A 144,179-nucleotide genomic window follows, 5' to 3' on the forward strand; every position below is an offset into this window, starting at 1 on the left:
AGAGGTGGGGGAGCAGCCCACTGGGGGAATGCTCAGAACACATACATCTATTGGTCAAGTTTGTTGTCTTACGATTACAACAGTAACATCAAAAATCACTGATCACAGATCACCATAACAGATATAATTTAATTATAATGAAAAAGTATGAAATACTGTGAGAATTACCAAAGCATGACAGAGACACAAAGTAAGAAATGCTCTTAGGAAAATGGTACTGATAGACTTCCTTGATGGCTCGACGCAAGGTTGCCACAAACTTTCAATTCATTAAAAAAAAAAAAAAAAAAAAGCATTGTCTGTGAAACACAATAAAGTGAAGTCATACAGGTCTTCCTGCATAGCGCCTGAATAGGATCTCCTTTACCTCCCATCCACCAGGTTCCACACTCTCCTTGGCCCAGCATCACAAGGTTTTCTGGGAGATAATTTGAGAGAAAGTGAGGAAATTGAAGAGCAGATCATCAGAACTAAGGGTTTTCATACATTCATACTTGAGTATCCCCCATCCCTCTCTGTTTTGTTTCTGAAAGCTCCTTCCCCTCCTGCTTTATGTCTGCTTATATCTCAATCATCACCCTCTGACATATGTAACCTCTTATTGCCTTTATGACCTATCTCCCGAATTACAATGTCAGCACCATGAGGGCTGGGACTTTTGTCTGCCTTGTTCACTGCTGAATCCTCAGGAGTCAGAATAATTCTTCACACAGAGTCCATGTTCTGTGCTGGGAGGGCACATCTTTGATTGTGTCTTTTCCTATCTACCACACTTTGTTCAAAGGTAATTCATTGGGCTTCCTCAGAACTTAGAAGTGGGTATTGGGTGTCATGAAGATGGCTGGTTCTATTCTGAGTTAGTTAGGAGAAGGGGAGATTTTTCTCTCAAAGATTTAGATCTGTCACATACTGAGTATTTGAAGCAAAGTGTTTTTAGAATCCATCTGGCACGTACTCTGGGAAGGCCATGGAGCTGTATGCCAGCCAGATCACACATTGTCGTTTGAATTGGCTCTCAACAACCTCTTGGTCCACAGCCCTCACTAAGAGATAGCCAGAAGGTCTGTGCATATGGCTCCTGGCCCTGGGTGTGGCTGAGGGTGATGGGGGCAGGCCACATCTCAACTCGTCTCTTCCAGAAAGCTTTTGTTGCTAAACCCTTGTCCCACTTTGTGCTATGTGATCTTATGATTATTGGCTATGTGACTCCAGGCAAGTCACCTAACTTTTCAGTCCTGTGAGTTTCTCACATGCAAAATGAAGAGAATAACAGCAATACCTCAGAGTTATAGAAACATTAAATGAGTTAATATACATAAAAGCACTTAGGAGAGTACCTGGCATATTGGAAGAAGCCCTCTGTGACCATCAGCTATGATGATAATTATAATTACTATTACTAATTTATTTTATAGATGAGCTTTACTCCTGTGTTGCTTTGTAGTAGACTTTATAGCATGCATTTGGTCTTAGTTTCTCCAGTTAAATCTTGGAGTAAAAGTCTCTCAGTAGCACCCATTACTACTTTCTGAACATAGTATTTATTCATTAACTCATTCATCAAGTATTTTATTGGGTTCATACTATGTGCCAGGGACATTGTATCTTTTGAAGGAGCTGAGGATCTCAAGAATAAAAACATAGCATGATTGCCCAAACTAATATAGACACACTTTCATATAGATGAGCATAAGTATTCACAAACCTACTGTACAGAGTGCAGAGGGAAATCTACATATGTGTATGCAGTGTGTGTATATTTATATGCTCTGTATAGGTATAAATTGGGACGACAGAGGAGATGGACTCCCAGACAATTCACTATTCCAACATGCAAGCAGGCATAGCCATGGATTTTAAGTGAGGAGCTAAGACTGCATAATATGGCATCAGGAAGCAGGCAGAAGTGGCAGATAAAGTTTTCATCCCCAGAACTAATCCCACAACTGTCTCAGTCTGTGAAGGTAGAATGTGGTAGCTTTAACATCTGTGCTCCCTGTATCCAGCATTGTGTTGGGCATCAGAGTAACTACTCCATGTACTTTGAATATACTTATATGAGCTGCATCAGCACTTACGTAGATAGGAAGCTCTGGGAGTTAAGACGGAGATGAATGTCTCAGTAAATGCCTGGGCTGTCAATACCATGTTATGCGTGACAAGGTAATGGGAAACAAAATGCCCCTTATCCGTCCTTCTGTCATTCATTCAGTACATGTACTATACAAGGTGCTTGACATACAGGTGTCATACAAGGTGGAGACAATGTCTCTGATCTCAAGGAGATTGCCATATATCTTTGCCCTTTTACTCTGGTCTCTCTCCTATCCTATACCCTAGATGCCACCTGCCAACAAGGAATCAGGCACCTCTCTTCAGCTTATCAAGTCTTGTGTATGATTTTTTAAAAAGCCAGACTAACTTTCATGAAGTCACCAGCTAAGACTCCTTCCCAAAAACAAGACACTCCCCCAATCTGCCTGCTTAATAAAAGACTGGTTATTCCATAGGGCATTAGAAACACAGCCAGGCTTGAGGTTGAGTGTTGACCGTCTGTGGGATCGTGGCTATTAAACCGGATTGGTCACTCTTTGGTCATTTCCAGACTCTCTTTGGTGGAGTTCTAAACCAAATATATTTCCCCTCATCAGTTGCTTTTGTGCCACCGAAGTACCCACAGTGATCAGAACATCCCAGTGGAACTAAGTATGGTATTGAGATCCCAATCTGGGGGGGGGGGTTCCTTTTCGTTTCCAATCCCTCAGGTAGAGCTGTCCTCCTGCATGCTATTACCAAGTAATGTCGAAACACAGCCTTTATTAAACTATTTCCTTGCTCTACAATTTATGGCTTCCTTATGCTGGTACATTCAATCTAAACTATAACTGCCTATTTCCTAAGCTCCCCTCCAAAATGTGATCCCCATCTAGTCTGTCCCATTTTTGCACTTCCTTGTACCCCAATACAGTAAGCCCCTGGGCTAAGCCCGTGGCTATGTTCACGCTGCTCACTCTGATCTTTGCTCATGCCCACCTATGGTCTGTCCACATCCGAGACCCAACCATTTCCTCTGGGAGATTCTGCCTCTCAAATCAACTTGAATCACCTTTCTCTTCCTCGAGCCCTTACACTTATCCATACATGCCATCAGCCTCACTTTACGTGCAGTGCATTCTCTACCAGCATAGCACAAAACACTTCCATAATACAACCTGATCAATGTTTGTGTATGTACACACACATACACAGGCAGTTGTGTGTCTTGTCTCTGATATGAGTTATAAACACCCTATGAACCCAGATAGCCCAGAAACACTACCAGGTTCAAAGGACACTCACAATGAATTAGTTAAGGCTCTGATAACACTCCTTCCTCTTATATTTTAAGCTATATGTTAAAAGGCCGCTCTTCCTCCTTCAATGGTATTTTCATTTCTTCAACAACTACTTATTGAGCACCTCCTACGTGCCTGAAAATAGGGAAATCACAGTGAACAAGGCAGCTATGGTCCCTGCTTCCCTGAATGTCAGCAGCCCTTTGCTCTCCTTCTGTGGGAGACAGTCCCTAGGTCCACTGCGCTATGCAGTGAGTGCTGGGGACTAACACTTTGGAAGACTCTAGAAGGATATGAGCAAAATACCACACACAATGTTGACTATAAAGCATCCTTCCCTGCCTTCTCCTGAGACCGACCTCACATCAGGAAAAAAAAAAATCACTTTTTTTTAACCTCTTTTACATTACGCTGGTTTTGAATTCGAAACTCAAATGTCCCATAGCATATTTCACTATTGGGTGTTGTCTGAAAGTGTTCAATAACGTAGGATGACTTCTGTTCACTTACACAACGGATGTCTCATAACAGAGATACACCTGCTAAATATTAGTGTCTCTTTAAAGAAACCAGGTATAAAAGTTGAATTTTACTAACAACTAATAATACGTATCACCGAATGTTTACATGAATAATTTATAATGTTCATCCATTCACATGTTTATGGAGCTCCTATCATAGCAGTTATGACACCAGTAAGCAGGGTCACAACAAAAATAGTTTGCTTGACCATATTAAACTGTCTGCAGGGCCCATTTGCAAAACAGAATACTAGCAATTTATAATTAAATATCTGGCATGAACTTTAGAGGATAAATTGTACACAGGGAAATTATCCGCAACAACTCTAGTCCAAACTTTTCATTACTTAAATCCTTAAAATCAAAATCAACCAACCAACCATTCAACAAACAAATGCAAATACAAAATATGAAAATAATTATCCTAATAAGCATGAAGGGCTTCAGATTTCAGTTAAAATACTATGTTTTCAAAGTTGAAAAGAAAACCATCTAACTGTCAGTAGCAATCAATAGCCTCAGATATGCTCTGTATCAAGGTCCTAAGTTTTCAGAGACAGTAGCAGAGTAACTAGAACAGACCAGAAAACTCTTGGACTGTTGAACTTCATTACTGCGTTTCAGCAGGGACAATGTAAAGCAAAGATCATCATATGGTCACATGTGTAATAGAAGAATGTATAAATCATGCATAATTTCATAGTAACAATGATGGCTTGTGGCTGCCATAATCGGTGACCACCAGAGGGACTGATCCCATATACTGAAGCAATTTAGCTGTTCCATTCCTTACATATCAGCAATGATCTATACTAATGATCAGATACCCAGGTACATGCCATGCTAATACCATGTAAAGTAAACCTAAAACACAGAGCTAATTAGGACAGAAATACCATATGACTCTTCTACAATTCCAATCATTAAGATAGGTTATGACTACTGCAGGGGTACTTTCTGTATATGTAACATATTTATCCTGATCTAAACCAGTAACTCAATTTTTAAAATATAATCCACAATACATACCTTTTATATTATGACCTAATATAAATATACATACAAATATATATAACTGAAACCAAAGTTTCACAAAACAATACTTATCCATATCATTTGTGATGTACTCTATTGTCTATTCTAGTCTAATCTTGACTCTTCAAAAAATTCCAGTCTGGACCTATTCAACTGGTTTACTGACCCATTAATGGATGATGGAGCACAGTTTATAGGGTTAAAATAACCTAATTGGATTGCTTTACCCTTCCTATAATTCAATATATGACTTTTTTTCTCATTCCAGTTAAAGACACTTTCTGATGAGATAAAAGAAAAACTGGCATGTGCATCAAATTTCAGAGGTGATTTCAGACTCCAAACTATGACTACACAGAAGAGGGTTCTTTTACAGAGTCTAAGCAAATGCTGGGAACCTTGATAAATTTTCTTGAATTTTAGAGTAAGTAAAAGCATATTTTCAGTATTTTTTTAAAGTAGGGATAATAACTTTTACCTGACAAAAAGAGAGTCTACTCAAAGAGGTTTCCTGGCCAGTGGTACAAAGGCCATAGCAGCTTGTGAATCGAGTCTAGGCTCTCAAATCCATTTCTGGACAGTCTCTGGGACTCCCTGCTGAGCCCCCTACCACAGAGAACTACAGTAATCTGGGCTAGATCTCTTTTCACCTGGGTGGGGTTAATATCCAGAAAAGATGGGGCCTACCCAGCGATTCACAAAGACCCACAAAGGCAAAGATGGGAAACAGCTTGATACTCTAGCTCTGGGATGTCCCTGACTTTGCAAGGCCCAGTACCTGTGGGTTACAGCAAAGGGGAGGCAGCTCAGCTCAGGATACCGCCTCAGTCTGTGCGGGGACAGGAACAGGGCCTCACCCTGTGAGGGGACAGGCACCCAAGTCACGGCTTTGCTGCAGGGTGACAGGGTCAGACCTTCGCCTGAGTGGGAATAGAGACAAGGCCTTGGTCTAGGTGGGCACCGGGACACAGCTTCAGTCTGCATGGGGATATGGACCTGGGACAAAGCCTGGGTGGACTCAGGGACCCAGGGAACCACCTCAGCCTGCAGGGGTTGGGGGGTGGGACAGGGACAGGGGCAGGGCTTCAGGCTGCATGGGACAGAGACATGGGCCTTAGCCTGCAGGGGGACAGGGACAGAGTCTCTGCCTGCGGGAGTACAGGGACCCAGGGCACAACCTTGGCCTGTGGGGGGATGGGAACAGGGGCAGGGCCTTAGCCTTCATGGGGACAGGGACAGGGCCTCAGCCTGTGGGGGCACGGGGACCCAGGGCATGGCCTCGGCCTGTGTGGGGACAGGGGCCGGGCTAGGCCTGAGCGGAGACGGGGACCGAGATACCCCCTCGGCCTGCGGGGGCACAGGGACCGGGACGAGGCCGAGGCGGGTCAGGGACGCCGGCACTGGCCACGCAGCACCGACTCCCGCACCGCGGGTCTGCGGGTCCCGCGTACACCCCCACCGGCACGGCCTGGCAGCCTCATCCTTCCCCCCGCACCTTTCTCCTCTGCTCAGAGGCCGAGACTTGAGTGCGCCCAGCCCGGCCGGGGCAGCGCAGCGGTGCATCCTGGGACGAGGACCCCTCCAGGCCTGGGGGCGGGGGCGGGGCGGGGCGGGGCGGGGAGCCCCAGCGCAGGCCACCCAAAGAGTGCACGGGAATGACAGCAGCTTCCTTTTTTAGTGTGTATTTTATTATTATTATTATTATTGGAGTTGGATTTGCGAACATACAGTATAACACCCAGGGCTCATCCCGTCAAGCTTCCTGTGCAGGTGCAGGTGCAGGTGCAGGTGCTGGGGTCACGGCAGGCACTGTCCCTGACCTTGTAACACAGACTGTAACACCGGCTAAGGAACTGGCCCGAGCTGCCGCGCTAGTATATAGCATGGCTGGGATTCCAACCTGGCTTTTTTATCATTCCAAACACGGCGCCCTTCTTCCTGCACTACAACCTCCCCAGAGGGTAAGTAACATTGTAATTGGTCTACAGACTCCTCACAACTTCCCAGTGCGGGGAGAGGCAGCTGGAAGCAGTTCTAGAATAATTCTTAAGTCTAGGTAGGCAGTGATCTCATTACAAGGATGATTGAACAGAGAGCAATACAAAGACTATAGCTTAAAAGGAGCAATGAAAAATCTCCAACAAAAGAGGAAGAATATTATTTCTTTGAATATTTGATTAAAATATAAATGTGTGAAAATCATTTATAGAGGAGATAGTATAGTGTAGTAGTTAGGAAAACAAGCTTTGGAACCAGACAGCCCGGATTCAAATTCTTGACTCTTCAATTTAATGACTTTGGGGTATATGACCTCAGGCTTTTTAATGCTTCTTATAGCTTTTTAAAATGCTAATTTCCTCATAAGTAAAATGAGGATAATAATTCCTCCTTGCAGGTGTCCTAAGGATTGTGTGATATAAAGTCTACAAAATGTTTAGTATAATATCTGGTAAAAATAAGTATTCAGAAAATGATAGCTATTTTTGCTATTTCTCTGCACAAAAAAATTAAGTGATGTATGTTCTTAGTAATAAGCAAATTTATTATTAGGTTTTATTAAGTTTTAAGTCTTAATATGTTTTCCATGACATAAAAGTGAAAAGGCATCAAAGAGAGCTCAGGAAGAGATAAAATTGCAAGCAAGGAGTTGAGATACGAGCAGAGATGGATGAAAGATTTCAAGGAAATAGAAAAATAATCACAGATTTAACACCTGCTTTGGAGGTGATGATGGGTTGAACTGACGTTGGAGAAAAGCAAATCAGGTATAAAGAAGAGTTCAGACATTCTCCCAGAGTACACAGAAGAACAAAGATCAAAGTGCTAAGAGAGGGATGAGGGAAAAAGCAGAAACTCCATCTACAAATGATTACTTAAAGAACATCTGAGATGGTATAAACGACTCATGTTCTAGGTAAGAGTACGTAAAAGAGAACCACATCTAGATATAATTTCAGGACATTTTTGCATTTCAAGGACAAGAAATTATTTGGGATGCACCATTTGAAAATCACAGTTAACCTAAAAATAATCCGTTGAGGATGGTCTCACCTGTCTCCTCCAGAACAACAGGAATAGAAAATAATGGATCACTAAATTCTGTCCCTGAAACTAACAATACAGTATGCTAACTACATTGAATTTAAATAAAAAATTAAACTCTTTGAAACTAAAACATAAAAAAATAAACAATGGAGCAAAATGGCAACCATTTAAGAAAAAATTGCAATACAAAAACTGTTCCCAAACAAGTTGTCATTTAGTCAACAAAGGAATGGCGACTGAAAGACACATTTTGATATATAAGCTTTCAGAAAATATACCCCTCTTCCTAGGAAGGTTGCTGGAGGCACACTCCCAGTCATGCTTTCTGGAAACTTTACCAGAGAGGAATCAAAATTAAGATTAGCTCATTGGATACACTGTGAATCAAGAGGAAAGAAGAGTTAAGACTAAGTTATCAATATAATATAGTGATAAATATAATAATAATAAAATGGAATGGAAAAAGCAAAATTAAAATTTGGAGAAGATACATAATGTACAAATTTATTGGGAATAGTGATGTGGTTTATGAATTCAGATAACATTAGCAACAGCTGGAGAGGTGAAGGGGGCAAGGAAATGAACATTAATGAAATGTTGCATAAATGAAATCTATACTTTTGGCTTCTGTATTGGCATTGATGACTAGAAAAAGGAATTTTCAAACATGTTTTTGGAAAGCATAAAAAGATAATGTTTTGTATAGTTAAAAAAAGTAGGTATGTTTTCTAAATAACTACAAGACATAAATACAAATTAACAATCCATATGCAACCAAAGAGAAAACAAAGAAAACATCAAGAAAGGATAAACTAAAATGGCAACTATGTAAGTTATGACATGAAAAATCACCTGGAAGGTTAAAACTAAAAAGAAGAATGTATGTTATACTTCAATAAAAAGGAGTAACTTTGATTATTAAAAAGGAAAAACTTTTTGATTATGTTTTTATTATAAAATCTATTATCTGTTGCTTATATACTTGACTCTTGAAAAATGTGGGGGCTGAGGTGCTGACTTCTATGCCATGGAAAATCCATGTATAACTTTTGGCACCCCCAAAACTTAACTACGAGTAGCCTACTGTTGACCAGAAGCCTCACTGATATCATAAACAGCTAGCTAACACATGTTTTGTATGTTCTGTGATTTATAGGTATTCTTATAATAAAGTAGGCTAGAGAAAGGAAATGTTACTAAGAAAACTGTACAGATGAGAAAATATATTCACAGGACTGTATTTATAAAAAAAATCCAACTATAAGTGGACTTGTGCAGTTCAAACCTGTATTGTTCAAGGGTCAACAGTACGTGATCAGACCAAAGAAATCATTCCAAAAGTTTTTTTTAAAGATTTTATTTATTTATTCATGAGAGACATGGAGAAATAGGTAGATAGAGGGAGAAGTAGGCTTCTGGTTGGGGACTCATGTAGAACTTGATCTTAGGACCCCAGGATCACGAGCTGAGCCAAAGGCAGATGCTCAATCACTGAGCCACCCAGATGCCCCACATTCCAAAAGATTTACTTTAGAAGTCACAAAATAAAGGTGGGAACCTCAGACCTTAGTCTTGAATGGTCCTGATGCACTTTTCTTTAGATACCACAGTGATTTTTTCTCACAGCTGGTTCATAGCTCAAGTAGCACAGTCCGGGTAGACAGTGTAGACTGCATCAGAGTTCCAGCATCATCTGTTCCACATATCACTATTCCAAATAGCACACTACTGTATTTGTGAGTCCAGCCTCCCACAGAGGATATGTCACCACTGACCTACAACAACTGCAGTGACACATCTTCACTGAAGATGGGCCTTTGCCATACCCCACAAGACTATTAAATAATAAAATAAACAGCGCTATTAATTTGCATTTTACAATGCTATTAAAAGAACTGCTTCTGATGGAATCCCAATGGCTTCTTCTTTCTCCATACCAATCTAGGAAGTACAGAGTACTGTTCAAGATCCATTTCTAGGGGATCCCTGGGTGGCTCAGTGGTTTGGCGCCTGCCTTTGGCCCAGGGCGCGATCCTGGAGTCCCGGGATCGAGTTCAGCATTGGGCTCCCTGCATGGAGCCTGCTTCTCTCTCTGCCTGTGTCTCTGCCTCCGCCTCTGTCCCTCTCTCTCTGTGTGTCTATCATAAATAAATAAATCTTAAAAAAAAAAAGATCCATTTCCAAATCTCCATCTGAAGGTGTGCTGACATTCTTTTTTTGCCCATATGTATCTTTGAGAGAATTGGGTTATTTATGATTACTCTCAAATGCTACTTTGATTCTACTCTTAGTTTGTAACAAAACTCACCCATAGGGTAGAAAAGCTGTTGCCAATTAATTTTATTTTCCAGTTACACTTACCTTCCCATCCATGTCATCATTCAAATCATTCCTATGCATATCAAAAGTGACACACAATTAAGAGGGCATAAGCCATATTCAAGCAAAAGATGCCATATGACATCAAAAGTGGTTTATTTGTCCACAATCTAGTAAGGAAAATATCCTTATTTCACCAAAAAGAGCAAAATCAGGAAGGATTTTGTAAGGCAATTTACAAGAAAACTGACAGTCAAAATTCCAATTGTATTTTATACAAGAAAGCTACACTACTCTTTTGGGTTCAGAAATGAACAAACAGAAACACCCAGCAATTTAGTGATAGAAAACATACTTTTCTTTTCTTAGCAAATAAAAATAGTTTAGCTTCCAGGAAACTGGCCAGTCCTTATTACAATTTATTGAACACCTTTTTAAAAAGGCATAGGCAATAATAAATGTGCTGCTGGTGTGTCCATTTTATGGGACTCAAGAGAGAAATGTGTCTGACAGAAGGCCTAAAACATTTAAAAAACACAAGTGCTGACATGAAGCCACAGACAATCCCAAGCGCCAGTCCTAGGAGACATCTTCAAAGTAAATGCATGTTTGAAACGATGGCTTGGGATGCCTGGGTGGCTCAGTGGTTGAGCATCTGCCTTTGGTTCAGGTCATGATCAGTCCAGGGATCGAGTCCCACAACAGGCTTCCTTGAGGAGCCTGCTTCTCCCTCTGCCTGTGTCTCTGCCTCTCTCTGTGTGTCTCTCATGAATAAATAAATAAAATCTTAAAAAAAAAAAAAACAACCAAAAACAACTCTATGGCTTTCAGTGATTAGGTAGACTCTTGTCTTAAACCAAACTAAAAATACCTGAACCTTTCTCACCAGGAAGGAAATAATACCCTGATTACATGCCATTTCTCAGTTCTTTTACATACCAAAAGATTGTATTTTCTTTTAAAACAAAGCAAAAGTTTCCAAAATTAAAAATGCAAGCAATTTTGCTGTACACAAACATGTCTTTTACCCAGTGTTGGAAGTAACTGTAATATAGTTTGGTCAGACTACTTGGTAAAGCTCAATGTCAATGGAAAATTTAGAAAAGGATCACTGCTTTTCCCAAATCTTAAAAAAATATCCTAGGGAGTTTTGTAATTAGGAGCAGATACATGGTGTTAGCTGTAAAGGCTGCATTGTTCAGCTCTATCATCCTTACAATAATCAGAAAAACTTAAAATTGGTTTGCTAGTTTGGGTTATGATAATAACCAGGAAAGGCATTTTATCAAACAGTTTTCAAGGAGCCATTACAATAGAGCAAGACAACTCTACAGACTGTCATCAGTGACAAGACCAATTAAAGTCCAGTATTTAGGTCAAGTTTCCCAACGCCAGAAGCAGTCAAAGTCCGAGAAGAGGTGGGAGGAGTAGCAGCAGGTCAGACCAGAGCCTGAGGAGGCGCTTGGTGACTAGAACAGGACTTTTGGGGATGGTGTTCAAATTATTGTTGACTTGGGATGGTGTGCTTTTCAGCCTATCACTTCAAAGATGCCATGAAAAAATCCCACTGTTCAGATGGTATAGAGAACACAAATATGTTGAACCACTGTCCTTGGGGTTTCTCCTCCCTCCTCTCCTGTGCATACTTGGTTTGACCAAGATTGCTCTCTCAGACTTAACCAACAGCCTCCTAAGGAAGAGTCAAAGCACCCAGGGGCTTCTTCTCAGAAATACTCAACTGCATATGCATTGTCCATCTCAAAGCCCTGCCCAACACCTCAGGGTTTCCTAGGAGTATTTCTTGCTCTCTTGTCCTTTCACTTTCCTTCTTCTGTCAAGCCTTTTCTTCCTCCTCTCTCTAGTCTCAGGACGATCATGTCTTGCTCCATGACTCTCATCAGACTTCTATGCAACTGCCTCCCGTGTTTGCTAAAGCACCCATGGGCAGCAGCAGCTTTAGCCACATGAATGAAAAAATGGCACCTGTTTCAGGCTGATCCTCTGTTCCCTTTTCAAAATTTATATATATATATATATTTTTTTTTCAGTTATATATGCATACATTAAGATGCAAAGTCTTTCAGTTCTGAAAATTTTTCTTGTACTTGTTCTGTTGCTGTACTTTCTAGATTGCTTCAACTTAGACTACATTTCCATTGTTTTTCATTTCTGCTATCATGTTGTTTATTTATACACTTTTTTATGTAATATGTTTTACAATCATTTATCTCTGGGAATGTTCATGGATTAACTTCCTCCCCTATGTATTTAGTTTGTTTTGGCCTCTCTTTAATGTTAGAGACTTTCCCCAAATGCCTGATGATCCTTGGCTATTCACTCATACTTGAGTTGGGCATTTAAATGTCCATCAGAAGGTCTATGCACATGGGTGTGGTTTGTGACTGTGGGCTTCAGAGTGGGTGACTCGGTGAGAAATTTCTTTGGGGAAGCTTCCAATGCATCTTTGGATCTTTTTTCTTGAGTTGATGAGATTCCTCAGAAAAGAGATATCTGTTCTCTTGGGGGAGAAGGCTGGGAACAGAGTGGATCTCAATGTGCAGTGTCTAATTAATCCCCTTTTCAGTGTGATATGCTTATACTCAGATATCCCTGGTGTTCCCCAAGTCCCAAGGCCCTGTTTTACTCTCTCTGGGAAGTAAGCCTCTCATGTACCTGAGTACCCTTGGTTCACAGTGTAGTATTTGATACTCCTTAAGTCTTCAGGGGGATCCACCTGGTAACCAGGATGCTTCTCAACTTTTTTCCATTGCAGCTAAGAATTTAGTTTTCCTAGATCTACTGAGTCAGTCCTTGTATCTTATTGCTCCTGATTTTGGCCCCTTTATTCTTGTCGTAGTGAGTCTCTGTAGGAAGAGAGCTGGATGCAGGTGCTTAGCCAGGACCATACTGCTTCTTCTCCATCTCCACTGCCCTTCACTCTAGTGGGCTTCTGCAGAACTCTTTTCAGTCTTGCTGCTTGTCTGCCTAGCCACTATATTGCTACCAAAATCACTTTTTTCCAAACAGAAAACCAGTCATTTACTCAAAAACCTCATTAGCTCTCCATTGTCTATAAAACAGTCAAAACTGCTTAGCAAAGCACCAAGCGTTCTGGATGATCTGACCCCCACATCCCTTTCTGGCATGACTTATCATGGAGAAGAGGATGAAAAGACATTGGAACTAGACTGCCTGGATCCATTCTCTGGGCTCTGCTGCTTTGCCAGGTGAGTGATCTTGGTCAAGTTACTTAATCTCATCTGTGAAATAGGTATTATAATAGTACCTGCCTTCCAACATTATGGTGAGGATTATTAGAGCACTTACCACAGTGGCTGGCACACAGCAAGTATCATGGGAGAGTTAAAGGTAAGCCTCTGCACATCTGTCTCCTCTGGGAGATGATCAAGTCCTTGGAAAGGGCTCTATCCCATTTAGTCAACATCTGTGGGATGCTTATAATGGGACAGACATGATACTATCCACTAGGAATTACGTAAAAAGAGCTTGGCCCGTGAAAACTGATTAATGATTAAAATATAAAGTGACAAATGCTACAGTACAGGAAAGAGCACAGTGAAGAGAATACAAAGCATGTAAGACCTAATGGTTCAGAACAGTGTGGGGGAGGCTTCACAGGCCCAACATTTAAGATGGGGTTTGAGGAATGAATATGTAAGACAAGAAGTTGTGATGCTGACAGTGGGGGAGGGGGGCAAAACGACAGATGAGGCTGGAGAAGCCGGTTGGGGCCAATTGCACAAGGCCCTGCATAACCTGTTTAAGTCTGTATTTTGTTTCAACCGGTTTGTCAATTTCACCATCCTTGCATGCTGGGAGTGCCAAAGACAATTTGGAGGTGTTAAAAGTATTTTGTTACTAATAATACTTGAAGGCCAGCTATCTGGCAATTATTTAAAAAATAAATTTGAACCCACTCCCTCAAAATGATCAATAAGCCAGAAATAGAAGAACACATATCCTATGATTCCACCTATATAAAGATAAAACCTGGCAAAATCAGTCTATGGTGTCTATGATTTGGGATAATTGCCTTTACAGTCGATAGTGGTCAGAAGGGGATCCAGGCAGGACTTCTGGGGTGTCAGTGGTTTCTTGATGTGGTTATTGGTTCCAAAGGTATGTTCTTTATGAAAATCCACCAAGCTGTATACTTCTACGCATACTTTGTTTTAATCTATTCTTAGTTAAAACAATAAATTAGATTCACTTGGGATACATGGAGGTGTTTGCTTGAAGAAGAGGTGAAGCTACAGGCTGGGATTCATCCTGCAAGTATCACTAGCTTGGTGTTCCTTTATGGACTAACTCAAAAGAGCTCTTCGATATTCTGAATGGCCAAGGATAGCCATCAGTCACCTTCACCACTAGTAGGGCTTCATGAGTGTGTGACAAATTGACTTATACCCAAGGGTCAGAGACTGAAATGCCAGCACTCATACGTTTACCTATGGCCCTTGCCCTCATTTTCAACATAACAAAGGATTGATGGTTCCTATGAACCTTATGGAGAAACAAAGCTCAAAACCACATCTGTATAAGCACGGCTTTTAAGGCATTCAACATGTATGTACCCTTAGGAGCATAAAGAATCATGTTTTTTGTTTTTTGTTTTTTTTTTCTTAAAAGAACTTATTTTCACTACATTTAAAAAAAATCTATGTAACCAGTTAAAAACAAATAAATAAAAGGGTAAAAAACAATATATAAGGTCAAATTTTCTACTTTAGATCTGTTTCCCAAGGCAACCACTGTTAGGATTCTCTTATATACCTGTCCTCCTTTTCTTAAACAAATGGGAGCCCGTAATACTCACTTTTGCCTTCTACTGTAGATGTAAAAATGGATATAACTCATTCTTTCCATGAGTATATAGTATTCTATTCTATTAAGTATATATCTTATTTAACCAGATATTTGTCTTTTGCTTTTAAAATGTGCATTGAATATCCCTGAAAATAACCTCTTTAATGTGTTTCTTGAATTATGTAGAAACTGCCCCAATGTATACCAACTCTATTACCAAACTTTTTGAGCTCTGCATTTCTATTTGGTTAATGATAGCATCTCATTACTTAGCAATTCTCTATTTAGTTTCATTTCCACTTGAGTACTGACCTGTCCTTTTTTTTTTTATTATTTTAAAGATTATTTATTTATTCATGAGAGACATAGAGAGAGGCAGAGTCACAGGCAGAGGGAGAAGGCCCTGCAGGGAGAAGGCTCCCTGCAGGGAGCCTGATGTGGGACTTGATCCCAGGATCTAGGGATCATTCCCTGAGCTTAAGGCAGAGGCTCGACCACTGAACCACGCAGACATCCCAGTACTGACTTGTTCTTATGACCACAGCCTTACTGCCTCCCCTCAAAAAGACAGAATAGAATTATTATATATTAGGCATGGAGCCTACTTATGCAGAGCTTGAACTCACAACCCTGAGATCAAGACCTGAGCTCAGATCAAGAGTTAGATGCTTAACTGACCGAGCCACCCAGGTGCCATTACAACAATTTTAAATAGGAAAATTACCTGGTGATTAAAATTTTGTTTTAAAGAACAGACGCATGAGGGTACCTGGGTGGGTTGGTCAAGTGTCTGCCTTTGGCTCAGGTCATGATCCCACGGTCCTGGGATGGAGCCCTGCATTGGGCTCCCTGCTCAGCAAGGAGTTTGCTTCTCCCTCTCCCTCTGCCACTCTCCCTGGTTGTGCTCTCAAATAAATAAAATCTTTAAAAAAAAAATAGACTCATGTTCACAGAATAGATCATACACCTACATGTATACAGAGAGCTAATCACCTCTCAAAAAAAACCCTAAGATTTTACGTTTTTTACATATCCCATCACATGTAAATACCTCAGAGGGAAATAATAAGCATACTGGATTAAATAGTGTCCCTTCCCAAATTCACATCTACCCAAAACTTGTGAATGTGACTTTATTTGGAAGTAGGGTCTAGGCTGATATAATCAAATTAGGATGAGGACACAGTGGATAAGAGTGGACCTTAATCCAACGGCTGGTGTCGCCAGGAGGGAAACCAGACACAGATACACCAGGAAAACCTCATGTGACAACAGAGGAAGAGACTGTCCTGGCATAGCTCCAAGCTACAGGACACTAAGGATGGCCAACAATTGCCAAAGGACAGGAATGGGTGGGAAAGGATTCTTCCCTAGAGCCTTGAGAGAAAGCATGGCCTGGCTGGCACCTTAATTATAGACTTTCAGCCTCCAGAACTACGAGAGAATAGATTTCTGTTGTTTTAAGCTGCCAAATTTTGGTGATTTGTTACAGCAGCTCGAGTGGACTCATATAATATCCCAAATCTGCATTAAGTTTGAATGTCTGTAAATTTCAAATGATGTACAACTGTATCAGATGAGGTGTCTTATTCAGTCACTAGGTTACTTTGAAAAGGCAAAAAGATACACTTGATTTAGAGAGTGCATTAATTAATTAATTAATTAATTTATTTATTTATTTACTAACTATTATTTCATTAAAGCACAATTTATAGCAGGAAAAAACAGTTCCTGGTAACAAAATGCTACTGTTTTACAAAGAGTTCATGCTCTCATTATATATTGACTCAGTATGTTTTAACAACTTCAAAAGTGCTGTGGCATTATAGGGGAAAAGATTTTTTTTCTGCAAACGGTAAATGGCACCCTGTAGCTCCTGAAAGCACTTCAGTGTCCTGTAAGATATTCCTACTTTGGAGATGTCACAGTCAACAGAGAAGGGAATATTAATATTAGATTGTTCTGGAACCAGAGGCCTTGATTGAGGCTCCATGCTAAGTTCTTTTTCATCTGTACCTGTTCTAACTGTGTCCTGAAATTTCTTCTTTGCTTCTTGCTGTAAAGATGTTTGTTTACTGTTTGTTGAGTGCTGGTCTGTGACTTCTACTTCAGAATCATCAGAGCTGTCATAATCTACCAGACTTTGAGAAGCTTGTGGGGGAGACAGACCAGCAGCAGCCTGGAGCGTGACGTGCGGCTCCTTGGACATCACAGGCTGGTTCAGAGGTCCAGAAGCATCGGAAGCCCAGGGGACCGAAGCGTGGGCATATCTGTGACTACCAAGAGCAGCCCAAAGGCTAAGTTCAGTTTGGTTGCTGCTTCGGTCTTGGACAAGTGAGGAGCTACAACCACAAATATTTATGCTATCTTTAAGTTCGGTTACATCAAAATATTTGCAAATTGTGAAAAAACTAGCCCCATCTTTTTGCAGTAATTTTAAATATCTAACAAAATATTCGAGGAAACAGGTTTCCGATGAAATCAAAAAGTCAAGAAGAACTGAAGAATCAAATCCTATATTTTTCAATAAGAATAAGAAAATACAGTGTGGATTATAGCCATATTTATGTGTGTGATGGTTCCACATTTCTTTTTCTTGGGTCAAGCCTTCAGTGGCTTTACACTGTCTGAAAATGAAGGTGAGAAGACCCAAGATTAATGACTTTTTATAAAGGTAACAGTTTTAACATATAATTCACATACCACAGATTCCCCTATCAGAAAACTTTTAATCTGTGCATTCTTTTAAAAGAAAAAAAAATTCAAAACAATCTCTTCCTCTACAAACTCTATATAAATCTAGCTCAATAAAATAAATAAAATCCACTGAATTTGGTAGTTCTGGTCATTGCTGAACAAAAGTCCTCTGTCTTCCTGTGTCTTAACATCCTCATTGCTACAAGTAACTAATTACACAGGGTAACATGGGGCTGGAGACTGACCTCCTTCCTTTCCTTCCATGCTCTCCTCAGTAGGGCTGGGAATGGGACCCAGACTGACCAGTCAGAGTGCCTCATGCACCTGGCTACAATGATTGCTTCCAACATGGATCTGTGACCCAAGCAGGCTATCAGATCCCCCACCCTGGGACTTCTGCTGGAGCTATTAGAGATGATTACTATAAGCTAGGCATTGCTGGAAGCCCTGAGAATGAATTCAGAGTTGCAAGAGAGAGAAAAAGAGCAATGATCAATGACGTGACTGAATCCCATTATACAATGATGTCTGATGCCAATATGCCCCCTTGGAATGAATTTCCAATTGTGAGCTAATAAATTCCATATTTTGTTTTGTTTTTTGCTTAGATTAGTAGTTTGTGTTCATTTCTATCCTTTTCAATAAAACTATTGTAACTACTATAGTTACATTTAAAAAAAAATTACATATGGCATGAGCACATGCCTCTCTGGCCACACTGAGGTGAAAAAAGTTCTAGATTTAATTCTGAGGCTCTTTCCTAAGCAGTAAGAAGTCTGCTTTGAGTACAACAGAGATCTATTCTAATACGCATGTGCTTTTCCAGACTGAATTTTTATCTCACTGTTTAGGAGCCTAATTCAAATCACATGCAGGAGTTTTGTGTTCTTGATTAGAACCTTTTGAAAATTGGCCTCAAACACTTACAATCTGAAAGCAGCCACTGCCAATAGTGCCATAATACAAGAACTGGCAGCAGAGCTTTGCACCATTGGTCATTAGTAAGAAATCCCTTTCTCTGAAGCCAAGACAGGATGGAAATAAAGCAAATACTTTAGGGTTTTAATAAAGCAGAGCAGAAGTAGTATAAAAGGTCATCAGTTATGAGCTTCATAACCAATTACAGACATTTGCCATGGGATGACATGACCCTGTGTACAGTGGCTTTCATAAAGCAGAAATAGGGTGAGCATACAGTGTCTTCAGTGACATAGCTTCATAACCAACCTCAGTATCTGCCTCGAGTTGCTATCAGCCCTAGTTCAGCTGTATAATAACATGAAAATTTTGAGTTGTTGCTTTGGTTACTTACAAGTTTGTAGTCACCTTTTTAAAAAGGTAAAAATGACCACATGGAAGCTCATTTTGGAAGAGTGAGTCTTGGGGGTGAAAAGCATTTTTATGCATAAATTAAAATTCAGACAATGATACTAGCTTACTCCTGATTGCACAGGTAAAATGGAAGCTAAACCAGAATCCATGCTTTCTAGCTTCCTAGTCTAGTTCTACTACCCTAGATCTGCCTACCCAGCCAAGTTTTCATAATGAGAACACAAATGTAATCTCATTTTTATGTAGGGCAGGGGTAACGCAAGGAATTGGAACTTATAAGGAAACCACAAGATTGTTAGGGATTTTTTCCCCCTTAATGATGGAAAGTAAATAGTATGTCCAGCACATTATTAAAAATGTTTTCTGCTTTGCTGGCATGTAGTTAGCAAAATTACTTTAAAATATACTAACCTGGTCAACTTTAGGTAGATGCCCAGTGATGCTTTGGCGGCCTCCAGCATGTCATCATCTTGTTCTATGAAGACCCTGGAGATCCACTCACATGGATTGTGTGACTGAAGAGAGGGCTGAAGATGAGGCTTTAAGAATGTCAATAACTCAGACATGAAACTCTGTAAATCAACTTCAAAAAAAAATGCAAATTTCAAAGGGTGGACAACTGCTGATGAACGCATTAATGTGTTGCCTATATATAAAATTATTGCATTTCAAGTAATCCAACATGCATGATCATTAATTCACTTTCAAAAAGCCTGTGAGTGAGGAATTTTCTCTACTTTGCAAATAAGGAAACAATGTCAGAGGAAAAAAGTGAGTCACTCAAAAGGATACAATCAAAATGTACAACCAGGGGCACCTGGGTTGCTCAGTGGTTGAATGTCTGCCTTCAGCTCAGGTCCTGGGATGAAGTCCCTCATCAGGATCCCTGCAGGGAGCCTGCTTCTCCCTCTGCCTATGTCTCTGCCTGTCTCTCCGTATCTCTCATGAACAACTAAATAAAATCTTAAAAAAAAAAAGTACAACCAGATTATCCACTTGCCACAAGTGCCAGATAATTATTTAGGAGAAATTAGAGTTACATGAATTCTTGCTAACAGCATATAAATGAATGAGTAGTAGGCATGACAGCACTTCACTGGATGCTGCAGCTGTTACTAGAGGCAACAACGTAACCAAGCAAAAATCATTTGCCTTCAAAATAAGAGGAAAAAAAATTTTTTTGAAGTATTAAAAGAAAAGTACCATTAAGCACAAAAGCCAAAAAGGATTTGAGGAGTTTTAACTGTAACTTAAAACTCTGAATTATAGAACATATGCCACCTAGTGTTGTAAATTATAACCACAGAGAATGAGATCTAACACATAGTAATTACAAGTTCGAGGACATCCAAAGCAGTTTAAGGAAGTCGCGGCTTACAATTCAAACCTTTCACTAAAACTATATACTGCTTGTTTAGAGACATCTACTATTCCTTTTTAGCAGATGAAATGGAGGACATGTGGAGTTAAGATCCTGGAAGTTATATGTAACAATTTCTTAATAGATGTAACCTCTCACATGTTAGTTTCAATTCATTTTCTAGTGTTGATAATCTACATTGGTAGTTACCCAATTTTAGGAAGGAAATACTAATGAAATACTACAAATATCTGAATTGAACTGGCTACTATCACTTGCTTTGAGGTAACTCAATAGCACCTCTGTTTTTAGTCATTAAAAATGCCATACAAATTCAGTTCACCCCACAAAATGTTGACATGTTTCTTAATGTAATCCTAATCCTTTTTTAAAAGAAAATTTGATAAATTATAATTATGATAAAATATAGATTAAATTAGTGGGGTTATAGTCCTGAGATTTGATAATTATGTACTACTTCATATGAATAAGCAATTCCTCATTACTTTGCATATAAAAGGAGTTCAGAGAATTACCTTTTATTTCATTTGCTGAAGCACAACTTTGAAACTTGATTTCTAAGGATTTAATGATAAGTAGGCTTGCTGCTCTGAGAATCACGTGATCTGGACCATGGACACACTCACATGCAGGTTGAACTTCATCTCCACCAAAGCAGGGAGGTTTTCCACGGACAGACAACGTCTTCAATAAACCCAAATCCACAGCTTGCAAAACAGCATCCGCTAAAGCCAACATGTCTACATCTAAATGCTGGTCTGGTGGCATCAGGGCAGGGCCAGATCCCCAACAAAGGTCTTCACCCACTTTCCAGAGAAGGCACTTTTTGATGAATATGATGAACTTCCTTTTGACAAAAGCCTCAACAGGCCAGGTAATGACATCTAGCACACAAGAAGGTTTCAAAAATAAAATCCTCTGGCAAGTGAAATGTAGTTTCAGATGGATTCTGGAAGCTATAAGAAGTTCAAGCAATTCCAGGGAACATATCATGCTGTTTATTATTTTAGAGGTGTCTTGAAAGCTCTTGAAATGCAGAGAAAATAAGGAATTGTAAAAAACTTCAAAAATAGTATCAAAAGGAGTCAGGAACTGCTTTAAAATTTCTGTAATGATAAAAACAGTAATTATAAATGAGGAAAAATAAACGCTTCTTAAAACAATTTGCAATTCAGTTTTTATGAATATTATCACTTTTTAAGATGAAAAGATGGATTTGGTTTATTTAATGTGAACACACAATAACAGATAGTAAGATGTGGTAAACATACACAATTATTACTCAGCCATAACAAAGAATGAAATCTTGACATAAGAAATGATGTGGATAGAGCTAGAGTGCATTATGCTACGTGAAATAAATCAGTCAGAGAAAGACAATTACCATATGACTTCACTTATATATGAATTTAAGAAACAAGACAGATGAACATGGAAGAGAAAAAAAAAGAGGCAAACCAGAAATATATACTCTTAACTACAGAGAACAAACTGAGGGTTGTGGAGGAAAGGTATGGGAGGGGGATGGCTAATTGGGCGACAGGCATTAAGGAGGGCACTTGTGTTGAGTACTGGGTGTTATATGTTAAGTGATGAATCACTAAATTCTGCACCTGAAAACAGTATTATAGTATATGTTAACTAATTAGAATTTAAATAAAAACTTGAGGGGCACCTGGGGGACTCAGTCGGTTAAGCATCTGCCTTCGGCTCCGGTCATGATCCCAGGGTCCTAGGATCAAGCTCTGCATTGGGCTCCCTGCTCAGTGGGGAGCCTGCTTCTCCCTCTCCCTCTGCTCTTCCCCCTACTTCTGCTTGCTTGCTCACTCTCGTTTGCTCTAAGAAATAAAATCTTAAAAATAAAAACTTGAAACAAAAGAATAACAGCTAATAACCATGGTTAATTATCCATTTTACAAATATCAAAAATGATATAGAAGAATAGCTTTAATTTTTGCCTTATGATGTTTTATTTTTAAAAAGGTATCTTCATGAATTTTTTTTTAAGTTTTTATTTATTTATTCATGAGAGACACACACACACAGAGAGGCAGAGACACAGGCAGAGGGAGAAGCAGGCTCCATGCAGGGAGCCTGATGCGGGACTCGAAACCGGGACTCCAGGATCACGCCCTGAGCTGAAGGCAAGCGCTAAAGCGCTGAGCCACCCAGGGATCCCAGGAAAAAGGTATCTTCAGTCAAAAAATTTGGAATGAGATTCTTTAGTTTTTCATACTTTGGGACAGATCAGATGCTGTAAATTAAGTTTTAATCCTCAATATAAACATATTGGAAGCAAAAGAATGATATTCATAGGGAATCATAATTTGTACCTGTTTTTTGTGAACATGTATCTTTAAAGATTTCTTTTATTATAACAGTAAGGGTCCAGAGGCAATATACCACCTTCTCATTTTCAGGGTATTCAGAGAGATTTTTTTGGCAAAAAGCAACCCAGGAATTACTCAATGTTATCTACAAGTGAGAAAACAAAAAGAAGCAAGTTGTAATAGAAAATTTTCTTTATAATTGCAAATTATCTATTATATACAGTACAACTCTATATAACATTGTTTACGCTTGCAAAACAAAACAAAAGTACAGTTTTTGGTAAAACAAATATCCTAATATCCTTTAAGTAAAAAAACTCAGTGTGCCATAGAAATAAAGGCTCAACTGGGAACATAAAAACATTAGTGGTGATTATTTCTAGGTGGTAGAATGATGTGTGCTTTTATTTTGTTCTTTATACGTTCTCTCATTTCTCAAATTTTTTACTACATCTTTTGTATTTAAAAAAATGTTATTTTGAGAAAGGAAGAAGTAATTATAGCTGAAATAAATCAGTAAATGCTTACATTTATTAACTAATGCAGAGATAAGAGAAAAATCTGATGCTCAATTTGTTTTTTTTTCATCATGCTCATTCTTAGAACTTATTGATATTAAACCTTTCAAAATGGCCTTGGTCTCCAGCAGAGGTTCCTAATCTTTTTAATTTTTTTTTTTTTTTTTTTTTTTGAGAAAAGGAAGGAGGCCTACCTGTTCCTTTGAGAAACTGAAAGAAGTTATGGACTGACTTGAAACCCATCCTTTGGGTGAAGAATTTAATTTATAATGATTTATGACATATTTAAGCCTAATTTTTGGTACAGGTCACTATTATAGTATTCTTACACTTTTGTAGATTTATATATTATAAAATGAGCAAACATTTTATTGATACAACCACTTGAAGGGTAAGATCGGGTGCTAAAGAACAATTTTAAAGAAACTGTAAAAGAAATCACATAATTTGATTACTTATCTTACCTCTTCCCTCAGTTGGAAATACAGAAGTAGCGCAAGGCACTTTGCAGCCATGTGACATAACAATTTATCCGAGTTTTGGAACATACAGGTCTACAGGAAAACAAATAAATTTACCCACGATTGCTGAATGTTCTAAAAACTTTTGTTTTAAAAAGATGGATCTAAACAAACAAAAAAACCCCAAAAGACAAATGGCTTACTAATTTAGAATCGATGTCAGATGATTTTAGAAGAATTTTAATTACATCTCTGTATTTCTCCTTTGCATGGGAGTCAGTTTCGGCAGACAATATTCTGGTTATCATCACTTTGATTACTGTTAACTGAAGGAGCGTTATTTCTCGGGCACTGCATATTGGCGAGTGTTTCTTCAAATGCACAGGCACTACAGAAATGGAAGCCAAATTGGCAGAGGATGGCTGATGCCTGCCCTGGACATCATGGTGGTTTGAGCATTCTGAAGAGGTAGTTGTAGAGCAATCTAGATCTAAAGATGCTGGGTTGAGATAAAAGATGTAATCATGGCTCTCATTTTCAAGTGTGGCTCCCAGAAGTACCTTCTTGTATAATTGTTCTAAAATGTCAAAGAAAGCTTTCATTGGGACCATTGGGACTGCCAAAACATATCTCATGAGAAAGGTGACAACTCCAAACTGTAAATATTAATCTCAGAAATGCGACAAATCTGTAAGATGTTTCTTCAGTAACACCTAAAATAGGAACAATAATTTTAAAATTACAAACGTTATATGCATCTCATATTACAGGGGAAAGGCATCTGTTTCCACTTAATCACTTAGTCTCTCAAGTTAACGCTAACGCTGATTGCTTAATTTCTAAAATGGAAAACTGGTAATAAGATTATTTTAAGACCATAAAAATGAAATGTATGCTTTCCATACAGATTTAAGACTGTAAAATTATTTTTAATTTTATCAAAGCAGAAACTTTGCCTTTCCTTTAACATTCTCCAGTGGCCCATGAGGGCCCCTCAACCTTGGCACTGCTGACATTAGGGACTGGATAATTTTGTTGTGGGGAGCTGGCCTGTGCAGTCTAGGAAGTTTAGCAGCATTCCTGGCCTCTATCCACTGGATGCCAGTTGTATGTCCCTTGGAAGGGCATAACCACCCAGGCTGACACTCACAGGGCCACCTCCAATTCATTAACTTCCACCTTTAACTTAACAGATGAAAGCCTAGCTGGAACGCTATGTGGTCAAGCTATTGTGGTTATTGAGGATTAATTCCCAACTTAAAATTAAATGATAATAGGAAGATCTGTTCAGTACTTTCAACAGTAAATAGAAAAATGAAAAATGCCGTGCCAAGAAAAAGATAAGATGTTAAGCAAAAGTAATCTAAACGTGAACACACTGTCCTTGTAGCTGGATACAGCTTTTGACACTCCTGTTGTCTCAGACTCTGTCATGATGGAGATCAGTAAGAGTGGAGAAAAGGGAAAGGACACTGATGGTCAGACATGGCTTATAAAGCAAGGAATATGGACAATCATTGATAGATGACCATTAGAGGAAATACTATGAGCAATAGGAGTATTAATGTAGTTACTTACAGACCAAGCATGGCTGGGAAAAATTTAAGACTTTGGCAGAAGCTAGAGATTCCTGAATATACTTCCAGTGGAATGCTGAGCCTCTGGGAATTATATGATCCTTTGGGGCTCAGTCCTTTCATTACCTTTGAGCTATTTCACACCTTTGTAAATTGTAGATAGCTGATGGGAATGCAAATAATTCTTGTCTACAGACATGCAAATAATTGTCTGCTGGAGGGGCAACCCTTCCCTCAGCAGGGGGGTAGGGGGGAGCTAGTTGCACTTCTGTTTGTAAACTCAGTTCAACATTCCTTTACTCCATATAAATTATGGTTCTTTAACTTTTCCTTTAAAATCGTTGTGACATTTTGCCCAGTTCTTTCATTAGTTAATGAGTTAAATAAAATTGCTGATACAAGTTGATTTTGTATGGGTCATGACTTTGTCCGCTTCCAATTTATCCTTTAATAAAGTCCAAGGACTTCCCTCATCTACTCCAGCTCATTTATGAATGCCCAGCCCATCTTTACCCCCTGTCCTCCCTGGAAGAGTCCTAGGGGACTGTCACTAACATTGGGTCTTACTTTGACAATGTGACCCACTGACCTGCCCCTGGTCTTGACACCTTCCTCTCCACCGGTTTCTCCCCTTGCTTATTAGCTTCTAAGGAGTTTCATCTCCTGATCACCCCCAGAAGACAAAACTACCTTGTTTTTGTCCTATAGTGTAGAAATAAGTATTAAGAAGCCTATAGATTTTAACTTAAATTATGAATGAGACTTTGGTTTCTTTGAATCCTCTTTTCAAACTGTGGTGAACATGCCACATGACTTGGAAACATAACTAATTATCAGCAACCTTGTTCCATCTGTTAGGGATCAAAGTTCTCTATTACCAGAATACTGCTCCCAGAAAGCAAAAATGGTTAATGTTCCAAGAAAGGGTTCACCATATTCCCAATAGGTCTCACTTCTACACTTCCTCTTTGACTCATCTCATTTCATAAGTCCCCACATTTTCTTCTTTGAGAGATGTCCCATTTTAATGGACATTCTCCCTGTTGCAAGAGCCTGAATAAAATTATCTTCTTAATCATCTGGTAAGTTTTTTCTGCCACAAATCAGAAACTAGCTTTCATAATCTACTTCAGAGTCTACTTTCATTGTATTTATTTCACCTTATATTTTAGTTATGACAATAACATTTTTTCCCAATAAAACTGCTGGCATCTTTTATTGAAGTTGACATAAACTACTGACATTTTAATATGTCAAACATTCTGTGACAATAAACTATTTTAAGGTTTTAACTAATATCAGATGTGCAAGTCCATTATTGTAATTTTTAGCCACAAATGGAATGCGTTTTATTTCAATGCTATAGCAGTAACAATACTTCCAGTAACGGGCACCTGGGCGGCTCAGTCAGTTAGATATCTGACTCTTGGTATTGGCTCAGGTCAGGATCTTAGGGTTGTGGGATTGAGCCCCACACTGGGCTGTGTGCTTGGCGTGAAGTTTGCTTGGGTTTCTCTCCCTCTGCCCCTCCCCCTGTGCTCTCTCTCAAATAAATAAGTCAATCTTAAAAAAAAAAAAACCTTTCAATAATAGTTCTACAAATCTCAAGTTCTTAAATTTTACCACGAATAAGATTGTAGTTACTCAGTTATTTTTGACGTACATAAAGGGGCCTTGATTTCGAGTGGTTCAAACATTTCTGCATGCAAAACCAGTGAATACCAGTAAATAAATAGATACATAGACAAGCAAGCAACCATTTCAAGGGGAAATGGGCTGTTCTCTATCATCGTGGGACCCAGTTCCTTTGATAAGAGTGGTTGTGAGTAATCAGACTGAAAAGCATGAACTGGGGGCCAACAATGCCAAGCAGGTGTAGGGGTGCCAAGGACAGGCTGCCCCAAATGTGTCACTCTGGCACATTATTTTAAATAAAAGCTGCTTCAGAGACAGCCTGTGCAGGAAAGATACTGAGACCCTATGTTATGCAGGAAATAAATCTCCCATGGGAGATGTGTCCTCTGAGTATCAGAGAAGGTAGAGACATTCTGATGTCCAGAGATAGGACATTTAGAACCAGGAAGGCTAATATAAACAACCCTTTTTACTTTTTTACTATTTTACTAGCACAATCCAAATTCTCTTAAGAATTCCTTACTTAATTAGAGCCCCCAAAGTTAAGTTTTCTCTGTCCTGTCAATTCCTCACAGATTTACTGTCTCTTTGTCTAGAAAGTATAAAAACTGCCTGTCTTGGTCCTATCTTTAGTTGTCAATGTCATTCCATGGCCTCTGCGCCCAGGTAATAAAACTCTGTTTTTTTTCTGTTAATTTGTCTCTTGTAAATTTAATTCTTAGTCCAGCTAGAAGATGTTGAAGGGTAGAGGGTGAATTTTTCCTTCCCTTTACAGGTACAAAGAGGATAGGTGCTAGGCTGGTTCCACTATGACTAAGCATCAATCCTTCTTCATTACAATGTCTTTTAAAATATTGATACTGGCCAAAGAAATCTGCATTGAAACAAATGTCTGTGTGTAGCCTATTGAGAATTGTAGCTTTTTTTTTTTTTTTAAAGGAATTAATAGTATTAAAGGAAAGGACAAATCCTGAAAAAATGAACTAGGGTATTTGACCAACCACACTTTTTTTCCTGAAGAGTCTGTTACAAGGGTAGTACATTTCAAGCTCAAATCCATGCTGGTCTGGAGGAAGGTATACCTACCAGACAAGCTTTTAAACCAGCTATACTGGATATTTGTGAAAGATCTGTCTAGCCTGAAAAGGAAACAAATATTAGGAAAGGTCTAATTAGGACAAGGAATGGGTAGTGTTTCAAAGAGTTTTTTTCAGAAAATACCTCTTGGCAGAGAATGAATACCAGGTGGCCAAAGAGGATTAAAAGCATAAAATTTGCCTCAAGTCTTTTACTGTTTAAGTGCTATAAATTATTTGAATTGTGTATTCTTTCCTAACTGAACCATACGTGTCTTAATATAAAAGTAATATGTTCCCACTTACCTTCACACAAAATCGATGCTTCAGGAATAAGAATTGCTAAAGTTTAGGGGCACCTGGGTGGCTCAGTTGGTTAAGTGGCTGCCTTCGGCTCAGGTCATGATCTTGGGGTCCTGGAATGGAGCCCCTTGTCAAGGTCCCTGCTCAGCAGGGAGTCTGCTTTTCCCTCTGCCCCTCCCCCAACTTGTGCTCTCTCAAATAAATAAAATCTAAAAAAAGAAAAAGGAAAAGAATTGCTACAATTTATTGAGTGCATACTATGTGCCAAACACTGTTTTAAATAATAGCTTCACAATAGCTTTATGAGGTGGATAATTATCACATCCATTTTAAAATAAGGAAATTAAGGCAAGGAGAGACTAAGTTACAGGGCTAGTTAAGTGGCAGAGCCAGGCTTTGGACACACAAAGTCTAACTAATATCAAAGCCTGTGGTCTTCCTCAAATTTCCTCTGACGCTCCAACTCTCAGGACAATGGATGAATAAAGGGTCTCTAATAAGCTTCCTAAGTGAAAATGGTAATTCACACAGTCTAATTTTTAACACTTTCTAGATTTTCTCCCGTAATACTGTAAATTGGAATACTCCTCCTTAGACATTTGCACATGCTGCAGAAGATCTAAGCTCAAGGTGAATTACTATAAAACTGTCGAGTGCAAACCAAGATCAATTTTTTCAAAAGACACTCAGCAACTAAAGGTTAAAACATTAATCAAGCCATCCATTTAACTGAATTTTTATATTAAATTACTTTTAGAAGATACATCAAACCCAGGATGAAAAGCCAAACTATCCACAGATCATATTTTATCAGCCCATCAACAGTTTAAAGGCAGTACAGGGACGCCTGAGTGGCTTAGTGGTTTAGTGTCTACCTTTGACTTGGGGTGTGATCCCGGGGTCCCGGGATTGAGTCCCACGTCGAGTCCCACGTCGGGCTCCCTGCGTGGAGACTACTTCTCCCTTTGCCTGTGTCTCTGCCTCTCTCTCTGTGTCTCTTAAGAATATATAAATAAAATATTTAAGAAAAAAATAAAGGCAGTATAAATATAGGTGACTAAGACCTTGATTTTTCCTCATTTAAAATAATTTCAAACTTTTACAAAAATTACTCAAAACAGATCACAGGCTTAAAACTGCAAAACAAGATTTTAGGATAAAAGAAAAAAGCAGGAGAAAAATCTTTAGGATTCAAGGCTAGGCAAAAAAAGTCTTAAATGTGACCCCAAAGCAGAACTCTATAAAGTAAAAATTGATAAACTGGACCTCAAGAAAATTAAAAACATTTGCTCTGTGAAGGACTCTATTAAGAGCATGAAAAGACAAGCTATAGACTAAGAAAGATATTTGCTACTCATATATCAAAGGGCTAGTACCTACAATATATAAAGAATTCTCAAAACTCAGTATTTCAAAAGATAGTAATAAATAGAAACAGGCAAGAGACATAAACAGACCTTTCTCTGAAGAGAATATACAGATGGCAAAAAAGTGCACAGAAAGATGTTCAACCACATTAGCCACTGGGGAAATGTAAATTAAAATCACAGCACATACCACTATCACTGTAACTAAATAAAAATTAATGAAGCCAAATTCTGGAGAGAATATGGAGAACCAGACTACTCTTATATTGCTGTTGAGATTATAAAATGATATAGTTAGTCACTCTGGAAAACAGTCTGGTAGTTACTTTAAAAAACTAAACATACTCTTAACCATATGTTCCAGCAATAGCGCTCCTTGGTATTTACTTGAAGGAGTTGGAAATTTATGTCAACACAAAAACCTGCACAGATGTACAGAGCAGCTTTACTCATAATTTCCAAAACTTGGAGGCAGTGAAGATGTCCTTCACTGTGTGAATGGATAAACTGTGGTATATTCAGACAAAGGAATATTATTCAGTGCTAAAAATGAAACGCTATCGAGTTATGAAAGGACATGAAGGAACCATAAATGTGTAGTACTAAGTAAAAAAAAGCCAATCTGAAAAGGCTATATACTCTATGATTCCAACTATACATCATTCTGGAAAAGGTAAAACAATGGAGACAGTAAAAAGATCAGTGGTTGCCAGGGGCTGGGGTGCTGGAAAGGGATGAACAGGTGAAGCACAGATTTTTAGGGCAGGGAAAAGACTGTATGATCCTATTATGATGGATGTGTACCACTGTATGTTTGTTCAAACTCAGAGAATGTACATCACCAAGAATGAACCCTAGCACGCACTATGGGCTTTGGGTAATAATGACGTGTCAACGTAGGTTCATCAATTATAACAAATATATCACTCTGGTGGGGGGGGTGTTGATAATGCAGGGGAGGGGGGAAATTTCTGTACTTTCTGGTCAATTTTGCAATGCAGTAGTTGCATCTAACATATAACCTAGTAATTACATACCTGGGCAGTGTGTAATTACTTAATTATTACTTAATTTATTCCAGCAAAATTAAGACTTATATTCACACAAAAACCTGTACATGAGAGTTCACAGCAGGTTCATAATAGCAAAAAACTGGAGATAACCCGAATGTCCTTCAATGCATGAATGGTTATACTGTGGTACATCCATACCATACTGGAATACTACTCAGCAACAAGGAAAGAACTATTGATGCATGCAATAATTTGGATAGTTTTTAGGGAATTATAACCTAAGAGAAAAAAAGGCAATCACAGAAGGTTGCATATTGTGTGGTTCTATTCTTTTCTTTTTTTAAGATTTTATTTATTCATGAGAGAGAGAGAGAGAGGCAGAGACATGGGCAAAGGGAGAAGCAAGCTCCCCGCAGGGAGCCTGATGTGGGACTCAATTCCAAGACCCCAGGATCACTACTTGAGCCAAAGGCAGATGCTCAACCACTGGGTCACCCAGGTGCCCCATGTGGTCACATTCCTGAAATGACAAAATTAGAGAGATGGAGAAGAGATTAGTGGTTGTCAAAGGTTAGGCAGGCCCCCATCCACTTAGTGGGTAGGGTTATAAAGGCCACCACAAGGATCCTTGTAATCATGGAACTGGTGAAGACAACACTAACCGATGTATGTGATTAAAACTGCATAGAACTAAAAAAACAAACAAAAACAAAACAAAACAAAAACTGCATAGAACTGAATATACACATAGATAAATGATTAGAGGTAAAATAGGAAATCTGAACAAGATTAGTGGATTACACTAATGTCAATATCCTGGTTTGATATGACAGTTATGAAAGATGCTGCCATTGGAGAAACTTGTCACAGGGTCCACAAGATCTCTCTGTATAATTTCTTACATCTGCACGTGAATCTACAATTTCTCAAATTAACAATTCAATTAGAAATATAATAATTTCAGGGCAGCCCTGGTGGCTCAGCGATTTAGCGCCGCCTTCAGCCCAGGGCATGATCCTAGAGTCCCGGGATCGAGTCCCACGTCAGGCTCCCTGCATGGAGCCTGCTTTTCCCTCTGCCTGTGTCTCCGCCTTTCTCTCTCTCTCTCTGTCTCTAATGAATAAATAGATAAAATCTTTAAATATATATAATATATATATATATATATATATACATATACACACACACACACACACACACACACATATATATAAAATAATTTCAGAGGTCGACTAAGCATCTGACTCTGGACTTTGGCTCAGGTCATGATCTAAGGATTGTGGGATCGAGCCCCATGGCAGCTCCACGCTTGGCAAGGAAGTCTGCTTGTCCCTCTTGCTCTGTTCCTGCCCCTGCTTGCTCTCTACTTCTAAAATAAATAAGTAAAATCTTAAAAAAATATATAATAATTGCAGCTATGGACATCAGCCTTCTGATCCCAAGCATTAATATGCATAGGATTTCACTAATACCAACTAAATATAAATGTATTCGAACTTTATTTTTAGAACTTTAATTTTAAAAATTTCTAGACCAAAAACTGAGCATAATGGTATTTTAAATAATGTTACATAATATTTTCTTAAAAAATATTCCTACGGAAAACTAGGTATTTTAAGGGCATAGTCTATTCATTAAAAGACATTTTGCCATCACTCAATTTCAAAATTATCAAAAAACAAGCTGCTAGTGATTTAATCCTTCTTTGCAGAAAACAATAACAATAAAAAATGTCACTATTTTTTAGGAGATTTTCTTAGGCCACCTATATTAAATTTGGAAAAGTAATTACTTTCATGGTCAATGTTTCAATAAAAAAATGCTTTTCTTTATATGAAAAACTATTATAGTTTGTCAATCAACTCTGCCCAATTCAAAATTGGGCTTTGGCCTAGTGCCAACAATAGGTTCAAATATAATCACAGCCCAACTGGTCATACTGTATATTGCCCCGTTAATGACGGTGCTGTGATTCTAGAGGCAGAAGCTGAGGCACTCTGAACAAAGGATATCTTTTAGGATTCTGGTTCCTGTCTCAAATAAGATAGCAATAATTTTATCCAAATAAATAAATGAGTGGTTAGAATCTATCTAACCTGTTCAGACCACTCGAGGGTAGTGCCAACATTAGGGGAGGCTAATGAGGGTGGCTAAGGCACTGAGAAGGCCTGGAAGACAAAAGGATAGAGGTTTCCATCATCCCTGTCTACCATCAGAGCCATTACAGCTGGTCCACTATAATTACAAGAGGACCTCCCTCTCCTAGAAAGATAGAGGGGGAAGGGATATCTTGCAAGAGCATCTTACATCTTCCCTTTGCCCTTCTACTTCTATTCTTCACCTTTCTTCATGCTCTAGCATGCTCCAATATTGGAATTCCTTGGGAGAACAATCAGGCAAGAAAATGAAATAAAGGGTATCAAAATTGGAAAGGAAGAAGTAAAATTGTCTCTATTTGGGGATGACATGATTCCATATAAAGAAAATCCTAAAGACTCAACCAAAAAAATGTTAGATCCAATATCAATAAATTCAGTTGAAGTTTCAGGATACAAAATTAAATATGAAAATCAGTAGTATTTCCATGCACTAATGACAAATTTTCTGGAAAAAAAAAAAGAAATTGATCCCATTTATAATAGCATCAAAAATAATAAAACACCTAGGAACAAATGTAATTAAGGAGGGGAAAGATCTCTGAAAAATCACAAGACACCGATGAAAGAATTCTAAGGCACAGGGATCCCTGGGTGGTGCAGCGGTTTGGCGCCTGCCTTTGGCCCAGGGTGCGATCCTGGAGACCCGGGATCGAATCCTACGTCAGGCTCCCCGTGCATGGAGCCTGCTTCTCCCTCTGCCTATGTCTCTGCCTCTCTCCCTCTCTCTCTCTGTGTGACTATCATAAATAAATAAAAAATTTTAGGGATCCTGGTGGCGCAGCGGTTTGGCGCCTGCCTTTGGCTCAGGGCGCGATCCTGGAGACCCAGGATCGAATCCCATATCAGGCTCCCGGTGCATGGAGCCTGCTTCTCCTCTGCCTGTGTCTCTGTCTCTCTCTCTCTCTGTGTGTGTGTGTGTGAATATCATAAATAAATAAATAAATTAAAAAAAATAAATAAAAAATTTAAAAAAATATTAAAAAAAAAGAATTCTAAGGCACAAATAAATGGAAAAGTAACCTATGTTCTTGGATTGGAAGAATTAATATTGTTAAAATGTCAATACTACCAAAAACCATGTATAGATTCAATGTCATCCCTCCTAAGAGTCCAACAGTATTTTTTACAGAAGTAGAAAAAATACTCCTAATATTTATATGGAGCCACAAAAGACCCCAAGTAGCCAAAAAAAAAAAAAAATTCCTGAGAAAGAACAAAGAACAAAGACATCACAGTTTCTGATTTCAAGCTACACTATAATGCTATAGTCACCAAAACAGTATGGTACTGGCATAAAAACAGACCAACAGAACAGATTTGAGAGCCCAGAAATAAATCCCCACATATGGAGTTAATTAATATCTGACGGGAGAGCCAAGAATATTCAATGCAGAAAAGAGTATTTTCAATAAATGGTGCTGAGATAATTGGATATTTGCATGTAAAAGAATTAAATTGGACCCATATCTACACCCAACAAAAATTAACTCAAAATGGATGAAAGACTTAGATATAAGACCTGAAACAGAAAATCCTAGAAGAAAACATAGGAATAAAGCTCCTTGACATGGGTGTGGGTAATGAGTTTTTTGGATGACACCTAAAGCACAAGCAACAAAATACATAAGCGAGTAGAACTATATCCAACTAAAAAGCTTCTGCATAGTTGAATAAATCATCAGCAAAATTAAAAAAAAAAACCTGAGGAATAGAAAAAAATGTTTGCAAAGTATACATCTAATAAGGGGTTAATACCCAGAATATATAAAGAATTCATACAACTCAGTAACAAAATACCACAAATAACCCAATTTAAAAATGGTCAAAGGAGCTAATTAGACCTTTTTCCGTATAAGATATATAAAAGGCCAACAAGGTACATGAAAAGTTGCTCAATATCACCATTCATTAGGGAAATGCAAATTAAAACTACAATGAGATATCGCCTCACTGCTGTTAAGAATGGCCACCATCAAAAGAAGACAACAAATGCTGGCAAGATGTGGAGTAAAGGGAATCTTTGTGCACTGCTGGTGGCAATGTAAATTTGTGCACCACTAGGGAAAAGCAGTATGGAGGGTCCTTAAAAAATTAATAATGAAACTACCATATGATATGGCAATTTCAAATCTGAGGCTATATCCAAAAGAATCAAAAACACTAACTTAAAAACATATCTGCACCCCCATGTTCCTAACAGCATATTTGTAATAGCCAAGATATGGAAGTGAGCTAAGTGGATGAAAAAACTGTGATACACACACACACACACACACAAAATGGGAGTATTATCTAGCCATAAAAAAATGAGAAAATAGTTTCATTTGCAATAACACAGATGGACCTTAAAGGCATTATGCTAATTCAAATTAGAGAAAGACAATCTCACTTGTATGTGGAATCTAAACAAACTCATAGAAAATGAGATCAAATTTGTTATCAAAAGCAGAGGGTGGGCCAGAGGGGGAACTGGAGGAAGGTGGCCAAAAGGTACATACTTCCAACTATAGGTTAAATAAGTGCTAAGAGTATAAGGTACAATATGATGACTATTCCTTTAAAGCTGCTGAGAGCAAATCCTAAGAGTTTTTATCACAATAAAATTTTTTCTCTTTTTCTTTCATTTCTTTTTATTGTATCTATAGTAAAGTGGATGCTAACTGAATCTATCGTGGAATCATTTCACAATATATGTAAATTGAACCATCATGCTGTATGCCTTATTCTGATAGAGTTATGTATGTCAATTATTTCAGGGGAGATTATAAAATCAGGGGGAAAAAATGTTGGGATCTTTAAGTGTTCAGTCCCCTGTATCCTCTCTCTTCTTAGAGCAATTTCATGGGTGCTCAATGTATTTAATTATTATCTCCATGCTGACAACTCCAGAATCCATAGTTAGGGTCTAGCTATCTTCTGGGCTCCATACTCAAGTAGCTAAATGCCATCAAAGTTCCACTTGGAGGTCCCACAGGTACCTTTGGCACAAGTTCAACTCAACTTCTATGGCCCCTCAAACTTGTTTTCTCCTACCTCTCAGTTTATGGTGTCTGTATCTCCTAGGCATCCAAGCTAGAAATCTGGATCTCTTTCTTTCTGGACCCTTCCTCACCCCACTTCTCCTCACTCTCACTGAGAAATCTGGATCTCTTTCTGAACCCTTTCTTCTCCTCCATCCTCTCTCACCCTCCACACCACTTCTACCCCAGACAACCAACAGATTTCTTGCTGAGTGCAAGAGAAATTAGCCCACCCTGCACCCCTTTCTTCTGAAAAACCTCTGCAAAGTCCAAAACCCTGGACACAGTTTGGCAAGTCCTTTAAGATCTGCTTCTTGGAATCCTCTTACCAATCCCACCCCATAAACTAAGCTACAGGCTTCCTCTAAGGCCCTCAAAACCGTGCATTTTAAGGGTTCCCAAGCTTTGTTTGGCACATTCTTTCTAAGCCATAGTCAACCTTCTCCCTCACTTCCAACCTTTAATTTGGAAATCTGCGGTCCTGGGAAACTTTTTACATATCCAACTCAGTATTAGGGGGGCCCTGCCAAGTGCTCCCTCTGCCTATACTACCTATACTCAGTATTTACCTCGTTGCATTGTTTATAATTATTTTCTAGTTTGCTTTCCCCACACTTGGGACTATGAGCTTCCCTGGGCAGGACTGAGGTTTTTGCTCACATAAGCCAATTGGTAGCTCATGAGGAAAGCACCAAAACGTGTACTCTTGAATGAATGATAGTGTAAAAGAAAACATCAGGGGACAAATTCAAAGTGTTTGCAGTGACTCCTATCTGCCACATAACATCTTAATATATCTCATTACATGAAAGCCATTGTATATTAAATTCCTTCCTTTATATAATTAAGTAGGCCTTTTTAAAAAAATTTTTATTTATTTATGATAGTCACACACACACAGAGAGAGGCAGAGACACAGGCAGAGGGAGAAGCAGGCTCCATGCACCGGGAGCCCGAGGTGGGATTCGATCCTGGGTCTCCAGGATCGCGCCCAAAGGCAGGCGCCAAACGGCCGCGCCACCCAGGGATCCCCTAAGTAGGCCTTTCTATGTAGACATTGGTGTTAGCCAAATGTCCGGTGTTTTAGGTGACTTAGTTTAAAATAATGTCAACATTTGTTTGGATTACTATGTGGCCTTCCACATTTGCAGTAACCCTGCTCCAGCTAGTCTTTTTCCAGTGAGCAGCCAGCCAGTGATCTTTTCAAAATATAAATACGATACTGTCACTTCCCTACCATGGCTTACGAGGTCCTGCAAAGATCTGCGGCCTGTCCCACACCCCCAACCTTATTACCAATCATTCTCCCTCTTACTCACTCTGCTTGACTACGCTGATCTTCTTTCTTGCAGTTTCTGTTACACAGCAAAGGTTAATCCAGCATCAGAGGCTTTGCACTGTTGATTCTACCTGCCTGCAAAATTCTTCCCCACGCCCCCACCTCCTCCCAGATCGACCCAAGGTTGGCTCCTCCTCATTCAGATCGCTGCTCCAATGTCACTTCCTCAGAGACCTTTCCTGACTACCTCTCTAACCAGCAGGTCCTAGTCAAACTCGATCCTATTGTTCTCTTCGACTTCCTTTGTATAAGTTATCCCTATCTGATAATTTTGTGTTTATCTGTCTCCCTGGTTAAAGCGAGAGCTCCACGGGGACAAGTGATTCCATCTTCCTTGTTCCCTCTTGTCTCCCTAACGGCTGAAACAGCTCCCGGCCAACAAACGCTTGCTAAATGAATCCATGCACTCCATAAACAGGTGCATCTCGCGTATTGTCCGGTCTCCGGTCCCCTCCATTGTCAGAAATCCGTTAGGGTGCCTGTCCTTGCAGGAAGGCTCTTGCAGCGTCACCGCCGTCCCAAAGAGAGTCTTCTTTTCCTCGCCGGGCGAGGCAAGCCCGGCCTGGTAGCTAAAGGGGCCTCAGGGACCGAAAGACGAGCTGCGGACCCGGCACCCGCGCCTGAAAAGCGCTGCGGAGGGGCGGCGGCACACGGCGTCCCTCTCTCCTCGCTTCCTGGGGACTGCCGCCTCCCCAACCTTAGACTCCTGCACCAGCCTCTCAGTCGGCCGCACACACGCCTTCCTCGCCGCCGCTCCCAGTTACCTGCCGGGGATCTGGCGTGGGAGACTCAGCCTTCGCACCGCCATTCGAAGGACCGGGGGCACCCTCCAGGCCACCGTAGTTCACGGAAAGCGCCTGCCGACCTCCCCTCCCGCATGCGCAGAGGGCCCGTTCGGCGGACGGCGTCTCTTAGCAACCGCGTCGAGTCCCTCCGCCAGGGGCGGAGCGTCGGAAGCCTCAGCGGGGAAGCCGAGGGGGAAGTGAGCGAGACCAATCCGAAACGAGTCCCAGCCTCGGTCGGCACGCCTCTTCTAACTGTCGCGAATGCGCAGACGGCTTTACGGCAGGCAAGGGGCGGGGGCTGCCGTGGGTAAGGAGGAGAGAAGGAAGCAACCAACCAACCAAGTCGCCCCCACCCCCCACCCCCACCCACCCCAGACCTGGTTTACGGCTCCGGGCTCAGGCTCCTATGCGGCCGCTGATTGGCTGCTGAAGGCTTGGTCCCATCCCAGTGACCCCAAAGTGCTGGAGGGAGGGGGCGGGGGTGGCCCAGTGCAAAGTGCATCCCGAAAGCCCCCTGCCTGGAGCCCCCGCGGCTGGCACTTCAGACCCTGTATGACCTGGGACTTCGCTGCCCGGAGACCTCCCGTGTGCCCCCGTAGCTGGGAGCCTCCGGCCCGGAGCGCGGCAGCCCCTGCTCCGAGCCCTCAGACCGGGGCTGCCCCCCCACCCGAGCCGGGACTTCCTCCCTGCACCCCTGCCCCGAGGCTGCCCGGCGCTCAGGACCGTCGCCTCCGTTCTGCTCGGCTGTCCGGATGCTCGCCGGGCTGGGGCCGTGAGGCGCCGAGAAGGATCAGGAACACCCGTGTCCGGCCCTGCCTGGAGTGTTTGTTCAATGGAGAAGTTGGTGAGTGTGGAGAAGCCTGAAAGGAGGAAGAGAAGCAGCAGCTGAGGAGACAGGTAAAGTCAGTTACCTCCGCCGGAGGGGCCGGGCGCTGGCTGGGGAGGGAGAATCCCTGCTCCTTCCCGCCTGCCCTTACCACTCTTCCTTGGCTAACCCCTTCCTCACAGCCCCTGGGTCCCTGCACCACTCACAGGTCTCTGCGTTCCAGGTTTGAGCTGGCTGGAGGAGACGAGAGAGCACGAAGGGGTCAAGCCGCCCACCGGAGAAGCCGCAGAGAGCCTCTGATCAGCATCCTCTATAAAGGTAATAAGCCAGACCTCCCCTCCCCCATTGTTTATTCCTGGCCCCTACCTCATTAGGCACTGCTTTCTTTTCAGCCTAGTTACCTGGAAATGCAGCTCTTCCCTGGCACCCAGTCTCCCCAGCAAGAACGAAACACTGCCTGTGCCTGATCCTTAAGATTCTAATTAATAACTTCTCTCTCAGAAGCGTATTTCCCTCTTTTTCTGTGTACCTTGTGTTTCCGTTCTTTGCATTATCCTTTCCGTGCACTGTACCATTTACTCTGCTCTGAGACTTTGAGACCTTTTTGTAGCCCCCCCCCTTACTCTCTTAGGAATTCCTCAATTCCTTGTTAATTGCTTGTTAATTCTGAATGATTCTGCTTTTTAACTAAACCACAGTTTTCTGTGTTCCCCTTATGTCTTCCTATCACCTTTCCTCCACTCCATCAGAAAATCTTTTCAGTTAACTGACAAGGGTTTAGTAGAGGAAGGCATAGTAGTGGCTTGAAATTTATGAGTTTCGAAAGATAATGTGACTTTTTTCTCGTGAAAAGCGAATCTGTGTACCTGGATAGTGTGGATAGTTGAAACCAGTTATTTGCCCCTGAAGCACTTGAGCATAATTAACTCTTGCAGCTTTTATGTGTTTCTGTGTGACAGATGTGGATGGGTCTTGAAACTGTTATATTTGTTACACCATAGATTTTCTAGAAGAACTTCCAAAACTTTATACAATATTTTGTTAATCAGTTGACACTCGAGAGTTTGAAAACACGGGAATGTTTTGGTGTTTTTAGAATCTAGGGCTTTGTTTCTGCACTCTTCATAGATAAGATCTCTTCAAAACCCTTACAGATAATTTGTTAGATTGAAATGTAAGCATCTCATTCGTGTGATCACATTACTGCCGCTGTATTTTGTTGCTGCCTCTGAAAATGCATTAAAGGTAAGTGTAGGACATTCATGTAATTCCTAAAGAGGGAATATGATCAGGGAAATTATGTAAGAGTTAGTTCAGAAATTAGTCAAGTGAATGACTTCTTTGCCATCCGGTAACAGGGGTATAAAGTGACTTGTTAATCTCAGAGTTATTTTAATATCTAAGATTGTTTAGGGAATTTCAGATACAAAGAAGTACTTAAAATAACAAGTTGTTAGGAAATTTTTGATTTACTCTGTTCCACTGGACTTTCTGCCTTTTACAAAAATAAATTAATGCCTTTCCTGATTATTTTTAATTGTGAAGACGTCACTCAAGATACTTTTAAGTTCTCTGAGATTTTGTGTTCTTGAGACCTGGAACTGGTCACCAAAGGGAGAGTGTATGCTACTGAATGAGATTGAAAATAAGTACCTAGCAGTGATTAGATGTTCACGGTGAACATTTAGGACAGCCTTTATGTGTATATGGGATCCACTTCAATTCAGTAAAAGCTAGGCAGAAGTCTGTCAAGTTAAAGGGAATTTTCATTATTTAAATGTGCAAATTACCAGAGAAATGCCTAATGATGGCTTGAGGAATTGTTTTTTTTAAAATATGCTAACATACTTGAAGTATGTTTTTAAGGTACAAATGAATTATGCGTTTTCTATTCAGACCTTCTCACATAAATATTTTTTTTTCTACTTTAGATATAGAACTCTAGCATGTTTTCATTTACAAGGGGTGTTATCACCTGAGATTGTAAGAGAGCGGGTCTGTGGCAAGTCAAGTATGCAAGGTATAGGGACGACACTCCTTTTTTTTTTTTTAATTTTTATTTATTTATGATAGTCACAGAGAGAGAGAGAGAGAGAGAGGCAGAGACACAGGCAGAGGGAGAAGCAGGCTCCATGCACCGGGAGCCCGACGTGGGATTCGATCCCGGGTCTCCAGGATCGCGCCCTGGGCCAAAGGCAGGCGCCAAACCGCTGTGCCACCCAGGGATCCCGAGACGACACTCCTTTACACTCCTTTATCCTGGTTGCTAGGCAGGTCATTCTCATTGCTTAAATAATATTTCATCGATCCTCTCAGCTTTTTAACAGTTTTTCTAAGATTAGGGAATATATATGTAAATGTAGATTGTTGACATCTGTTTCTAATATTAGCATGATTGAGAGTGTTTGGTCTAGGTTATGCTGAACATTTGAAATGTTTAATTTGGGTAATTATTTACCAACATGGACAGTTTATTTTTTTCAACCTGGTAGTTAATTTTGTGTTAATTCTCTTGCCAGGTACATGGGTTTTTAAGGGAAAGAAAGGTCCAGAACCTGATTTATTTGATAACCAAGTCTAGATTTATAGTCATATAGGGAAAATAACTGATTTTAATTGAAGATCTCAGTGATGCATCTTGAGGATGCTGTGGCCCTATACTTAATTGTCTTTATACCAGAAGTGATACCGTTCACAATTGCTTAATATTATGCTACACATAATATCTATTTTCTTTGCGTGTGACTTTGGTAACATAGAAATTTCATACTATTCCTAAAAAGTCTGAAGTCAGATAAAGTTTATATAAGCATACCCAATATCTGACTTACAGCCTTTCACTTCATTCCCAACTGAATACACTCCTTCAGTAGAGACTGATTGTCTCCCTTCTTGCAAACTTCCTCGGCACTGACATGATCATGCAAGACATGAGTTACTAAGATAATGTTGACAAGACCTCCTCCGTTACGGTTCTTGTGGTTTAAGTCTTGAGTTGAGCCTGGATAAGTGAGTTATACAAATTCCTCTCTTGCCTCCTCCACATTCCACGAAAATGGTTGGTTTTTCTGCTGGAACGTATAAGAATTGTAGATAAGTTGTCCATGATAATACACCCTTGTGTTACACGGAGGCCCAGCACTTTGGAGGAAATATGAATGCCCTTACTTGTTTTAGAACATAAACACCATGCTGACCGTGTAGAGTGATACTAAAAAACACTTCTACTTTATTTTGGGTTCCAGGCTCTTGAATCCTACAAATAGTGCTGGTCAGTATAGACCTCAGCCATGTGGCACACTTTGGGCCTTATGATGTTGCTGCAGCCATCTATCTTTCCTCTTAGGACCTGTGAGCCAACAGTGGTTTTCGTTCCTCAGAGCCAATATCTTGGGTTGCTGATTTTATTTTCATACCAGTCTGATCTCTGTTTGCTCTACAAAGAATTGCTTATTTCCTTTTCTGAGTAGCAAGCTGTTATCTTGTTTCTAGTTTGTGTGAAATCTGAACAGTTCTAATTTGTATCACTTAATCCAAAAAATGTGTGGACTTTTAGTGAAAATAATATGCAAAAAGCCATTAGTGACTAATCATGTATGCTGAAGGAAACTGGGGACATGTGGCAGATCTGGTAGAAGTTTTATACAATTTTAGACAGGTCTTAAATATATTTTGTTTTGTAGTTATTTTACACTTCACTCTGTTCCATGAACATGAACTTCTTTTAATTATGTGAAGCAAGAAATTTGGTTTCACCTTAATGCAGTTCACTTGGCATCTTTTTGGAATTTACTGGTAACAGCTTAATTCCTAAATTTATAGTTTCTAGTATGGTCAACAGCGTAAAAGCTCATAGGCCTGGATGGTTTTCTTTGGACCTCCATGTAAAGTAGAAAAGATGGACTCGTAAAAGTTAAACACACAATTCAACACACTACCAGGCAATGAAACCTCACATAAAAACGATATACGTGGGGGAAGTGGCTCCTTTTGATAAGTAATTCTGAAGTCTTCCTTGTTTGTGTATTTTTTTTTTCTCTTTTCTGACTGGAACCTGAAATGGCATTCCTAAGATTGCACCCTCAGAATTTTAGTCATTCTGAGTCATTAGTTTAAAACAACTCACATTTACATATATTTCTTTAGAAAATTGCCTCCTTGGCCATATTCTTTTGTTTTATAGGTGACTTCCAGGAGCACTCAGATTTTCAACCTTCTCTTTGAAGGGAAATAGACTGTTTTCCTATCTCATCTGTAGACTTCTTCTGTAATTTTTAATAGACACCCTTAGCACTGGATGGTGTATTAACTTTTTCTGTTCAATAGTCTTTTTAAAAAAATTTACTCATAAGTGGATAATTCTACCCTGTTCAGTGCAAACTCGTATAACACCAAGATCAAATGTATTACTTGTCTGGTGCCTTGGACTATTGTAGTGGATATTTTGGTAATAAGTCATTGCCCTTCATAATTTAAGGGATGCAGCTGACAGGAATTATGTGTGTGTGGTACATGGATGTTTGTTTCTTCTGGCAAAGACTGATGCATGTACAAGAGTGCTTTTTTGGTTTAAACCTATGGTTATTATTTATAGCACTTTGGTGTTGTTAGAAGAGAGAAAATGATCTTAACGTTTCTAGGGGTATTTAAGTATGCAGAACTCTCTATTAAAAGTTCTACTAAGAGGTAACACCAGTGGCCAAGGCCCAGCTGTGTGCCAAACACATGTCAGGCACTCAGTGGACTTCCATTTGTGTGACCAAAGAGCCCAGACAGCATTATCACAAGTTGCTGTGATTTGTGCACCTTTCTTGTGGAGAGAAACAGTCCCTTCATCTTTTATCACAGCCTTTTCTTGATACTACTAATAAATTAATACCATTTCATATTCTCCTCCATCCCCACTCCCACTTTGCTTGTCTTCCTCCCTGTGCACCCTCCATCTTCCTTCATGGGTAGATGGAAGGCAGTAAGAGAACAAGGATTCTTAGAGGCTTGAAACCATGGAGGGCCAGCTCCGCTTCTCTAGGGAGGCAGGGGATACCAAGACACCCTTAGAAACAAGGCATCCAGTGGTATTGATACCTGAAATGTAGAAAACAATCACCTGTTCATTTGTGGAAAATGCTGGAGGCTCATCACTGGATATCTCAGTAGGCTTTCTTTAAACAAATCTTTAGTATAGTTTTAGATTCATAGAAAAAACATGCACAGATAGTACAGGATTCCCGTATACTCCACACCCAGTTTCCGCTAACATCTTGTATTAATAGATGCATTTCTCACAGTTAATGAACCAACAGTGAACATTATTATTAATTAAAATCCATATCCAGATTTCCTTAGCTTTTATCTAATGCCTTTTTCTATTCCAGGTTACCGTCTAGGACACCATATTACATTTAGTCATGTAAGCTCTTTTGGGCCATGACGGTTTCTCAGCCTTCCTTGTGTTTTGATGACCTTGATATTTTGAAGAGTACTGGTCAGGTATCTTGTAGATGTCCCTCAATTGGAATTTGTCTGGTATTTTTCTCAAGATTAGACTGAGGTTATGGGCTTTGGAGAGAAAGATCACCAAGTTAAAATTGCTGTTCTCTTCATATTGTACTCATAACACAACTTGGCACTGCTGCTGTTAATCATGATCACTGGGCTAGGATGATGTTTTCAGGTTTCTCACCATAAAATTGCTCTTTCCCTTCCTTTCCATGCTATCCTCCTTGGAAGGAGGTCGCTGTGCATGGCCTACACTAAAGGGGAGGGAAGTTATGCCCTACTCTTTGAGTAGGGAGCATCTATACAAATCTTTGGAATTATGCACAGGAGATTTTGGTTCTCCTCCCTTCCTTTATTTATTCAACCAATTATAGCAATATGGGCATATCGATATTTATTCTGTACTTTGAGTTAGAATCCAACTTGATTATCTTGTTCAAATTGTTCTGTCTCGGCTGATGAGAGCTCTCTTAGTTGGCTCCTGTGCTCCTGTAACATACCCCCATCACTGCATTTTTCTTTGAGCACTTCCTTTTTGGCACAATGAGATGCCCCAGGCTCACCTTACATGTGTATTTTCTTGCCCCACTCTCAGAATTGGGCATTTCTGTAAGGATGGTTCTGTTGGTTTTTTTTTTTTTTTTTTTGCAGCTGGCCCTGTAGTAGGAGCTGTTCTGTTATGTCTAATTCAGTTTTTTAGAAAGCAGTTGTAAGTCAAATATTATTTCCAAGCGCCTCTTGGCCAACTCTCTGGCCTTCCTTGAAAAGTTTGATGAGGGAAAAAAAAAATGTATGGAAAAAGGAAAGAGTCAAAGTAGACTGTACTGATTTGGTTTGGTTGAAAATTCTGGTGTGCACCCAGCAGCCCCTGTGACTGCCACTCTTCGCTAGAGCCTGTTGAGTTGCCAGGTGGTCCGACCTTTCCTGTTTAAGTGACATAGGGCGTAGCACACCCCACCCCATGGGGAAGGCGGTGGCAATTCTAGTGAGTAATTCTTAGAGTGATTCTAGTGTACTGTGTGCAAGTCACTTAGCATGTGCTCTTAACCTTAGTGGAATTCACAGACCTGGGATTTAATTTACATGGAGAAAACACCCTTTTCCTTAAACTTGTAGAGAATTTTTTCAAAATTCATGTGGGGAAGTTGACAAGAAATGTTAATCTTTTACCTAGTTTGATGTATACGTAAAGGAATGAAATTTCAAGATGATTGACATAGTGCTTTTTGGGCATACGAAGAACCAGCATTTAAAGACGTAATATCCTTTTTAGTTGTCATAGATTCCATTTTGGTGCTGTCCACTTACTGTATTGAATCAACACATGCTTTTGTTTTTTGTCATGTTTAGAAAGATCAAGCGCCTAACAGCATCAGTTAAAAAGTAATTCAGATGTGCAAGTCTGAAAATATGCTCTGAATAGAGCAAAAAATAATAGGAACATGTGTTTGCATCCAAGTTCCAAATGTATGATTTTTTAAATTATCTTTATTCTTTTTCAAAAAACTGTCCTTTTTAGGGGAAAGAAATTCCTGATAATAAACCATATTCTTTACCAGTTTGGAGATTAATGTAGGTACCAGGATCCTTTTCTCTAAGAATTGATCTGAGTTTTTGCTCTGTAAGTTTGTTATAAAGTGCTAAAATTTAAATTCATCCAAAGGTAGACTGTGTAGGCAGTTGTAAGATTTTTTACTGTTTTTAGGGGTCTTCCCATAATTGATATTTGTTTTTAGGTTAAGAAAGGTCATTCATGCTGCAATTTGGATACCCCCTGAGCCTCCTCCTCACAATGCTGTATGTGCACAATGGTTATTAGGCAAACCACATATCAGGAGAAGGGACATTCTTCTATAAGGTAAGTGACTGATCATCATTGGTCATTTGGGCAGTTCTGGGTGAAAAATCCACTTAGCCTTTGTTTTTCCTTCAAATCAGCTAACATATACTAAACACAACACTTGCTCAAACAAAATCCAGGTTTGCTCCAAAATTGATTGGATCTTGCATAATAGACCTCATTTAAGTGCAAAGATAATTGTCTCATTTTTAAGGGAAAAAAATGTTAAAGTTGATTGGTTTGAGCACATAGTAGTCGTTTTCATTAGTTTATAATGGTCTTCAACATCTTCTTGTATAATTCTAAAAATAAGCAAAAACGTATTCCAAAAGGATTTTCGGTTTCAAAATTTCTGAAACAAAAGACTTAATTTTATAGTTTTGATTGAAAAAGGAGTTAAGTGAGGAGATAAGGGGGAAATCCTGTTTATTAAGAAAACAAATTGTGAGGAAATTTCTCATTTTAACTTCTGTTACTTAACAGTAATACTCATGAGTTTGAAATAACCATTTTCAATGTACAAAACAACAGGATATTTGATTACATTCTTAAGCTGTGACAGTTTGACCTAGGTCAGGCTTAAGTTTACCTTTATGCAATCTATAACTAGAAGTTTTACAAGATAAATTATTATTGGTAACAGGATTATCCCAAGATGTCTAACCTACATAGGAGACCAAAATGTCTTTAAAGGACTTTATCACATAATTTTTTATTTTTAGAAATGGAAGCCTGCTAATTAGGAGATGAGTCTAATCTATTCCTTAAAATTAGTCCAGATGGAATGGCTTCTTAGAAGTGTGTTAGTTTAAGCTTCTGTAAGCTGTGTAACTTAAAAATGCACTGGAAAAGTGCACACATGTGTAAGATGCCGCTTTTTACCAATTCAATTTGGATTTTCTTCACAGGAAGGAGATCTTCTATTATATTGAGTCTGAGTGCATACCTCTTTTGTGACCTAATAGAGGGTATAGAAATTCGATATACTACTTTTTCTTTAAAATAGTTTTCTCATGTGGTGAATCAACAGGTTGTTTCATGTTGGAAAAAGAAGTAAACTTTAAGTAGGTCTCCTAATATTTCGTATGATCTTGGTATTCTGCATGCTTATAGAGTAAAACTTCTGGAAAACTGAAATTAGGAAAGTGGAAAAGATGTGGTAGAAAACAAGGGGTGGCATATCGTGTATCAAATAGCAAAGTGGGAAGGACAGAAAGAGACAAAGAAATAAACAAAAGGAGAATATGTGTTATCCGTGCCTTTTACTTTAATTCACCCCATGCATTTCCCCCTCCTCCCCAAACCTTTCACCCTTTGGGGCTAAAAATAAGATATTGTTGAAATACTTTAGGGGACTCAAAGTCTTTTACTTTTTTTTTTTTTTTTACCTGTCTCTCATGGTTAAAGGTCTGTAGTCTTCATAACCTGTGAATTGCCCATTTGATACTCCGTGTTTCATTCAGTGATCTGCTATATATCCTGATCTGCTATATATCCTGATTGGTTTATAACTCTGTGTTAGGGTAATCAAACTCCTCTGACTCCTCTGTTGTCTTGAATTTTCTAACTGCCCAGCATCGCCTTCTGTTATACCTGAAATAGGGCTACTGTGTTCCTAGGATATTTGCTTTGAGCTTTCAAAAGACTACAGAAGAAATGTCCTGTTTCAGCAATTTAAAGCTTTATGCCTGGCTTTTTGTTTGGAATCTTGTATAATTTTAATCTTGGAAGTTTTGGTTATAACAGGTACTTGTTAATTAGTTGTAGGGGGATGAACTGTCATTACTAAGATTTACATGATTTGACAATGGAAAATTCTGTACTATTTAACAGACACATCGTGAGGAGCCATGCATGTATTCTAAATTTCATGTATTCTGTTTCCCCTTAAAGCCTATTCCCTGTGACCTAATGAATCCTTTGTAAAAAGTGGACTCAGCTAGGATGTTACACCACCATTGTCGAAGGAACCCTGAACTCCAGGAAGAATTGCAGATTCAGGCTGCAGTTGCTGCTGGGGATGTTCACACAGTACGAAAGATGTTAGAACAAGGCTATTCTCCAAATGGCCGGGATGCTAATGGCTGGACCCTGCTTCATTTCTCTGCAGCAAGAGGGAAGGAAAGATGTGTTCGAGTATTTCTAGAACATGGAGGTGAGTTTACCAGCAGCAAACCTTTTTTGCCAGAGAGAAACTTAAAGTATATTTAGTTTAAAATATATGTGCACATGTATGTAACATTTATGCTTCACTTTGGTTAACACCGAACTTCCTGTTCTTTCCCTTGTGAAGATTTGTTGGAATTATGTGAAGTTTTGTTCAAGAACAGATTGTTTAAAAGAGTAGTTTCATGAATGTGCTTTTTTCCCCTCTGTAACTGTAGTTTATACATAGCCAGGTTTTCCCAGAAGCCCTTCATGTTGTCTGGTTGCTTTTGTTTCAGAAGCAGAAGTGGCTCTGGGACCCACAATTAGAAAGTTACACAAGTTTCCCCTTTGGTAATTGCTCGTGCAAACAAAGACCTAGCACAGGTCCCTTTAAATATCATGGCCTTAATGATGATATCCTGTCTTTTGAATTTACTTCTTTAAAAAAAAAAAAAACTTTGGATGATTCCTTTTATTGCTGTTTTAGAGCACTTGCCTTTACTAGAATTGTACATAGTTTCTAGGTGAGAAGACAGGTTATCTGAGGTCTCATTTTATATAAATACACACCATTGGAAACTACCCCTGACATTTTATTCTTTTGCTTTGAAAAACTGTCCATTCCCAAAGTTAATAATTTCCATAATTAATAACAACTAATAATTGTCCTAAACTAGTTTACTTTTTTTCTAGTTGAATTTCTGCTTTCTTTATTTTCCAGAGATGGGCTATATGTATTTTATCATTTGTACCCAATTTATCTTTGTAAATGCTGGTGTAAAGCAGCCGTATTGAGACTCAGGTTTCACACGTGTGCCTTTTGAGGGCCTGAATTGCTCTTTGCCAGTCAGTTGGTTTTATTTTTAAGGTGTACTATGTTCAAGACTAGTCAAACTTGTGAACCTACTTGAAAGTACAGAAAACTAGAAGTCCTAGGGCTCTTGTGAGGGTCGTGTGAATTATGCAAAGCTAGGACTATGGAGGCTGTGAGCAGGAATTAATTGCAGGGCGCTGCTAAGCCTGAGACTGTCTTCACACAACGCAGGGCCCCATGCTAGGAACTAAATCCCTGGTACCATTGACAGGACCCATTCATTCACCGTCCTGGGCCTCCTTTGTAAGCTGTCCGCCATCCCTCCTGCTACTCTTGCTCCTGCCTCATTTTACCTTACTCCTTGGAAAGCTCACTTCTGAACTTAATGAAGGGAAGATGGAAGAGGAATAGGAGAGAGATTGGAAAAAATCTGAAAGGTGGATGTGGATCAGAACACTTAAAATTTTGGCAGCGCTTACCAAGATCACAGTTTATGGTTTTAATCCAACCTAATCCTGTTACCTCCTGCTGCTGCCAGCCATGCTTTTAAAATACAAATAAATAAATAAATGTTCAATTACTCAGGTAATATTGTCTCCTTAAATAAAACAGTTTTCAGATAAACTATAAGTAAAGCCAAAGACCCCTTTGCCCAACTCCCAATCCTTTCTGCCTGCCCCCTCTCAGAAATAACCATACCTATGAGTTTGGGATCATTTCCTGACACTATTACTTGAATTCATAGAAGATATGTCATATTGTCATATTGTGTTGTGTGTGATTTTAGAACATAAGTAATATCCTACTGTCCGTATTATCCTGCAGTTGCTGTTTTTCATTCAACTATACAATTTAAGTTTTTTTTAAACTATTGGGTTGGCAAACTTTTTCTGTAAAAGGCCAGGTAGAAATATTGTAGGCTTTGCAAACTCTGATGTCTCTGGCATAATTACCCAATTCTGCCTTTGTAGCATGAAAACAGCTATAGACAGTTTGGAAATGAAGGAGTTTGGGTGTGTCCTGATAAAACTTTATAAAAACCAATAGCAGACCAAATTTGGCCTGTGGGCTATAGTTAATCCTGTCTCCTCATTCACCCTCCCCTCCATGTGGCTGTGTGTGTGTATGTGCTCACATGTGTGTCTATTAATATTCTTTAATAGCTTTTATTGAGGTAGAATTCCTGTGCCTTACAATTCACCCATTTAAAATGTGCATACAGTTCAATGGCTTTTAGTATATTTATAGAGTTGGCCATCCATCACCACAGGTTATTTTAGAACATTTTCATTACCCTCCAAAAAATCTTGTGCCTGTTTTATATTAATACATATAGATTTGTTCTGTTCTTTTTAGCTGCTAAATATAATATTTATTAATATGGGCATACTATCGTTTGTTTAAACTTTTTTTTTTAGAATGGCTGAAATTTTCTCAGCAGGAGATTTTATTTGTTGAGAATGTAATACATACACATACGCAGTTAAAAGCCAAATGAAATGTATTCTGGACTGTTCAACTCTTTAGCACCCGTCCTAATTTCCCTTCACAGAGGCAGTCCTTCTAACCGGTTTCTTCTGTGTCCCTGTGGAGATAATCTGTGCATATCAGTGTACATAATTTTCCATGCCCCACCTTCTAGCATGTTCCTTTTTGTTGTTGTTGTTGTAAATAGTCTATTCACCTTGATTCTTTCACGTGGCAGTTCAGTTAAGTGATAGATCCTTGTCATTGTATTGACGCCTCCAGATTCCATTGCATGGATGTAATTTCTTTAAACTTATCCCTCACTGTTGGACATTTTGATTTTTCCATTTTCTGCTACTAGAAACAGTATTACAGAGAATGTCTTTGACTCTTTTTGTTTTGTTTTGTTTTGTTTTTAACATATGTGAGAGTTTATCTCTTGGATAATTCCTAGAAGTGCAAAGGGATGTTAATCAAAGGTATGTTAACTTTTTTTAAAATAGATTTTTAACAAATTGTCCTCCAAAGGTTAGGAGGGCTCTCTCCTTACTGACCAGGTGGGATAGTGCCTGTTCTCCCACCTTTGCCAGGAGTCTGTCACCAGATGGTTTGCTCTTCCTCTGTATGATTTGCTGGCCTCTGTCTTTCTCTTTCTCTTTTTTTACCCCAGGAGTGACATTTGAGTAACAAAACATTGCAGGACAGGGCTGCTTTGCTGGTCCTTTTTGTATTGATTTGTAGAAAATTGTTTGTATATTCTTGTTTTTTAGAGAGAACATTGCACCAATTTTCTCTCAGTTTTTAGCTTTTTCAAATTCGTGATGTTTGTATGTTGCCAGGCAGAAGTCTGCCTTTTAATGTAGGTGAATTTTATTTTCTTTTTGTGTTACCATTTGTGCTTTTTGTGTCTTGCACATCATACCAAAGGGTCATTATTTGCCTGGATCTTCTTCTGAAAAGTTTTGTGGCACTTAGGTCCTTGATCTATCCAGAATTGGTTGGTGTATAGTAAGAGATGGCCAGGTACAATTTCATATTTTTTCCGCATAAAGGGAGCCTGAGTCATCCTTTCTATCCTCATTGCTATGTTCTTCCAGTTCAGATATAAAATCTTCATCTCTGTGTGGTTCCATGGAGTCTAGTGCCTGTTGGTATAACCCTGAGACCTTATAATACTATGTAATTAATAGTACTCTATAATAAATTTTGATTTCCTGAAGGACTGGGGCAGAGAGGAGGCTGTCAAATCTCCTCTCCTTGTTCTTTAAGGATATCTTGGCTAGTCTTAGCCCTTTATGTTTTTGTATAGCATTTTAAAACAACAGCATGAAATATTTTGGAGAAGCTCCTCATTTGTTTTTGTATAGCATCTTTTATTTGCTCCTGTTACCCTAGAAGAATTAGGTTTGGGATGTATTTTTTTCTCGAGCACTTTATGTATCAATTTGGGAACGTAAACAGGAGAAGAAACTTCCTTCTCCATCATCCCTTTGGCCTCATGTAATGCTTTGAGGTGCTCTGTGTTGTTAGCATGCCTTCTGACCTCTAGACCAGTGTGTCCAGCTGACTATTAAGCCTCTGTATATTCGTAGCTCACAACACAGCACAGGCTGCTGCTCGGACATGTTCTTTTGCAGTGTGGATGGCACCACAGCCTGTTATGCCAGCCATTTAGAAACAAACCACCCTTGACTTTCTTCCTCCTAAATCATTGCCATATCTTCACATTTCTTTGCATTGGAGGCACTGCCCTACTTTGTTCCTCACTAGAAGTGATGCTCTTCCTCTTCATCCTGTTTCCAGGCTTGCCCCCTCCCAGCCAGTCTCCGAACAGAGTGATTGGTGATAAATCTGAAAATTCAAATATTTACCTTTAAAAATCCATCAACTAAAGTTTTCCATTTCTCTCAGGGTAATATTCAAAACCCTTTCTGTGACCTACATGGCCCTGCGATGTCTGGCACCCCTGTAGTATCTTTCCAGGCTCATCTTTGAGCCACAGTCCCTCTGTGTTCGATCAGATTGACTGAGCTCAGATGCCTTTGCACCGGACCTGCTGAGCCCCCCTGCTCATTCCACTGCTGCCACCCTCAGCTCATTCACCCCCACTTCTCTGTCAACTCTCACCACACCCCTTTCTCAGGGAAATCTCTTACCATCCAGACTTGTTATGGGATTTTATTCTCTGTACCTTTTTATTATAGCTCCTATCACAAGCCTAATGATTTATTCTTGTAGTATTCTATTTAACTCCTATTGGTCGGGAGCTTCCTGAGGGTAGAACCCATATCTGGTTTGTTCTCAGTGAGAGAACAAGGAGACAAATGTCAGCTATCTAAAAGAATTGCTCCCCAGCCTTATAGAGACAAGACTAATCCTGTCTTGGAAAATAGTGATTGAAAATGGGCCAGCCTCGTGGTGGGATCAGAAAGGTGCTTGATTTCATCATACCTGCTCTTTTCCTGAAACTACGGTTTCTTCCAGAGCTTGAAAATTTCTAGTCAGATTGGCCCCCTTCTCTTAATAAGCTTCTTTTGTGATGGATATTAAGGTGAAATGAAGTCAGATCCTAAAGGGTAAGTGAGCAAAATAACCCACAAGAAGCAAAGATTCACTTCCTTTTCCCTCTTGATGCCCTCCCCCACCATGAGAGTCGAGAGAGAGGATTCGTATAAAGTTAAATGAGGTGGCCAGTTGGTCCTCTGTAAATCACTTATTCATATATTTATTCAGCAAATATTTATTGAACACCTACCATATGCCAGGCTCTGGGCCAGGCACTGAGATACAGAAAGCAAACATTGTGCTAGCTGTCTGGCACTTCATAGACTAGTGGGTGGATAGATTTATAGCCAGCATTTATTGAGCACTTAGTACTAGCCTGTTTCTTCACAGCCGTTCTATGAGAGTGAGTAGTAGTTTTTCCATTAAGAAGACTGAGCCACAGGATGGGAAGTAATTTGCCCAAGGCCATGCACCCCATAAATAGTGGAGCTAGAATGCAAACCCATGGTCTTAACCATGATTCTTTGTGACCTGTAAGGAGACAGTGCGGTTCTAATAGCGTGAGCTAAGTGCCACGTATACAAGTTCCCTACTGTTGCAGGGGTGGAGGTGGGGGCAGTGGCACAGGAGGTTTACTAGAGAAAGCATGGTTTGACTTGAGAGCTTGAAAAGCAAGGCAAGGATGGGGCACTGGAAGGATAGAGATGTGGAATTTTTGGAAACACATAGGACACTGATTGTGAAGGGTAGAAGAAGAAAGGGAGCAAGTTTGGTTTTATGAACTGAGAATAGTTCAGGATGATTAGAGCATATCCAAGTTTATTCAGCGGACTGTGCTGAGCCACCTGCCAGTAGTGGCAGAGACAGATTTGTGTTTTACTAAGCTCACTGTTGATAGTAGGTGATCTTTTGAAAGAGCCTGAGACCTCAGGCAGCAGGTGGGTGCCTGCTGCTGCCTGATCGGGACTGTGGTTGTACTTCCCTGCACCCCACCCTAAACATGTATATATATTGAGCACCTGCTATGTGTCAGGCACAGTTGTGAGGCCTGGGAACACAGTGACCCATAGAGTCCCTGCTGCCATGGCATTAGCTTTTCTAAGAGGAGGAAATTGACAGGGAAATGTACAACTCAGTGTGGTGATGAGCACTGTGAAGAAAGCTGAGGCAGAGAAGGAGTAAGGAGGGACAGGATTTTGTTTTAAATGAGGTATTTAGGGAAGACCTCCAGTATGCCATCGTTGAGCCCTGGAGGAAGTGAAGACCAAACCATGAGGATATCTGGGAGAAGAATGTTATAAAGGTAAAAGGAACAAGCAAGTGCCTACACACAGTCTGGGATGGGCAAATGCTTCGCACTTTGAAGAAAAAGCCAGGAGGAAGACAGGAAGAACAGAGCAACGGGAGAGAGGGCCGACCAGGTTAAAGAGACAACTGATGTGATCTGTAGGTTCTTGAAGGCTCAAAAAACTTTGGACTTTGTCCTGACCAAGAATGGAGAACCATTGCAGGCTTCTCAACTGAAGAATGAGGAGAACTTACTGAAGGGCTCACTCTGGCTTGAGGAAGAAAGGATTATAGAGGAGCAGAGGATAAATGGAAGGTGTGTCAGGTAGCTTTGGAATAGCTCAGGCGAGAGATGCTAGTGGTTCAGTCTAGACAGCAGCAGCCCTATGCTGAGAAGTGGTCAGATTCTGGATAAATTTTGAAAGGGGAGCCAGCAGGCTTTGCTGATTGATTGGGCATGCAGTGGCAGTGAAAAAGAATCAAGGGAACAGACATATGGGGCCTCAGGACCTAGTTGCCATTGGTTGAAGGAGCAGGGGAAAGTTAACCAAATGCAGTTGAAAAAAAAAAAAAGAGCAGGACATAGATGTTTAGTAAGACCAGTCCCTCACTACTGTTAAATCTGTTCATCTTCACAGTAAAACCATCAATAAATGAGTGAGCACACAATGTTAACAAAATTCAGAGCAAACAGGCGGTCTGGTCTTTGACCATGCTGTGGTCTCCTCAATGTGACCACCTTGGAAGCCTGGTTAGGGAGCAGCTGTGCAAAGCCACACCAGTTGCCACTATGGCAGGAATCCAGTTTCAGTGAGAAAATGAGTGAGTTTCATTTGGTTAGCTGATACTGTCCATATTTCAAAAGGGGATGCGGAAGGTTCTCTTTCTTGTTTAAACCTGGACAGTCTGTAGTAGCTATTTACATTGAAATGAAATGTAAAAATTCAGCTCTGTATTCAAGAGTAGTCATGTTTCAAGTGCTCAGTAGCTGAGTGAGTAGCTACCATGTTAGACCTCACAGATGTCAAACAAGCTTGTGCAGATAAATTACATTTTGCTGGTTTGCAGGCCTAACTTGGGGGATGCAGCAGGTTCTATTCCAGACTACAGCAATAAAGTGAATTATCACAGTAAAGCAAGTGAATGAATTTTTGGTTTCCCAGTACATATAAGAATTATGCTTACCTATATTATAGTCTGTTGAGGGTTCAGTAGCCTTATATTTAAAAGTATACACAGACCTTTCCTTTTAAAGATTTACTTACTTATTTTAGAGAGAGAATGTGTGTCAGCAGGGGCAGGGTAGAGAGAGAGGGAGAGAATCTCCAGCAGACTCCCTGCTGAGCACAGAGCCCAACACAAGCCTGAGATCATGACCTGAGCCAAAATCAAGAGTCAGACACTTAGCCCAACTGAGCTACCCCAGGCACCCCTAAAAATAAATAAATAAAAATATATACATATATATATGTATACACACATATGTGTATATATGTGTGTGTATGTATACACATGTACATATACATATATCTTAATTAGAACAGACTTTATTGCTAAATGCTGACCATCATCTGAGCTTTCAACCCTTCCTAATCTTTTTGCTGGTGGAGGGTCTTGCCTTGATGTTGATGACTGCTGACTGATCTGGGTGGTGGTGTTGAAAGCTGTCATGACTGTGGCTGTTTCTTAAGACAACAATAAAGTTTGCCACATCGATTGCCTCTTCCTTTAACAAACCATTTCTCTGTAGCATGTGATGTTGTTTGATAGCATTTGCCCACAACTTCTTTCAAAATTAGAGTCAATCCTCTCAAACCCTACCACTGCTTTATCAACTAAGTTTATGTCACATTCTAAATCCTTGGTCATCATTTCAACAGTCTTCACAGCATCTTCACTGGGAATAGATTCCATCTTAGGAAACCACTTTATTTGCTCCTCCGTAAGAAGCAATTTCTCACCATGTAAGTTTGATGATGAGATGGCAGCAGCTCAGTCCCATCTTCAGGCTCTTACTCTAGTTCTCCTGGTGTTTCCACACCTCTAGTTACTCCCTCCACTGAGGTCTTGAACCCCTTGGAGTCATCCATGACGGTTGGAATCAACTTGTTCCAAACTTCTGTTCATGTTGGTATTTTGACCTTTTCCAGTGAATCATAAGTGTCCTTAATGGCAATTAGAATGGTGAATTGTTTCCAGAAGGTTTCCAATTTTCTTTGCCTAGATCCAGCAGAGGAATCACTGTGTGTAGCAGCTGTAGCCTTACAAAATATATTTCTTAAATAATAAGACTTTAAAATCTTAATTACTTCTTGATCCATTGGCTGCAGAATGGCTGTTATGTTAGCAGGCATGAAAATGACGTTGATCTCATTGCACATCTCCCATTAGAGCTCTTGGGTGGCCAGGTACATTGTCAACCTACAGTAGCATTTTGAAAGGAATCTTTTTTTCTGAGCAGTAAGTAAGTGTCAATAGTAGGCTTAAAATAGTCTGTAAACCATGCTGGAAACAGATGTGCTATCATCTAGGCTTTGTTGTTCTCTTTATAGAATATAGGCAGAGTAGATTTAGCATGATTTTTAAGGGCCCTAGGATTTTTGAAGTGGTAAATGAACATTGGCTTCAACTTAAAGTCACTAGCTGTATTGGCCCCTAATGAGAGTTGGCCTGTCTTTTGAAGCCAGGCATTGACTTCTCCTCTCTAGCTATGTAAGTCCTGGATGGCATCTCCTTTCAATAGAAGACAGTTTTGTTTACATTGACAATCTAATGCTTTCCTCTTTATTAACTATCTTAGCTAGATCTTCTGGATGACTGGCTATAGCTCCTATACCAGCACTTGCTGCTTCCCCTTGCACTTTGATATTATGCAGTGACTTCTTTCCTTAAACCTCATGAGCCCTCCTCTGCTGGTTTCAAGCTTTCCACCTCCAGCTTATGTAGCTCCCTCAGTCTCACAGAATAGAAGAGAGTTAGGGCCTAGCTCTGGACTAGGCTTTGGCTTAAGGGAATGTTGTGGCTGGTTTGATCTTCTATCCAGACCTCTGAAATGTTCTCCATATCAGCAATAAGGCTGTTGTGCTTTCTGATCATTCTTGTGTTCACTAGAGTAGCATTTTTAATTTCCTTCAAGAACTTTTCCTTTGTATTCACAGCTTGGCTAACTATTTGGCAGCAGAGACCTAGCTTTCAGCCCATCTTGACTTTCAGCCTTCCTCACTAAGCTTAATCATTTCTAGCTTTTGATTTAAAGTCAGAGTCACGTGGTTCTTCCTTTCACTTGAACACTTGCAGGCGATTGTAAGATTATTGATTGGCTTAATTGCAGTTTTGTTATGTCTCAAGAAATAAGGAGCTTGAGGAAAAGGGAGAGATGGGATAGTGGTCTGTCATTATTGATTTAGTTTCACTTCTTATGTAGGTACAGTTCATTGTGCCCCCAAACCATTACGGTAGTAACATCAAAGATCATTGGTAATAATCACCAGAACAAGTAGAACAATAATGAAAAGGTTTTAAATTTATGAGAGTTACCCAAATATGGTACAGAGGCATGAAGTGAGCAAACACTGTTGGTGAAACGGTGCCAGTAGACTTGCTCAATGATGCAGGTTACCACACACCTTCCATTTGTAAAGAGTTCGATAAAGCAAAGCACAGTAAAACAAGGTATATCTGTGCTTTCAAATATCTTGCTTCAAAATGAACACTTAGGGTTTTATAATGTCCAAAAATATTAGGTTAGTTTCTAAACACAAATGGGATGTTATATAATAGTACCTTAGTACAAATCCTGATAATCTTTCTGACCAGATTAGTGTGCTGTTATGCAGAAGTCTCTATTATAATAGTGGGTATTATAAGAAATCCATTATTATTATCATCTTTTCCATTTGGAATCTCTCTAAAAATTCTGAGATCATTTGTTGGACATCTTAAGAAAATAGCATAAAGAGACCCTATCTTAGGTGTGTTTATTTAGCTTTAGATTCAGTTTTCATGTAACTGACCTGGAGGGAAGTCAGCTGGAGCTCTGGAAGTTAAGTCCATAGAGCAAATCCCCATATGAACCTGAGGAAAGCATTTCAGGGCTCCTCTTGATACAGTAGGTAAAATCCTTTTGCCAAATAAGTTAGGGAAATAAGTGATAAATCCATATAGTGTGGTGAAAAATTATTTTTAGGTTTTCAAAAATGAAAGATTTTGCAAATGATTATCCCAAATGTGATAAAAACAGGTTAATGGTAGGAATTTATGAAAGTACTTGTAGAAAGCAGGTTTTTTTTTTTTTTTTTTTTTTTTTTTTTTAAGATTTTATTTACTTGAGAGAGAGAGCATGCGCCTACAAGAGCATGAGCAGCAGGGAGGCGCAGAGGAAGAGGGAGAAGCAAACTCCCTGCTGCAGGGAGTCTGATATGGGACTTGATCCCTGGGATCATGACCTGAGCTGAGGACAGATGGTTAACCAACCAAGCCACCCAGGCACCCTAGAAAGCAGTTTAGAAGTATATATTAGATCCTTAGAATTGGGAGATCTTATTGTCCAGTAAATTTTCTTCTAATTAATTTATTCCAAGAAATCCATCTTAAATGAAGGGATTTTTTTTTTTTTGTCTGAAAACTTCATCCATCATTTCACATAATTTTTTAAAAGGTACAAAAGAAAAGCTGCAAGTCTACCATCAGTGTTGAGAGGGTTATCAGGGAATACTGGGGTTTTTTTGCACTGTTGCTTTTCTAAATTTACAGTGTTTCATTAATGAAAAAAAAAATTGTGTCTGGATGAAATCCTGTTTGGAGACATTATACCATCTGACTTTTGAACTTTTCATTCTGTGGTGAATTATTAGTGAAGTTTTAGGTATTTGTCTAGATTGCTTTCCTCCCTTACTATTGCCTCTCTTTCCTGTGTTAATACTTACGGCACAATGCATAACTGTGTTTTAGACCTCCAAGCTATGTCTCTTCCTTTGTAACTCAGCTAGTTGCATTTAGTGCTTCCCAATACTTTTTAAAGAGTAATGACATGTGTAATGAACTAGGGTATGGTGCTTATATGTATATTTTCCTGATTTTAGGATTTTGCTTTTAAATACAAAGGGAATGCATATAATATAATAGTACATCTGTACAAATTCTGGTTATGATTTTGACCAGGTTAGTGTATATTTCAGTCCTTAGACAAACAAGTAAAATAAAAAAAAAACCAAACTAGTAATTCATAGATGTATAGCTAAAAGGTCAATAGAGACATTAAAACAGAATGCTAAAAAATGGTCTAATAGTGCAAAAAAAGGCAGTAAAGGGAAGAAGGGGAACAACAGGAGAAACAAAGGGAAAACAAATAATAAAACAAATCTAAACTCAACTGTAGCAATAATAATATTAAACATTAATGGACTAAAAACTCCAGTTAAAAGCTGGAAATTATCTTAAAGGAGTAGACAAGACTGAAGTCTATGCTGTCTACAAGAGATATTCTTTAAGTATAGAGAGGTTGAAAGTAGATAAATGGATAAAGATATACCATGCAAATGGTAATTAAGTGAAAACCAGAGTGGTTATGTTAATAACACATAAAATATATTTTAAGATGTAAATGTTACCAGAACTGAAGAAAGACAATGACAGATGGGACAGTTCTTCAGGAGGAAAACAAATCATAGGATGTGTACACAGTAAGAGACCCCAGTTTGAGGCAAGAAAATTGATAAAGGGAATAGTGGGCAGTTTCACAATCATTGTTGAAAATTTTAACATCTCTCAGCAATTGATAGAACAACTAAATAAATCAATAACTGAGAAAATCTGAAAAAATATCAGGCTCACTGACTTCATTGATATTTTTGAAAGTTGCATCCAGCACCATCAGAATATACACTTTTTCCTTGTGTACATGATAGGACACCAGGATAAGCTATGTGCTGGCAATAAAGCTCAGTAAATTTTATGAAGTTATAAGAATATGTTCTCTGACTACAATGGAATTTTATTAGAAATCAACAATAGGATATCTAGAACAGGCTCACATGTTTGGAAATTAAGCTGTATTTTGAACTGAACACTAATGAAAATACAACATATCAAAATTTGTGGGATGTATTAGAGTGGTGTTCAGAGGGAAACTTACAACTTTATATGCTTATAGTAGAAAAGAATGATCTTAAATCAGTATCTAAATTTTACCATAAGAAGCTTGAATATGAAGAAATTGAACCCAGAGTGGCTGCCCCCATCTGCCCTACCTGTCCCCCAACATCTCTACAGTACATTATCATGAGAGCCAGCAGTGTTCTTGCTGCCAGTGGTCTGACTGTGTGGAGCTCAGTGGAAATGCCCCATACCTGGAGCATTGTTGAAAATAACAGTGGTCTCAATTTAGGTGGCAAACAATCTGGGAAGGCCAACAACACAGCTGCCTGAGACTGTGATTACTGGTTGGGGCAAGCAACACAGTACGTTCACATTGAACAGGAGACCTAAAGAAGGAAACCTCTGTTTGGGCTTTCTTAAGCTTCTATATATTCCTGGGAATTTGGAAGGCTACATGCATGCTTATGTAAGACCAGCAAGGACCCCAGTTATCTACTCATTCCTGGCTGGAACTGAAACCAAGAAATGAGAGCTGGGACACACTCATAAATTTCCTGATATTGAATGTGCGCCTCAACCTGTATACATGCAAACTTGGCAGAGTGTGGGAATCTTGTTGGTTCAAGATGTTTAAGCACAACCTCTGACCAGTTATTGGTCATAAATAGTTATTTTGGCCAAACAAATCATTCTTAGAAGTGATACCTACAAGCCAGAACTTAATAATATTAACACCTAAGCAGAGATCTAAGTGGCTACATACTGCCAAGGAGACAGATTTTGTGTAGCTAGTCTGGGCATTTCACTAAAAGAGCAAGAGCATCCCACCTGGAGGGGGTGAGGATCACAATCCAGGTTTGCTACAATATCCTCTAAAATCTTCAGTTTTCAGAGAAATTGTGAGACATGACTAAGAAACAGGAATGTATTAGTCATGCACAGGAAATAAAATTAGCCAAGAGAAGGTGTCTCTGAAGGGGCCCAGATGCTATACTTAGTTAACAAAATTTCAAAGCAGGGCAGCCTGGGTGGCTCAGCAGTTTAGCGCCACCTTCAGCCCAGGTCGTGATCCTAGAGTCCTGGGATCGAGTCCCATGTCAGGCTCCCTGATGGAGCCTGCTTCTCCCTCTGCCTGTATCTCTGCCTCTCTCTGTCTCTCTCTGTGTATCTCTCATGAATAAATAAATAAAATCTTAAAAAAAAATTTCAAAGCAGCTATTATTTCAAAGAACTAAAGATAGATACCATGTCCAAAGAATTAAAGGAAAACATGACAACAGTGACTCATCATAGAAATTAACAATAAAGAGAATTTACATACATGTGAATATATGTGTGTGTGTCTCTAAGTAGAAATTCTCCAGTTGAAAGTACAATACCTAAAATGAAGAGTTCATTACAGTAATTAACAGATTTGAACTGACAGAAGAAGGAATTGGTGACCTTGAAAATTGATAAATAGTCCTTAGTCTAAAGAACATATAGAAAAAAGAACTAAAAAAAAAAAAAAATAGAGCCCATAGACCTGTGGGACATTATCAAGAATACTAACATATGCATGAGTCCTAATGGGAGAGCCAGAAAAGAGGAAAGAGGCAGAAAAAAAATATTTGAAGAAATAATGGCCAGAACTTCCCATATTGGATGAAAAATACTAAACTGCTCATCTGAAAAGTTCAGTGAATTCTGAGTAGGATGAACTCATCTGTACACATTATAGTCAAACTATGGAAAGCCAAAAACAAAGAGAAAATCTTGAAAGCACCTAGAGAAGTAACTCATTATATGTAAGAACTCCTTGATAAGATTAACAACTAATTTCTCATAAGAAACATCAGTGGCCAGAAGGCAGTGGGATGACATATTCTAATTGCTTAAAACAGTCAATCAAGAAATTTATATCTAGCAAAACTATCCTTTGTTTTTCATACAAAAAATTAAGATCATTGGTAAAACTGTACAGGTACATCTAAAAACAGTGTATTTGTTTATATTGCTGTGTGACAAATTACACAAACAAAATGTGTGGCTTTATACAACACACATTTATTACCCTATAGTTTTAGGTGTTGGCCAGAATGTTCTCATCTGTATGCTAAATTAGAGAAAAATTTGCTTCCAAGGTCACTCAGGTTGAGCTTACCATGTTATTTTCCTTGCGCTTATAGTACTAAAGGCCTCAGCTTCTTTCAGGCTATTGGCTGGAGGTTCCTGTGGTTTCTAGAGATTATCTGCAGATTCTTTCCTGTGGACTTTCCCACCAGTGTGCCTTACCTCATCGAGTCAGCAAGGAGAGTTGCTATAGCAAGTCTGCCAGCAAGGTGGAACCTCAGATAACACAGTCACAGTAGTGACAGTTCATCACCTTTGCCAAATTCTCATGTTAGAAGGAAGTTATAGGTCCTGCTTATGACTCAAGGGGAGAGGTACAAAGAGGCATGGGCATGAAGAGGTGGGGATTATGAGAGGGGCCACCTTAGAATCATTCTGCTGTAGACAGTATAAATATATTTTCCCTATTTTCATCTCGTAAAGACAACAACATAAAACAAGTATAAAACTGTTGTTAGGTTTATATAGAGATGTAATGTATGTGATAGTAGTGGCACAAAGAAGGGGAGAGGACAGGGGGCTGTATTGGAACAGCTTCAATGTACTGCTGGAAGTAAACCCAAAGTAAGAATAGGAATGAATGATAAAATAAATCAGTGGGATTGAGAGTGGGCAAATGATGGAGAAAAGTGATGAAACAAAAAAAATAAACAAAAATTGGCTCTTTGAAAAGATCAATAAAATTGATAAATCTCCAGCCAGACTGATGAAGAAAATAAGCAAAAAGACACATAACCAGTACTAAGTAAGAGAAAACTACTTTACAGATCCTACAGACATTAAAAGGGTAATAGGAATATAACAAATACCTTTATAACATTTAGAAGAAATTGACCAGTTCTTGGAAAGACACAAGTTGCCAAAACTGATCCAAGGAGATATAAAACAATTGAACAGCCCTATATCAAAGAAATGCAGTTCATAATTAAAACTTACAACTAAGAAAAGTTTAGGCCCACCTACCTTCACTGTTGAATTATTTCAAATGTTAAAAGAATAAACAGTGACAGTCTACCCAAACTCTTTGAGGGAACACTTCCAAACTTCTTGCACAAGGCTTGCAGTGCCCTGATACAAAACCAAATAGACATTGAAAGAAATGAAAATTACATACAAGGATCATTTGTGACGATAGATACAAAAATCCTTGGCAAAATACCAGCAAATCTAATCATCAATATACAAAAAAGAAAAAAAAATACTTCATGGCTGAGTACTGTTTACTGTAGGAATGGAAGGCTTAAGATCTGAAAATGAACATGGTAATTTACACTACTAATGGAATAAAAGTATAACTACCAAGTGATCATTTCAATAGATGCAGAAAACACATGTGACAGTATAAAATGCCCATTGATCATAAAGACTCAGCAAACCGGAAGGAAAAGATAACTTAAAAAAAAAAAAAACTAAAGAAAGGCACTGAGGCAAAACTACAACATGCATCATAGTAAATGGTGAACTGCTGAATGCTTTTCCTCTGAGGTCAGGAACAAGGAAAGAATGTGTGTTTTTACCACTTTTATTCAACACTTGTTTAAATAAGAGTCCTATGGATTAGAAAGGAAGAAGTGAAGCTGTCACTAATTGCAGAGAACATAATTATGTACATAGACTAGCATAAGAATTCTACAAAAATGTGCTTTAACTAAAATGTGAATTTAGCTAGGTAACAATAGCTCAGTATGCAGTGAACTTTATTTCTCTATATCAGCAGTTAACAAATGGAAATAAAATTTTAAAACAATTCATTATTAGAGCAACAAAACTTAAAATATTTAGTAATGTTCAAGACTATATACATTGAAAAGTACGAAACCTTGCCAAGGGACATTAAAGAAGACCTAAATAAATAGATATTCTTTGTTAATATTTGGAAGAATCAATATTATTTTTAAAGACTTTATTTTTTTTAAAGACCTTATTTGTTTATGAGAGACACGAGAGAGGCAGATACATTGGCAGGGGGGAAGCAGGCTCTCTGTGGGGACCCCAGGATCATGACCTGAGCCAAAAGCAGATGCTCAACCACTGAGCCACCCAGGCATCCCAAGGCTTTATTTAGAGAGAGAGAGAGAGAGAGAGAGAGCACATGAGGAAGGAGGGTCATAGGGAGAAGCGCACTCCCTGCAGAGCAGGGAGCCCAACATGGGGCTCAGTCTGGGACTCAGGGATCATGACCTGAGCCAAAGGCAGACGCTTAACCAACCAAGCCACCCAGGTGCCCAAGAATCAATATCATTTAAAGTATTGGGGGATAGTTTCCATTTTTAGAGTCGATGGAGTGCCATTCAAAATCCTGCAGGCTTGTTTGAAGAAACTGACAAGTTGATTCTAAAATTTATTGACCAAGATAGTTTTTAAAAAGGTTTGAGGATATATATTCTATCTGTATCAAGACTTACTACTGTAAAGCTACAGTAGTCAGGACAATCTAGTATTGATGTATGGATACACTTTTCAGTCAATAGAGCAGAACAGAGTTTGGAAATAGGCTCACACTTCTATAGTAAATTGATTTTTGAGAGCAGAAGGATAAATCATTGGGAAAAAGATAGTCTTTGTAGCAAATTGTACTGGACAACTAGATATCTGTATGAAATAATGACCCTTGATCTGATCTCACCATACACAGAAATCAACTAGCAATAAGTCATTATCCTAAATATAAAAGTTAAAAATCTAAAACTTCTGGAAGAAAACATTGAAATTCTGTGCGACATTATGCTGGGTAAAGATTTCTTAAATGGGATACAAAAAGCACAAGCAATTAAATATAAAAACAGGTTGACTTCATCAAAATTTCAAAATCTTGCTCTTCCAAAAGAAAAAAATAGAGAAAATTTAAAGGCCATCAGGAGACTAGGAGAAAATATTTACAAAACATGTCTGACAAAGACTTGTATCCAGAATATATACACAATTGGATTGTAAACTCAGTAATGAGAAAATAATCTAGTAAAAATGAGTAAGCAATTTCAACAGAGACTTGACAAAAGAAAAATGTATTAATAAGCCCAATATCACTAGTCATCAGGGTAATATAAATTAAAACCTCAATAAGTTACTACTTTATACTTTCTGGAACAAGTAAAATTAAAATTACTAATGATGCCAGGTATTAGTGAAGATGTAGAACAGCTGGACTCTCATAATGTTGCTGGTGAGAGAATGTAATATTGTATTGCCACTTTAAAAAACAGGGTGGCAGTTTCTTGGGAAGTTAAATGTACACTTAACATGTGGCCTGGCAGTTCATTCCTAGCTATTTACTCAAGTGAAATGAAAAATACAAACTTGTATGTGAATATTCACAGCAGCCGTATATAGCCACAAATTGGAAGTAATGCAGTTGTCCATCTCCTGGTGAATTGATAAATTAAATTTTTTTTTTATGATAGTCACAGAGAGAGAGAGAGAGAGAGAGAGAGAGGCAGAGACATAGGCAGAGGGAGAAGCAGGCTCCATGCACCGGGAGCCCGACGTGGGACTCGATCCCAGGTCTCCAGGATCGTGCCCTGGGCCAAAGGCAGGCGCCAAACCGCTGCGCCACCCAGGGATCCCCTGAATTGATAAATTAATCTATATACATATTATGGAATACTATTCAATACAAAGGATTGAACTTTTGATACATGCCAACAACATGGGTGAATTTCAGAAATGCCACGCCAAGTGAAACAAGTCAAACACAAAAGTCTACATACCATATGATTTCAGGTATATGAAATACTAGAAGGGCAAAAACTGTAGTGGTCGCCTGGGACCAACAGTCTGGGCAAGAAATTGACTGTAAAGAGGCAGGAAGGAACTTTTTGAGATGATGGGAATATTTTGATCATGGTGGTTACATGGCTGTCTACATTTTGTCAATGTTCATCACCCACTCAAAATGGATGAATTTTATTGTACCTCAATAAAGCTAGAGGTTGGAAAGAAAGAAATCATATTGATAAATATGTCTTTTTATTTATATATAGTTTAACAATTTTTAGTAGATTTAAATGGATTCTCATGAGACTATTATAACTTGTTTAAAATAAGTTGCACCTGCAAGTGGGGGCAGCATGCTAAAGAGACAAAGGAGTGAGGTGGCTGGGGCTGCTGTTAGTGTTCAAGGCAAGCTTTTCTGATGAAGGGACATTTGAGCAGATACACATGAAGTGAATTCAGTTCAATCAGAGACATGTCTTCATGTGTGCCTTGGGAGTCTCTTAGTTATAACTAGGAGTTTTGTAGTTTATGGTACTAATTGCAAATGAGATCTTTTTCTTATCAGTTGCATTGGCTAATAATAATCCTTAAATTAATCTTTGCATCTTCATTTGTCTGCTGTCTCCCATTTGTTAATTCCTTGAGGACAGTAAGTATACAGATTTGTATGTGTTGTTAACTTACAGCTCTTCCTTCTGTGCTGTGTTTCCAGCATGTGGCTTAGTTAATACATTTTCATGTTTTTTACTGAGACTAAGCAGATCCTTGTTGTATCTGTTAAATCTTTGTTTTTCCCAGCTCAGTATAGCACCGAAATGCAAGTAGCACCTATAAAAGGCCCTAAAGTGGAAAACCAAATTTCAGTCTAATATCAAAAGGAGTGAGTATAGGATGTGTATAAGACTTGTTTGCTGGCACCTTTAAAGACACCCCTGATGGCCTCAAAGGTGGGAGAAATGAAAGAAGTTATTCTTAAATCTGACAGATTAAGAAAGAAACAGCTGATTGGTCAGGCATAGATTAGAAATGGAAATCTTGGCAAGATTCATTCTTTCATTTGAATAGAAGGGGTTCTTTTAGATTTCATGCCTGTGTTAGTCTCTGTTACATAAGGGAGGTAGGTATCCCAGACTTGAGAGCTCAGCATAAGCTGTCAAAATGAAAACATTTGTCGCTCAAGTTCATGCCTTACCAGTAGATGGCAGCAAATTGCTTTGTTTAAACCTTTCTTTTTTTTTTAAAGTCACTTAGTTAATAGGTACTATATCTTTTTATTTTAGAGAAGGCCAAAGAAGTTAAAATAATCTTTTTCTTTAAATGGTAATATGGCCACTGGGTAGTGTCAGTTTAAATGATTTTAGCAATTCAACTAATACAGCTTCCTTATAAATAACTTTCTACAGGTTTTGTTAGCAACTACCTCTTACTTGTATTTTTTATTCTCGATAGCACTATTAATATTTTATATGTAGTTTTCTGCCTCATAGATTTTTCTAAAGAACCCAGCTATAGTTTAGAACTAAATAACATTTTAGTAAACAGTACATGAATGTTTTAATCATATACCTTTGGAAGCTATTTTTGTTTGGAAATTTATTTTCACATGAAATTGCTGCCCCCACCTTGCCCCCAGAAGTGACCTACATAATAGGAGGGAGCACTTCTTGCCTTTTTTCTACCCACTTCCTGGGAAGGCCAGTGGGACAAGAGCCACACAGAACTTCTCTTGGCTTCAGGGAAGATTGGGGGCAGGTGACAAAAGTCTATGTCTTGAAGAGTCACACAGCAGATTATCACTTTTCTTTCTTTTTTTTCTTTCTTTCTCCTTTTCTTCCTTTCCAGAAATCAGTCCATTTAAGGAGAGAGTTTTGGAACTGTTATAGAAAATATTTATACAGTCCTGAGGTTTCTCCCAATTTTTTACATGACATGCTGCTTAATTCTTAGAAACTCCAAAATCTTGTAAAACTAAGAATCCAGAATAGTTTTTTATCTTGTGAAAACATGATTTATCAAGATCACTTAACATATATCTTACATGCTTTGGAATTTTTACAGACCACAGAAGATTTTTTTTTTAACCTAATACACCCTAAAACAACACAGCCTGCCAGACCACAGTACATCCGTACTTTAGAGCAGCAGATGTTGCTACACATGCTTCTCTTTAAGACCAAGAAGCACAAGAGAAAATAAAACAAAAAGTTCAAAACAGAAGAGAAACATGAAACAATAGAGATGAGAGAGTCGAGTAGCCGAAAGCAGTTGGTTAAATTAGCACAGAGAGGGCCTATGGAGATCTGAACTCTCTGTTTTTGCTTATCTATCTTGTAAATACTCTGTAAGTCAGTTTCATTTTGTTAACCCAGGTTTGATAACTTTCTATCAAAATTTATTTTTCATGAAAACTATGCTTCAATTAAACTGAGGAAAGAAGTACTTGATGTTCATTATAATCTTTAATCATTTCACATTTTTTATAGGAATGGGCCATGGTAGAGTTCATTGTTTTGTCTTCGAGTCTGCTAATATTTTCATTTTGGTTTTAACCCTAGCTGATCCGACAGTTAAGGACTTGATCGGAGGCTTCACTGCTCTTCATTATGCAGCCATGCATGGCCGGGCCCGGATTGCACGCCTGATGCTAGAATCTGAATATAGGAGTGACATTATTAATGCCAAAAGCAATGATGGCTGGACTCCCCTCCATGTGGCTGCTCACTATGGTAGGGACTCCTTTGTCCGACTCCTACTGGAGTTCAAGGCTGAGGTTGACCCACTTAGTGATAAAGGCACAACTCCACTTCAGCTCGCCATCATCCGAGAAAGGTCAAGCTGCGTGAAGATCCTCCTGGACCACAATGCCAACATTGACATCCAGAACGGTTTCCTGTTGCGCTACGCTGTGATCAAAAGCAATCACTCTTATTGCCGAATGTTCCTTCAGAGAGGAGCAGACACAAACTTGGGTCGCTTAGAAGATGGACAGACTCCTTTACATTTGTCTGCCCTTAGGGATGATGTGCTTTGTGCACGGATGTTATATAACTATGGAGCAGACACAAACACAAGGAACTATGAAGGACAGACCCCATTGGCTGTTTCCATAAGTATTTCTGGAAGTAGTCGACCATGTTTGGATTTCTTACAAGAAGTCACAAGTATGTAATTTAATTATTACTATTACTGAATTCTTAAAAATTTTTCATCTTCTGGGGGGCTTCAGATAATTTTACAGCTTAAAATGAGCAGACACTAATGATTCCTATCAACCCTGCTTATTAACAAGTTATTAATAATATGACTTATATCTCATTCATCTGAAATAAAAGGAAAGCTCTGATATATCATAAGATTTCATATAAATTCAGTCCTGTTGGGCTGAGAGAAGAACAGATGGGAGGGACAAAGAGGAGAAATTGTCAGATTCTCAAAGACTTCTGTTAGAACAAGGTAGTTCTTACCGTTCATACACGTAGTCATTCAGGCTTTCATGGACTTCTGATTGAAGAATTATGAGAGCCTTGGACTCTAGGTTTTATTGCTGTGGAAGTGTCCTAGAATTTATGCTTTATCGCTAAGCTCTTCCCCCACGTTTTTTTGTCGATTTTCTGGCTTCCTGTGATGTGAACCCACTTGAGAGGAATAGCAGTATTACTGAGTGAGGGAGCCTAGTAATGCAGGTTAAGGATGCCAGGAGTTGTAATAAAAGACTTGTCATCAGTGGAAAATCTGGTGCCACTGTCCCTGGCCCACCTGGCTTCCACTTCTGACCTATTTGGGTATGGGCACTTCTTCTTACAGCCTGGAAATGTGTGACCACCTTGCGTTGTGTTGGACACGTTTGCATTGTTTTACTGGCAGGGATTTTGGTCTGTGTGAATATAGTTACCCTCTCTTGTCCAGCTTTCTCCACAACTAGTCAAGTGTGTGTCTCAGAGCTCAACGTCCAACCCAGAGCTGAAGTTTATAAACAAAATGTTTGATTTTGCCCTCCTCTGTACTCTTTAAATGAATTCCCTTTTTTCTCACCTGATTTTTCCCCTTTCAGTCATCATCATGGAAGGACAAATACACTGTTCTGGGTACTGAGGGATAAGGGATTTGGATCTTGTGAATAATCTGCTCTCCTGCTTAGAACTGAACGTGGGAGGAGAAATCTTATGAACAGATGAAGTGTAATTTGAATTTTGTGTGTTTATGAAAAGGAAGAAATGACATTATTACCACTGTTTGTCTGCAGACCTAAAAAGAAATCACTCAGGATGTAACTTGTGCTGTCCAGTAGGACTGTCTGTGGTGATGGAAATGGTCTCTGAGTGCTGTCCAGTATGGTAGCCATTAGCTCTACCTCCATGTGGCTATTGTATACAAGTTATGTGGTTAATGCTACTCAGGGACTAAATTTTTAATTTAACTGTATTAATTGAAATTTAGCTGACTATGAGTGCTCCCGGCTCCCGTGTTCTACAGCACAGATCTCTCTGCCTTGGGAGTGGAGTTTTGGGCTGACTGGTAGGTGGTCCCTTGGAGAAAGTTTTTGAGGCACATGGCATACTGAGAGATGGGAGATGTTGTCTGTGGTGATTCCTCACCAGCTTACTCTGACTCTTCAGGTTCTAGCCACATTTTACAAAAAGTTTGCCTTGAAATTTCAAGTGCTGGTTCTCTCAGCAAATTTTCTAGCAGTCTTCATTCACAGACTGGGAGAGATGTTGGTATTATGAGAGAGAATATTACTCTTGAACTGAAGGTTAGGATTCTGTCATGGAAAAAGCTATGAAGTATCTCTTATTCTTTATACATTCTGAATAGTTTTGTTGTTGCTATTGTTTCTGTTCTAACTTCTCACTAGAGACCCATGGTTAAATTAACATGACTGCCTCAGCGCCTTTTGTTAAATATTTTGCTCAGCAGTTAACGGCATCGACTAGAGCTAGGCTGCCAGGCTCAAGCCCTAACTCTGCCACCTGTCATCTGTGACGTTGGGCAGGTTACCTAACTCCTCTGTGCCCCAGTGTCCTCATGTTAGCATTAGGATAATTATATCTACCTTATAAGCTTGTTGTGTGGATTAAATGAGTTAATGTTTATAATCTGCTTAAAACACTGGCGCATTTTAAGTACTATATGTGTTTTTTACAATAGAATAATTAAACGATGGTGGATGAACAGCAAAGCCTGGCTTGCTACCAATAGAGTGAATCCCTTAGATTCTTATTCTCCCCCAGCCCCTGTTTTTCACCTTGGTGGACTTGGTGGTGTAGTCAGCATATGGAGACACAAAGAGGGTTGGTAGGGAGCCACCACTTTATCACCAGCCTCAGAGCAGCTGATTTCTAGCATGAGTACAGCTGGGGAGCAAGACTGTTGAGTTTAAAAAAAAAAAAAAAAAAAAAAAGACTTGCAGATACCTCTAAAATTAGAGGTGGATGAAAGAGGGACAGGGCTGCCTGTTTGTGTTTGAGCTCTCCCACTGCACATGGAGTGGGGCTGTGTACCTAGTAGGTCCTCAGGAAATGTGGGTCAGCTAGTTGACCACACCAACAGGGTGGGTGGTGGCTGAGCATGTGGTATGTTTTTCAGAAGTGAAAGGCCATCAGTCTTATGAAGGCTGCAGTATCTTTAATGTTCAGGTGCCTTGGCATAATCCATTCCTTGTTGACTTGCTAGTGGTGTTTCCAGTCAAAAGTAAACATTTCTGCTTCACCTGTATATCATTTATTAGATTTTCTTTCCAAGGGAATAATTGTCTTCTAGAAGGACCAACTGTAGCCCATGGTTTTGGGAGCTCTCCACTGAGCTCTCTTGAAAACCAGAGTTGAAAGAAGGTTGTGTAGTTCCGGGAGCATCAAGTCAAATCCACAAGCTCCTTCCCGCTTCTGCAGTGCCCATTGAGCACCGAGCTGTTGGCTTCTAATCTGAGAAGTCAGACTGAAGATGGCAGAAATGCCACTTGGTGGTTTTTATTCAGGTCCATTCTACTGTTTGTTGCACCATTGTGACCAGAAGCAGTTTATTTAAATTAGAAGAGCTCAAGACAGAATTCTAGTACCTAAAAGGTACTGTGATTTTTTTTTTTTTTTTTTTTTTTTAGAAAAATTGCCATAAAAACTCCCATGTACACTGCATACAAACAGAGCTGATCAAGTGGTGTAGGTATGGAGTAGTATCTGCTGGTGCCTTGTTGATCACGGGGTGAGGGAGAAGCCATGGAGAGCTGCTGGTACTGTTCACCTGCAGCCAGACTTCCAGAAAACTCTGTTTTCTAGAAGGCCTGGAATTCACATTGTCTCCTCCAGAAAGGCAGTCAAGTGAAGGCGCAGCTTTTTAAACACAGCTCAGAAGAGCCAAAGATCATACCTGAAGAAGACGGATCACCTTGCCAAAGGGGAGATGTTTATAGCCTGGAGAAGCCAGTTTTTGTCCTTACAGTTCTTTTACTTGAAACAATAAATGAAATAAATGGAACAACAGAGAAAACCAGGAAGATGTGACTGATCACAGGCAGAAATGGCTGTGCAGACAGTGTTTGTAGCAGAAGTTCCAGTAGGGGTGCATTTGGGCTGAGGCCCTGGATAAGGAGCTAAATACCTTGCACTGAGGCTGAGACTCAGGCAAGTGAGGTGCCTGGGGCACAAAACTTAAGGAAAACCTCATTCTCAGGGTCATGCAAATGCACAGAGTTAATTCAAATAGGATAACTTGTACATAGCGTTAAACACCATTATAGAGCTTAAGGATCAGGGAAGCTCTGGTGTACGGGAATGAGCTAAAATTATCTATCTAGCTGAAGGTAAAGAGCAGAATGTTGTAGGAACATCTGCCCAATTCAAAAGAGAAAGTAAACATTTATGTACAAGAAAAAGGCAAGCCCAAGAAAATGTTAAACGAAGTATACAATATTAAAATGTCGATAAAGACTGTTTCATCAGTAAAACTTACCCCGAGGACATGGTTAAATGATAACTGAACTCATCCTGAGCAACTGGATTGTAATCTAGTGCTCCTCTTCCCCTGTCTTCTCCCTGTACCGTGATGGAAATTCCCCTACTCACCGTACGGACGAAGGAATTATTCAGAATGTAAAATCCTTTAAGAGAGAAGTAACACAAGAAAACTGAACCTCAGGCATTGACTGGCAAAAACTTTTAAACTTATGGGGTCTAAAGAAAAAAAAAGAGGGATTTTAATTGCCTGCATGCCTGGAATTTTGTTCACAGAAGTAGCAAAGAGCTCAGTTTGGAGGGAAGCCCACTTCTGAACATACAGGCACAAATTATGCATGTGGTAGGTATGGACTTTTTTTTTTTTTAAGATTTTCTTTAATTCATGAGAGACAGAGAGGCACAGAGATATAAACAGAGGGAGAAGCAGGCTCCCTGTGGGGAGCCCGATGCAGGACTCGATCCCAGCACCCCGGATCACTACCTGAGCTGAAGGCAGATGCTTAACCAGTGAGCCACCCTGGTGCCCCCAGGTACAGACTTCCTTGAGCCAGCCACCTCTGCAGGAAAAGGCCTTGGGCCTGAAAAGATCTGGTACTTGCAGTTTCTTGTGCCCAGGGTCTGGAAATCAGAGAAAGGTTTTAGAGAACACAGTCATGTCAGAGTAGCAGAGGCAGTAAATGAGATGGCTCCCCGCTGGAGAGTGCCATTTGGAAGTAGGCTGCTTCCACATCTGATTGGCCGGGCAATTAGCAGAACCGGTGCCCTGTTGTGCTGTCTGCCTAGGAGAGCCTTCGATTATAAGCTTACCCTTTCTGCACAAGAAGGAAATGTTCAGAAGGCAAAGTGGAATTCAAGACTTGTGCATGCGGCAAGGTCAAAGGCTGTTGGAGGCGTCAGCTAGTCACCCATTTCTCCCTTTGCCAGGGACCCCATGTCTGTACTTACTGTATAGAATCCACCTCTACAGGGATGCTGTTTCATTAAGGAGCTAGAGGAGCAAGATTTGACTTTTACCATTGACAGTTTTTGTTAGTTTTAACAGAGCAATCATGGTTAAATTGCCTGTCTGATAATTCCAACATCTGTGTCATAGCTGCATCTGTTCTGATGCTTGCTTTGTCTTTTCCAATGGTTGTTTTTTCTTGCCTCTCTTAGCATGTCTTGTAATTTTTTATTGAAGCCAGACATGATGGATCAGGTAATAGGAATGGAGGTAAATAGGCCTTTAAATGTCAGGTTCTCTGTGAACCTGGCTGGGAGCTGGGCTATGTGCCATGTCTGCTGTAGCTGTAGGTGCCAGAGGCTTCAGACCCTCCTGCCTCCTCGGTCTTGTCTCCCCTCTTGGCTTTGGCTTCTCTCAGTACTCCTCAGAACTGTCTGCATCTGGGGCTCTTTCATCTGAAGACCATGGTCATCCCACTGGGGCCCTGTTGCTGTTGTGGTAGGGTTTGGGGGAGGCCAGCAGCCTATAAACTTCAGATGAATTCTCAGTCTCTTAGTGGGCCTGTGTGTCCCTGGGCTGTGGCCTTTGTAAGTGTTTCTTAGTCTACCCACTCGTCTGCCCTTCCTGATTTTTCCTCCCCACTCATATACCTTGATAAGAAAGGAAGACTATGGGGAATGGGGTCAGAGAACTGTTCTTTGTCCAGGTGGGATAAGACTCTGGTAAAGTCTTTCCATTAGAGAACAGGCCTTTGTTATGAAGAAAGTTCTGGGCCTAGGTCACATGGTTATTCTTACCCTCCTCCCTTGCCAGAGCCACAGGGGGTTTTTATTAGCTGTTCACTGTGACAGCCTGGTGAGGTTCCTGGAGATAAAACTGAGAGAATGTGGGGACCTCCTAAGACAGTGGCCCCTACTGTCAGGCCAGTCCACAGACAGCCTCAGGTAATTCGTCAAAATTACCATTTAAGTGTTCCTACCAGTTTATGACTCTAGCAGCTTCTGCTCCAGGTATGCAGAATTCAGCAGTGACTCTCTGGATCTGTTGCTCTCTCTTGACTTTGTGATGGTTTGACCTGTGACATCTGTTCCACGGGTGGGCTAGTTAGTCTAAGAGAAGTCCTTGATTTTGGGTTTGTTCAACTTTTTTTTTTTTTCCTGCAAGGGCAGGAGTAATGACTTCCAAACTCCTTATGTGTTCAGGAGCTAAAACTGGAAGTCTGTTGACTGGTTTTATTGTTTTTACATAAAAAGTGAAAAATATCCTATCCCTGGTCATTTGGACTGAATAGTGTTCCACCCCCCCCCCACCACCCCGGAATTCAGAGGCATAGCTCTCCCGTATATCATCCTCAAGATGTGTCAGTTCTGCCTGTGTCAAAGATACTATTAAATTAGCTCTGTGTAGTGGTGGAGAGAGCAGCTAATGGGCTCTTGACCCCATGTCTGACTTGCCTAAAAACCTTGGGCAAGCCACTTAGCCTTCCAGCTCCCCTCCTCTGAAACATGGGGGAATTAGACTGCAGTCCCTGGGGTCTATCCACGTTTTTAAAATTCTTGCCAGTAACCACTGTTAAATGGGATGATTTCCTGCTGCTTGTGATTTTATTTTATGATTTATGTAGGACAGTGGTTTTCTTGGGGGGTTCCTCAAGACCATTTTAGGTACCCATGAGGTCAAAACTGATTTCATAGCAATGCTGAGATGTTATTTGCCTCTTTCATTCTACTGTCATTTGACTGATGGTGTAAGAGCAATGGTGGTTCATACTGCCAGCTCCTCAGTGTTAATCGAGGCAGTGGCCCCAAAGGGTCCAAGTAGTCATTATGTTCTTCACCACCAGGCAATCTCTAAAGAAGATTCCAGTTCCATTTAGGAATGTCTTTACAAAGCAGTAAAATTAATCCCATTAAATCTGATCCCTCTGAGTACGTGCCTTTTTAATACTCTGTGAAATGGCAGTGTATTCTTATTGTATACCAAAGTGCTGTGATTGAATCGAGAAGAAGCACCTCTTCTGTTTGAGCTGAACCAGCAGCTTTTTTTGTGGAACACCGATTTTTACCTGGAAGATTGACTGACAGCCAAACGATAGCTGTTTAGTCTGGGAGATTTGACAGACTTTTCTTGTCATGGCAAGAGAAACAATTGAGAGCACCTGGGTGGCTTAGCAGTTGGGCACCAGCCTTCAGCTCAGGTCCTGATCCTGGGATCAAGTCCCACATCAGGCTCTCCACAGGGAGCCTGCTTCTCTCTCTGCCTGTGTCTCTGCCTTTCTCTCTGTGTCTCTCATGATAAATAAAATCTTTAAAAAAGAGAGAGAGAGAAACAATTGACAATATTTACGACGAGTCATAAAAGTTGAGCTTTCAGGTGAAATTTAGAATTTTGAAAAGCTTATACTTCCTACTATGACATCGACAGTTTCTCAATATGCAAAGACTTTTTTGAGATCAGTGGCAATACTAACAAAAGGGATTTAAAAAATATTTTCTAACGAAATGGGTCAATATTTGGAAGATCTCCATAACCTGGTGAGCCAGTGTTTTCCAAAGGACTAATGCATAACGTGACAAAAAAAAAAAAAAAAAGCCTGAGTTAAAAATATCCTTTCAAAGAGCAAAGTAGAGCAACAGATTTTATTTTTTTATTATTTTTTTAAGATTATTTATTTATTCATGAGAGAGAGAGAGAGAGAGAGGCAGAGACATAGGCAGAGGCAGAGGGAAAAGCAGGCTCCATGCAGGGAGCCTGATGTGGGACTTGATCCCAGGTCTCCAGGATCACGCCCTGCGCTAAAGGCAGGCATTAAACCACTGAGCCACCCAGGGATCCCTAGAGCAACAGATTTTAATGTGAAAGAATACAAAAGTTTTTGACTTGGTTTCAGATTTCATATTTCAACTAACCTTTAAAAAAATACCATTTGCCGAGTTTTGGTGAAGCATCAAAGAAGGTAGCAATCATCTATAAAAAAGTGATGAAAATATTCCTTCCTTTTCCAACTATGTGAATGAGGCTGGATTTTCTTCAGGTACTTCAATTAAGACAGCATATTAGAACAGAATGCAGGAGCAGATCTGTGAATCCAGCTATCTTGTAATGAAGCCAGACCTTAGGAGATAATTGCACACATGTAAAACAGTGCCACTCTTCTGGTGAAACCTTTTTTGTTTTATAAAACAGCTGCTTTTTTCCTATAAAAACTTACTTCAACTGATAATGAATTTATATTACTATTATTTTAGCTTATTTTTAAAGGATTTTATTTTTTAGTAATCTCTACACCCAGCGTGGGTCTTGAGCTCACAACCCCAACATCAAGAGTCACATGCTCCACTACTAAGCCAACCAGGCACCCCATATTACTGTTATTTTTAAATGAATCAACTAATATGTTTTAAATTTCTCGATCTTCATTTCTAAGTGTGGCAAATACAGATAGAGCCCACATAAACAAAAATTCTAGGAGGTCCGCTGATTTTAAGAATGCGAAGAGGTTATAAAACTAAGAAATTGAGACCCTAGTAATGTACAACTTCTACATTCTAATTTTCAAGGACACCTTGTTAGCCTCCTGTTTTCACATTTGATGAATTTCTAATATATTTCTGTTTGCAGTTACAGTCTGTATAAAATGAACAGCTTTAAATTACTAATTGCCCTGTGCCAGCCTATTTTCAACTTAGGATCTATAGAGATAATGATTCCTGAAGTATGTCTATAAAATTGTGGTTCTATCAGCTGCTGTGAGGATAAACAGATTTGTTATTCAAATTAGTTTGGAAAACTAGTACCCTGGATTTTAGATCCCAGTTTCAGACAGTAGCATATTCAAGGTGCCAAGAATTTCTTGAGTAAGTTAACCATTAATTTTTGTTCGCTAAACAGCTGACTTTTATTTCTGTGGCAAGCTCTGCTATCGATTATTCTTAAGGTAGAGAATATGCAATTTGGGTTTGTTTACTATCCGAGAGGAGGCCGAGTCATGCAGCGATCTGTGTTTCTAGTAGATGCTGGTTACAGACTTGAAGCAGCCACTCAGTATGCATCAGTGTGTAAAAGGTTGGACTGGGTTGTATTTTGATTTGTATATTTGCAGAAATTAAGTGGCTCATATTTCTAAGAGAAAAAGATTAGGTAGATGGGAATTGAATTCAGTAAACTGGGGGAGACTTAATCTGTCAAGTACTTAAGCTTGTTGCTTTCTAGAACAGCATCACAGGTATTTAAAAATATTGTATAAATAAACATTGCTAAAAATATTGTTGTGTAAACTGCGGTAACCTGAAATGTGTTTTTATTTAAATTGTCGACACTGTTTCACTCAGCAGGAGGAGTTAAACTTCAAAAACCATTTCAAACTCTAAAAAGTAAGAATAGAAGTCATGACTTTTTTTTTTTTTTTTTTTTAAGGAGGTAAAATTTAGGCTGTGGCTTTCTCAGCTAAACCTAGTACAATGATGACAGGCATGTGAGCAGATGATCACATGAAACACCACCTGTGCATCAGGTTCCCCTCATTCCCTCAAATGTTTCTTTAATCAATTTGATTTTTTAATTTATTTTTTTAGGTAAGATGATATCAAAACAGTGTTATTATCTAGAGTAACTCTTTAGAAAAATAATTTGTGCATCTTACAGTGATTTTGATTATTTTTTTTTTCTTTTTCTGATCAGTGGGGGATTTGCCAGACATCTACATCGTTGTCTTAATAGGCCTTTGGGTCCCAATTACTAAAATCACTTTTAGAAATAAATAAATAGTACGTCGTTTTAAGTCACATTATACTACATTTTAAGGTTCTTTGATCTAGAAAGCTTTACTTTATTCTGCACTTTTTTCATGATATTTATACTGCTTTCTGTTTTTAATATAGGCTTCTAGAGATTTGTTATTTGTTAAGAACCAGTATATGGTTCTGTTTAGTTTGAGTGAAAATGAAGAGTATAGGTCAAAGCTCATTAGCCTGTGGAAACAAATGTAACTAATGGACAAATATCAAGGTTGATACTGCATATATTTGGATTCTAAGAGTTAAATTATTTTACAATGCCATGATATTTCTTTTTAAGATGAGTTAGAAAGTGCCATTGTCCTATAAAGATTTGTCGAACACTTTTCTTACTGAGTCTCTGTGAAGGAAATTCAGAGACAAAAGCAAAGGAATAAAATGTGTTTATGGTAGGATTTTAAAATGGGAAGCTGAAATAAAACACAGAGGTATTGGGAGACCATTCCAGATGCTGACCTGCAATGGGGAGGTACTTGAAAGGAACGAGTTGGATTGTATATAGCTTTCAAAGGAGGCTAAACCTTTCTTTGTATCTCTTTACACCCTCTCCTCTACTTGCAGCTTCTTTCCCCTCTCCCCCAAAGAAGACAAGTTTGTTTTGCTTTCATTTTTTTCTGGTTATACAGAAATGTTTTGCTTCTCTACCTTTGCAAATATCTTACCTAAATAAATAAATTTAGCCAATCATGAATGTGATAATGGTGGTAGTAAAAGGAGGTGATTTAAGATATTTAATTTTCTAAATTATGCTGCTGCCCTGGTTTTGTAATTTATCCTAGACCAGACCCTTCAAAAGCTGATTTCCTATTTTATACCAGCCCAATTATTACTAATGATGGGCTGCTTTTACCAAATGGAGAGACTAATAGCCTTTTGAACTGTTATGCAATCCCATTGTAGTTTGTTAGTATGAATACCTTGTAGTGTTTCTGCATTCCCCAAAATGTTTATGATGCCTGAAATTATACTCTCTTGTGAGATATCCCTCCAGGTCTCTCCTGTAACAATCTCTTGGACAAGGTGGTTGTTATTTAACAGTGTAGGAGTAATTTTCTGTGACACCTAGTAAATGTTGTGCACGTGTGTGTTGTTTTTGGTTTCATTCTCTTTATTTTCTTCCTCTGCCGCCTTTTTCTCTGCCTCCTCCTCTCCCCTCACCCCTTTAATCCTTGGGACATAGTAGGCACTCAGTAAGATTTTTGAGTGATGTGTTGACTAGAAGGTAGGTACTTCTTTTGTCAATCATAATCTTCTGTTCCTAAAAGGATATTCCTAGGGGGAAAAAAAAAAACAAAAACTTTTTAGTCAGTCTTAGAAATAGTAGTGGTGACAATGAGTAGTCCTTCTCGCTCGTTCCTATTTAAGCCTGGTATTTACTCAGTGTTTTGATGTGACAACATGAGTTCATATCTGTATTTGTGGTACAGTAGCACAAGGACATCCCTCACCTCATCACCACACAGCTTTTTATACAGTTTAAGTTCTTACATCTCTGCCTGCCCAAAGTCGTGCAGTGATTTCCAGAGTGTCATTTCCATCAGTTTGCCTGGGACAGTTTCCCTGTAACAGATTACCAGTTGCTCCTTTACTATTAAGCTGCCAGCTAGTTGTCTTTCTCTCTTAACACCAGGAAGGTGGAGACTTCAACTTCCAAGAAGCACCCTCTACTTTTCCTGGGAAGGAGAAGCAAATGTTATCCTTAAAATATTTAAAAATCACTATGTTAACATTTATTTACAAACACTTATATAGCCCTTACTATGTACCTGGTGTTGTACCATAAGCACTGTAACAAAATTAACTTTTTTGATGCTTTTAAGGGCTATGATATAGGTGTCGTTATCCTTGGTTCACGGATGAGGACTCTGAGGCAGTAGGTTAAGTAGCTTGCCTAAGATCACACAGACTGTAAGTGGTGGAAGCCAAGAATCAAACCCAAGCTGTCTTGCTCCAGAGTTGATGCTTTTAACCACAAAGATATGCCTCTCCCATTAAAGGTCTTTCTGCAGACAGGGATTATAGATGGTCAAGAAATCTTTAAAAGATCAGAGTCTCCCAAAATAGCAAAAGATTGCCACAACACATCACTTAAGGAGAAGAAAAATCGGTAGCAAATCATTAAAACCCTCTGATGTTTAGACCTAGAAAGTACATCTCTCCCTGGGAAAGGCCCCTATGGAGGTAGCTTCTGAGGATGATAGGATTTCTGTAGCTACGTCCCTTGAATTACAGATGCTAGTTTATCTTTGCCTTCTTGCATTTTATCATAGACCAGGAGGAAAGCCAGTTAACCTCTCCAATAGTCTGCCTGCAGAATCTTCTTAACTAGACCATTAGGATATCTCTACTACTTTTCTATGTTACAGCAGGGGACAGTGTTGCCAAACTTGCTGCCACTAATAAAAGGTTCCTCTTTCCTCCAGTTTCTAGTAACTTTTTTGTTTTGTTTTTTGGTTTCTAGTAACATTTTAAAACTTTCTTTTAAGCCGGGACAAGACTCCTCACAGCCCTTCCCTACCACATGGTCCCAGTGATAAAGCCACATATTTTAGATTTTTTTTTTTTAATGGCAACACTCTACTTCCGGGTCCCAAAATCTGTTATCTAATTCTGCAGATTTTAGTGGCTTAACACAGTAATAGTGGATTATTTTGCTTCTCTGCTCCATGCAGTGTCATCTGGAATTACTTGACTGGGGCCTCTCCACTTTCAAAGTGGTGTACTCTGAAGGTTGGCAGTTTGGTGCTGGTGGTTGGGATCTCAGCCAGGGCTGCTGGGCAGTGACCTCAGTTCCTTCTTCTAGACTGCTCAGACCTCTTCATGGCATGGTGGTAGCTGTGCTCCCAGAGTGAATGTCCCAAGAGCTGGATGAAAGTGTGTCCCTTTCTATGACTTAGTCGTAACAGTCACATAGCATACTCTTCAACCATAGTAATAACCGCACTCAATTTCAAGGAAAGGGAACTTTGGCTCCATCTCTTAAACGTGGGAGTATAGGTCACACTGTAAAAAAGAGCATGAGGCATAGATGATGTTGTGGTTATGTTTGGAGAACACAGTCTGGCACAAAATAGGACTATCAGAAGATCCCTCTTATGTAACCCTTTGCCTAGATCCCTTCTTCTTTCCCCGTAACTAAGCAAATTCCAGTAATACAGGTTTTCTACATCATCGGACGATATGTTTCCATTTAAGTATGTATGTATACTTCTACACATCAACTTTATCCTCACCTGTTTTTTGCCTGAATATGTTGTGTTTCTTCTTTTTTATTAATATTACATTTGAAAAGAACCTGCCATCTATTAGGAAAATCAGATTCTTTACTTTGAAAAAAGGAAGGTTCATATCTAATTCATATTCTGGTTTGCATTTGCAATCAAATACTGTAAGCTTTTATCAAAAAATGACAATGATAATATATTCCCTTCCTAATGGTAGCCCATGAAGGGTGGTGAAAAATAATTCAAAACAGGTTAGAAAATGATTTGTTGTTGACATGGGTGGGTTTTGCCCTGAGTTAACTGGTTTGTCCCTTACGAACAAGCCTGGTAAGTATTCATACATTCATCTAGTTTTTACTGAGTATTGTGTCAGGCAGTGGGCTATATTGGCAGCCAGATGTGGTCTTGCCCTCATGGAACATGTTAGTGAAGAAGGTGAGCATTAATAGATAATCATCAAATAAATGTAAAATTTCAGTCTTATTAAGTGTTGGAGCTCTGGAGTATCTGATGGGGAACCTGACTTTGTCACCCTTAAGGAAGTGCCTTTTAGCAGACATCTGGAAAATGGAGAAGACACATCTTGGCGAGAGACACATGAGTGTGTGTGTATCACAGCCTCATACAGATTGGTGTGCAGATACCCGTAGCTGCACATGCTCCAGGTTTACAGGCATTTCTAGGAAAGCAGTAGCTCCTACAATTCTGTTAAAAGAAAACCATGTGTTAAGTAACTCTTAGAAAGCACATGTTCACACAGGCCTTATAAGAAATTTAAGGAACCTTTTTCATTTATGAAGAATTACTTAATTTTGAATAATGATGATTACTATAAACAAGGACAGTTCAAGTAAAGGGTGAAGTACTAATTTTGGCAGTGGTTCACCATGTATGGCCTAGGGACTCCTTTCCCCTCTCTGAGGTCAAAATGATTTTCATAATACAGAGACATTATCTGCCTTTTTCATGTTCTTCTTTCGTGAGTGTAAGTGGACTTGTCCAGAGACACAATGATTTTATTACAGCAGATTGAATGTAGAAGCATGTATGAGAACTCAGTTGTCATCTGTTAAGCCATCTTTTCTAAGAACTTTGCAAAAATGTGAAAGAACATCATTCTTCTTACTACTTCTTAAGATACTGTTGTTTTTATACCAGTGTTATCAATGGCCACGTGTAATGGGCTTATTTTTATTTTTTAAACGAATAAGTATTTCTAAAATTTGCTTTAACTTCTAATATGGTAATTATTGATAGTTATAACCCAGAAAAATGGAAGTTCTTTTGGGTCTGTGATAAATTCTTAAAATGCAAAGAGGATTTGAGACCAAGAAGTTTGAGATCGCTGAAGTATGGCATTCTACTTGACTTTGAGCATGTTACTTAATCTCTCTGAGACACAAGGAGTCTGTAAAATGGGGATGATGATCAAAGTACTTCCCTCATAAAAGGATGAAACGAGTTAGTATGTGGAGAGCTTAAGGATACATGGCACAGAGTAAGCATTCAACATGTCAGCTTTTGCCATTCATTAGCATTTAATCTGAAAGGAGAATTTATGTGAGTCCAGATATGACTGAGGCACTGTTGCTTAGAATTCTTGCCTGTGTTTGGGGTCATTTAAGTCGTTTTGGTAAAATACAGTCTTCAAAAGTGAAAAAAACTGAATTTTTGTAATTTTTCTTTTGAGTTACAGCAGTGGTTTTTATTGGCACATGCTGAGGGTGCGAGATTTGAAGAGACATAGATTCAGAATAGCTTGGGGTGCTTTTTCTACCTCCCCCGCCCCAGTCTCATGCCCAAAGCCAAGAGTCTCCTATGTCCAGAATCATGGCAACCAGGAGGCAGATGTCACTTGGGAAAGTTCCCTGCAGATCATGCTATATGTCTAGGCTCCAGTGTCCTAGACAGTGAGCTGAAAGGAGAGGCCCCATTAAACAGCATCTCATTTGGTCCCCCCACTTTTCAGATGGAGAAACTTTGGCCCAGAGGGATGATTTGCTTACCTAGGTTCACTCAACATATTAGAGGCATCCCAGGATGAAAACCGCCATTCTCTTTTGTAATAAAAAGAATACCAGGCTTTGACTCAGAAGAACTGGTTTTAGTCTCTGTCTAAAAAGCTTTAAATTGGTCACCTGACATTGAGCAATTTGCTCAAATCCTTAGTCCTTTGAGTCCTTATTTGTAACATGGAGTTAAAAATATCCATCACCCCAGGGTTGTGAAAAGCATCAGATGAGACCTCACGTGAAGTCTCCCCCAAGTCCTCTCAGTGAGAGTCTGTCTGGTCCTTTGCATGGGAAGTCCACAGAGCAACATGTCCCGGTGAAGCAAACTATTCTTTTCAGAACCGAAAAACCTGCCTTAAGTACTGTGCTGTGTAGCTTTGTAACAGTTTCTTTTTTCTGTCTTTTTAGGACAGCCCAGAAACTTGCAGGACCTGTGCCGAATTAAAATTCGACAGTGTATAGGCCTTCAAAACCTAAAGCTACTTGATGAACTACCAATTGCCAAGGTCATGAAAGACTACTTAAAACACAAATTTGATGATATCTGATGTACACAGAACTGTGAGCAAGATTAGGAGTTATATTCCAGATACTTAAAAGGCTTTTTGCCTTGCACAAAGTATATCCTATGCAATTTCTGATTTGCTGTGAAGTCAGAAAGCAGGTATACACTTTTAGGTTTTTCGTTTGTTTGGTTGGTTGGTTTTCATGGTAGGGGAGGGACTTTTTTATATATATAAACACACACACACACCACATGCTTGAAGGTCTTAATTTGGTTTCTTGGTCCAGGTTTAAGAGGTCCAAGCTTTCTATACAATATTGCATTTACAAAAATTGTTTTTCCAAAATGACACAAGCAGGGCTGGAGTGGAGAATTTACCCTTTCCAAATTTATGGGTTCATGGGCGTGCACGACATTATAAACCAGCAGAGCACTTGTTAAGGTTTGGAGGCACAGTTTCACCCAGGGGGTCCTGGGTTCTACTGGAAAATGCCCTAAGAGATTTTTAAAGTAACTCTGTCACCTCATTCATTTTTAATGAGTACAAATTGGCTGTTTCAGACCGTTCCTTTCCTAATTAATGTAGCTCTCGGATGACATAAATCCAGTACCTCTGCTTTCCTGTTGGTGTGCTCTTGTTTTTAACTTATTTTTTTAACAACTGTAGTACACTACCAGAGACATCGGGTCTCAACTTCTGTCTCTCGTTGAATCGTGCTTTTAAAATAATTAATGGGAAAGAAAATAACTTTATAAAGCCAGTGTATTCTGTTTTTAAAACAGTGCCTCCCGTGCAATACTCTTTCTGGTGTATTTTATCCATTATTTCACTCAGTGTTTCTCATTCCACAGCCGGCTTTGACATGCCCATGAGAATAGGAACCGCCACTTTCATTTTACTTGCAGGAGCAGAGTATGTCAATTGCAGTTTTCATTGTAAGCTTTGTCTTTTACTTCACTTTAAGCAGAAAATTTCATATCCTGGTGGTAGAGTCTTCCCTAAAAATAGCCCAAAATATTGTTAAACCGTTTGGCTTTACTGGTTAAATAATTTGGGGTGGTTTAATGGTGGTTTTGTCCCCCCTTTTCTTCCCAGTTTAAAAAAATTTTTTTTTCTAAAGGGTACAATTTCTAATGGGTACACACTTGTAAGTCTGGTTAATTCCTGATATGCTAATTCAACATTTCCTATCTGTTTTAAAGTTATGCACAGTGAAGCTCTTCGGGATGGTTATTTTATTTTCTGGGTTGATTTGGCATATGTTTGCAGTGTAAACACAGTTATGATAAAGTGTCAGAAACAATAAGAAAGGTTCCAGAGACATTGGGGACCTGTGCTGATACCCTTGGAAATGTGTTCTGTGCTTTATCTGTCATCATCTTAGTTTCAGAAGAACCTTTTCAAATATCCCAGTATTGTTCTTAGTGCTTTGGGCAATTTCAAAATATTTACACACTAGTAATAAATTTGTTATCAGAAGTTTACAAGATGAAGGGCTTCTCTTGTCTGAATTTTTAGTTTTGAGTCACAAGTATAAAACTATTTCACCTGCAAAGTATAAACTAAGAATTAAGAGTCTACTCTGGCTTTACCTTTTTTAAAGAGCCAGCAGTAAATATTTTCTCAAGCACAAAGTCTGTTCTCTTGGATTTGGAGTAGCTTTGGCATTGGTGTATATGATCTGCTTGTGCCTGGGCAGCACACAGGTTCCTGAAGAACATGCAGCTTCAGAAAAAGAATGACCTGGGGGGAATCGCTGATGGGGTACATTGACTGTTTTTGTAGGGAGCCAACAAGAGTGTGGCCAGTTTTGTTACCATTCCAAAACTAACTGAACCCCTGATGGATATGGATAGAAATGGGTGGTCTCCATCTCCAGAAAGTTATCTTCTGAGAGAGATTGCCTTGTGCAGCTGAGCTGTGTTCTCATCCTTTCAACCAGCACCCAAGTCAGAATTGAGACATACCTGCAGTGTCGGGAACATGGCATGGCCAGAAATGAATTGAGTGTTACTTCCCCCTCAAACCCTAGTCCCAGGGAGACAAGGAGCTGGGGAGGGCACCCGGAACCCTGCACTCTGAGCAGTGATAGTAATGTTACCTTCACACAGGGCTTATTTCCCCAAACATGTATTAATTTATTCAGGTAGATGAAAATGATTTTCTTTCCCCAACCATTCAGAGGTCTTCAAACCATGTTAGCCACTGAGTTTGAGTCAGGGAATTCCAAGTAAAAAGATCAGATTAAGGTAAATTCTTCATTCTGCATTGCTGCTGCGACTTCGGGGGAAAAAAAATTATGAGAGCTCTTCCTGGAATTGAAATTTCTATTTAATGAAGAAGTGTATAATTCCATTATTTATTGTTTGAAGTTTGATTTACCTGGAAACTTAAAAAGAATCTTTTATTTTTATTAGTAAAATCCCAATCACATATCCTCTTTAACCATAACTAAAATTTTAGTCTCAAAGGTGGTAACCGGTAGAAGAATATGGGGATGAACATGCAGGTCCACATTTGAATTTAATTGGCATTCACTGGTCACGGAATGAGTAGAGAGAGCAAGTATTTTCAGAAGATTGACCGATTGTTTTTTCCAGAATCTTCACTGAAATGTTCCAAACATTACTAGATTTGTCACGGACCCTTCTATGTTCTTTTTGAAATTTATTGTTTAAGCCTATTACTAAACCTTTATAAAAATATATTTGGCAATTACACCAAAGAAACCAGCTCATAAAAGATTATGATCATTAATGAACTGCAAACCTCATCTTTTGAAAACAGAAGATTTTTTTGTGTGTAAATATTTGTGTTTATAAATGTACAGCAGAGTTAAGAGTGTTTTTTTAGATTATTTAATTCCCATATTTCTAAACTATTTACTACAGAATAATCCACGCTTGTTAGTTTGGAGGACTTGACTGTTTTGTTTTTTTTTTAATTCATTATCCGTCATGCTTGGAACAGCATTTCCGCTAGAGAATTCAGTGTTCTGGCAGTAGCAAGAGTACACATCTGGAGCATGAGGAGTCTAGAGTGATTTGTCAGATGCACACCCTAAGAGACAAGAATGTATAGTTTCATTACCAGAGTGGACCATACACAAATGGAGATTCTAACTTTTCCTGCAGAATTGCCATTAGCCCAGAATGTGATTGGGATGAGGCCCTTTGCCCACAAATTTAGCTTTCATGTAACTCCTAGTGTGTTATATCATAATGTATTTTGTTCTTCCTTTGTAATGTAAGTTTTGCTTTGGGTCAATTTGAATTAAAAAAAAAACTTAAATCTGGTTTAAAACCTATTGTGTTTTATTTCTGGTTTGCCTTAGGTTTTTAATATTTCAGGCTGTTCAGTGAAAAAAAGCGAAGCTCTATCTTTCATTTGTCGGCATCTTAGATCATTTGGGGATTTTGTTGAGAGTATGATACAGAAAACAGCACCATCTTGGATCAGATAAGGCAGGTCTTGCCCCCTCCCCGATTCATGGTTCATGGTTGTCACTGCATTCCGCAGATACCACAACAAAAGACTATGGCATTCTCATCCTCTAGTGTTTTGAGTGAGCACTGAGCGTTTTGGAGCTGATTGCAGCTCTGCCTCATGCCCACCACACCTTGGCCAAGCTCAGAGTTTGGGCCACTATGTTTCTAAGCACAGAACAGTAGAGCAATGAATTGGAGGTAGTTTATTAGCCTGCAGGAGATAGAACCAAGACAACTCTGATTTCACACTTCCTTTAGGTTGGTGTAAACACAGCTTGATTCAGGAGAGACTTCACACTGCCGTGAATGATGGTGTACTAAGGAAAGGGGAGGCCAGACGATTGAGATTGAGCACCCCATGCAGAAATATTCAATATTTTGCAACTAACTTTGTTACGGACTTATCCAGGGTTTGGCACAATCAAAGGCCAAGAATGGGACGTTTGAAATTATTCTTAACGATCAGCAGGGGAGTTCAGATGTGAAAAATAGCTGTGTTGCTTGGAAATCTTGAGGTTATTCCTTTTCCAATATGATGTAAGTAGTGTATTGTTTTTTCAGCTGACAGATAATTTACAAAAAAATGGCTTCCTAGCTATTGATAAAACAGATTATCTTCTTGATTAAAAAAAAAAAACAAAAAACAAACAAAAAACCTTCACATCCTCTGGAGCTGGGTTTCAGGGAAGAAAAAACATGGATTTGTATCATCTGCCTGTATTTATGTCACATAACCTAACTGTTCTCTTAACGTCTTACAGATTTTGATACTAGTTTATACAGGCTTCAAGACCAGTAAGGATTTTAGATATCCACTGCTAGACACTGATCTGTAGGCCTGAGTTGCTATAGATTCTTAAGATTTAGAAGTCGTTTGTCTTGGTGTCTTAAGTCTTAGATAACCAAAACACAGTGTCAGGCTGGCATATGGCACTGCTGGACCTCATGACTTTTCTTGAATGCTGATGGTAAATAGTGTTCAGACATTCATAATCTATTTCTCACAGATCATATGCCTCTTTATGTTCCAGAAGAACTCTGATTTCTGAGTGACCATTAACATTCTGAATCCCATTTGAAAAGACTGAGGTGATTTGCAGAAGGTCCTATAACAGATTGTCGATGTGGGAATGGAACCCAAGCTCGTGCTGTTGGCCACTATGCTCTGTCTTGTCTTGAGGAACGCCACATTCCATAGTGAGATGTGCTCTTTCATTCATTCACTGATGCCCAGTGTGCCTTGTGCTAGGTCTCCATTGTGTACCCCCAAACTAAGTGATTTAGCAATTCTGAAGCCCCATTAGGAGTAAAGGATCAAATTCCAGGGGATGATTCTCTTCTGTTACAGATAAGACCTTAAAAAATTTCATATAACCATATTTGTGGTTATTATAAACATATTCTGAGTCTCAGTTCTGGCATCTTAAAAATCATACTTAGAACACTTTCTTATGTTTCCTTTTAATTAGGAAATTGTTTTACATTAGCTAAGAGTAACTTCTTTTACATTACAATAAGTAGTGACGAAGTGATTCACTTTTCTGTGAAATGGTTATTTTATGGATCAGAAAAGAGATGGCTTAATTTGGACAATGGGACTTAGTGGAAGTGGAGAGCCTCAGTCACATGATGAGTAGACTGACCCTTTGTGACTGATGCAGAGGTAATCCAGCTGCAGATACTTCCTATTTTATCTGGCAAATGAAGTCATATTTTTCTTGCTGCTCAGGCTTGAGCTAATGTTGCTTTTCTTCCTCTGATAGTTTTGGGTCAGGTCACTGCTCAGTTTTCTTTTTACACACACACACACACACACACACACACACACAAAAGAATAAACATTGGTAGGGCATGGGCTTACTGTCCGTGACCATTATGTATTTCTCTAGAGGTGTTGTAGGTTTTCTGTCTTAGTTCTGGCCACTTAACCCTTTAGTGAAGTACATCCACGTGCACAGAGTATGGTCTTGGCCTCACCGAGTTGCTTTTGTGTGCTGGTTTTAGAGTTCCCAGGTTGCTTGTTTTCCCTGCCTTACCTGGGTGGAACGGTCACTGAATATCATTTAGGAAGAATGCTTAGTAAACTAGTCAGGGCTATATCCATCTACCATCTTGGGTTCTGCCAGAGAGGAACAGACTGTATTTCCTCCTGGTTTATTACCGGTGCTTTTTTTAAAGATTTTATTTATTTATTCATGAGAAACACACAGAAAGAGGCAGAGACATAGGCAGAGGGAGAAGCAGGCTCCCTCCAGGCAGCCCAATGCAGGACTCAGTCCCAGGACCCCGGGACAATGACCTGAGCCAAAGGCAGACGTTCACTCCCTGAGCCACCCAGGCATCCTTATTACTGATGTTCTTAAGAAATCATTTGCTAAGAGTCTACTGTACAGCGAGCTCCTGGAGGACTGACCCCAGGTCTGACTTGCCTGAATCTCAGATAGTTCCTGGAAGCTTCTAAAAAGACCAGGGCCAAGGGGATGACAGAATTAGAATTTCTCAGCACCAAATCTCAGGTAAGTGGAGTCCTAATTCCTGCCAGTGTTGCCTTTTGCTGTTCCTTCCTCTTAACATCTGTCCCCATCCCTCTGCCTCCCACACCTGTCAGCACTGGGCAGTGGACTCGTGATCAACCAGGCATGGCACTGTGATGGCAAGTTTCCAAAGAGAGACCTCCAGACTTGGGCTTCAGGGAATTTTGTCAATCAGGAGACAGCCTATGCCTGAGCTGGCACAGCGCATTGAGTTTCTGAAGGATTACAGTTCCTGTTGGGGCAGCAGAGACTCCATGCATGTCCAATTCAGAACAGAACATTTGCACAGGGATCCCCAAGTCACTGTGTGTCTCTTTAGGCCACAGCCATGCTTGAGCAGAGCTCACCTCACTTCTTGGGGCAGGTAGGTGGAGAGCAAAGCCGAGCCCCTAGCCCATCACCATGCCCACACTCTTCTCCACTTTGCCACGTCCAGCACAAATCAGATCACTTTCTATATAGCAGGAAAACATGGCCCTTATGTTCTTAACCTCTTCTGAGTGCCAACCTGTGGGCACTGTGTCTCACATGGTATTATACAATCAATATTTTTCAAATGGCTTAATCTTGTCCAAACCCTTCCTTTTACAGATAGGAAAGCCAGGCAATTGAGAATGGAAGCAATTTGGGAGCTATGGCCATGTACCTAGTGACTGGCAGTGAGGCGCAGAAGCCAGGTATTCTCAACCCATGTTCCCTGGCTCTCCCAGGCCTTGCTCTCTCTGCTCTTGCTGGTCCCAATGGTTACCCATGAACAGAAATGGACCCAGAGCAGTAAAGGGATGAGCTACACTTTGGCAAGAGTTGGCAGTGCTTGGGATTTTCTGCACCTACTTCCTAGATGTAAAGCCAATGCATCCTTACACTGCCTGCAATTGCCTACAGAACGTTTTCTGAGAGTTCCATTTTAGCCTTCACTGTGACTTTTTGAATAATCTGAACTGAAGAGAAACAGCTAAGGTTCTGGGGACACCCTTAGGAAGTGCACAGCCACCCTGGTGAGGGTGGCAATAGGAATTCTTGGGCCCATCCTGTTTCTGTTTTGCGCTGTGTTTACAAGACAGTTTCCATAACAGAGCCTGCATGGGGAAGCCCATGGTGGTCATACCCAGCTTTTTCTTTTTCCCCTTTCAAAAGCTTTCATATGGGTAGCTAAGAGAATGCTGTATCAGCATCTTTCCGTCACATTCTGTGATCCCTTACCTTCATAATAATACATTTACATTGAGAGTTAAGGAGGCCTGTCAAGGAGTAGAGGGAGGAATGTGGATATATCATCTTAGAAATAAGGTTGAGTTAAACTAAATATCTTTGTATCAGCAGCTAATTGTGTATACTTTAAAATAGATGTTTCTCTTAAAAAAATAAAATATATGTTTCTTATCTAGAGGCTTCTGAAGTTTTTATGTAAGATGCTGATAAATTTTCTTAGAGCTTTATAGCATTACCTTTAGCAATTAAAAAGCAAAACTTGCAGATTTAGATCACTGCTAACATGGAAGGTGTCATATTAGTTTACTCTAATTCATCAGCCCTGAGACTTACGCCTTATTCTAGAAAGTACTGACAACTCCAATACCATCCATAGAACATTTGGAGGTCCTGTGGTTGAAATCACAGTGGACATGTCAATTAAGCGGTCATTTCTCTTCCAACTTCCTGTCAATACCTTTTCGGGGTAGACCTGAAAGTCACCACCACCACATCCCCACCCTTGGAGCCCGTAAAAGAATCAGGGACTGCCTTACCTGAGCCACAGAAGCTGTGGGCCTGAGAAGCAGCAGGTTTGTTTGCCGCACCTGTTCACACTTGCCTTTACTCTTCAATTCAATCTGTCCTCAAGTGTATCTGTCCTGTAATGTGTAAGTGACAAATGTGTGTTCCCATCCACCGCCAAAGGAGTCTGTGTGTGTGTGTGTGTGTGTGTGTGTGTGTTAGTATTAAAGCCTTAGATGACCAGGGATGAGGTTTTGATAAAAGAACTGTGTTGGACAGGGAACTGGGAGGTAGGGCAGGCCTGTGGTGTCTCAGATCACTTGTGATTATGTATTGTGAGCAGGGCTTCTGTGGCAAGGGCCTGAGGATTTATAGTCACAGAGTCTCAGTACCTCTGAAAGGGAATGAGAAACTAAAGCAAGGAGACAGTGGAGGGGCTGGTGCTCAGGAGTGAGCATTAGCTGGGAATTCTGCAGTTAGGGGCGGGGGGCACAGGTGACCTGTCCTGCTGGACACCTGGCCTGAACCCAAGGCCATAGATGGGGCTGCCTCTTGGGATGGCTTCTCCAATACATTCCTGTTCTAGTCGTGAGGATGCCCTTCCCCACCCCCACTCCCCTGCTCCCATCCCTTGGCTGTGTCCATGTCCTTTGGAAAGTCCAAATTGGAAGGATTGTCCTCTAGTTCCTCTTCCTAAGGGGGAAACTAGTTTGTAAGTTTGTCTCTACTTGCCATGTCAGAAGCCTCTGGAAGGCAGGGATCTGGCCTTAGGCCTTGTGGCCCAACAACTACACCAATGCTTGCCTGTGGTCACAAGGCTTGTAGATGGCAAGTGAGGGAGTGGGTATAATAGCCCCTTGAAGGCTCTGGTACCAGGTAAGAACAGGAAGGGAGTCAACATTTCAACTTGCGTGCAGTCCATTCTGAGCTACCATCGATTGTCCCTCACTTCTCATCAGAACCCTGCGAGTTAGTACTTTGATCATTTTCACAGATGGAGAAGCTAAGCTTGGGTCTTTCCCCCTCTGGTTTGCCTATCAAACTCTGCCCAGCCCTGGCCCACCCACCCACCCACCCCCCTGTCCTTTCATGCCTCCTCATTGGGGATGCTTGCCAGGCCTCCAAAAGGGGCTTATCCCCCACTTTCCTGGGCTCCCCCACACATCTTTATGCCTCTAATCATATGTATCACCTGCTGTCTTGTTCTTTGTGTGTGCCAGTCTTGTACAACCTATAACATCCCTCTAAGTGTGCAAAATATCGCCTGGGTACACATGTGACTTTTGCAGGGAAGAGGGTCTGGGGTGCTGTCAAATTGTCCAAACTCCCCTAGAGTCAAGAAGCAACATGTTGACTAACCCCATGGTAGTTCCTGAGCATGCCTCCCTGCCAGCCCAGTACCAAGGGCAGCTCCCCGACCGCCTCTGGGGCTCTGCCCATGTACCCATGTACAATGCTGCCTAAGTCCACATGCACCCCACTGAGCCAGGTGATAGCACACATCTCCTCCTGCCTCCTGGGCCTGGAGTCCCCACCTGGCCCTGCCTGGGCTGGGGTCTGAGTTGGCTGCCCTGGTCTCCCTTCCTCCCCTTTCTTTTCATTTCCTTACTTAACTATTACCACATGGGTCCTGAAACTCTGTCAATGACAAGGTCTTAGGGAGCAGAGAGTTTTCAAGTGAGAAGGGACCCAGGGTATCCTGCATTGCAGTTTGGGGAAAGGAGAGGACATCCCCACTAGAAGAGGCTGGAGGGCCTGCCTGTGACCTCACAACAGATGATGATGCCAGCCAGGTGCCGGGCCCTTCATGCTGGCCGTCTCCTGTGCTTTCTTCCTCCACCCGACATCTGCAGGCTCCCTTTACTCAGAGAGAAACTCAGAGCCGCAAGGGGAACATCAGCAGTGCTGACTATCCTGGATGATGAGCCATGATGTTACTGCCCTGAAGAGGCTCCCTTGCCCTGCAAGGCCCCTGGATGGCCACTGTGGCCAGAGCAGGCCCTGCTGCGGCCTATGACGAGCAGGGTGAGGGTGCTGGCCCCTTGGATCACAGCCTTCAGTTGCTTGCCTCATCCTTGAGCCAGACTGGCTCCCCAAGGTATGTAACCCCATGTTGCATCCACTTCTGGGCATCTTTGTGCCTTAAGATAAAAGGGCTAGTATGCAGGCTCCAGTGCAGAACATCTAAACCCTATATTATACGAGGATCCTGGCGATCCCTTTGAGAATTCTGTAGAAGCACTTACTCACCAAGCCTATAATTAAGTAACTGTCTAGCTTCATGGAAATGCTTGATGTTTAGGAACTTATTAGAGAGGTTAAAAAAAGAAAAAAGAAAAAGAAAAGAACAACCTGACCTGAGATTAACTGATACTATTACTTCCTTCCCCATTTAATAATTTTTAAAATTAAAAAGTGCTTTAATCAACCTTGTGTTCTAGTGCATAATAATAGAATGCCTGCTTAGTAGCTCATCTTCTCATGATACCTAAGTTGAGATATTTCTCCAGCCGGACTGGCCCCCTGGAAACAATATGAAACAGCTCCTTCCTGAGAGGAGTCCCTTGGTATTCCTACCAAAGGAACCCAGTTGAGTTCTACATGGGAGATCCCTTATATAGGGTTCACAAACTCCAACCCCATGGTCTTTACTGAGCATGTTCACAAAGTCCTCGGAACGTTTAGAAATGATCCAGTTTAGAGGACTACTTGCTCATTTAATACATATCTATGGGGAAAAAGAAGCAGGGCTGCTGTGGGGAAGCCAGGAGGTATGGAAATCAGGTAGAGCCGTGCCTGGCCAAGGACTTCCATGTTCTAAATTCAAACTATACACTGTTTCCAGAGTGTGGAATTATGGTACTCCACTGTATACCTTAGTCCAAGTGGGTCTCAAACTTGAGTGAGAATCAGAATCCTCCAGAGGGCTTATTAAAATATTGCCAAGCCCCACTCCCAGAGTATCTGATGCAGCAGGTCTGGGGTGGAGCCCAAGCATCTTCATTTTCAGTAAGTGATGCCAATGCTGCTGGTCGAGGGACACACTGAGATCCCCTTCAGACGGGTATCCAGGCTTCCTGCATGGTGAAAGAGTGAAGAGAAAAATCCAAGAGTTACCATGAAATGTTACAGAAACCACTTACCTACTTGTCTAGGAGTTGTGAAGACAGTACTCTAGTGAGTCTCAGAAACCATGTGTGCAAGTCACCTTATTTTATGAGCCAGCCTGAATGGTTCTGTGTGCTGCCCTAACAAAGAATACAGATCCCTCACCCCCACCCCCGCCGCATTATGAGTTGACTCGACGTCTGGGCCTGTATGTCTCCAATTATCTCTTGCAACTACTTAATTTAAGTTGGGCACAGACAAAACCAGTAGCCTGTAGTTCTGTGATCCTCCTGTCACTGCTGTTCAATCTAGTTCAGCAGCCTGTAAATAATATGTCTACCAATCATTGATAATGGCAGTTCTAGCCTGCTTTGGGGACACAGTGACTCCAGCATGTGCCTTGGCACTATCCACCATATATAAACCTTGGTACTACCCACGAGGTAGCCTGCCAGTGACATGTCCTGAAGATGGAAAGAAGCATTGGCAGGGTTGCCCCAAGTGCTGATGGCAGATGCCAAGTCTGATGGGCTGCAGCTTAAGATCCCCGGCGGGAGCCCAAGCCAACCATAGCACCCACAAATCCTTTCCTAGCCCTGGGAGGCAATATGGGTTTCTTGGGGACTAAGCTGGTGGTACCTGCTTTAAGAAACAAAACAAAACAAAAGTCATCAGATTATTAACACAGAGATGAGTATAGCTTTGTATGGGATACTGCTGGTCAAGGAGCCACTCCGAGAGCCACCAAAATGGAGTCATCTCTGTCTGGCATTCACCTACTAAAATGAAGAATCCGTGTTGATCCTTCCCCACCATGTTTCTGGAACAGTTAAGTTGAATTTATAATATTACACAAAAAACTGCACATATGTAATGTGTACAACCTGATAGATTTGACTGTTCCCATCAGAAGGTAGAAAAACAGACAACTTGTAGGAAAGGCAGTATCCAAAGTTGGTCCTCATGGTACCATAAGCTGCTACACACAACCCAAGACTTGGCAAGTCTTAAGGAACAGATGGCCTTGGGGGTGGTGAGGGCACAGGTTGGGACACATGTGGTAAGCATAATAGTGGTGTTCTGAGGGAACTTCTGGAGGGAGGCTCAGCCCACCCCTTGCTTCAAAGTCAGGTGACAGTGGGTCCTGGGATAGAGTCTGCAGGCCTCTTGCCCTGTCCATCAGCTACATAGCCCCCTTGTGGCAATGGTACAGCCTGTGTAAATGTAAGGTAGAGGGGGGCTGGAAGTCCTTCGTCAGGCAGAGAACTAAAGGATATTTAATAAAATATTCAGGGTCTTCAAACCCTCGGAAGGATTGCAGCAATACGCTTCTCCAGCCCCTGTATCTCCCAAGTATTTTTCTAAAGGAAAGTGCCACTGAATCCCTTGCCTACTGGCCCAGGAACACAGACAGTCTTGTCCTGCTGTTATATCAGTTTTATGTGTCTGGTTTGGGTTGAAGAACCAAGTGAACAGGACAAAATTTAGACATGCAAAATTCAGAGTTGTGAGTGCATGAGTTTTTGTGCTGGTATTTTCCCCAAAAAACAAAATAAAAATTATCTTCTTGCCAGCTGGGTCATCAGTGGGCTGGCTCTTGTTTTTCCTCAGTTCTTGGATTCCAACACGGAGCTTGGCACACTGCAAACTTGCACTCACATTTTCATCCATCGAGTTGAGGAAACACTCCTATGGACCATCAGTTAGTGTGATTAACATGGAGAGGTTTCTTTCTTTCACACAGTTGTACCCAGAGAAGAGGCGGTGAACGAAAATCACTAACACGGTGGAAAACATGAAGGATCCAGAAGAACGACAGACAGATAAAGGGCTGCTGCAGAACACCCTTAATTTTGGCTCCCAAGATCCAGCTCCCCATTCTTTCTGATCAGCTTGTTAGAGACAGAAGGATCCATGACCTGGGGTTCACGTGGCCTGGGTGTATCTGGCTTCGCAGGTAACCGACAGTGTGACTTCGGACAAGTCATTTGCCACGGATTAGAGGAGATGAGCTAAGGACTCCCCGACCTGCCATACTGTATGATCCTAAAGTGACAGAGGAGACAGGAGGGGAAAGCATGGGTACCCAGGGCAGCAGACAAGCTGCGAGCCCCAGCCGGGCTGTTTGTTTAATAGAGTCCCCTCCCCACCCACCCGTCCTATTACCACAGCTTATTAGAGAGGGTTTATGAAAAGACTGGAATCCATGCTCCGGGGTCCATACTGCTCTGGCGGAGGGTTTAGCACCATAAAACTCACTTTGTAAAAGTGCAACAGCTGTGATAAATAAGCTTAAGCCTCAGTAATCACTTTTTCACTTTTACCAATTACGCTAGGCTGCTTTGTGACAGAAGTTAATGCCAAGTAAGAATTTTAAAGAAGCCTCATTTTCCTTGTCTAATTAAATTAAGTACTTGAAAGGTGATTCACGTGTTGATTCCCCCCCCCCCTCGCATTAGTCAACTGAAAATTACAGGGTCTTTTAGAAGTCGGGGCCACGTGACCCGCCTGCTCAGCCTCTAAGGGTCAGGGAGCCCTCACCCCTGGACGCTCTCCTGCTGGCCTCCCACCTAACCCATGTTTTGTGTGTGGCTGCCCATGGTGGAGCTCTCGGGCCAACACTACCCAGGAGAATTTAGGGAGGGCATGCTTGTTTGTTCCCTAATCCTTGCACAAAAATCTGCACGACGCGCCTTTGTTCCTAAGGTTTGGATATTCCCAATGTGCAGCAGGTCTCTCCAGAGTGAGAAGCAAGGACAGCTTCCTGTTTTCCTTGTTTTCTTTTCCTTGTAAACCAGCGATGGAATTCACCTAGATTGAGAGCTCACCTGGGGTCAGCATTACTGAACTTCCTCTGAGGTGACATCTTGGATTGTTTAAATGCCAGTAGCTCCTGACTTCCATTTCAGCAATGCCACCACCGGGATGCTGTCCTTTGAAACTCAAGATACTTTTTCTTCTTTATGTTCTGCTCTTACTCATTCTGCCTCTTGTTTCTGCTGTAGCACACAGGTGCATTAGAAACTGTAACATATTTTAGGCCTGTATTTCCTTGGGTACAGAGAGGCCCTGGGAAGCATCAGGGAGCTGGCTGATGGCCATGAGTGTGACTGAATGAGATTCTTACAAACATTAGAAGGATCATCACCTGTAAAGTGACTGTGTCTGATGTAGGTTTCATGATTGGATCAAATTATTCACCAATGTTCATGCCTCATCCCAGGTCACCCCTCTGATATGCAGAATCATTGTGTGCATTCTTTGAAGAGTCTTTGTTTTTTCAAAATGAGTACATTCTCTTAAATGCAAACAGTAAACCAACATATTAAGTAAAAAGTGAAAGTCCCTTCTCTTTCCCTCTCAGTGTGGAACGTGTAGTGTGGATTCCTCCAAGTTTTTGTGCATCTCTGAGTGCATTTAGTTTTACAAAGTAGCCTCTCTGCAGCTTCCTTCTCTCTATAAATAGTGACCCTTTCATGTTGCCATGGGTAGCTATGCCTAATTCTTGTTAATGGCTAAATAAATTCCACATTCTTTTTTTTTTCTTGCAACCAGTGTATTTCAGGCAACTTCACATACAGAGTAGTTCTCTAGGAGTTGGGGAGATAGCAGGAACTAATTCTTTTATGTTGTCTCTTTCTTACTCATTTCTTTCTTGACTCTGAAGGATCCCACCTGCTTCCCAACCACTATATCCTCAAAGCTTTTATTTTCTCAGGCTGAAATTTGCTTGACATGTATTTGTTTATTGTCTGTCTACATTAAAATATAAACTGTGAGATTGATGACATTGCCTGTCTTGTTCGCTGATAGATCCCAGCACAAAGACAGTATTTGGCATATACCAGTAGTTCAAAAACTACAGATTCTGTGCATAGCTGGATGGACAGATGGATGGATGATTCTTATATTTACCATGGATAAAGGGAAGTAGATCTGTTCATTGATGACCTTGATTGGTTTTCTTTAAGCTTCCAACTCATTGTACCTTTATACAAGTATGTATTTACCCATTCTTCTGTTAAAGTATTGACTACTTCCCTGCAGATGGTAAAAACAGGCATTCTTCTGGCCCTCTAATATCCTCCTTCTCAACCTTGAAGACCTCACCCAGATCCAGCAGCTCCAGGCCTGGCCACCTAGCCAGCAGGGCCTCTCCAGCATCTGGCTCTTTTGCCAGGACCAGTGTCCATTCTGATTGGTCAGCAGAGTTATAAATTGCTTGGTTTTTTGAATATCACTCCGACTTTCATGGACATTCTACTCTTCTGGTTCACTTGTTCAAGGGAATCACTCAGCTATAACCTTTAAAAACACAGATCAGGGATGCATGGGTGGCTCAGTAGTTGAGCATCTGCCTTCGGCTCAGGTCATGATCCCGGGTCCTGGGATCAAGTCCCACATCAGGCTCCCCGCAGGGAGCCTGCTTCTCCCTCTGCTTATGTCTCTGCCTCTCTCTCTGTGTGTCTCTGATGAATAAATAAATCTTTAAAAAATATAAAATAAAAACACAGATCAGATAGATCACTTCCCTGCTCAAAACCCATTGATTGCTTCCAACACAACTCTGAGGTGTTTATCATGGCTTCCCAACCTTCTCTGACCCATATCACTTCACTGGAGCTGCTCTGATCTCGTGTTCCCTGATACACAGAGCACACTCCTGCCCTAGAACCTTTCTTTGCACTTACTGTTTCTCTGCCAGGAATACACCTCCCCCTAGAACACAGGGCAGTTTGTTCAGTCATTCTAGGCCTGGCTGAAGGACACCTTCTCAGAGAGCTTGCCCTCAGTCCCTTGGCCAAAAGGTCAGGCTCCTTGCTCACAAGCCCCTTTTTATGCCTCACGTTTTTCTTCATAGCACTTGACCTACGAATATGCTTAGAATGTAGCAGACCCTTAAGTAAATATATACCAGATATTTGTATATATCATATCTGTGCGTACTATACTATATACCGAGAATATAGCAAATATATTATCAATAAATTATATATAAATATATAATATGCAATACCATATTTATATATAAGTATATAATATGTAATTTTATATATGTAAATATAGAATATGTTATACTATATATAAAATATATAATATGTAATACTGTATATAAATTATATGTGGTAAATATATATACACATATATACTTATAAATATGTGAAATGTTTTTATATATACTAAATACACATACTATATACCTGAAATACAGCAGACCCTCAATAAATTATATGTAAAGATAAAATATGTAATACTGTACTTACATATCTAAATACATAATATGTAATACTATATTTGTATATAAATATATAATATGTAATGCTATATTTATATATATAAATTGTATATGATAAATATATGTACATTTATATATATTAATACATCAAATACATTTTTACAGATAGTAAATACACACACATGCTATATACCTGGAATATAGCATACTGTCAATGTGTATATATATATATATATATATATATACACACACACACACACACACACACACACATTATACAGCATACATATTTACACACGCAAAGATATCTATATCTGATGTGGGACTCCTTCCCAGAACTCTGGGATCACTACCTGAGCCAAAGACAGATGCTCAACCTGAGACACACAGGTGCCCCTGTGTATATATTTTTCTATGTATATTTCTTTATTCATATATACACTCCATATAGCTGGACAAATATGTAGATAAATGCAAACATCACTTAATGAGTATAATTATTTTGCTTCAGTGACCAGAGGACCAGAGATTCCACGATGAGAGCATTTTCTTACTGTTCCCAGACATTGGAAAATATTTTATATTATTTGATATTTGAGCTGTCATCATCAGTCTGTGCATTGCCCACTCCCATTTAATTTATTCATTTATTAATAGTATGTTACAGTCATCAAGCCTCCATGCAACCCAAGAGTTGGAGTACCAACATGACCTTGCAGTGGCATCTGTGCTCCTCTGTCCCCGTAAGAAGTTGCCACGAGCCTGCACTGGGATTTTGCTCCTGTTTCCTTGCCTCGTTGGTGAGAGTTTTATTGTGCATACATACATGCCTGCAATAGTCTTCCCCTGTGCTTTTCAGAAGACAAGGAGTGGAATGCATGACTTCCAATTACAGTGAATTTTTCCCCGGCTGGAAAAAATTTTTTTCTAGTTTTTAAAATAGTTCTCCTTTCATTTATTTTTATTTTCTCCACCTTCTCTTTATTTTTCTTTTGCTTGCTTTTTTTCTTCCCCCAGTCTTTAAATGAAATTTTCAAACAGAAAAGTTGAGAAAGTATATAATGAATACCTCCATAGTAGATCCAAAACTTGTGAAGATTAGAGCATCATTGCTTTGTCTCTATGTGGACATACATTCATGTCTTTTCACTCCATTTAAGTTGTAGACATCATGACACTTCACCCCTAAATACTTCACCCTGTATCCAAAAATAAAGACATTCTTCAAGATAAACATGCTGCCAGTATCATTCCTCAGAAAACAATGGTTATTCCATAGTCTAATGTAATATCCAGTCCATATTCAGATTTCCCCAATTGCCACAAGAACGTCCATTATAACTCCTTCAGTATTGTTTTTTAATCAGGATCTAATCTAGGTTTACACATAGCATTTGGTCATGTCCCTGCAGTCTCTTTTGGTCTAGAACAGTACCCCTTACCTTATTATTTATTTATTTTTGATCTCATGACATTGAAGAGTCTATAGAGTTGCTGAGGAGAATGTCCTATAATCTCGATTTGCGTGACTGTTTATTCCCAGTGTCATTTAGATTGCTCATCTACTTTTGGAATTTCCTGTAAGCTGAAAGCTAGCCTGGCAGCGAGGTTAGATTCAGGGTAAACATTCTTGGGAAATGTGTTGCATCGATGATGCTGTGTACTAGCACACATTTAGAAAGTTTCATCTCTGAAGGCGGCTGAAAGTAGACAGTTCCCAGGCCTTGCAGAAAGACTGCTAATCTACTTGAGCATTAAACAGGCAAGAATCATTTCTACCCTCGGAAAGCCTTAATGAGGAAAACATCTGGCCACTCGGCAGAGTCTGGGAAATGCTGGAGGCCCTTTCAGGAACTAGCCAGTATTTGGTGATGCAGGAGATCCTAACCAACTTGTATTTCTTTGCCTGTATGTTTCTAACAGTTGAAGTGAGATGAGGCTACCTGCCCACCCGATGGAAGGCAAGGCCTGGCCAGCCCTGTTTGTCTTCATTCACAGGAAGGATTTTGTTCTTTGTGTCATGACAACATGGTGGTTCTTTCTTTTTTTGCCCCTTGCTGTCTCTAATCCCATATTTCATCTCTCAAGCCAACGGCTGAATAACACAGTAAATGGATGGCCCAAGTTGGTTGGTTGGTCCCACGGAGTTGGAACTAAGGAAACTTTCTTGAAAATTCCCTTGCTTAGGTTTTTAAATCCTGTGACTCAGACTTGTTTGCATTTAGACACACATGCACACCCTCTCAGAAATGCAGGTGGGAAAGGGGAGGATGAAGGATCATTATGTGTCTATGCTTCCACCTCACCTAAGCAGCCATTTCTAGATGCCATTTTTAAATGATTTTCTTCCTTTTCTCATGTATTAAAGAAAATTGACATTCCTGACACTGAGAATTATTGGGGTCTACTAAAGAAAGAGCATGAGGATGTATACTATCCCACCTCTTTGTGAGGGTGCAGAGGTCCCTGAGTCGGAAGAAGGAGACTCAGGGTTGGCATCTGCTTTGCCTGAGCTCTCAAAGTATGGCCTTTCCCTCAGAAAGGCCTTTGGAAGCTGTCAATGGCTTGAAAGCTATGGCTACTGAAAGCTGCTTGTGATGCTAGTGCATAGATACATGCATGTGTCTTTGTATCCTCTTTATTTCACTTAACTCTTCATCTGACTCTATCAGGTAGGTACTTTAGTACCACAGGGTAAAGATGAAGAAACTGAGGCATGGAGACACTAAATGACTTACCCAAAGTCACATGGTGAGGAAGTGGTGGAGGTGGGGTGGTGGCCTCCATCTGTCCATCTTAGACACTCTGAGAGTCTCCTCTCTGGACCAAATAGCACTGTGTTTGACTCAACTGAGCCCTTGGCTGGCGTTATCGTGGTACTTTGAAACTGTTCACACAGAGCCCAGGTGATAGACCTGAAAGGACAGGCCACTGTGGGTTTGGTTTTGACGGAAGCCATCTTGGCTCATTTCACTGTGAGTCATTTTCTCCACTCAGACCAGGGGCACTAAAGCTTCCAGTGGGCTCTTTGTATTGTTGATGATGCAGGGGTGTTGGGTTTCTTGTCAGCCTGTCCAGTGAAGGGCAGGAATAGTTGGGAGAGCCCTGCTTCCAAACCTAAACCAAATAGCACCACCCAACCAAAAATCCATGGCCTTCTGGCTCTAGAAAGTTCACGGTGCATAAAAGCAGCATTTCAGTTTTCCAGAAATGTCCTTCCCACACCTCCAAAGAAAACTAGTTGTTGGTTTTATTAGAACGATCCTAGTCGTGCCACTGTGGTAGATTGAATCACAACGCAAGACTGAGATGTGCTCAAGCACAAGTAGGCAGTGACACATGATAAGGAGCTGGTCCAGAGATCTGAAGGCTCTGGTCTATTGCACAGCTGCCCCCTCACACCCCCCACCCACCCCCACAAGTCAGGAGGATCACATATGCATGCTGGCTCACTCCAGCGGGGCTTCAAGTTTTCTGTCCAAGAAGAGATGGCCGAGTCTCAGGGTGCCACAAGGATTTGCTTGGCCTTTCCACTGGGTAGGCCCAGCCCCAGTATTAGCATGTGTGTTTGGAAAGCAAGAGAAAGCATGGCTGCTTCCCTGACTAGGTAAAGTGAGTCCCAATGAGGCAGGCTTTGGGGGATGGAACCACACAGGTGGTGAAACATTTTCTGAACTCTAAATCAAGACTTATGGTCCCTTAATGGGTTTTTACACTGTGTGAGAGTCCAGGAAGCAGCTTGGGAAAAAATTTTTCTAGCTGAAATTTGAATTTCTGGAACATTTAGACAGCTTTTGAGCTCTGGAGTTTAGAATGTTTGGAATTGTGACCTTTCTGAAAAATCTGGGATGTTGGTCACTGTATGAGTTTGCTAGAGCTGTCATAACAAAGTACCACAAAGTAGGTGGCAAAAATGACTGAAGATATTGTCTCACTCTCCTGGAGGCTGGAAGTCTGGGATCAAAGTGTCAGCACAGTTGGTTCCTTCTGGCACCTGTAGGGGAGCATCTGTTCCAGGCCTTTCTCTCATCTTCTGGTGGTTTGCTGGCAATCTTTGTCTTTCCTTATCTTGGTGAAGCATCACTCTGATCTCTGCCTTCATCTACACCTGCCATTCTCCCTGTTTGTGTCTCCTTGTGCATCCAAATATCCCTGTAGTTTAAGGACACCAGTCGAATTAGGGCGCATCCTAATGACCTCATCCTGACTTGGTTAAATCTGCAAAGACCCTGTTTCCTAATAAGGTCACCTTCTGGGGTCCTGGGGGTTAAGGCCTTCAGTGTGATTTAGGGTTAGCGTGGGGCACAGTTCAGCCCATTGTAGTGATCATATTCATGTCACCTGTCTGTGGCCTCCCTGCATAGTCAAGCTTCACGGTGTCTTTGGACACTGGGTTTAGGTGGAAAGGTGAGGGCTCACCTTGCCAAGTTTGCTCATCAAAGTCGGAGGCCGTGAGAAAGTACTAGCTGTGGACCTTAGCTGCGGCTTCAAGTTAGGAGAAGTAAGCTACTGCACAGGGAACGTGAGCTCTGCTGTTAAAAAGGAGGGGGTGCTCCCTAGCTACCTAGCTCATCACCTCCAGGAAAGAGCAGGAAGGCAGGAGGGAATGTTCGAGGGGCAGCCGTCGTCTTTCACCCACCCCAGCCAAGTGAAGGAGTTGGGTACTGGATATTCCTCCTGGAGTTCAGGGTGCCCGGGTGAAGGGACCTGCATCTGCATCTGTCTGCTCAGCTGGCTCTTTGCTGAGCCATAGGACCACCAGCCCACATGGCACAATATGGTGTTGGGGGAACACCGGACCCAGATCTCAGAGTCTATTCCCACCTGAGATTCATATGCGGACTTACAGGCTTGTGGACACCACCCCTATCCCATTCTGGGTCCTTGAATGGGATAGAAGCAGAGCAAACCAGAGTGTGGTCCTGACATGTCCCTGATCGTTGCCCCGGCCCCAGCCTCAGGGGCCAGAGAAGGGGGACAGATTGGGGGCAGGGGGAATGAAGGGAAAACAGCTGCTGGTCTCTCCACCTCCAAGGGAAGAAGCATTGGTTGGGCTGGGCCCAGGTGAGCCAGACAGGAGGAGGCTGATATTTCAGCCTGGACCTCAACCGTTTTAGTATCTGGAGGGCTCCAGAAAGTGATGAGCTCTGCCACGGGGCAGTTCCCAGCACACAGTTGGGGGCAGAGATGGAAAGAAAGAAAAGTCTCATGATCTGACCCCCTCACCCAGGGACCCCTCTTGAATCCAGAAGTGCTGTGCAGCCAGGAAGTGAATCCTGTGGAAGGGCCCAGAGCAGACTGTCCCAAAATGTGCCACAGTGGCATATTGATTCTTTTGAATTGAAGCTACTTGGAAAACAGCCGGCTGGAGGACACTCAGACCGTCCTCTGTCCCCCTGAAAGCAGGCAAGAAACCCCCCATATAAAAAGCGCTTCTTGTTCTACGAAGTAAAAAGACATCCTTATGGCCAGACACAGTGACTTTAAAACCCGGAAAGCTGGAGTAACCAACCTTGTTTTCCTTTTATTTCTAATCTACCACCTCAGCCCAAATTCTGCTTAGAATTCCTTATTAATTAAAGCTCCCAAACATCCGTTTTCTTTATCCCGTCAATTCCGCACAAACGTATTGTCTCTTTGTCTAAAATGTGTAAAAATTGCCTGTACTGGTTTTTTCTTTGGGTCTTAATTTTATTATTGCGCCTCCGTAAGCACATAATAAAACTTTGGGGTTTTTTCTCCTGTTAATCTGTCTCATGTCAATTTAATTCCTAAACCTGCAAGGAAGAAGGAAGTCCCTTTGTCCCCTGCACATGCATGCCAGTTTTCCCTGGGAAGGGAGTTAAAGAAAGTTGATTCACTTCGTGGTTAAAGCCTCGAGGGTGCTGTGCCCCTTGGGAAGCTCTGTGGCTCTGCGGAATTAGATGCACCCGTATTCCACTCCCAACCATACACATCTGTGCTGTGTGGCCTCAGGTAGCCCCCCTTGATCCCCAGGACTCAGTTTCCACATCTGGACAGTGGTCACAGGTTGCCATGAGGACAACTAAGATGCTGTGTGTCAACAGGCACTGTCAAACGACAGCCAGCAAGCAGAGCAAACCACAACCAGCCAAATGCCCAAGCTTGCTTTGCCGTAGTCATTTCTCACCCTGCAAAAACTGTACCATTAAGTGTGAGTGCAAAGGCACTCCCTAAAATATCTGTCTCCAGTTCTCGTAACCACCCAGATATGCCTCAATTTTGTTTTTCTTTTTAAGAGGAATTACCCAATAGAGGTTAGAGTTTGTTTATTAGTGGTTCATTGTGCACATCAGCAAAAATGGGAGACCACTGGAGACAGCAGTATTTAAAAACAAAAAAAGCACAAGTGCCCTCTTTTTTTAAAGTAAACCACACAGTTGCTATGGCGTGATCTGTGGGACCCTTGGATTAATGAATATGTTAGAGTCTAAGTCTCTAGATCGTAAGCGATCATGAGATGCGCCATTGATTTAATGACTTTTAAGGGGGTGGGGAAAGCACCGTCACCTTCAAAGTACACATCCATTGTAAGAGCCATCATGTTCAGAGACATTAAAATCTGGGTAAAATGCCAACAGGGAAATATGGTGTGTGCATGCTTAGTATCCAGGGTGCTTGGGTTGCTTTGAACTGACATTATTTTCACTTCATGCAATGGACCGAATTTCCTCTTCTCATATTTCTAATATGTACATTTTTTTCATATTTTAACATTTCTGAATGGATTGTGATTTAAAGCTGATAGCATATTAGAATCTATGGTAACCAGAGCTGACCCCCCTGGCACTGACATGCCAAATTTGTGTCCTGGTATTGCCCCTGGGGTGAAGTTCAAATTCAGTGTTGGCCTGTGCTTAGCCTCCTCTCCATGTGGCTGCAGCACGGGGTGGCCTGGGCATCCACCCCACTTCAGACTCTCTGTCCCCATCCAATGCTGGACATTCTACAAGCCTCAAAGAAACCCCTCAGCCCACCTAAAGCGTCCTCTGACCCCTAGAAGCAGTGGGGTCTCTTTATCCCTGCTTACGGGACTCTACCACCCTCAGACTGCGTACTTCATGGTCACAGGCCCTATCTGTCTTGTTCATCCAACACCTGGTGCTCAACACAAAGTTCTGTTAAAAAAAAAAGAAAGAAAAGAAAAAGAAAAAAGAAACCAATGAAATTCAACCAAGTACATTGGAAGATCTAACTGGCTTTATTAACGGATTTATGGATCTGGCCCCATCCCCTCTAGCAACCAGGGAGATATTCCCAGGAGTTATGCGAAATGGAAGGCAAGGAGTTTTTAGCAAAAGATAAGAAAGGTTTGTTCTGGACCAGATCATTATCTTCTGGGGGGAAGGCAGCAGCAAGATTTTTTTTTTTTGAATTTTATTTTTTTATCATGCATTTGACCTCATTATTGCTGATCGGGGAAACTTCTAACAGATTGACTGTTAAAAGGTCACATTCCTGGGATCAGTCAAAACTGTAATTAAATCTCCTTTGCTGTTGTAGAGTGGCAAATGGCTCCTTTTGGGGCTTGCCCTTTCTTTTTTTAGCAGTCCTTAAGAGAATGGATGAATAATGAGGATCCTGTTGCAACACTTGGTGAGTACGTGATGATTTAAATGTTGCAAAGGCAGCTGGCAGCACCATAATCCAGCCTCTGAAAGCCCTCGCACAACATCATCAGATTCCCACGGCAGGGATAGAGATGCTGCCCAGAAGTGGGGGCGAGGATGGTGTCACGGGTACAAAGGATTGCACCCACTTCCCTTGCCACTACCGAGCCTTATAGAGTATGGGTGCCCACGGGATCCTCGTCCCCACCTTCCCCAAAACATGTAGCATGTCTTCTCAGAATGTCGCCTCTGGGTCAGTTGCATATGGAGAAATTTTAAGCAGGAGTCCAGACCTTGCACACAGAGGGACACTGAGAGCTGTCCAGGGTGGAAGCTCCTACCCCTGGCTGGAGGCATTTTCCAGTTCAGTGTCTTGCCTTCAAGGGTGGACACGAACTCCCAGGGAGAAGGAGCAGCCAGGAGCCTTGGGGAATCCCCCGGCAAGAGATCCGCTTGCTCAAGTTCAGTCCTTGCTCTTCCCCTGCTATTTGGTAAAGAAGCAGTTGGTGCTGCTGAATTAACCAGGGACCACCTGACAATCTTGCCTTTGTCAAATGACTGAAGTCTGATGACTTTGCAGCATCAACAAATCAAGAGCACTTTAAACCCTCCACAGCATTTTTTTTTTATCGTCCGGGTGGTGGGGGGTAGGATATTGTGACGAAGGACTGAATCTAGAAGCAATTGCCATTTCCAGACTAAGAATTGCATTAGCCTCAAACCTCAAATCTTATTTCTTTGTGTAATCTTTTACTGTGGATGCTATGAGAATCTAAATGTGGAAGTCACTTGGGGCGGGGCAGCGGGATGGCCAGCTGGGCCAGCAGGGTCAGATTCCTGTGAACCTTGGTGTAGTTGACATATTACTAAGGGGTCCTGGGGGAGCAGGTCTCCTGGTCCCATTCCTGGTGGCTCTTTTTGTCCATGCTCTCCTCTTCCTTTCCCCCGATTAAAATACAACCTAATTTGGGGGACCTCACTGGGGTGTGGGCCACTTTGGGGGTGTTGGGACTCCAGTGACAGTGCCTCTATCTGCAAAGAAAGGACAGGAAGGGTTTCACCTATCCACAGATAACACATGCTCATGACTTTGCCATGTGGATCCAAAAGAGAATCTAGGCTCATCATTCCAGAAAGGAGGCAGTCAGCCCCTGCCATCAGAAGTTAGCTTCTCCCTTTTATTTCTAGAAGCTGGCCTCAGGAGGTTCTCAGGGCCTGGCCGCAGAGGGGGTCCCCCACCTGTCAGTCTTTTGGGGGAAGAGCTGCTGCAGAGCAAAGTATCCATATAGAGCAAAAATGGAAGTCTTTAGGTCTCCTGTCACTCCTAGCCCCCAACTCACCCTGTCAGGAAGGGAGGGGTGACAGCTATCTTGAGCTCCCCAAGTGCCCTGTACATAAAGAAAGGGTGACTCCACTTGTGGGTGCTTTCCCCAAACCCTGGGGCGCTTTATCAGCTTTCCCCAAACCCTGCTACCCTTGGCTGACATTCCTCATTTGGTGGAGGGTAGAGGTCCAATGTAATCGTACAGTATCTGATTCCATTTTCTTTTTTCTTCTTCTTCTTTTTTAAGATTTTATTTATTTACTCATGAGAGACACACAGAGAGAGGCAGAAATATAGGCAGAGGAAGAAGCAGGCTCCCTGAGTGGACCCCGATGTGGGATTTTATACCAGGACTCTAGGATCACATCCTGAGCAGAAGGCAGATGCTCAACCACGGAGCCACGCAGGCATCCCTCTGAGTCCATTTTCAATGAGGGGTTCTGAATCACTCTTCATTGGCACCAGGATCATCCGGTGGACTTTGGTTCCTTGGCTGTGTCTCCCTGACAGCTGACCCTTCTGGAAGAGTGGCCAGACTTACAGAAAGCAGCGTTCAGGCAGGAGGATTCCCACAAAGGCCACAGGCCTGAAAAGATGACAGATGACAAATAGGCATCGGTGCCTGGGCTCTGGTGGACACTCTTACTGAGTTCAGGGCATGCGGTGTCCTTCCTGGGGCACCCCAGCTGGGCTGTCCAGGTGCTCAAAGAGCTATAGGAGAGCCTGGAGGATAGGAGAGCCGGCACCTATCCAGGAAAAGAGCCAGTGTGTTCCTTCTTTGTCAGACAGTGGGTGGGAAAGTGGCTGTGAGGTTTCCAGAGCAGAGCCATGGACTCCATCCACATCAACAGACAATCGGTACTGATTCTGCATCTAAGATATGAGGTAGGCACAGGCTCTGGAGGGGCTTTTTTTTTTTAAGTTTTAAAATTTTAATTCTGATACCATTAACATACAGCATTATCATAGTTTCAGGTATATGATGTAGTGATTCAACACTCAGTGCTCATCACAAATGCCCTCCTTAATCCCCATCACCTATTTGACCTAACCCCCCACCCACCTTCCTGCTGATAACCATCAGCCTGTTCTCTGTAGTTAAGGGTGTTTCTTGGTTTCTCTCTCTCTCTCTCTCTCTCTCTCTGCTCGTTTGTTTCTTAAATTCCATATATGAGTGAAATCATATGATATTTGTCTTTCCCTTATTGACTTACTTCACTTAGCATGATACCCTCTAGCTCCATCCATGCCATTGCAAATGGCAGGATGTCATTATTTTCTATGGCTGAGTAGTATTCCATTATAGATATATACCACTTTTCCTTTATCCATTCATCTATCAATGGACATTTGGGCTGTTTCCATAATTTGGCTATTGCAGATAATGCTGCTTTAAACATAGGGGTGCATCTATCCCTTTGAATTCGTGTTTTTGTGTTCTTTGGGCAAATACCCAGCAGTGCTGAAATTGCTATAGAAATACAAAATGGGAGGAAATTAAGATGGACACACTAATGCTTCAGCAAGTCTTGACTTTAGACTGAATAAACTTCTTCCTCATTCTTAAAGCCTCCCCTTTCCTTTCATTTGCTTGTCTGTATAATCCTTTGTTCCAGGAACCCAGTATCGAGGTAGATACTTAATAACGAGACTCAGAACCAGAGTTAGCACTAGTCATGAGACCCCCTTGAAGATATAAGAACATGGCTGGCAGCACATAGCAGATTCCTGTTGAAACTGCCCAGATCCTGTAATTTTCCTATAAAACTCCACAGCCTTGTACCCTGCGCAGGCTTGAAGTCATTAGCCTGCTGCAGCCTCCTTTGCCTAGCAAAGTAGGAAACTGTTTTTCTTCCTTATGACCAAACTCTCATTGACCTGCATATTTCAGCTCCGGAGCACAGAGGTTAGTTTTTGACTACAGCGGTCACTGGATGGTGGGGTAGTTTTATTTTTATTTTAAGATTGTATTTATTTATTCATGAGAGAGACAGAGAGAGAGGCAGAGACACAGGCAGAGAGAGAGAAGCAGGCTCCCTGCAGGGAGCCCGATGCGGGACTCGATCCAGGAACCCTGGGATCAGGACCTGAGCTGAAGGCAGATGCTCAACCACTGAGCCACCCAGGCACCCTGAGTAGTTCTATTTTTAACTCTTTGAGGAATTTTCCTGCTCTTTTCCACAGGAGCTGCACCAATGTGCATTCTCACCAACAGCGAAGGAGGCTTCCTTCTTCATGGTGGGGCTGTTTTAAAGAGCCCTCTGGACCACTTCCTTCTTGCTACAGGTTGGCCTGAGTATGATGTGAAGGGGTCCCCTGGCCTATTGTGTAGCACCGAAAGACCCTTCTGAGGCTCCTGACATGGTGTGGTAGTTTGATGAGGAGTCATGAAGGGCCTGGGATGGTCTTCCTGAGAAGGCACAGGCCGTTTGGACTACTGGCCCTGACAGCTCACTTCCCTGGAATGCTACACGGCTTGCTGAGCTCACTCCCAAGCAGGAAGGGTGCAGCCAGAAGTGACCTACCCTATCTGGCTTGGCTCTCTTGGGTTCTTAGGGATTTTCCCCTCTTTGCCTCCCTAGGTGATTTTCAGTCACGCAGTTAGTTTTGTGTCTGAATTTCCTCCTCAGGAAAGAGGAATAAGGGTGGTGGAAGGGAGCTAACATTTTTGGAGCCCTCCCTCTGCTCCATGTGGGGGAGTTTATTCTGTGAAAGCTTCAAGTTTGTCCGTGGGGTAGACCTCATTATGCCTTGTAGCAGGTGGAAGAACTCAAGTAGAGATAGGCTAGCGAACTGTGGGCCAGGGTGCACATTTGCACCTGGGAAATTAACCCGAAGAAAGACTCACCTCACCCCTAGTGAGGAATGAGCCCCAGCCTCCTCACAGCACCGAGGGAAATACCTTCCAGACATCTCTTAGGGGAAGGCGCAGTGGTTGAGCATCTGCCTTTGGCTCAGGTCATGATCCCGGGGTCCTGGGATTGAGTCTCACATCAGGCTCCCTGCAGGGAGCCTGCTTCTCCCTCTGCCTTTGTCTCTGCCTCTCTCTCTCTCTCTCTCTCTCTGTGTCTCTCATGAATAAATAAAAATTAATTCTTAAAGAGACATCTCTTAGGGGAGAGAAAAACTGACTGGGGATAACCCCAAAGGCATAGGAGAAGTAACCTCGCCAAAAAACACAGAGGCTCCAAACTGGTTCTACTGCTTGCCCTCAAGGTGCCAGTCTCTCAAGTGTTGTGGGGAAATTAGCCCCTTGGGAAAGTGAGTGGCAGCTCCAAAGGGGAAGGGGCCAAAGCCGGCCACTGTAGAAGTGGCGTTTACACCAGTAGCTGTAACAAACGATCCCCTAGGTCCCAGTAATTTAGCATAATGGGCCTTCATGTCTTGCGTGTAACAGTCCAAGGCAGATGCTCTTGGTCAATGGGTGACTTTCTTCTGTATGTGATATCAGGGGCTAGGACCCTTCCACCTTGTATCCAGGCCCTTGACTTGCTATCTCTGTAGTTGACAAATGGAGCAAAGCGGATGGAGCAGTCACATCTGCTTCTTAGGATCCCAACCTAAGAGTGACTCTATGCAAGGCTGCTTACATTCTGTTGGCCAGAACTAGTCACCTGGCTTTGCCTGGATGCCAGGGAGGTTGGAAATGCAGTCCTGATCTGTCTCCTAAGGACCATCCCATACGTGGGCAGCGGGGGCACATGGTTTGGGTGTGCATGTAGCCGTCTCTGTCACAGTAGGGACGAGGCCCAGGAGGAAGTGGGTGGTGGTAGGAAAAGGCTTCTCTCTTAGGGCCACTTATTGGAGGAGAAAAAAAAAAAAGAGACTCTCAGGATCCCAGTCTTGGGAAGACGTGTCAACTGTTATAGGCACAGACTTGGGGAGAGTGTGGATCCCCTGAGAATTGTGGAGGATCTCTGGCTCCAGCCTCCTGTGCCGAGTCCCACAACCTAGGAGACAGGCTTAGAGCAGGGAACCTTGGTGGGGAATGGCAGTGAGCAAAAAACAGTTAGTTGTTAGGGAATGGGAGTTAGAGCAAATGTGGGGCACCCTGAGGGATCAGAGAGTCCTTGCAATAGCATCATGGATCCCTCTCTCGAGACAGGTGGGTTTGTGGGTGAGGCAGGCCTGGGGCTCCAACAAAAGGATCACCCTTAGCTCCTTCATTGTCTGCCAGTGGCTTGGAAATGGTCGCCCACAAATAACACCAAGGAGAAGGTGGCATACATAACAGGTGAAGTTTGAATTATGGTAATTACTGGGACAATGAACACTTTGGAAATCTGAATGAATGATTTGGATTTCAATCCTTCGGGATGCTTCATGAGTGAATAAATCAGATGACTAAAATTTTATCTCCCAGAGTCCAGAATCAATCGTTCTGCTGTCTGGCTGGCTTCTGGAATATTCAAAAGACATCATTTTAGACGAGTGGTGAAACAAAAACTATCTCTAACCCAAGTAGGAAGTGATTGAGGCATGAGTAAGCCTTGGTGAGGGCAGAGACAATGGAAGGGAAACAGGAAAGAAAAGAAAAATCAGTGTAAGGAAAGAAATATTTGCTTAGTGGCATGGAGAATTCTTAATTATTTATCCTTGGGATAAAATGAAGGTTTAAGTACACAGTGTGATAATCAATAGGAGTAATTGTATCTTTCTACGCTTCCCTAGACCCCCTCCCCCGAGTCATGGACACTCAGCCAAAAATGATATAATATGTAAAGCCAAAAATTTGAGTGGGAGAGAAACTTAATAATGATAATTAAATGGATAAACATATGTTCTGCCAAAAGTTCAGCAATGTTGTAATCAACTGAGTAAGAGTTTTCTCAGAGATACTCAACACAAAGTTTCTCAGTTAGTAAGGAAACACAGTGAGCTTTCAACTGGAGAAAAGCATGAGCCAAATACAAGAATTTGCTGCTCTGGCTTTACTCAGAAAGACTCAGGATGGATTGTAAGGGTGATAGAAAGGGAGAAAGGCAAGGAACAGAATGGAAACTTCTGGTGGGCCCCTGGCTTCAATGTGGCCTGTAAAAGAAATCATTACAGGAATTGGTGGACAGAGAGGCATTCATTACATCACTCGGCCCAGGATTACAAGAGCAGAAGAGCAAATTACAGGAAAAGTGGGTTGTGTAGCCTCTTAATGCTGTTGCAAGGGAAGAAGGTAGCCTATTACAGACAAAAATTTCCAGCTCCTCCCCCATGCCAGCCGGGTTGGCGGGAATGATGGATTTTGCCAGCCATGTTCCCAGAGGCCCCTGTCAGGCACAGTGAGGGAGGGATCACAGGAAAGAGGCTATCAGGGAGATAAGCAATTGCCCCTGGACCAGTGGGGAATGCAAGTCCTCTGACTGTAAACATGTCCTGAGAACAAATCAAGCAAAGCCCTGATCCAGGTGTAAGGAAGAGGTAGTCATCCCTACAAGCCTGGGCAGAGGTTCAGGTCCCAAACCCTCTTAGCAGGGTTCCCCCAACCAGAGTCCTAGCTCAGCCATTGCCACGGACCTCAAATGCTGCTGTGTTATGTGCTTCTGTAGAGACACTGCCCCAGGAACAATCTCTGCTCTGCTTTTTGGTCCAGAGCATGAAAATTGAGTTCACCTCACTGCCATCCATAGACAACACGTTGGGATGAAAGTTCAGGATCTATGTCTAAAATCACCAAATCTCAAAACTAAGGCTAGCCTCCCTTCAGTGCCCCACTTTTGCTCCCCTACCCTTCTGACTCCTCCCAGGAAACCATAGGTAAAGGGAGTTACACATGGCTTGCTTCCCTGGCTCCTGCACAGGGAAGCTCCTGGCTTCCCTGCAACCAGAGAAGATTTGGGCCAGCAGAAACACATGTCCCAGTAACACCAATGTCACAGAATCTGAATGTTTGATGTGGTCTGAGCATTTGTGACCCTCCCCAGATTCAGATGTTGACACCCTATCCCACAGTGTGAGGGTGTTAGGAGGCAGGCCTTTGAGAGGTAATTAGGTTTAGATGAGGGCCTCTGGGCAAGGCCCAAATGGTATTAGTATCCATATTTGAAGAAGAAGAGACACCAGAGACATGCTCTTTTCTCTACCATGTGATTTCTCTTCTGTTGCAGGAAAATATTACAAAAACGATCTGATGAATTCAAAGTGTTGATTATGCTCTAACTCCTTAACATTTTGGTCTTCTAGAAGAACTTCTGAGTTAAAGACTCCAGAAACACGAAGGCTGGCAGAAGGCATCCAGCAGGCCCCTGGTCTGCAGGAGAAGGGTTTGAGAAGGACTCACATTTCTCCACATTGAAGCTGAGGCTTCTCCAGCTCCCAGAGAGGGAGGCTGTGCAAAACTCCTCAGCCTTACTCCTTTGGACAGCTTTCCCAAGAGTGCTCATGATCTTGGTTCCCCATTCATAACTTCTGCTGGGACCCTGCATTGAAAGGGGCACAAATGTATGCTGCACAATCCTCTGTTCCAGCTCTGTTCAGGATGATCATAGAACCTTCTCTCTGAAATTAAGAACCCAAAGTGGTACTTGTCACTCCTCATCTGAGGGTCCTGGCTGAACACTGTCCACTGCTGCTGGTGGATCTTGGGCAATGGATGATCACTACATTTTCTTGGGTCTGGCCTTTGGGTCACAGGCTCCATCTGATCCCTTCCTGCAGCCCAGAGCCCCAGTGGAGCTTATTCTGCCCCCACCAGGACTGGGGGCACAATCAGTGGGCACATAAAGAAAGGGCAGTCCAGGAGGTTCAATGACAGATGACTGGTGTCAGGAGCAGAGCTGGAGCCAGGGCTCAAAGCCAGGAACATTATAACCTGGTCAGATGGAGGCCCCTCAGGTGGACCTGGGTGACCTTTTCAAGGTATATCCTCAAGGTGTCTTTATGGGTGATGGGTGGGAAGTCCTCTGTGGGAAGAGTCAACAGCCAAATAAACAATGTGATCATTCCAACTACTTACCAACCCCTTGGGTAGAAATGTCAATTGGATGTTTAAATCATCATCATGATAGAAGTAATTTCATAGGTCAGAATATTAACCAGCAGAATATTCTGCTGGAGTAGGTATGGAGACAGACCCAGAGAAGCTGTATGAGGTGCCCAGAACCTCTAGCCACTTCATGGCAGAGCCAGGCCTCGGTTCCAGTCCTCACTCCTTCCCCAACACAGGAGCGTACGGTGTGCTCCATCACTCCACTGACCTGCATCTTGTTGGGACCACTTCTTGGTCTTCAAATCACAGCAAATTTAATGCCTTGTACCTGAAATATTTCTCTAGGGGGACTGGAATACTCTTGAGGGGTCTTAGAGTTTGAGGGTGTTGCTTTAAAAACAGGAAATCATAAGGAGGAATTAGATAGGGATCTCTGATTTATAATATCGCTCTTAGTCATCTCTTATCAGGAATTCCATCAACTTTCACTTCTTAAGGGATACTGAGTGAGTCATACTCTCAGCTTTCATCATATAGCCCCCAAATGCTTGCTAAGAGGCAGTACACAGCTTTTGAAGACTCAGACTTCAAATCAGGCCAGAGGGCCTGGACCAGCCTGACCTCTACCCTCGCACACCTTCCTGGATATCTGTGACACCCGATGTCATTGGGTAACTGCGGTGAAGCTGTTCCCTGACACCATATCTGCCATTCCTTGAGTAGGGGACAGTGATATTTCTCAGGCCATGAGCAAAGCCAAGCTGGAAAGACTCCAAAGTAACTGTGGGTATTCATAGTGCATAGAACAAGGAGGAAGAGGCCAAGCGAAGCTGGGGAGGTGGCTTGGTAGTAGTATTCCATGTCATTTGAAAGACAGCACCATGCTCCCTTTCTGGTGCCCATGACTTATGAGTAGGCACTGCTCTCAGAGAGATTCATGGGTCCCTGTTTCTCCTCTTAGGTCTCTTCTGGACTATGCACATATCTCAGGCAGTAGGCTTCTTTAAGCCTGTGCTTCGGCTCTATACTCAGCATTCACAAAAAGTCAGAATTTAGGGGCTGCTGCCTCTCAAGGATCACTCTTCCTTTGTCATTTCTCAGTGGCTCATGTTTTAAGGCACTTTACATGGCTGGTTAAAAAAATAAGTCTCTGCTTAAACAGGTCCTTTCTAGAATGATGGGACCTACTGCTATAACTCCACAGATAGTCTTAGGGGTAAATGTCAACTCCACATGGGTTTAATAAATACTTATATTGTGTTAAAAAATTAAAAATTATGTAGCATCAATGGGGTTACTACTACATGCCAGGTGGTGCTGAGCACTTGACCCTGTCATGTAGCATCTCATCCTCATAAAACCTTTTAAGATAGATGCTATTATCACCTCTACTTTGAACAGGAGGAAACTAGATTTGCAAGGAGCAGTGACCTGCCCCAGGCTACATAGATAAAGTGACAGAAGGAGACCAAACTCAGGTCTGTGTGATTCCAGAGTTTACATCCTTCACATGGTTTTGTTAACCTCTCAGTGGTAGATGATGGTTACTTTAAGGGTTCAGAAGGTGTGATGGCTTCAGGGGGGTATCCAAGCAAGCCAGGCCTTACAAATAAAACTCTCAATAAGCCAAGAGGAAAGGAGGGAAATTCCAGGTGAGATGGAACAGCAGGGACAAACACACATAACTGGGTTGAAGGATGCAGAATGAACAAGTTTGGTGAGAATCAAACAGGGTTTCTCAACAGGGGCACTGCTGGCATCAGGTTGGGATAATTGTTCACTGTGTGGGACTGTTAGAGTCCCATTAGAGGACAGTTTGCATGTACGGACCCTGCCTACTAAATGCCAGTCACCGCCCTCATCCTTGTAGCAACTGTGTTGTCTCCATACATTTCCAAACACCCTCTAGGGCACCCCTTATTAAGAACCACTAGAACAAACAAGAATTGACAACCAGGGTGGGATGTGGAGTCAGACTGAGGAAGGCCTTGAAAATCAAAGAAAGAAATTTGGCCTTGATCCTTAAGACAATGAGAAATAATCAAAAGTTTATGAGCAAAGAGTGTGTGGGGAAATACAGGGAGCTGGAGTGAAGAAGCTGGGGAACAGGAGATCCCAGATTCAAATGAGAGAAGACTGTTAAGGCAGCTAAGAATACCTGTAAGGTCATCCTCTGCCTATCCTACTGTGGTCAGTCTTGTGTGCCCATGAGAGAGGGTCCAGCACCACAATCAGCAGAAGTGATAATGAGACAGAAGTATAGGGTACTCCTTTATCCATCTCCAGAAGAATCAGGGAGCTCTGTGTTCAGGGCATTTAGGGATCAAAACTATGTAACAAAGAGACACATTATCTTGATATTAACAGTAAGGGAAACTTGAAAAACCGATGACTAGGAGACTTGCTAATGATTATTTCTTTTCTGTTTTGGCCTGATTTATTTAAACTATCTCTGAGCCCACATCCCTTCATCCAAGAGGTCATCAAACTCTATCCCAGAATTAATTTACAAACAAGAAACATGCTGTACCAACCATGGATATTTGATCCAGAGATCTTAAAGAACTCATATTCACACTAATAGGTCCTTGGAAACTTTAGCCCTTATCTCCAGGCAGAGAAAAGCATGGGCTCTGTGGGGGTATAGGAGGAAGGATCTCTGAGGTCCATGTATGAGATGTCTGGGACCAGATTGAGGATATCTGGGGGTGCCTCTCCACACGTGTCCCACATTCTGCTGGGGAATGAAGAATGAGACATAAACTCCCGGTTTATGGGAGCCACTGGGTATCATTCTTTGGCCTGAAAAAAGATGCCGCAATTGCTTGCATTCCACTTATCAGACAGTTTCAAGAGTGATGTGTAGTTTTGTTTATAAGGAAAAACGCCAAGCCCTGAGAAAATTCCCAGAACAATGATTGTAACTCATGACAAGACGGCATGTGAAGTTTTTCTGGCGCCTTGGCGTAGGTTGTTGATGTAGAACCTTGTGGGATTTTCTTTTTCATCCTCTGAGGAAGTTATGCTTTTCACCAACAATACTGACTTTTTTTAAAAAAATTAAATGTCATGGCTCTTTGGGGAGATTTCAAAGGGACCTAACCTGAGATCAGTATTCTAAAGAACTTCCTTTGCTCCATTTCAGCTGGGCTGCAAATCAAGGCTGCCTTTGCAGTGCATTATCACACTGACACTGGATTTTAGCTCAGGGGGGTGGGGGGATATGATCCCAGTTCAATAAAACTTAAAAATTTCCCAAGTTCTTCTAACACCCACAACAATATAACAGCAGAGCAAATTTTATTATGTATTTATCAAGGAACACCACCCAGAAACACATTCCAAACTTTCATCAGTTCTGAAAGTGTTTGGCCATTAGCTTTATAAATATTGACTTTGCTTTGTTCTCTTTGTACTTTCCTCTGATTAATTAAATGCATGCTTATCTTCTAATGCCATGTTTCATGTCTCTTAAAGTTTCTTTTGTATTTCGCATTTTTTATGTATCTCAGTGCTCCAATCTGAATGATTTCTACAAACTTAATTTCCAGTTCCCAAATTCTCTCTTTAGCTTTTTTCTAACCTTTTATTAAAAGGTCTGAGTTTATAGGAGGATTCTGGGAAGATGGCAGGTAGAAAACACCAAAAATCTGTCTCCCTACAATGATTGTACTGGCAGGATATATTTGATGTAACTATTTTGGAACTCGGGAGTCTACTGAAGGCTTATGACTTCTAGGGGAAGACTTGAGCAGTAAAAATGTGGTTAATATTGGTCAATTTCAGCTCTTAGCACAGTAGCAGCTACCCATCTCCCATTTCTAGCCATGTGGCAGACAGCTGTTCATGTGTTCCTGGAGCAGCTTGCACACAGCTTACAGGAACCAGGGTGGGCAAAAAAGACTCTCTCCTCCTGTTCTCCAAATACTAGGAATCTGCTCTCCATATGTGATCACTGGTGGCTACTTCTGATCACAGATATGAAGTCAAAGAGGCAGGCAGCCATTGTTGTTATACCTCTCCACTTTATTGAAGGCTCCTCCCTATTTGGTTAAAGTGATATTCAGGAACTTACAGGCCTCTGTCCTTTTTCCCCTCTGCCCATTTTTTGCTTTTTCCCCTTTTGGGGGCCAGACATTTAAAGACTAGGACATTCAAAAAACAACTGCATATATGAGGAAAATGAGAAAATGACCATACATGCCCAGGGAGAGGCTCAGAAAAGACCTGAGATCTTAAGTTTATAACTCAATCTGATAACAGAGAAACAGCTTACAGCAATAAAACAAAAATACAAAAACAATAAACAAAAACAGTAATTAAAAAAACCAGCAAACCCTGTGAAAGGAGGAAAATCTGCTTTTCAAAGCTTAATTAAGACAATGGGAGATCATCAAAGGTTTATGAGCAAAGAGTGTGTGGGGAAATACAGGGAGCTGGAGTGAAGAAGCTGGGGAACAGGAGATCCCAGATTCACTTGAGAGAAGACTGTTAAGGCAGCTAAGAATACCTGTAAGGTCATCCTCTAGCTATCCTATCAATGAAATGAGAAAGTAACTTATACATTTCACTTATGTCTTATTAGATTCAAATGTCTAGTGTTCATCAAAAAGTTTTAAGACACACAGAGACACAAGAAAGTATGGCCTATTCAAAGGAAAAACAAAATTCAACAGAATCTGTCCCTGAAAAAGGCTTAATGGCAGACAAAGACTTTATTTCTCTTAAGATTATTTTTCTATCTTTTTTTAAAAAGATTTTATTGTTCAGTAATTTCTACACTTAACATGGGGCTTAAACTTACAACCCTGAGATCAAGAGTCAAACACTCTACTGACTGGCCAACCAGACACTCCTAGACAAAAACTTTAAAATACGTATGCCTTAATGATGTTCAGAGAGCTAAAGAAAGATGTGAGAAAAAATCAAGAAAATAAATGTGTGAACAAAATGGAAATATTAATAAAGATATAGAAATGTTCAAGAAATAGAAAACTAAAAAAAGAAATTCTGGAGCTGAAAAGTACAATAACTGAAATGAAAAATTCACTAGAGAGATTCACAGGCAGATTTAAATAGGCAGAAGAAAGAATCTGCAAACTTAACCATGGAATAATGGAAACTATTGAATTTGAGGAACCTGAAGGAAAGAGATTGAAGAAAAATGAACAGAGCTTAAGGGTCTGTGGAACACTATAAAGTGGACTAAGATAAGCCTTGTAGAAGTCCCAAAGGGGAAGAAAGAGAATATTTTTAAAACTAATGCCTGAAAACTTCCCAAATTTAATCAAATCATGGATATAAACATACAAGAAGCTTACCAAACCCCAAGTAAGATGAACTCAAAGAGAAACACACTGAGCCATATTATAATCAATCTTTCAAAAGTCAAAGACAAACAGAGGGTCTTAAAGGCAGCAGGAAAGATGTGAATTGTCATATATGAGGGATCCTCAATAAGATTGTCAGCAAATTTCTCATCAGAAATACTGAAGCACAGAACAGAGTAAGCTAATACATTCAACATGCTAAAAGAAAAAAAAGTCAGCCAAAAATATTATATCCAGCAAAATTGTCCTTCAAAAGTGAAGGAGAAATTAAGACATTCCTAGATAAACAAAAGCCAAGGGCATTTGTGAGCATTAGATCTGCACTGCAATATATGCTCAAGGAATTCCTGCAAGGTGAAATGGAAGGACACTGGATAGTAACTTGAGCAGTATGGAGAAATAAAGATCTCAATAAAGGAAAATGCACCTGGAATTACAAAAGCAAATATTATTGTAACACTGGTTTGTAACTGAACTTTTTGTTTTCTATGTGATTGAAGAGTCTAATATATTTAAAGAAAAAAATATTGGTGTAAAAATGAGTACTACTGTAACCTTTGTTTGTAATTTCAAATCTTATTTTCTACATAATTTAAAAGGCTAATGCATTTAAGATTATTAGTTTATGTTTGGGGGCATGCATGTATAAAGATGTAGTTTTGTGACATCAACAACCAAAAGAAGTGGGGACACAACTGTAAAGGAACAGAATTTTTTGTGTTACTGAAATTAAGCTGATATAAATTCAAATTGGAGTGTTATAACTTTAGAAGGTTAAATGCACTCTCCATGGTAACCACAAAGAAAATAGCTATAGAATATGCACAAAAGGAAATGAGAACGTAATTTATACATTTCACTACTAAAAAACAAACAAACAAACAAACAAAAAGCTAAACACAATAAAAGAGAGTAATGCATGAAATGGAGACAAAAATCTATACGGCATACAGGAAACAAATAGCACATAATGGAAGTAAATTCCTCCTTATCTGAAATTACTCTAAATGTAGATTGATTAAACTCTTCGGTCAAAAGACAGAAATTGCAAAATGGATAAAAACACATGATCGAAGTTTATTCTATTTATAAGAGACTCACTTGAGATTCAAGGATACAAGCAGATTTAAAGTGAAAGGAAAAGGTATTCCATATTCCATATAAATATTAACTTAAAAAAAGAGGAAGCGTGGCTACACTAATAGATAAAGTAGACTTTAAATTAAAAAAATTTATAAGACACAAAGAAGGACACTATATGTTAGTAAAAGCTCAATACGAAAGTAGATATAACAACTATAAACATCTATGCACCTAATGATGGACCATCAAAATAGGTAAAACAAGAATTGACAGAATAAAGGAAGAAGTAGATATTTCTACAGTAGTAGTTGAAGACATCAATGCTGCATTCACAATAACATATAGAAAATCTGGGCTGAAGATAAGTAAAGAAATAGAGAATTTAAACAACACATTAACCAAATTTATCTGATAGATATATATAGAACACTCTACCCAATAACAGCAGTATATATATTCTTCTCAAGTGCACAGAGGACATTTTCAGGATAGACCATATGTTAGGTCACAAATTAAGTCTCAATAAATTCTTAAAAAGAATGTAATTTTAAGTATGCAATGTATCTTCTCTGAATCACAATGAGATGAAACAATTATTAAAGATGTGAAATTAACCACAAAATGAAAACTGGAAAATTCACAAAGGTTTAGAAATTTAACAGCACACTGTTAAGCAACTAACGGATTGAAGATAAATTAAAAGGAAAATACAACATAATAAAATGGATGGGAGGATGTAAAAGTTGCTAAGGGATAAATCTATAGCTATAAACACATGAAACACAAGAACGATCTCAAATTAACAACTAACTTTACAATTTAAGGAACTGGAAAAAGAAGAAAAATAAAGATAAAGCTAGTGGAAAGAAAGAAGTAATAAAAATTAGAGAAGAAATAAATGAAATGGAAAATAGAACAATAGAGAAAAATTGATGAAACCAAAAGTTGGTTCTTAAAAAGAGATCAACAAAACTAACTGACAAAGCTTTGGCTATATGGACTAATTTAAAAAGAGACAAGGCTCAAATACTAAAATCAGAAATGAACATGGCCATGTTCACTCAAATTACTTGTAATTCTATAGAAATTAAGAAAATACCATGAATAACTTTATGCCAACAAATTGGATAACCTAAATGCAATGGACATATTCCTAGAAACATCAAACAGTCCAAGACTAAAGCAGGAAGAACTAGGAAATCTGAATAGATCTAGCTAGTAAGGATATTGGATCAGTAATAAAAAATCTCCCAACAAAGAAAAGCAATGGATCTGGTAACTTCATTTGTGGATTCTACCAAACATTCAAAGAAAAACTAATACCAATCCTTCTCAAACCTTTACAATAAATTTTGAGAGGAAGGAATACTTCCAAACCAATTCTGTGAGGCCAGCATTATTTGGTACCAAAGCCAGACAAAGATACTGCAAGAAAACTACAGACCAACATCCTTATGAACAATGATGCAAAAATCCACAACAAAATACTAGTAAACAGAATTCAGCAGTATATTAAAAGAATTATACACCATGACCAAGTGGGTCATGATTCTGGAATGCAAGGATGGTTAGACATACAAAAATTGATCAATGTAATATGTCATCTCAATAGAATGAAGGAAAAAACCATATAATTATCTCAATTGATGTAGTAAAAGCATTTGATAGAATTCAACATGCTTTCATCTTAAAACCACTCAGCAAAACTAGGAATAGAAGGACACTACTTTCACATTATAAAAGCCATATATGAAAAATCCACAGCAAACATAATACTCAATGGTGAAAGACTGAAAACTTTCATTCTAAGATCAAGAATAAAGCAAGGATTCTTGCTGTCACTACTTCATTTCAGCATTGTACTGGAAGTTCTAGCCAGAACTATTAGGCAAAAAAGAAGGAAAAAGGCATCCAAATTGGAATAGTAAAAGTAAAATTATCTCTGTTTGCAAGTGATATGATTTTACATGTAGAAAACACTAAAGATTCCAGCCACATAAAAATTGTTAGAAATAATAATTGAATTCAATGAAGTAGCAGGATACAAAATGAATACACAAAAGTCAGTTACATTTCCATACATGAACAATGAGTAATCTGAAAGAGAAATCATAAAAATAATTCCATTTACAATTGTATAAAAAAGAAGAAAATACTCAGGAATTTACCAAGGAGTTGAAAAACTTGTACAGTAAAAACTACAAAACATTGCTGAAAGAAATCAAAGATACATAAATAAATGGAAACACATCATGAATGAGAAGATTAATATTGCTAAAATGTCAATACTATAATCTACAGATTCAATGTTATCCTTACCAAATTCCCAATGATTTTTTGCAAAAACAAAAACACCCATCCTAAAATTCATGTGGATTCTCAAGGGACCCTGAATAGCCAAAACAATTTTTGAAAAGTAGAACAAAACCAAAGGATTCACATTTCCTAATTTCAAAAATTACTGCAAATCTCCAGTAATCAAAACAGTGTGGAATTGATAAAGACAGACATAGAGCAATAGAATAAAATATAGAGCCCAGAAATAAATCCTTGCACATATCGTTAAATAATTTTTGACAAGATTGTCAAGATTATTCAATGGTAAAATGACAATCTTTTTAACAAATTGTGGTGGGAAAACTGGATATGCACATGCAAAAATAATGAAGATCCTAGATCCTTACCTAACACCATATACAAATATTAACTCAAAATGGATGAAGGACCTAAGTGTAAGGTTGAAAGCAATAAAACTCTTAGAAGAAAATATAGGACAAAAGGTTCAGGCCTTTGAATCTGTCAGTGATTTCTTGGATATGATAACAAAGACGTAGGCAACAAAAGAAAAATTGGACAGATTGGACTTAATGAAAATTTTAATGCATTTGTGCATCAAATGACACTCTCAATAGTGGCAAAGGGCAACCCACTGGCTGGGAGAAAATGTTTGCAAACCATATATCTAAGTGACGAGTGATTAATATCCATATATAAAATTCTTAAAACTCAAAACAAAAAATAACTTGATTCAAAAATGGGCAAGAGTTAAATAGACAATTCATCAAAGATACACTAATGTATACAATATAGTGATTCAACCCTTCCATGCAACACCCTGCACTCATCACAATAAGTGGTGCACCTCCTTTTTAAGGAAAAAAAAAGATTTTATTTATTTATTCATGAGAGACACAGAGAGGGAGAGGGAAAAGCAGGCTAGATGCAGGGAGCCTGAATGCAGGACTTGATCCTGGTACCCAGGATCATGCCCTGAGCTGAAGGCAGGTGCTTAACCACTGAGCCACCCAGGTGTCCCAATAAGTGCCCTCCTTAATCCCCGTCACCTATTTATTCTATGCCATCCCACCTCCTCTCTGGTAACCATCAGTTTGTTCTCTATAGTTAAGAGTCTGTTTTTTGGTTTGCCTCTCTCTCTCTTTTCTTCCTCTTTGCTCATTTTTTTAAAAGGTTTTATTTATTCATTCATGAGAGACAAAAAGAGAGAGACGCAGAGACACAGGCAGAGGGAGAAGCAGGCTCCATGCAGGGAACCTGACGTGGGACTCAATCCCAGGTCTCCAGGATCACGCCCTGGGCTGAAGGTGGCGCTAAACTGTCGAGCCACCGGGCTGCCCGTGTTTTGTTTCTTAAATATCACAAATGAGTGAAATCATATAGTATTTGTCTTTCTCTGGCTGACTTATTTTGCTTAACATAATACTCTATAGGTCCAACCATGTCTTTGCAAATGGCAAGTTTTCATTCTTTTTTATGGTCTGGTAATATTCCATTGTGTGTGTGTGTGTGTGTGTGTGTGTGTGTGTGTGTGTGTGTATTTATCACATCTTCTTTATCCATTTATTACTAATATTATACTTTATGTTAGCTAACTGGAATTTAAATGAAAACTTAAATAAGAAATTTGAAAATAAGGGATGGGAACAAAGGAGTATGCCTGTTTTGATGAGCACCCAGTGTTGTATGGAAGTGCTGAATCACTGTATCGTACACCTGAAGTTAATATTATGATGTATGCCAACCAACTGGAATTTAAATAAAAACTTAAAAAAATACATAAATGGCCAATAAGCACATGAAAAGATATTCAATATCACCAATCATTAGGGAAATGCAAATTGAAACTATAATGAGCTATCACCCATTAGGATGGCTACTAGTAAAAGAACAGAAAACAACAAGTGTTGGTGTTTACAGCCGGTAGAGTTCCTGTGGCAAACAGTATAGCAGCTCCTCAAAAACCAAAAATGGGGCAACCTGGGTGGCTCAGCGGTTTAGCACTGCCTTCAGCCCAGGTCATGATCCTGGAGACCTGGAATCGAGTCCCACGTCGGGCTCCCTGCATGGAGCCTGCTTCTCCCTCTGCCTGTGTCTCTGTCTCTCTCTGTGTCTCTCATGAATGAATAAATAAAATCTTTAAAAAAAAACAACCCTAAAAATAGAATTACCATATGATTTAGCAATTCCACTAGTAGGTATATACCTAAGAGAGTTGAAAGTGGGGTCTCAAGAAGCTATTCATATATCTATGTTCATAGAAGCATTGTTCACAATTGCTAAAGTGTTGACGCAATTCAGGTGTCCATAGACAGATAGTAAGCAAAATGTGGTATATAAATACAATAAAATACTATCTGGCCTCAGAAAAGAAGGACATTTTTGTAATGTGACAACATGGATGATCTTGAGGATAGTATCCTAAGTGAAATATGTCAGTAACTGACAAAAAAAGACAAATACTATATGATTCCACTTGTATGAGGTACTTAGTTAAATTGATGAAGACAGAGGCAGAATGGTAGTTACTAAGGGATAGGGAAATAGGAGAATGGGGAGTTGTTTCTGTATTGCAAAACTAAATACATAGCTTTGGTTTTGTAATATAGAAAGAAATATTGAGATGGATGGTGGTAGTGGTTACACAAGAATGTGCATCTATTTAATATCCCTAAACTATAGACTTAAAAATAGTTAAGATGGTAAATTTTATGCTATGTGTAGATACCAAAATAATTTCCTAAAAAAGAAATGAAATGCTGATACACACTATAACACAGATGAAACTTGAAATCATTATGTTAAGTGAAAAAAGCCATACACAAAATGGAAAATACTGTATGATATCATCTGTATGACCTCATATAGTTGAATGGATGGATGTAGAGTTGCCAAAATCATAGATACAGAGAGTAGCATGATGGCTGCCAGGGGCTGGGAGAGGAGAGATGGGGAGTAAGTACTTAGAGTGTTTAGAACTTTAGTTTGGGAAGATGAAAATGTTCTGGAGATGGCTGGTGGTGACAGCTACACAGCAATATGAATGTTCTTAATGCCACTGAATTATATACTTAAAATTCGTTAAAATGGTAAATATTATGTTATGTTTTACCACATTAAAAAATAGAAGTAAAAAAAATCTGTTTTGAATTTTGATTATTCCTTTAAAATTATTCCTAGAGGTTCTATTTCAAATCTTCAATGTCATTTTTATACTTTCCTATTCTCTGTAGATATTTTTCAAGCTTTAAATATCTTTTAACATCCTAAGTGTCATTATTTTGTAACCTGTGTCTTATAAATTAATATCTGCTCCTTTTTCCAGGTCTGTTTCTGCTACCCATTGTTTCTACTGGATCTCACTTGTGGTGCTTTTTTTCTTATAGTCTTGGCTATTTTTTATTGTATGCTTATCATGGTTCTTGAAAAAGTATTTGTGGGATAAAGTGGGGAAGATTATCCTATTATACTGCTCACTTTTGGTATTTGCCCCCTCACCACCAAGAGAATAATTAGAATTCAAGTTTGCCTGGATTAACAAATGCCTTCAGAGTGAAAGCAACTCCAGTACTGCTCTTAACTTCTCTGGGGTATCCTCTTTCCCTTAGATATTTGTCCTGTTTATTCTTACCATGAAGATCAAAACTTATGAAATTATTACTACTTGATCTCTTTTGACTGCCAAAAAGCAAATATAACAAATCTAATATTTAGCCAGGCTTTGGATGCTTAAAAAATGCTTCCTCTATTATATCCAGCATTTTTAATTTTTCTCAATGAGAGGGTAGGCTCAAATAATGTAGTGCCAAATTTCCAGAAATGGAGTCTATCTTTCGATTCTTCCTGCTGATGGTTGTGGGAAGACTTCCCTCTCCAAACTTAGCTCATCCACTTGTACTTTCTGGGAACATCCTCCTACATATTATCTCCTTCTCTCAGGTGACACAATTTTTCTCTTTTTCAGGTTACTCCTTGTCTTCTGCTTCTTTCTTTCTTTCTTTCTTTCTTTCTTTCTTTCTTTCTTTCTTTCTTTCTTTCTTTTCATGTTTCATGTTTCTCTCTTCACTGGAAAACTTATCCAGCACGTGAGAATGAACTCTTTATCAGAATCTATCTTCTATTTGGCTTTGGGGGTAAAGCAGGAAGGAGAAGACAATGAAAAACCTGAAATAAATGAAGCACAGGAAACACAATTGTGAGGCAAAGGGCTGTTGTGAAAAGCTAATGTGAATGAAGTCCAGAATTATGGCTGTGTTGTTGGCTATCAGAGCAGCTGGTCCCCTTCAAAGCAAGAAGGCAGAGGGCCACAAAAAAGAGATCTCCAAAAAAGAAACAAAATCAGTAGATCATTGGATATGTTCAAATGTATTGAGAGAATGTGTCTAGAGCAATGCTAGTGAGTAACTAAGCAAAACAAAATAGTAACGATACACATGCACACACATGCAAAACAAAGAAACATATAAAAAAAACCAAAAGCCATTAGTAACTTCAGGGAAAAGAAAAGTTGTATAGTAAAGGAAAGATAGTCATAACTATTATGTTAGATAATATTTACTATTATATATATTATAAATAATATTTACTATAGATAATATGACTATATGAATATGAAAAAATGGCTTATTGTGGCAAAACTGTACTAGGATGATGGGAAATATACTCTGGGTGAGGGGTTGTGTAGGATATCCAAATTCTTATTTTCCTTTATATGAAGTTAAAAGATAGTATCTAAACCAAAAAATAAAAATAAAAAGATATTAATATAAGCATGACATTTGGAAGTATAAATATTATGAAAATGTTAGAAGAAACAACTATAAGAAATAAAAGCAATTGCATCTGAGGATTTGAAATCAAAAGTGAATGTGGCAAGGAACTGCTGTTTTTAATTATAAGTCTTCTAGTATATTATTTTACTTTTTAAACTATGTGCTTTTATTACTGTGATAAAAATAAAAATTGATTTAAAAATATAAACATCAGAAATAAAGATAAAATTATCTTAATATGCAGTTGTAATGGATTGGATATTTTGAAAACCCAAAAGACTAATTGTGAAATTAGTATTGATAAGAATATCTAATGCACTTCCTGGATACAAAGTAAATCTATAAAAATTGATAGACTTTCTCTGTATTAACAAATTTAGTTAGAAATTAAAATGGAAAGATCCTACTCATGTTAGTGACAAAAATTCAACAATATTCATAGGAAGAAATCTAGCAAAAATGAAATAATGCCTATCGAAGAAAAGTTTATATCTTTGTTAAATGAATTAAAACAACATTGCAACATTGGAAAGACACACCATCTTTCTAGATATAAACACAAAATTGTGTAGGAACAAAAATAAAATGCAGTTCTAAATGAAATTTCAATGGAATTCTTGGAATGAAAAAAATATATTTTATAGGTAACATGGACAAGGATAAAGTCTAAGAATACCCCAGAATGTTTTATTTAAAAAAAATGGTATGGAATGAGTGTTTTGCCTCACCAGATTATTACAATTTATTTTAAAACTGCTTTAAAAGTTGGCATAAAAATGACATAAATCAGAAACAAATGAAATGAAATAAAGTCCAGAAATATTAACATTTTCCTTATTGTCTTTGGCTTCTTTCACTTATTAAAGACATGTATTACTTCATAATTTAAAAAAATCTAATAAAGACAATTTAAAAACAATCTAATGAAATCTTTCTATTTATATACACTTTCCATATCTTTTTAGAAAAACAATGGTATTTTTGTCAGATGACTTTGTATTTTTCTGCATGTGTTTTTCTTCTTTTTAAGATTCCAAGGATCATTGTCAAGTATTCAATAACCCAGAAGTATATTGAGAAAAATATGTCAGTCCCTCTTCAAGACCCATTTGTAGTCTCCAGAGGAAGTTTAGAGTATATCTTCTCCATTGATTCTTAAGATCCCTTTGCATGGTTTCAGATTACACATTTTTATGGTCCCACATTATCGTGCAAAATGAGGAATCTTGTATATGTGTTTAGGTATTTGCCTTTTAAAAATTGAAATGGAATACGTTTGGATTTATTGTTCTTTAGTTTTTTAAATATGATCTTCTAAAAATGTCAAATCTAACAGAAGATTAGATTCTTAGATTATTAGAAGATTTTCGTTGATTATAGATTATTATTATTAGAAGATTTTAGATTATTAGAAGTTTTTCGTTGCAGAGCCGGTCTGCCTATCTCAACCCCAATTTCATTTCTCTTGCCAGAATAATAGATTGGTGAGGATCATTCTAGTTCTTTATTTTATAATATGCCTATATGTTTTGCTCTTGCTCAAATGGGTCATAATGAATGTTTGCATTTAAGAATAGATCTTTGGTCTCTTTCTCCTTCTGCACACGTAGAACCACATCATTATTGTAAAGGGCTGCATGACATTTCACAGTAGAAATACACTATTATTTATTTTTATAGTCTTATCCCACCAGACATTTAAATTTCTCCAATTTTAACTATTGCCAGCAATGCTGCAGGGAATATTCCTGAACATGTGGCCTTGTACAAGGATTTGGATCAACTACGTTTTTAACTGTGAGATTGTTGAGTCAGAGGGTGATCAACTGATAGGCACCACTTAATGTCCTGCCCAACATGGTGCCTGTGCCACACTTCCACCAACAGTATGTGATGAGTCTCTTTTTTCCACATTCTAACCTACACGGGATATGATTAATCTTTTAAATTTTTTAAAGGTTTTATTTATTTATTTATTTATTTATTTATTTCATTTCATTCATTCATTCATTCATGAGAGGCACACACAGAGAGGCAGAGAGATAGGCAGAGAGAGAATCAGGATCTCCATGGGGAAGCCTGATGTGGGACTTGATCCCAGGACCTCAGGATCACCATCTGACCCAAAGTCAGATGCTCAACCACTGAGCCACCCAGGTGCTCCTCCATCTTTTTAAGTTATTGCCAATCTGATAGATTCTAAAATGTCATCTCATTGTTTGAATTTGCCTTTTCATGCACAGTACTTCATAGTTTACCAACCATTTGTATTTCTTCTGTGAATCGTTTTTATTTTTTTGTGAATTGTTTTTAAATACTATTTTCCTATTTATTCTTAGGCTGTTCTTTTTTCTTTGATCAATTTTGAGAAATTTGTTATAATTTGTAACTTGAACATAGTCTTGTGTACATATTATGAATATTTTCTCTCTAAGTCTTCCTGGTCATTAAATATTGCAGGTGATGTTATGAATATATAGAAGTTTAAAAAATTATAGATAGTTAAATCTGTTAAGTGTTTTTCTTATAGGCATTGGATTTGGTGTTCTGCTTAGAAAGGCTTTTTGCATATCAAACATGAAGTTATGTCCCTACATTTTAAAATACTATTATAATTTTATTTTTCTGCATTTGATTCCTTAATGCAGTTGCATTTTATTTCTGTATATAGTGGTGTTTTAGGAATCTAAGTATATTACTTTTTAATAGTAGTTAGTCATCCTACCTACATTTATTGAACATTCCAGTCTTTGTGGGTGATGATCCTCTAGCATGTAATAAATTCCCAAATAATCATGAGACTGTTCCAAGACTTATCCTTTTCCATTCATCTATTTGTCTATTCTGGTACCAACACTACAATATTTTAATTACTGTAAATTTATACAATATCTTGATATCTAGTACACCAAGAACCTGTCATCCTTCTAATTTTTCAAACACTTCTGGCTACTCTATATTGTAAATAAAATCCATTTTACACATTCCATTGGAATCCATTAGGATTTTGCTTGGGATTTTATTCAGTTTGTGCATCGTTTGGGGCAGACTCTACCCCTTTATAACATTGAACATTTCCAGTGAGGCTCATGGAGTTACTCAGGCTTTTTAAATATTGCTCAGTAAATTGGTGTATATTTTTTCATCTAGGATTTATACTCTTTTTCCTATAGGAGTTTTAAAATATTTCATTTGTTGTTTTGAATGTCATATTCCCCCACTACAATTATAAATGGTGATTGCTGCTGTATGGGAAGTCAATGCTTTTGTGTGTGGAAGGGTAGGGAGAGTAAGGTGCTAGCAGAAGAAAGGAATGGTTAAACATTATTTCCTCATTTGCTTTTACAAGCATTTAGACCTCATCTTCATCACCATTTTTTTCCCCGCAAACTCTGGTGCATCATGGGTACCACTGATAATTCTTAAGTTCTCTTATTGTTTTATTATCATTTATTAATTGATTTATAACTGAAGATGCAGTGGATATAACTAAACAGGAGGATATCTAATATACCTCATGGGCTTTAAAATGGATTAGGAAATACTTCACACAAAGAATATGTATAATGTCTATATAAAGAATAAAAAATAATATAATGAACTCTCCTCTATCCACCACTCAGCTTAATGAATAAAATATCTCAAGTCTTTGAAGGCCCTTTGAAGATCTTTCTGTCTCATTCTTTCTTCTCTTGAAGAAGTAAGAAATATCTTGAGCTGTTGATTGCTTTCTTGCCTTTCATCATCACTTTACTACACATATATATATTGGGGTAATTTTCCAAATTCACACACACAGACATTTTAACATGGTTCCTTCCACCTTGGGCCTTCCCAATAAAAATTTTTTCCATCAAGAACTACTGTTACCCTGGGAGTGTGTGGAGTGCTACAGAGATTGGGAGTTTGAAAATCATTAAACCCTTGTCACTTATTGCTTTGAATTTTATATTATATTACTGAGGCACTTGGGTTTCTTGGTAGTTTTTTTTAAAATCCCATTTCATAGGTATGTTTGTTTCTCCACCAGTATCACACTCTCTTGATGATGGTAGCTTTAAGATAGGCTTTGTTTTAATATCTGGCAATGCATTATACTTTTTTGTTTCAAAATTTTTTCATTACTATTAGCTTTACATTCTTCAGGAGGAATTTTATATTAATGTCAAGTCATTCAGAAGTTCATCTTGAGACTTCACTGAAAATACATTCCACTTGTAAATTAATTTGGGAAGAGAGTTCATCTTTACAATATTGAATTTTTCCAGTCAAGAACTTAGTATCTTTTTCCATTTGTTAAAATTTTATTTTATTTCCCTTATTAGAATTCATAGCTTGCATGCTTGCTTCAGCAGTATACTAGAACTTATAGTTTTCTCAACAGATCCTGCTTTTTCTTGGTAAGTTTGATCCTATCTGTATGTTATTTTTTTCAGAATCTAAAAATATTACTTCTCTGAGAGTCTGTAAAAAGGAATCTCTGTACATCAAAATAAAAACTTTTGCACAATGAAGGAAACAATCAACAAAATTAAAAGACAACCTACTGAATGGGAAAAGATATTTGCAAATGACATATCTGATAAAGCGTTAGTATCCAAAATACATAAAGAACTTATAGAAATCAACATCCAAAAATGAAGTAATCCAATTTAAAAATGGGCAGAAGACATGAACGGACATTTCTCCAAAGAAGATACCCAGAAGGCCAACAGTCACATGAAAAGATGCTGAACATCACTCATCATCAGGGAAATGCAAATAAAAACTACAATGAGATATCACCTCACAGCTGTCAGAATGGCTAAAATAGAAAACACAATGAGTGTTGGTGAGGATGTGGAGAAAAAGGAATGCTCTTGCACTGTTGATAGGAATGCAAACAGGTGCAGCCACTCTGGAAGACAGTGTGGAGGTTCCTCAGAAAGTTAAAAATAAAACTATTCTATAATCCAGTAATTGAGCTACTGGGTTATTTACTCCAAAATACAAAAACATGAATTCAAAGCAATAGATGCAACCTATGTTTATAGCAGCATTGTTTGCAATAGTCAAATTAGGGAAGCAGCCCAAGTGTTCATCAATAGATGAATGGATGAAAATGTGGTACATATATATATGAATATTAATATATATTCTATATAATGGAATATTATTCAGCCGTAAAACGTAACGAAATCTTGCCATTTGCAATAATATGAATGGAGCTAGAGAGTATAGTTCTAAGTGAAATGAGTCAGTCAGAAAAAGACAAATATCCTATTATCACATTCATATGTGGAATTTAAGAAACAAACCAAATGGGCAAATGAAAGAAAAACAAGAAGAGAGAGACAAACCAAGAAAATCCTTTTAATTCTAGAGAATACATTGATGGTTACCATAGGGGATGGGGGTGAAAATATGGGTTAAATAGATGATGGGATTAGGGAGGGCACATGTTGTGATGAGCACAGGATGCTGTATGAAATTGGAGAATCACTATATTGTACACCTGAATCTAACACTTTGCGTTAAGTATTTTGGAATTTAAAACAAAATAAAATTTTTAAAAAGGAATCTTTATTAGGATACATGTATTTATGATTCTGGAAAAATTTTATAAGTCTCATACTCACCTTGAGCGCATGTTGTATGTTTCCTTTTTTCCTTGCTTTTTTAAATTGAAGTATAATTGACAGATAACATAGTAGTTTCAGGTGTATCACATGATTCTATACTTGTATATATTGCAAAATGATCACCACAGTAAATTGAGTTAACATCCATCATCATATGATCCAATATTTGTTTATATTGTGAAACGATCACCACAGTAAGTCTAGCTAATACCTGTCATCATACCTTGATAATTTTTAACAGTATGGTAAAGCAAAGCACTCTTCCATTTTGTTGTCTACAAAGAAAAGCTACTGATTTCTCTGTTGTTTTTCCCAGCTGGTTAAAAGATGTCTAGTTGAAAATGTTCACACAGAACTACTTAGTTCATGGAATAGATGAGGATCAAATGAGAGCAAGCAAAACCTCTTTCAAGCTGTAAAGTAGCATGTGACTCTGACTTATTCCTGTTATTGCTTCAATTGGTCTTAAAGTCTTTGGCCAGTTGTAGTCATCAGAGAAGGCTATGCCATCTTGTGACAATAAGTTAACCCTGTAATAAACAAACGTTCATTTCTTCTCATATAAGGTTCATTGAGAGCTGGTTGTAGTTCTTGCCATCTGGTGACTCAGAGATTCAAACTCCCTCCATTTGTCTCAGCTCAGTGTAACAGGGGAAGAGATCTGTGGAGGATCTATGTTGCCTCATATTGCTTGACTTGGAAGGAAGGCACCTCACTAGTGCTCACAGGCCATTGGCTAGTTAGTCATGTGACCCGACCTCATAGCAAGAGAGGCTGGGAAATGTTGGGAAGCTCATGGATGGTACGTAAGTGAGCATAAACTGTTTCAATGACACCAGCAAAGTCACAGTAAATAGATAGATGTGTGTGGTCTCGTGCCTTTGCTGAGAAGTTTCGACCACAGAGGACTGGCCTTGCAGCTGCTGACAGTGTGTGGGAAAGTGTGCTGAGCCCAAACAAGCTCCTGGGCCCTGGTCTATTTCCTGGATTTCTCATTCACACCCTTTGTTCTTTCTGACTCTACCTTCTGTGTGTAAATCTGCCTAGCTCGCTCAATCCATTGGCTTAGTCATCATCCCTAATTCCTCGTGGGGCAATGTGTGGTTTCTAGGGCAATGTCTTTAAGGCCTTTGGCCTGGTGGTGAGTCAGGCTCAGGGAGCCCACCTGGAAGTTCTGATGAGAGCAAAGGAGACCAGTTTCAGGACTCAGCTCTTGTGACAGTAAGGACAGTAAGCAACAGAAAACCACTCAAACTCAACTGTTCTCTTCTCTCACGTCCCACATCTAACGTCAGGAAGCCCTGCTGGTCCTCCCACAGGCAGAACTGCCAATGCACTACACTTATTCTGCTCTCCTCTTTGGGCATCAGCAATTCACAGCTGAATATGGCAACAGCATCCTAGCTAGTCTCCTCTTTCTCTCCCATCTAATCTCAAAATGTGGCCAGAATGATTGTTTCAGAGCATTAAGTCAGTTGGTGACATTCTTCTGCTCATGGCCCCAGTGGCTACCCCTCGTCCCCAGTCCCCATACCCCTCCTGCCTCCTTCCCCATCTCTCCATCCTTTGTTCACTCTGCTCCATCCATCTGGTCTCTTTGCTGTTCCTTAAATATGCCAGAAGTGCTCCTATGTGGGGTTTTGAGCTCTCAGTGCCTTCTGCCAGAAGCAGCCCTCATTGTCAGTTTCATCTCCTTAACTCAATGTGGCCTCTCCTGACCACTCTAATATTGCAACTTACTCCTCCACTCCCAAGACCCCCAATATCCTCACTCCATTCTACTCTCTGCCTTCTAGCCCGTAGAATTCTCTACATACTATATCATTGACCTATTAGTTGTGCTTATTGCTTACTGTCTGTTTCCTCTTTCTAGAATGCATGCTCCATGAAAACAGGGTCTTTGTTAACCTTATTCTCTGATACATTCCAAGCACATAGAATTATGCCTGGCATCTAGTTGATGACTGATAAATGCTCTTTTGAATGAATGAATGAATGAATGAATGAATGAATGAATGAATGAACAAATCTGGCTCAAGTAAAATGCTTCCTTAAAATAAGACTACAAAGGGCTTGCAGGAATCCAAGAAGAGGTACCCTGAACTAGTTGGGTGCTACAAGAAATCAGTCCTAGAGATCAGTTCCAGAGCAGGGTACCTGCCTTAAGTCTCTGGGTCAGGGATGGCAGGGTCCTCATCTCAGATTCATGGCACATTGGGTCCTCTGCACTCCTTTTGCCCTCTCTGCTCAGTCCTTCTGACCAGTCCCCCCTCCTGCAGGCTCCTTCTCTCAGGGGACTGATGGATCAGGTTGCAGTGACCTTGGGCTGCACCAAGAGATGTGGGACAACAGGGGGCACCAAAATGGAGTTCGACTCTGAACTGACGTCTTCCTGTGGCATTGGCCTCTTCCATCCCAATTCATAGGCAAAGGCAAGACTCCACCTTGGGAGTATTTCTCTCAAGTCATTCCAGAACTTTTAGACCAGCAATTACCATCTTGGTAATTTGCTTTTAGCCCAGCAATTACCATCTTGCTTCACTCCTGCTTGCTTATCTGCCCCCCAACCCCATCATCATAAATCCTCTTGTGTAGAGGCTTCTCTTGTCCCTGAATCCACAGGGCTGGCATAGCTACTGCAGGTAGCAGGCACTCAGTAGATATATATGCATTAATGAATTAATGAATGACATTCTGCATGGATGAGAAAGAGCCCACAGGTTGGAGCAAGGCCAATTCCAACCGGACTCTGGGCAGGCCCTGACCCTTGGCTATCTGCATTTCTGCTGGCCAGCACGTCAAGGCCCAAGGATTTTGCTGTTCCTATCACTGGGGCCATCCCCATCACAGAGGCACACAGTATGCTGGTAACACCTCCTACCTTTTGTCTTCTCATGAAATGTTGGTGCCTTCATCTTTATGCATTATTACCCACCCTCCTAAAACTTGGCAAGAGACCTAGGGGAAACTCAGGACTGGTTTTAAACTCTATCAATTCCAAAGAAGGGAAGGGATTTTTCCTCCCAGGACTGTTTGCAAATAGATATCCCATGAATGGGCTGGAGAAAGAAGCCTCAACACTTCTGGAAAACCATGAGAAGCCTGGCTTGCGATAGGTTTGGCAGTGTTCACTGATAGTATATCAGGTTCAAAAGCTGTGTCTGGGGTTTTTATGTTCTGTGATTTTTCCCATAGCTCTGTGAGCCATGCCTGGAGGTCTCCCTTTTTCAGATGGAGCTAGGCCCCAGCCTCAGGGGGCTGAGGGACTTGCCATAGTCCCTTGACTGTGGAAGGGGGTAGCCATGACATGAGCCAAGGCTCCCATTCCAGGTCTCTTGTCATTCTATGTAATGGATGCTGAGCTGGAGCTGGGGACACAACCTTGAATAAGACAAGATTCCCCAGCCTGGAACCCACAGGCACAGTGGTTCTCAATGTAGACCCCAAAGACCACCTGCAATAAGACCACTTGGTGTGTTTTTGTCAAAATGCACATTCCTGGGCCCCCAAATCAGAATTTTGGGCATGGAGAAAGGCAACCTGCCTTTTTATGATGCTGTCTGATGATTTTGTGCACATTGGAGTGTGGAAACCTCTGGGACATTTATGGGAGACTAATAGGAAGACAGTCATAATATGGAGTGACAAATGCAACAGTGGGTGTGTGTCCAACCTATTCTGGAAGGAGAGATGAAGGAGTGGGGTGATCAGGGCCGACTCACAGAGGATGAGTTGGCATTGCATTTCACAGTATCAGTAGCAGTGTTTTCAGCCAGAGAACGGGGGAAAGAAAGCCCTGTAGCAAGGGAGCAGCATGGGGAAGGGCATAGTAGGAATGGTACAGCATGGTCTGAGATGAGACAGTGGGTTGGTGTGGCTGAGGCAGAAAGTGAAGGGCATGGGAAAATGACCAGACAGGTGGAGGCCAGACAATGTCTATCTGAACAAATGCATGATCAGACATGGGGTTTCAGGCTGTCCTGAGGCACTGGAGGCACAGGTTGGATGCATAGGATGGAGAGAGACCACTGGAGTATAGGTGTCATTACGTTGGAGGCAAAACAAGTACAGGCCTGATCTGAGAGGCTTCCTGCCTGCTCTGGAAGGAAGTGAAATTCCTTCCATTCAAAAGTATTTTCCTGGTAAGTGCCTGGGTGGCTCAGTTGTTTAAATGTCCTACTTTTCATTTCAGCTCAGGTCATGGTCTCAAAGTCCTGGGATTGAGCTGCACGTAAGGATCTGTGCTCTGCAGGGGGTCTGCCTGAGGATTCTCTCTCCCTTGCCCCACCAGCTCTCTCTCAAATAAATAAATAAACTTTTTTTTTTTAAAGTATTTTCCTGGGCCAGGCAGAGTCTGAGGTCTTCATTACACTGGCCACTTAGACTGTCCACATGCCACCAAACACAGTGACCCCTGCCCAATCCCTGTCAGTCTGTCTAGGGCTCTTCTACAGACCCTATGAACAGGCTCCTTTATGGGTTGAATTGTATCCCTCCAAAGCTGAAGTTGATGTTTTAACCCCTCGGTACTTTAGAATGTAACTTTATTTGGAGATAGGATTGTTACAGATGAAAGGAATTAAGATGAAATCATGCTAGAGTAGGGTGGGTCTTAATCTTATAAGACTGATAACTTTTTAAAGTAGGAAATCTGGACACACACACACACACACAGTCCTGAAGATGAGGGCAGAGGTGGTGGTAATTCTTTTGTAAATCAAGGAATGCCTTAGACCACCAGCAGGTAGGAGAGAGGCCTGGAGCAGATTCTCCCTCATGGCCTCAGAAGGAACCAGCCCTGCCAGCACCTTGATCCAGACTTCTGGCCTCCAGAACTGTGAAGCAGTACATTTCTGTGGCTCAAACCCCCTGAGTCTGTGCTACTCTGTCATGGTCTTCCTAGGAGACTACTTAATACCGTCTCCATTCTGGGGGATGTGAGGGAGATGTCTAGAGCACTGAACCCTCAGGAAGGAAGAATAGAGGTTTTTGTTCCTCTGCTGAGAGGAAAGACCACTGACATTCCCTGAGCTCCTTCTTTGTGCCAGGCCCTATGTACAGTCATCCTTATTTTACCAGTATGGAAACTGAGTCACAAAGTCTCAAAGCTGGTGAGAGGTAGAGCCATATTTGACTCCAAATTTTTTGTATTTATTTATTTATTTATTTATTTATTTTTATTTGAGAAAAAAGAGAGCACATGGGGGCCCAGGGAGGTGGGAGGGGCAGAGAAAGAGAAAGAGAAAGAGAAAGAGAGAAAGAAAAAAATCTAGAGCAGACTCTGCACTGAGTATAGAGCCTGATGTGGGGCTTGATCCCAGGACCCCAAGATCATGACCAGAGCTGAAACCAAGAGTTGAGTTTAACCAACTGAGCTACCCAGGTGCCCCTCAAAATCTTTGCTTTTAATGTTAGAAAAGATGCCTTTGAATAAGCAAAGCTCACCAGACATTAAATTCAAGAAGTGTTGGCTGGATCCACTTGTGTGTCAAGCTCTTTCTAGGTCCGGGGGAATAAAATGAGAGCAATGGATTTAATTACTGTTCCAGTCAGTCTATGAAGAACCACTGGTGTCACAAGAATGTGTATATGGAAGGATCAGAGTAAGGTGTTTGTCATGAAGTGATATTTGAACTGAACTCCAAAGGACTTGTGGGAGTTAGATGGAGGAATTTGGGTAAGTGACACAGGAAAGGGGAGGGTGGGAAGAGTGAACCACAAAAGCTGGTGTGGCTGACCTGTGGGAAGCCAGAGATACAGCTGGGAACATATTGATGAGGTGGACAGTCTACACTAGGGATGTTGGCTTTATTCCAAGAGTTCATGGAGGAAATTCATTTGGAGGGGTTTGGTTTCACTGAGAGAATGGTTTGGATTTGGAAAGATCTTTTTGCTTGTATAGAACATGGGTGAAGGTGCAGATGGGCAAAGGGAGGCCCATCTGGAAGCTCCTGTAAGAATCTGAGCAATAGAGGATGGTGTCTAGATTGGGTGGCAGCGGTGGGGGCCAAGAGAAAAAGGGGGAACTAAAAAAGAATGCCCAGTGTCATGAATCATCAGAGAAATGCAAATCCAAAACACTATGAGATATCACCTCATACATGTCAGGATGAAAAAAAAAAATGATGGCCAGGATGTGGAGATATAGAAACCCTTATTCACTGTGGCTACTGTAGAAAACAAGTATGGCAGTTCCCTGCAAAGTTAAAATTCAAAATACCATATGATCCAACCATCCTGCTTCTGGGCATATACCCAAAAGGATTGATATCAAGATCTCGAAGAGATAGTAGCATCCCCGAGTTTATTCTAGCACTATTCACAATAGCCAAGTTGTGGAAATAACCCCAGTGTCCAGCAGTAGAGGAATGATCAAAGATATGGTCTATACATACATGGACTATTATTCAGCCTTAAGAAAGAAGGAAATCCTAAAATATATGACAACATGGATGACCTTGAGGACATCGTGCTAAGTAGAACAAGCCAGTCACAGAAGAGGAAAATCTGATGATTTCACTTATACAAGGTATTTGAAATTGTCAAACTCATAGAAGCAAAGAGTAGAATGGTGGCTACCAGAGGCTGGAGGGAGAACTGGTGGATGGAATCAAAAGGCATAAAGCCTCAATTACACAAGATAAAGAATTTCTAGAGGTCTTCTGAATGATATTGTGCCTCTAGGTAACAATACTGCACTGTGCACTCAAAAAATTGTTAAGAGGGTGGATACCATGTTAAATGTTATCACAATAAAATAAAAAAAATTTAATGACTTTAAAAAGAGACACATTTGGGAGATTAACTGTTGGCAAAGCTAGAGAGGTGAGGGAGTGGGTGGTTGACCATGGAAGGTGGTGGATCCACACATGGATGTGGGGAAAAAAATGGAGGTAGATGAGTTTTGAGCCTGCAGATCAAGGGTTAATAGTTTGGCTCTCCAGAATCTGAGGCCCCAGTGAGATGTCAAAGTGTATTTGTCCAGTAAGCAGTTGGTGGAATCAGACTGGAAGCTCAGAGGAGAGGACTGAAGTAGGCTCACCAGGAGGGAATTATCAGAGGATGCAGCCTGGCAAAAGCCACGGGAGCAGCTGCAAAGGGAACCCACTAAGGAAGAGTCCAGGGCAGGAGAAGAGAGCCAGGCCACCCTGACGAGGAGCCATGCCAGCACTGACCAGAAGGGTAGACAAGGCTAGACTAGAAAGGAGACCAAGACAGAGTGGCCAAGTGGGGCTGTGTGTGAGAGGCTTTAGGAAAACAGAGGGGCAGTTGTGTAGACTCCTGCTCAGAGGTTGAGATCATTGAGAAACTGCAACACACCAGGGAAAGCTTAGTGATTTGAGTCACTGGCCAAATGAGGAAGAGCTATATTGGTGGGGGTGCTAAAGCATGGTCCAGGGGCCAGTGGGTTGAGGAGTGGGAGACAGAGAGGGAGTGAGATGCAGAGGGTGGGTGAGTCACATAAGACCTACTTTGTCTGCTTCAACTTTTCTTGCCGAGACCAGTAAGCATTCCACAGTTTGCCACAAACACTGGGCACCACCATTTCTCAGGTGCCGCGCTGACTCAGGAGATCCCCATTATTCCCTGACCATGGGGAACTCCTAGAACAGTGGGGAAATCAGAAATTAAGACAATTATAATATCAGAAAGAGAGTAAGGTCAAATGTGTCGGGGGTGGTGGTTATGTTGACCTTGGAGGTTGTGAAGGAGAGAAAGGACCTTTGTTCAGACCTAACAGCAGGGAGGGATTTGTGAAAAGAGGAAGCCAAAGCCAAAAAAAACAGGTGCCTTGGTTTTGTTTCCCCTGCCTTGAGAAACTTCAGCAAAACTTATGTCATTAAAGAAATTCAGAAAATCACACCTGCTTTCTTACCCTGAAGTGTCTCCACCCTATTCATCTCAAAGATGCTGCTGACAAATCTTACAACAAAGAAAAGCACTTAACATTCTAATCCAGTATTTCCCATATTTGATCGAAACTTTCTTTTTTTTAAAGGAACATTTGAGGAAATCTGGGAGCATGTGGTAGGGAGCCATTGCAGGACTTTGAGCACACTAGAAATGCTCCTCTAACAGCTATATGTAGGCAGCTATATGGGAGGAGGAGATGAACAATGGAGAGCTGGTTGTAGCAAGACTAATACAGACTTTTCCCAACTTAGGCAGCATTTGGGTAGATGCAATAAAGGGGAAGATTCCAAGAAATATAGGAGAAAGAACTGCTGGAACTGCTGGGTAAATCTTTAGGGTTTTGCATGCATGTATGATGGAAGTGGCAGTTTTGGTGCAGTTAGAAGTGGAC

The 144,179-nt window shown here is 40.2% G+C and overlaps 2 protein-coding genes across 10 annotated transcripts; one reads left to right on the forward strand and one right to left on the reverse strand.

The window, feature by feature from the left end:
* Positions 1-15,499: 15,499 nt before the first annotated feature.
* LINS1 (lines homolog 1) lies at positions 15,500-38,154 on the reverse strand. Of its 9 annotated transcripts, none has more exons than XM_055326091.1 (9): positions 38,055-38,154; positions 37,271-37,306; positions 29,268-29,389; positions 24,005-24,378; positions 23,805-23,894; positions 22,826-22,967; positions 21,008-21,598; positions 19,523-19,694; positions 15,500-17,709 (listed from the first exon to the last, which is right to left on the reverse strand). In XM_055326091.1, exons 1-9 carry the CDS (start codon positions 38,096-38,098, stop codon positions 16,836-16,838), a joined length of 2,445 nt encoding a protein of 814 aa, XP_055182066.1. In that variant the 5' UTR covers positions 38,099-38,154; the 3' UTR covers positions 15,500-16,835. The 9 variants fall into 9 exon arrangements, with proteins under 9 accessions (XP_055182066.1, XP_055182068.1, XP_055182070.1 ...); XM_055326093.1 differs by adding an exon at positions 28,396-28,601 and having other exon boundaries at positions 24,005-24,514; positions 37,271-38,127; XM_055326095.1 differs by lacking the exon at positions 29,268-29,389 and adding an exon at positions 28,396-28,505 and having other exon boundaries at positions 24,005-24,514; positions 37,271-38,127.
* A 353-nt stretch (positions 38,155-38,507) lies between these two features.
* Positions 38,508-88,111, forward strand: ASB7 (ankyrin repeat and SOCS box containing 7). The gene is made up of 6 exons (XM_055326810.1): positions 38,508-38,972; positions 39,125-39,219; positions 46,137-46,258; positions 48,134-48,395; positions 68,939-69,544; positions 84,717-88,111. The coding sequence occupies exons 4-6, from the start codon at positions 48,185-48,187 to the stop codon at positions 84,854-84,856; spliced, it is 957 nt and encodes a 318-aa protein (XP_055182785.1). The 5' UTR covers positions 38,508-38,972; positions 39,125-39,219; positions 46,137-46,258; positions 48,134-48,184; the 3' UTR covers positions 84,857-88,111.
* The last annotated feature ends 56,068 nt before the right edge of the window (positions 88,112-144,179 follow it).

Source organism: Nyctereutes procyonoides, unplaced genomic scaffold (assembly GCF_905146905.1).
Source record: "Nyctereutes procyonoides isolate TBG_1078 unplaced genomic scaffold, NYPRO_anot_genome, whole genome shotgun sequence".
Classification (NCBI taxonomy): domain Eukaryota; kingdom Metazoa; phylum Chordata; class Mammalia; order Carnivora; family Canidae; genus Nyctereutes; species Nyctereutes procyonoides.

Coding starts and splice junctions, on each gene's coding strand:
- LINS1 (XM_055326091.1), bottom strand. CDS start 38,098: ATGGCGGTGCGAAGGCTGAGTCTCCCACGCCAGATCCCCGGCAG. Junction 29,390..37,270: donor GATCAGCGTAGTCAAGCAGA/GTGAGTAAGAGG, acceptor TATATTCTTAAG/AGACACAGAGAGAGAGGCAG. Junction 23,895..24,004: donor CTGACATCGATTCTAAATTA/GTAAGCCATTTG, acceptor GTTTTCCTGTAG/ACCTGTATGTTCCAAAACTC.
- ASB7 (XM_055326810.1), top strand. CDS start 48,185: ATGTTACACCACCATTGTCGAAGGAACCCTGAACTCCAGGAAGAATTG. Junction 48,396..68,938: donor AGTATTTCTAGAACATGGAG/GTGAGTTTACCA, acceptor TTTTAACCCTAG/CTGATCCGACAGTTAAGGAC. Junction 69,545..84,716: donor TTTCTTACAAGAAGTCACAA/GTATGTAATTTA, acceptor CTGTCTTTTTAG/GACAGCCCAGAAACTTGCAG.